Genomic DNA, 125,686 nt, shown 5'->3' with positions numbered 1-125,686 from the left:
TCTGGTGTTTTGTATCTTGATATTGTTTCTTTAACGAACATACCATGGATAACAGCCAACAATGTCAGTCTATCAGTCTATACCTGAAAAGTGAAGGGATTTTTATGTGTGGTTTAGATAGTTAGTTATATTTAAGCTCTTTGGTATCCTATTAAAACATTATTCATTGCTGAGAACCAGTTGTAATGCGACCATGATTCAGGACTAATGTTCTCAGCATTATTCTCTATATTATTATCATATGCTGAATGTATACAGTATATACAGAACCTGAGCGACTGTTTAAAAAAAAAAAAAAAAAAAAACGTCATTGAGATTCTGTCGGAACAAGAAAGAGATAAGAACATGATAAATAACAGACAAGCTACAAGGTTGAAATTACAAAACTGTAATATATATTTTTTTCTTTTCACAAAATATGTTAAACCCGAACATTGTAAAACATCAGTAACCCTTTTCCCTACAATAGAGTATAATGCATAAGATTTATCTTAAACCAAAGCCGAAACATTCCACGTAGCCTTCTTTTTTTCTTCTTCTTTTTACTGAGTTCTCTCTGCAGATTGTACTAATCTGTTCCACCCATCCATGAGCATTTGGGCAGGGCTGTGGTTCCCTGTCTGACCAACAGAAGGCATCTCTAAACATGAGGAACTGCACTTTTGGCTGTAAAATTCTGCCATTCTTTTTTTTTTTTTTTTCTAGTAAAGAGGCTTTTTAGTGCTTTATTTTATTTAGCATGTTCAATTTGGCAAGCCTCTTCAGACCGGAGCTACTGTATGATTAGAGATCGAGATCAGATGCAGAAATCCTGTCAAAACAGCAAAAATTTCAGGACAAAAAAATTCGATCTACTTAAATTGTAAGTAACTAAAAGATACGATGTTAAACATGTGTGTTTGTAAAATGTCTGTAGCTTATCACACATATTTTTATTTGTCATTTTTTACACTAGTATTAAAACAACAAGAATTGAATTCAATTATCATGCTATTTTATTTTAATAACAGGTTCCTACTTCCAAATCTGGACGAGCTGGTGATGAAAAGTGTGGTTTAGTTTAACTGCAGGTCCTCCATAGGACGTCTTGCCTACTGTAAAGTCCTGATTACTTACCAATTTAAGCAGGCATGTTTATAGACTACTGTCTCCAGGGGTTACAGGTACCCGGAGGGAAATGAGCCAGATATTCAAGATATAACGTTTACAGTAACTCTGCTTAAATTGCATTCTTTTTTTACTTAGTTATTTATTTATTTTTTTTACTGTGCTATAGAAGTTTTACGACAGCTACTCTGTGTGTAATTTGCAATGTTTAGCTCCACATGACAGGATCATAATGAGGACATGTTTTTACTTTACTTTCCCAGACGTCTTCACATATTTGAAGTTGGTAGCGGTCCTGGATTACTGAAATGCTTGCCTTTTCTTCACAGACAATTGGCTTAAGTAGTAACTACAGGCACTTTCACAACACTGTACATCCTACATAATTATTTACATACATGCTTGCTGTGGGGTTTCTCTAATGTACACAGCTTGTCCTATACTTCCCATTCCTTTAAGTTCAAACTTCTGTGTAATTGTCTTTAGCATTATGGAATTTATTGCCAATTTCACCAGTATAATGATACCTCTAACATGAGGGACCAGGAATCCATTCACTTTGGCTTATCCAAAGTCACTTGCGACTCAAATCCATGCACTTGGGGATTAAGGGTCTAAGGCCTTTAAGTCCTAAGACTTCTGATCATTAACACAGTGCCTCAATAAATTTAACACATTGTCTTATAGCAATTGTCCATCCATCCATCTTCTATACCGCTTATCCTTCTTCAGGTTCACGGGGAACCTGGAGCCTATCCCAGGGAGCATGGGGCACAAGGCAGGGTACACCCTGGACAGGGTCCCAATCCATCGCAGGGCACAATCACATACACACTCACACACCCATTCATACACTACGGCACTTTGGACATGCCAATCAGCCTACCATGCATGTCTTTGGACTGGGGGGAGGAAACCGGAGTACCTGGAGGAAACCCCCGCAGCACAGGGAGAACATGCATGGTGGGAATCGAACCCCTGACCCTGGAGGTGTGAGGTGAACGTGCTAAACACTAAGCCACCTTGTAATAACTTGTATTATAGTTATTTTTTTAAAGGTGTTCTTATCAAATGCAATTTTCCCCCTATATTGTTGGGTTTATGTGTGCATTCTTCCAAAGTCTTGCAAAGCACATAAAGTGATTTAGTATATGGGAATTTGCATAATTGCATATCATTCCTATCTGAGTAGCTGTTTAGACAAGGTTTTTTTTGTCTGTTACCTTATTTTTTTAATTAATTTATTTATTTTACAAACAATCGTATTAGTTTTAAAGCAACACATCCATAAGCCTACAATAACATTATAAAGTGTTAAAACATCAAAGCAGGTTATCTGGTTGTCTCCAAAACATTATTGAATTACTAGCTCAACATGTGGTCACATGACCCATGAAAAGAAAGCAAAGTTAAAGAAAAGTGAAATCTGTCTTCAATTTGAAATTGCTTTGCTATATTTTCCCCAGTCCTCTTCCAGTTTCAGTCAGGCAATGCTGTTACTAACACACAGCCAAATGCAAAAGTGTCATGTAACTTTCAGTGAAGTGGATAAAGATGTCATTGGTTTGGAACAATGTGGGAGAATTAACGTGAAAAATGTCAAAGACGTATGAAAAATCAAATCAAGGTTGTCATGAAATATGGTGGAACATAAGCTTTTATTTAAAATATATCAAATAAGGTTTGATATATTATTATCTATTACACGTGCGAGCAGTGATCTACATTCATAATAAAATATATGCAGGTGAGTCAAATGAAAAAGTCTGACACAAATTAGAATTAATTCAAATTTTAGGCACTGGAACATTTGCATTGAATCAAATGGAGATTGCCTTAAAAAAAAAAAAAGAAGAAGAAGAAGAAGAAAAAATATACACTTGTGAGACATTTGCAATACACAATTAAAAATAATAATAGAAGAAGAAGCCTTTGTTTGTCACATATTCGTGAAATACTTTTCTTTGCATATCTCAGCTTGTTAGGAAGCTGGGTTCAGAGCACAGGGTCAGCTATGATAAGGCACCCCTGGAGCAGATAAGGTGGCAGCTTGGCAGTGCTGGGGCTGGAACCCCCCAATCTTCTGATCAATAACCCAGAGCCGTAAACGCTGAGCCATCACTACCCTGATTATAACAATTAAAAAAGTTTTCATTTGACACAACCCCATAGTTTTAATAAAACAGCAGTAGGAATTTACCTTAAAATTAATTACCACATTTTATCATAATGACCATAATTTGTTACCAAGATGCCCTGTGTAACTGATGGGTCTAAATGAAAAAAAAAAAGACTCCTGACACAAACTGTCTTGCTGTTATGTTATAGACAAATGCAGTCCCAAAACTGAGTGAATAAATGAATTCTGTTTTAATAGAACCATGGTTTACATGCGTCCGCACTTCAAGCACATTTCTGCTAAGAATAGTGTTTCATTCAGTTGGCTAAAGTAGCAGATTTAGTTCCATTTGACTTCTCCATAGACAATGTTCATGCTAGTCATATCATGCTGGAGCATCTGCTTTAGTCACCGTGTTTTAACAGCCCCAAGTGATCAGTCTGCGAATACAGCTTGAAGAGAAGTGGCCTGCTAAAGGCATTTGGCAGAAAATGCACACGTTTCAATCTCAGTAGACGGCGAGGCTGTAATTTGTGTTCCACAGACGTGTGTTAGGGTTCATTTCTGATGCTGATAAACTAATCCTGGCAAATGATATCAGCAAAACAATTTAGCTCACTTTCTTTTTAGCTTTTGTTTCTACCTTTTAGAGAGATCAAGAATGGCCTGTCTCTCCCTCTATTTCTCTCTCTCTCTCTCTCTCTCTCTCTCTCTCTCTCTCTCTGTGTGTGTGTGTCTCTGTCTGTCTCTCTCTCTTTCCAAACACCTCCCTATTGCTGTCTGGAAATACAACGTTCAGCACGACTGCTTTTTTTTCCGTTTGTCATCTATTTGACAGACAAAACGGAAAAGATTCCGGATAATATTACAATGACATGATTTTACAATCACAATAAAAGAAAAACAAACAAACAAAACAAAACAAAACAAAAAAAAACCAAGATGTGCAAGAATAAGACTGAAATCATCGGGTTTCATGTCCAGTCTGCCAACAAGATACATGTTTTGTGAGCAAATTTAATAATAATTTTAAAAAAAGTAATTTGTTAATGAACTGTGAATTTTTGCAATACACAAAGTCTTCTTTATTTTTAATAATTAAAATGATAAATGTTGGAAATGTAATTATATCTGTATATGATTTTCTCACATATGTCGAACTGATATTTATCGTAGCTTTATTGCAAAATATATATTTTTTAAAATAAAACTTTGCCTAACTTTGCCTAAAAGTTAAAAAAAAAAGAAGAAGAAGAAGAAGAAGAAGAAGAAGAAGAAGAAGAAGAAGAAGAAGAAGAAGAAGAAGAAAATCTCTGAAACACTTCAGATGCTAGATGGATGGACTATGATTTTTCTTTTTCCCACCAAGAGCTGGTTTCCAAGATTTTTGCCTTGCCTGGTTTTACACTCTTTAATTTTGAATGTTTATTTCAGGAGAGTTTATTGTCCCCGTTCCTGTTCTGAATGCCCAGAGAAAAGACAAGGACTGTGTGGTGATATTTTGGGAGTTCCGTTGTGTCTCAGTAACACTGTGTGTGTATGTAAGAGAGAGAGTGTGTGTTGTCTGCTCTACGTTTGTGACTCACATTAGCCATGTCCACTCTATAATTTCAGCCATAGTGGTATCATATTATATGGTATTATGGCATACAAACTGTATTATAGCATTCTTCTGCACTCGGAGGTTCTCTTTAGTTCAGTTGTACACGTTCACAGTGCTGTAGAATCCTCAATTCTGATTGGTTGATTATGAAGGTGTTGAGTAATTTTCTATAACAGTGGCTCTGCAAGGCAAATCACAGGTTTATAGTAATGCACTCATTCTAATATATTACTGTTTCTATTCTAAGTCACAGAGACAAACAAATACATATAATCATTGATGTTTTCTGTTCTGTTCTGCAACATTAAATACAGGTTTAAGAAAAGGGTCTCCAGTTTCAGCACTTTGTAACAGTACGTCTTTCAGTACAGGAGAGTTTTCAGGACCAAAAAAAAAAATTTGGAAAGAAAAAAAGAGAGATGCTGGTGAGGGAATGAATATTTATAGCTGCTATAACAGGAACTAACTTTCTTATGGCTGTTTCACAACATTAATTGTAACTATAAACAGTTAAAAATCACAACAGTTCATTAATAAATTAAAAATTGTAATCGTTGCTGTGCTTTAAGAGGAACAAAACACTTTAGGACATGCTGTTATAGGAAAATAATCCAGGGTGGTAACAGTGACTCCGCTTAATGTCAGGCCACATCACACCACCACGTCCTTGATTATTTTCTCATAATAGCACACTTCCGTCATTTTTTTAAAAATCAACAATCCTATCTTTATTATCATCTTAGCCCAAGTTTACTTCGTTGCTGGGAAAGATTTGAAATAAAAATTAAAAGGGGACTGTAAGTTTGTCAACATCTGGAAGCTGTTATCAAAATCTGTCTCCATGACGACAAGTATAAATCAGCTTCTCTTACCCTGTCTCAACACTCAGGTGAAATGAAGGGCACTGCACAGACACTGCAAGTCACAACCTCTTAGAGAGATGGATATCCTGGGCACCGTGGTCTGAGCTAATGACCGGGTTCAATTCCAAAAGAAAACATAAAACAAGTTGCTTTTAGACATAGAACGCAACTAAAGTGCACAGAGCCTGGACAACACCAATCCCGAACATTTTGCTTACAGTGAAAATGTCTGACACATACTCCAAATAACCAACATATAGCTTAGGAGTGTGAAAGTGTGCCAACAGCTTATCTGCTTCCTTTTATAAGGAACAGCATCGTGCGTGGCAACACATCACATTTGCTCCAGGAAGAAAGAGAAAGGGATGGAGAGAAAGAAAGACAGATCGAGGAAACGTTAAATGAGAACTGTGGTTTGTGTTTCATTCCCTCCTTTTCCATTCTCAGTCATAGGTTAGAGAAAGCAAGAGCAGGAGAAGGAGCACATATTGCCTGAGTTTGAATGCTAGGGAGGGAGAGGAGACCACTGTACATTCTTTTCCGTTTAAGTCACTGTTTCTACTCGGTTCTCAAGTGCACTGGGAGGCCAGGGTAGATGCAGGGAAACGTCTGAGTCTACAACACTTTAGAAAAAGCCTCAAACTTTGCAGAAATGTTGTATGAGCAGTGAAGGGTTTGAAGCAAAGTAAACGTTTGCTTAGTTGCACATGAATCCTGTCATGTTGTGTTGGTGATTCACTGAAGTACATGTTAAAGAACTGACAGTGTTGCACATAGAGATTTTGGAATGTTTAGAAGAAATGAGACCATGCTAAACTGAGCAAAGCCGTAATGATCGTGGTATAAAAATGTAATGAAATAAAAAAAACATTTCCCTCACGCCTGAACAAAGGCCCACCTCCACGGTTTGTTGCGTAAACACTACTGCCTACTGGACTATGCCACATCACTGATTTTATTTTAAGTACTTCCATACCTCTTTACTCACCAGTCACACTGCCTACTACTGACATTTTCCTCCCAGTGGGGTAAGAAGTGCTAAACCCTGCAACACAAACACACCTGCATCTCTTTTTGGGGTGGGTCTTACATTTACGTTCTTGTCGAAAAATCATGAGAAAACTGTAGCTGATTATGTCTAAATTACCTGGTATCAGTTCTTATTCCACAGTACTGTTGAATTCTCAAATCGGATTAGTCAGAAGCTGTTGATTAATTTTCTGTAACAGCAGCTCAGACATTAGTTCCTGCTGAAATTCAAATCAAATTTATAAGAGTAACATGAAAGTCATCAGGACAGGGTAGTTTGTCGGTGACAACTGAGAGGAAAAAAGGAGAAAACCTGGTGGTGGCTGTCACATGGGGGGCAAATAATAATAATTTTGTTGGCATTCTTTAATCTTATGAAACATTTCTATTGTGATGGGAGTGGTCTCATCCAGGATGACTCAGGATAAGAGAGCTTGCTGAATGGTTTGATGAGGATGAAAATTATCTAAATCTCAACCCTCTTGAACAACTGTGGGAGATTTTGGATTTACATGTTTGACGGGGCTCTCCGCCACCAGCAAAACACCATTTGAAGGACTATCTTTTGGAAGTACCATGTTCCAGGACAGCTCCAGAAACTTGTACGATTATACCAAGGTGCACTGGTGCTGTTCGGGCAGCCCAAAACCTTACTAAAACTGTTTATTCTGTATTTTCCCTTTAATTCTCCCATTTTAAAACATAGGAATTTGTAAGTAGAGCAACTGGACCATGTCTCCATGCTAAAAACATCAAGCTTTTTATCTTGTTAGAACATCTATCCATTTTCCATACCGATTATCCTATACAGGGTCATAGGGGAACCTGGAACCTATCCCAGGTCACAAGGCACAGACACCCTGGATGAGGTGCTAACCCATCACAGGGCACAATTGCGCATACATTCACACACTATGGACAATTTGGAAATGCCAATCAGCCTAAAACACATGTCTTTGGATTGGTGGAGGAAACTGGAGTACCTGGAGGAAACCCCCAAAGCACTGGGAGAACATGCAAACTCTGCACATGCAGGGCCGAAGCAGGATTCAAACCCCCAACCCTGAAGGTGCAAGCAAGGCAAACATGCTGTTGATGCCAATTGACACCAAATTCATGCCGTTGATGGAAATGGATGTTTAAACTTCTGTTTCAACTCTAGATACTGTTGTACGTGAACATGCCAGGTGATCATCAATTTCTGAAATATTCAAACCCTCATCAGGCACCAATAACAATGCAATGGTCATAAAGCTCACACCTTTTCCCATTCTGATGTTTGACATGAACATTAACTGAGGCTCCTGACCTGCATCTGCATTATTTTATAGGATTGTGCTGCTGCCACAGGTGATTGTCTGTTTGACATTCTCTGTAGATTATGCAGGTTTGCCTCGTGTTTTGATTGGCTGTCTGTTGGGGTCTGCAATAAACTCTAGATTGTGATCTTTGGTTCGGCAGTGCTGTCATGCAGAGTGTGGGGCTGCCAGAGCTTCAGATGAACCTACCTGATGCGCTCAACAGAACAAACATGAGCACGAATCTTGTATGAGACAGAGTGAGGGACTAGAATATGACTTACTGTTAATGATGTTCTCTGGCAGGCCAAGTATCTTGAGGGAGGGAGTTTCCTTCCTTCTCTCAGTTTCAGGCTGCATCAACACAGCGACAAAAATCTGGCTGTGCAGTGCAAGGTTTTCTCTCTGTGTAAAGTATTACTTACAAAGCTATGGGTGACTGATGCCAAATCGCCTTGGCTGAACAGTTTCTGTTGATGTATTTTACTGATAGTTGTCTCAGGCATAACATGTACAGGAAGAAATACAACTGCACCTGCTGAGTCAAGATTGTAATATCAAGATGCAATACCCTGGTAGAGATAGAGCAGAGTGACTGACACCAATCAAGCCATGCTGTTACTTGAAGAACACAGTAACTTCCTAGTCGCTACCATATGATTCTAGCCTATTGATAATTTGATTCTATAATTAACTTAATTGATGTATTAAAATATGGTGGTCAAAATATGATGACAAAAATCAGTCAATGCAACTTTTTCTGGTAACTTTATTTATAGAATATATTGCCAGGGTTTCAGAAAGAAAACATATATAGTTGGTTTATTTTTGCTCATATACAGTATATAGCATGCACAACTACCTGTTGTGTTGGCTAATTATAATATGTTGGCAGGAAGTTAGCTCAACAGTCCATCACATGATCTGCAACAAATGATTTAATACCAACAAAGATACATTGGTGCTATAATACCTCGCTAACAAGCTAACATTTGCTAGCTACTATTGTCATCAAAGGTAATCGTGTGCTTCTATATATGAAGGTAATATTTTAAAAATGTAAACATTCATGCCAATAGCTAGGATTTCTGTGGGGAAGGGTAATGCTAGACTAGCCAGTAGGAACTTTAAAGTAGCCGATGGTTAGCAAGCTAAGCTCAGAGCTATCTTGACACACTGAAGCTGTGTTCCTTATACAGGAGACATACAAATCCAAATTATTGTTTTTATTTATTTATTTATTTATTTATTTATTTATTTATTTATTTATTTACATGTGCTTATGATTTTTTTTATGCACATGCTCAATTTATTTTCAGGTAAATGTTGAACATAATGTGCAAATTCCAGGCATAACATGTTGAAATGCACGTTCACACTTTTTCACAGTGATCACACGTGGCAAAACATACGATCACACATGAAATGGATTTTATTTTATTTTTTTCCGTAAGGCCGTCTTAATTAGATTTTCCTGCAGCTTTGCTATCTGAAGAGTGTCTGAGTCAGACCTAAGCTATTCAGGTCAACTTTCTCTTTAAGCTTTATCCAGTCTCTCTCTCTTTTTCTGTCTGCATATATGCAAGTAACGACCCTCATTACTCATTTACCATCACTCTTTCTTGCACTGTTTCTATCTGTACTCCATATGGCTCCATACTTCAGCCACCACATTTTCATACCACCTAATCTCTTGTTCTTCATCTTTCCTTCCCCTCTGCTCCCCCTTTTTTCCATCTATCTCTCTCTCTCTCTCTCTCTCTCTCTCTCTCTCTCTCTCTCTCTCTCTCTCTCTCTCTCTCTCTCTCCTTGCAGTCCGTGCACAAGCCTGGAGCAGCATTTATGAGTGCCTGTGTGGTGGCGTCAGGGGATGACTGATGAGGTTTCCAGACCTCGGTACTGAACTAAGTTTCCCCACCATGCTCTCACACACGCCTCCCATGATGAGTTTACCTTTGACTTTTAACACTTAAAAATACAACACATGGTCTTGGAAGTTAGGAAGAATTGATCCTGACATAATTATACTACTTAACACATAAACACAGTTCATTTTGTGATTGAAGTCTTTGTTAGCTCTTGCATTTCATCAGTGTTGCAAAGACAAATAAGATGACTTCTTATCCTGCCTAGCTGTTTACCCAGCTAAAAATCTACAACATCTACAAAATAAAACAAATGAAGAGAGACCATGCATATAAACAGCAAAAGGAATGGAGAACAGCGTATTAAACATAGAGTCTTCAGAGAACGTTTTCCAGATGTCTCCCTGGGCAGAGGTTTTGAAATTAAATGTCTGCCAGAGAGACTGGAAATTGTGTCTAGATTAAAAAGAGCACTGAGCAGTTCTACAAGGCATGAAACAAAGCTCCTCATGTGTGTGCTATAAATACTGTAATAGAAGTCTACCTTAATGGTAAAGCTCTTTTTAAATTGATTGACATCTCAGATCATTTGTATCCCTATAAGAACTAACCAGAAATGGGGTGTTTACACAGGGAGTACATAAACCCAGTCCTTCAAAATAAGCGTGTATTTTATTTCAGAGGTGTATTTGGGTGCAGTTTACAAAAAAAAAGTAAAGAAAAAAATGAGAATATTGCAAGGTCAGTGATGTATGCTGTTTTACAGTTTAAGCTTCTTTCACACAAACACAACTTGAAATCTGAAACACATTTAGGCCACACCCCTTGGACAGCAAATTCCCAGCGAGGCACACATGGACTCATAATTTTTCACTTATTTGAGCTCTTTCACCAGAGCACCTTCCCCCATTTCAGACAATTAATCTTAAAACTAGCCTCTGACTAAACTGAACATTAAAAGTCTCTTAAATTGTGAGTCTAAGCAGTCTAACTGAACTGACAGGGACTAGTTTTGCTGTCTTTGTGTTCTTTCTGTTTTGCAGAAACAGTAATATGGCGGCTTCCACCCACCATATGCACATTATCAGAAGTCTGGGAAGAATTCAGTCACATTTTCCATTCTCTCTCTCTCTCATTCTCTCTCACTGTTAGCATGGGCGTCTTGGTAAAGAGGAGGCGACTGGTGCTCGGGGGTGGGGAGTAAATAAGTAAATGTTCAAGGAAGTAAGGCAGGACTAAGACGAAGGAAGAAAAACCATGTCACAGTGTGACCCAAATGAAGCGATTCGTGTACAAACACCAGATGTTCTTAGATCTCCCTTAACAAAGACAGTGTTGCTGAGATTATACATTTTAATCCCAGGTCAAATCCCAGGTCAAAAAAGGCCAAACATGGACAGCTTCAAACACCAGACATGTATTTGGACAAATATGGTGTGTACATGTATTTCCAGTGGTTCTGTTATGTTAAAACATTGCTCGGAATTATGTTTTCATGCTGCATTATTGAAAACCAAACTCAGACAGATCATGTAATGAAAACATCTTCCCAGTTTCCCCCTAGGCATGCTTTCTGAAATGGGAGGAGCCATATCCAAGGGGAGGTCTATGCTTAGCATCTCCTTTTCCTACAGGCATCCACATCCCAGCGTGTCCACTGGTGACGTGGTATGAGGATGAAGCATAGACATCTCTTTAGGAAGAGCCTTAACATCCAACTGAACAGTAGTTCCAATTTTTCTAGCTACAGATATCCTATACTTCCTTAAACCTACAAACCTCATCAAGAACCTGAGCTCAGAATCTCAGTACATGAAATCAGTGTGTATTATTGAGACAGTAAAACAGTCCCCTTTTAGGGAAAATTATGGGTTTGTTAGATAGAGTTGGACAATGACTCTCTCTAAGGACAGAGGCATGATATGCCATGTCATTACGACTTCAAGGTGCAGGGCTGCCAAGTATTCAGAAGACAGCCTGACACCCTGTAATTAAGTACACCCACGCAAATCCTGAGGGAGGAGTTAGGGCCTTCACTTGTTTGTAGAGTTGAGTTCAAAAGTAAGAGTGCACTTATCTCACTGTGATGCTGGGAGGGCAATTTTTCTCATAGCATTCTAGGTGAAAGTTAAAGGTGGAAGGTTTACCCTCAGGTATTTATGCACATTCAATATTCAAATTCCAGTCTTCCCCATTGAATCAGTTATTACTGCCAAGGTGTACAGTCTTGGGGGTGCTGTGGGTAGTGTTCCCACCTCACAGCTCCAAGGTTCAAGTTCAATCAGGTTACAGTTAATGTTTCTCACACACTTTCTCACCATGTGGATTTCCTCTGGGTTCTCTGGTTTTCTCCCACCCACCTCCCAAAACCATGGCTGAAAAGTGGACTGTACCAAATTGACCCTAGATATGGATGTGTGTGTACATGGTGCCCTGTGATGGACTAGCAATCCATTCTGTTTGTGTCCCTGCTCACTGTTCCCATCATTAGGTCTGGATCCACCACAAACCTGAAATGAGTGAATGAATGACTGTAGGGTCTTGCTTGATCTTCAAGCATTCCTTGTGAAAGTGCTTGTTGCTGGCTGGATTCCCATCAGGGGAACAATTTGAAGGAACCAGCACATATGCGATCTCCCAGATTCCAGAGAACAACAGTACAGGATAACATTTAGCCACATATCTGGTTGTAGGTAATCCAGAGAGGTAGAGCTGATAGACAAAGAAAATTAGACAAGAAGGTCAAATCCAGTCTAGTTTAGATATTCAGACCTCAGATCAATTCTCCATGCTTCAGAAGAACCCAGCTAATTTCTGAAAGTCCCTTCCAGAAAGTATTCGCAGCTCTTCACTTTTTCCACATGTTGTTATGTTACAGCCTTATTCCAAAATGGATTAAATTCATTATTTTCCTCAAAATTCTACAAACAATACCCCATAATGACAACATGAAAGAAGTTTGTTTGAAATCTTTGCAAATTTATTAAAAATAAAAAACAAAAAAAGCACATGTACATAACTATTCACAGCCTTTGCTCAATACTTTGTTGAAGCACCTTTGGCACCAATTATAGCCTCAAGTCTTTTTGAGTATGATGCTACAAGCTTGGCACAACTATTTTTGGGCAGTTTCTCCCATTCTTCTTTGCAGGACCTCTCAAGCTCCATCAGTTTGGATGGTGAGCGTCGGTGCACAGCCATTTTCAGATCTCTCCAGAGATGTTCAATCGGGTTCAAGTCTGGGATCTGGCTGGGCCACTCAAGGACATTCACAGAGTTGTCCTGTAGCCACTCCTTTGTTATCTTGGCTGTGTGCTTAGGGTCGTTGTCTGTTGGAAGATGAATCTTCGCCCCAGTCTGAGGTCCAGAGTGCTCTGGAGCAGGTTTTCATCAAGGATGTCTCTGTATATTGCTGCATTCATCTTTCCGTCGATCCTGACTAATCTCCCAGTTCCTGCCACTGAAAACCATCCCCACAGAATAATACTGCCACCACCATGCTTCACTGTAGGGATGGTATTGGCAAGGTGATAAGTGGTGCCTGGTTTCCTCCAGACATGACGCTTGCCATTCAGGCCAAAGAGTTCAATCTTTGTTCAATCTTTGGTCTGAGAGTCCTTCAGGTGTCTTTTGGCAAACTCCATGCAGGCTGTCATGTGCCTTTTACTGAGTAGTGGCTTCCGTCTGGCCACTCTAACATACAGGCCTGATTGGTGGAGTGCTGCAGAGATGGTTGTTCTTCTGGAAGGTTCTCCTCTCTCCACAGAGACACACTGGAGCTCTGTCCGAGTGACTGTCGGGTTTTTGGTCACCTCCCTGACTAAGGCCCTTCTCCCCCTATTGCTCAGTTTGGCCATACGGCCAGCTCTAGGAAGAGTCCTGCTGGTTCCAGACTTCTTCCATTTACGGATGACGGAGGCCACTGTGCTCATTGGGACCTTCAATGCTGCAGAAATGTTTCTGTACCCTTCCCCAGATCTGTGCCTCAATACAATCCTGTCCTGGAGGTCTCCAGACAATTCCTTGGACTTCATGGCTTGGTTGTGCTCTGACATGCATTGTTAACTGTAGGACCTTATATAGACAGGTGTGTGCCTTTCCAAATCATGTCCAATCAACTGAAATTACCACAGGTGTACTCCAGTCAAGTTGTAGAATCATCTCAAGGATGATCAGTGGAAACAGGATGCACCTGAGCTCAATTTTGAGTGTCATGGCAAAGGCTGTGACTACTTATGTAAATGTGCTTTTTTTGTTTTTTATTTTTAATAAATTTGCAAAGATTTCAAACAAACTTCTTTCACATTGTCATTATGGGGTATTGTTTGTAGAATTTTGAGGAAAATAAATAATTTTATAATCCATTTTTTGAATAAGACTGTAACATAACAAAATGTGGGAAAAGGGAAACGCTGTGAATACTTTCCGGATGCACTGTATTTTCTATAATCACTTTTAGGGGCAGTGTACTATATATTTGAACCCCAGGACTTTGTTTACATATGTGTTTAAACTGCTGCTGCAAGAGCACATGTCTGAGGGAATCTTGAAAAAAAAAAAATCTAGAGCAAAACGCTGAAATACTGTCCAAAAGCTGGAGTGGTGTCAGGAAAGCATTAGTCAGGCACAGATTTTTGTACTTACTTCACCGAGGAACATTTTCAGACAAACTACAGAGCTCAAGGTTAAACTGTTGTTGGGGGTTATTTTATTTTGCAAATGCCACTTTAAAGTCACACATCAAACTTCAAAATGTATGAAAATATATGTCTTCAAACCATGGTTTGCATTACAACAAATAAATTGTGACAAGTGCAAAATGGCATGGTATGTAATTATTTAAAGAGAATTTCCAAATGGCCAGTTGCTAGATAAGTTCCCTGAGGTACTTTAGTATATTACATAGCTTGAAGTCAAGACTTGCAGTGCTAAAGGACCATACAGCGATTGACAGAGTCCCAGGAACAAAGAGGGAAGTAGAGAGGAAGAAAAGAAAAAGGGGGAAGGACAAAGCAAGAGCTTGGGGGGGTTGGCATGGATTTCTCCAGCAACAACTCAAGCGTTCTCTCCCCTCTCTGCAAGTAGGAACACGCGAGAAGCACCAGATGCTCAGGGACTGAGGAATCTTTGCAGCCCTAGACTCTCTCTGCACCACAAACATGAAATGTTCTTAATGCTCCTCATAACAGTATAAATACAATCTAATAGCTTTGAGTCAAACATAGTGAACATTTTATCTTATGAATTATGTAAGATATACTCAAAAGTGAAAGAAACTACATCAAATCTTGTGTTCGCTGACAACAACGTTACATCATCACAGCTGCCACGTGTCAGTTTGAAAAATCAGACACAGTGGTACATCAAGCAGCAATTTTTTTTTATTTTTTATTTTTTATCTATAAGACTGATGTTCTGTTAAGCACTTTAAAAAAAAAATCATGAAATCATACAATCATTATATAGGCAAGGTTTTTCAGTTCATAAATTAATTCACATGCAGCTGTTAAACCATTACAGGCAAAGCAGAACTAACCATGCTAAGAATAAACTAGCTCTTCCTAACAGACACACCCAAGAGGTGGAAGCTTAGCAGAGGGGGTGCAGAAAGAATGCTACATTTTCAAAGCTTCAGGCCAACATAATCACTACACTTACCGTATCAGGTAGGAGGGGTTTTTCCCAACCCATTTCATTCTACAGTTAGTTAAATCCAAGCCAGTTAACTCCATATTTTATTCTAATAGAGCGTAATCTGGCAAGGCTCTATTTGACCAGGTTCAGGAACAAATACAGAGCTTCTAGAAACAGGCAAATTCAAATTTCAAGTTCAAATTTCAGTTTGGAAAAGTTTTTTAAAATCAATGGGGTTATCTGACAGTTTCAAAACATTTTACTAATCCTCTAATACTGAACATGTCAAGCAGTTGTCAGAAACTAAAATATTTTAAAATGTTGTGGAATCAAAATATCCTGAAAGACAGAGTATCCTGAAGGATGGGATGGAAGCACTTAAAGCTCATATGGTCTTGATATTTGTCTGGCCACCAGGTGTATAATACAGAACACGTTAGCCTGTACATGTCCATTTTGGAGTGGTGACACGTTGTCCCTGGCTAGCATAATGCCTTGTTTTATGGTGCCTGCCTTTGAAAGTCAACACTTTCCATTTAATTCTACTTCTTTCTGGATTGGGAAAGGGAGGAGTTTTAGGCTTCTCTAATTGTAGGTACCAGTGCAGCTTGTGGATTTGAAAGGGAGCCTTATAGAATAGAGCATGGACCGCACCTAGCCATCTGACATGTTGGTACTGCTGAGATAAAACCAGGACACTGCTGTGAGTCAGGAAGAGGTTATGTGGCAGAGCTAGCACCTGAGGTTTCTAGAAAGTTGTAACCTTAGTTTTATAAGACAAGATAGAATAACAGATACATTGTAAAGTACTACCTTAGTCCTTTTGGAGGGAATCCAGACAATTAAAATCACTCACTCAATTTCTATAATTGCTTTATCCTGGCCATTGTGGCAGGAGATCTAGAGACTCCTCTTTCCCATCCTGTATAAGATGCCAGTCCAGTGCATGCCACCATGCACACCCATGCACACCCATGCACACCCATGCACACCCATGCACACCCATGCACACCCATGCACACCCATGCACACCCATGCACACACACACACACACACACACACACACACACACACACACACACACACACACACACACACACACTTTCATGAACTCACTCACAACTAGGGGAAGTTTATCATAGTTAAGCCATCTACCAGCATGTTTTTTGGAGGTGAGGAATAACCCAAAGGAAAGCCACATGAAAACTGTACAAAACTCCACAGACAGTACCACGAGCTCAGGATTGAGCTGTGAGGTGGCAACTCTAACCAGCTGCGCCACCATTAGTTAAAATCTTTGAAGTAAGAAGATGCAAAACATTTGTAGGTTCTGAAAATGGTAATTATGCAAGTTGTGCATCATTATTATTATTGTCATACCTTTCATTATTTTCAGAAAGTCTGAAAGTCTATAAGATAGACTGTTACTGTAATGAGTATGACTGACTGCTTTGGGATAATATCTCCTAATTATTACATGTAATAAAAAGAAAACCATAAATACATCAATATATCTTTAATGTATTACCCACTATTCAATGTCCATATGATTTGTGCATCTTCATGGCTGGTGAACAGCATTCAGGGCCACTGTCCCTAAAACACCAGTGCACTGGTCTTTTTCATGGTGCACTGGTCCAACATGTGTCCACCCTAACCGCCAGTCTGAACTATCCCACATGCAAACCACAAAGCCCCACATTACTGAGGCTCCTGCCTGGACAAAAACACAGAAAATTGCAAGTTCTATTTAAACCCAAGCAAGTCTCTACTGTATCTCCACATTTCCACTTCCTTCAGTGGTATGAATCCTGACAGTCAGGCAAATGCATATGAAAATGTGTGCTGTCGTGTACTAAATACTGGATGTGATTTTGGGGATGGACATAGGGAAGTGACTGAAGCTTTATCATCACCGTTGTACCACAATAGAATTTAAGGGGGGAAAAAAAGAAAAGAAAATGAAATCATGTCTACATTCAAGGCACTTCCTCAGTTAGTAAAGTGTTGATAATGTTTATAGATTCAGCCAGTCAATAACCCAGTAGCATATACTCAATACTACTTTCCAACAAATAAATGGTAGCTAGTAGTTAAAAGATGGGACCTGCAATAAGTACTGACAGAGATACACTGGGTCAGGAATCATGCTGCCCCATGCTCACTCTATGAACATTTTGTTTATAAGTGAGGGAGGGGCAGCAGAGAGGACAGATTAAGATGTTACCTTTCATGTCTTAGTCTTGCACACTCTGACAATGGCCACAGGAGAAAGACCGGCTGTGAACACAGTTGAATAAATAAATAAATAAATAAATAAATGAATGAATGAATAAATGAATAAATAGATAAATAAAACTTAACCTAATCAAAATGAACACTGTTATTGTTTTAGTCCATAGATTTTACTTTCAATCTGGTCTCCATAATTAGAAAGGTTATTATTAGCAAGTTTACGCTAGCTAGCTAGCTTGGTAATGTGTAGCTTGGTAAAGCAACTAGAAACCATCATAATTGCACCAATAATTTCATCCATACATTTTTCCTTCCACTTATCCTACACAGGGTTGCGTGGGAGCCTGAACCTATTCCAGGGTACTTGGGGTGCAAGGCTGGGGACACCCTGGACAGGACTCCAACCCATCACACACACATTCACAGTGCATATGCTTGGACTTGGGGCAAAGCAAACTCCACACACACAGAGCAGTGGTGGGATTCAACCCCCCCTGCCCCCCCCCCCCCCCCCCCCCCCACCCCATACAAATTATAATGTCTAATAATAAATACATTTACTCATTTAGCAAATAAGTAAATAAATGCACATACATGATTCTTCATAGTAAGACTGCATCTGTTCCTAAGCTAAACAACAATCTCAAAATATTAATTCTAGTAATCGAATTAAGATATAACTATCTTATGAAGAAAGTCTTGTATTCCTTACATCTGAACTGAATATTGTAAATGAAACTATAACTGATCAATAATTCAATGCATTTTGTTTAATAGACTCTTAGATCAGACTAAATGAGTGTGTTTCCCATTACCCACCATTATGACAGCCTTTTTCCATTTCAGAAACATTGCTATACAGAATGTAAGAAAAACTAGTTCATGCTTTTGTTACCTGTAGGATGGACTATTGTGAAGTCTTGCCATCTGGACATTCCAGTAGGTGCATAAACAAAATCCAGTTAGTCCAGAGTCAATTCTAAAAACAGAAATCATGTTACTTCTATTTTATCCACACCACATTGGCTCCCAGAAAAATTCTGCATTAATTTTGCAATAAAGCATCGAATGGTCTCACAGTACCCGAGTGAACTTTTGATCTGTTATGAGTCACCATGCCTGCTTCAATCAAAATGTGCAGGCTTTTTATTAGTGCCTAGAATAATGAAGAATACAACAGGGGGCAGGGCTACAAAGCCCCCCAGAGATATGGAACAGCCTTCCAATCAGTGTTCAGGACTCTAACTCAGTGCTTTTTTTAAGTCAAACTTTTTAAAACAGCTCTTCTCTTAGGTAAAGGAGCACATCTGGGGATTCAGGGGCATAGAGATTTTTGGTAAACTGGGATCTTTTTATGTTATCGCCCCTCCTTACACAGACTCACTCATGTTTGTTGACTTCTGAGTAGTGGGATGCTTTATGTCCCAGGGTACCTCATGGCTGTGTTAGCTTCTGATGCAATGTTTTATTCGTTCTATCATAACTAGACCTGCCAGAGTCCCTGCTTGCACTCTGACCAAAATTTACCACAACATTTCAACCACTGTATGACAAGAGCACATCTTGTTCTGCTGTTTACTCAGATATGTATTTCTACTTCCTGTTGTGATTCCTATAGCTGATCCTCACACAGTTCTCCAGCTGTGGCTCTGCTTACCCTCTAGACCTGCAAGATTCATCCAGATGATCTACTCTTGCTCTATTCTAGCGGTTTCTTGCCTAGATACTCTAAAGATTCACAGTTCCCCAAAACAGTCTAGGCTTAGAATCTTCCAGCTTCAATAATCTCACCTAGATACTCTAGACTTGTAACTGTTCTAAGAACTGCTGCTGAAATGGCTACTGCTGATTCTCTGCTCATCCCTGGACTCCCACTTACAACATGACCATACCTACTACTCCATATCACTTCAATATATATATTGAACTCATGAACTAAATTTACCAATAAACTAATGACTAAAAAAAAAAAAAAAAGGACTAAGCAGAGGTGGGAATCAAACCCCCAAGCCGAGAGGTGCAAGGTAAACACGCTCACCAGAAAACCACCATTCTTGTTCCAGAACTATTGTACAAATGTTTTGTAGCTCTGTAGTTCTGTATTAATATTTATATTCTTCCTAACATGGAAACAAGATTTTGCTTGGTAATACAGAACCAAGTTTTCTTTCAGAACCAGGTGAAAATAAATAGTGCAATGCATGAAATAGCAAGCAACCACTTCTATTACAAGAGTGAAATGAAAACCAGAACCACTCAGGAATCTGGATACAACGTGTATGGAGAAATGGTCTTGGATTTTGTAGAGAGGAAAACCCACCATGTGCGGTTGTTTGAGGGGTTTGGGTGCAGAGCATAGAAAACATCTGATAAATGATGAAAGTAAACTGGACTTAGAATCTTTAGTCATTATAATTGAGAATGCAGATCTTTATGGAGTGTTATGGTGAGTTTACGGTCCGTATATTCTAAACACCATTGCCAAATCTACCATGCTATAAAGAGTTTTTGTCATTTATATGATAAAGTACTCTGTTTATATGACTATAACATTGTGTGTCACATATTAACAATTCAATACTGTAGTCAATACTGTAATACTGCCAAATTCTACTGTATTAATAGTGTACTGTATAGGTACTGTAACACTTTTTTTTTTCTTCAAATGCTCTAGTTAGAATCCTCTATTTTTCACTTAATTTAAAATGTTTATTTTAAAATTTAATTATACAACTCTCTAATGCGGGGGAGGGGGGTGGAGGAGTTGATTGGCATGTCCAAAAGTGTCTGTAGTGTGTGAATGTGTGTGATTGTGCCCGGCAATAGATTGGCACCCCCGCTTTGAGCCCCAAGGTCCCTGGGATAGACTCCAGGTTCCCTGCGTCCCAGTAACAATAAGTGGTATAGAAAATAGATGGAACTCTCTAATTAACTAAAATTGCAGCAGAGATTTTTTTTGCAGTAATATACTCTTATGAATATGTAGTCTTTCAAAATTACAGCAGCACAATATACCATTCCTGCAAATAAACATTCTAATAATAATGCTGTATATATTACTTACAGTACCGATCTGGCAACTCTGCTACTAGAGAAATTACAAGGTCATTTCCGAGATGTCTGACTTGTGCACTGATACTATGGAAATAGAAAAAAAGGAAACATTTGAATTCTTTTTTTTTTTTTTTAAAGAATTAGAATATGCGATGTGAATATAGATGTGAATTTTGATCGGGTTAAATGTACTTCCTGCCAATGTGAAGAGGGAATGTTGTTTCAAAAACCTTATGAGGGAATGTACCCTTTTAAAATGGTTCTATTATCAGTTACAAGCATTTCTGACAGTGCAGACCAGATCATAAATCAAAGCTCAAAGGTTCTCAGTGATGTCTGGTGATGATATTAGATGGGAGGCTAAAATCTAATATCTTTCATTACCTCAACAGTAAAACTATATTATTGAGTAAGGCAGGTCTCATCAGTGGTATAATAAGAATGACGTGAGGCAAACTATTACACACACATACACACACACGCACACATGCACACACTTAAAGACAGTTAGTTAGGCAGTTGCATTAATGATTTCTAATTTTTTTAAGCATTTCAAGTGTGTAATGCTCTATTGGGTTCATGCTGTGTTTAGTCTGAATTCCAAAACTCTGTCTTTTGCCCCTTTGGTAGCTTGCACATTGATGAGACAATGTGTGCTTAGTCTATCTACTTTTAGTTTCTCCTCCAAATGCATTTTTTTGGGGAAAAAGGACGATAGAGGAAATAATCCACCTCGTTCACATTCATTACATCTGCGAAACTATTTGACACGCACCTTCTCAATCCCTTCTGATGACATGCTACAGATGTGTCCGAAAAATATCAGCCTTAATGGAGATCAAGTCTAGGGGGCGTGTCACTCTGTGTAATCACCTGACATGTCTGGTCTAGAAAGAAATCAGCCTCATCCTCGCTTCTTCATACCAGTCTATGTACATTACTTATGACTGTTGAAGTTGATGGTGATGTTGTACGTGGTTCCACAGAAGCCCCGAAGATTTTTGTTAACAGCAAATAATCTGATGTGGATGGGGAAATTTTTTTATACTCTTGTCTTTATGTCTTTGAAAGATTAGCTAGCCCATGTGCAGGTTCTGTACTTGTATCTAGGGGAAATTTTTTTATACTCTTGTCTTTATGTCTTTGAAAGATTAGCTAGCCCATGTGCAGGTTCTGTACTTGTATCTAGTAGGTTGCAGGTTCATATCTCATAAATTCTGGAAAGTGGTCCGTTTGTTTGACCCTTTGACAATGCTCTTAACCCTCAACTAATCAGCTCGGTGCTCTACTGAGGTTAAATTTGTCTCTCCTCATGTGAACAGCATTACTCTTCAGTTCGTAATCAAAGGCTAATCAAAGACAGCACACAATACTGTATGAACTCTTCAGATGAGGCTCTGAACTTGCAACGTGTCCATGACACAACACGTACTTTCAAATAATGCCAAGTCTCTCTCTCTCTCTCTCTCTCTCTCTCTCTCTCTCTCTCTCTCTCTCTCTCTCTGGCTCTCTCACACACACACATCCATATTCTTCCATGTTACATATTCAACATAAACGCTTAAAATCACAAAAAAGTTTGAGATGATGTCTGCCCCATTATGTTAAAATGTAATTTATTTGAATTCATTTGGATATTTCTCTGAATGAACTATAAATGACTCTACTTGTGACAGTCAAGAAATACAAATGGGATACAGACAGAATGTAGTTGTAAAGAGGAGGAAGATGATGATATCATAGATTCCAATGTTCCTTTTACTATTATAAAAAATGAGGAGGAAAAAGACAGATTTTTGTATTTTTATTAAACATAAAGCAAATGAAAAAGGCCAAAGAGGGAAGCTGAATATGCTTCATTAAGACAGCGCACTCGGCATCAGTCTAATTCCTACTATTCAGACCACCCTTTTCGACGAAAACAGTCATTTGCAAATAAATGGTAGGGTCAACAACTGCTTTCAATCAAATAACAGTGTGGATTAAATAGATCCACGTTAAACCCAAGAGATCTGTGTAATGGCATGCAATCTTTTAACAGCATGTTTCACTGCCTATTTGAAAGTAAAGGCAAAAAAAAAAAAAAAAGTTTGAGAGATATGGAAACATCACTTTCAATAATGCACAGTAAAAATAAAACAAACAACTATATCTATTACCATAAGTGCAATGATGACAGTGTAATAGGTAATAGAGTTCCATGTCAGTTTGCATCCAGTGTTGGAATGTGTGTGTAACATAGCACGAAGATGCACATGTGTGCATCCAGGCCATGTTAATTCCCAGTAAAAAACTTCCACCTCATCACTAAAAACCACTCGAAACGTCCACGTTGTCCTGAAGTTGAGTTCTCCCGACATGGTTTTATTCTTTCTTGGCGAAGGAGGGTCTCTCTCTCTCTCTCTCTCTCTCTCTCTCTCTCTCTCTCTCTCTCTCTCTCTGTTGAACATGCTGAGGATGTTGAGCACCTCCCTAACACAGCTGGCAATATAAAAGCCGGGATAAGGTGTGTGTTTGGGCAGTAGGGAGCGTGTGTGTGTGTTGGGGTCTGGGTTTGGAGTTATAACCTCGACGTGTATGATCGGCGTCTGCGGGAACTAAAGACACAACACTCTCGCCTCAAAGAGTCTACATGTCTAACATTTAGACATGTTCAGCTTTGTGGATATTCGGTTAGGGCTGTTGCTCGCGGCCGTTGTGCTCGTGGTGAGAGGACAGGGCGAGGATGACAGTGAGTACCTTTTTAAAAAAAATTATTTATTTTTTTTTTTAAAGAAAGAAAGAAAATATGTTTAACGAAAGGGGGAAAAGTGGATAAATGTGTTTCCTATAAAGTTTGGGTCAAAACAACGGTTGAATGTTATGTTGTGTTGAGCGCGTGCCCTTACAAGTTTGCAGCAGCTGGAATCTCTAATTGTTGTCCCACTTAAGAAGAAATGGAAAAAATAAATGAAGCTGCACTCAATTTATAGGTTTTTTGTTTTGTTTTGTTTTGTTTTGGGTTGTTTTGTTTTGTTTTTTACAAACGGAAATTCGTTGCTGTTCATCGACTGTGAGACAGATGTGGAACATCTGGACAGCCCTTATTTTTTTTTTTTTAGTTTTGAGGGCTAATCAGGTAGAAGTCTCACTCAAACAGAGTGCCAAACTACTCTGTGCAAAATAAAGTAAAATAAATGAATTAATACAAAACAAAATAAAAGCTAACGTCGATAAATCATTTAAAAAAGTAGTGATGTCTGTTGTGTAATTTCCAGAGACAAGTTAATAGGCTTTAATAGATGATGTAGTTTGGGCGTTGAATTCAGTTATGAGTAATGTGAGTCAATGGCGGCACCATGTGGTCAGTTTGTGTATTGCAGGACGGCATTTTTTTCTGGGGGCGTGGTGCAGGCTATGAGTAGGATACGCCCACTGTTTTTTTCCCTAAGATTTTTTATTTATTTTTATTTTTTTCTCCTGAAGTAGACCTCGGTTGATCTCTGAATCATTCTAATGAAAGTTGCTGCTGTGAACTTTATTCTAATGTGAATTAGAAAGGTCATTACATGACATTAATCACAATTAATTAAAAGTACAGCACTGATTTATTGCAATTTAATTGAAAAAGGAATTGTTCAAACAGCCAACACACACACACACACACACACACACACACACACACACACACACACACACACACGGTACAGGCACTGTATTTAGTTTTGTTTGTTCATTTCTGGAGCATTCAACATTTCTATGTCTGCAGAGTTATCTTGCATGTCTGGTCATTATTGGATGAAAAAGCAGTCAATGTTTGTGAAAATGAATAATTCATTAATCTGATTAACTGTATATTTGCATAGAATGACATCTGGTCTTTATGGATTAATAGATTAACATATAGACATGATGACTACCAAAAAAAGTCAGATCCTCATCTATTATCCCATGTTATATAATCTATATAAATCTAGTTCTGTGAGCAACAAAGCTCATAACTAAACCTCCTTCTTCCACCTGATCCAGCTGAAATGGATTTCATAACATCAGGAATCAGTGAGGAACCTAATAAAATGCTCATAACTCACGTGCTCCTCTTGGTCTTTCATTCGCAGGCTTATTCAATAGCTGCACATTAGACGGCCAGTCGTACAATGACAAGGACGTATGGAAACCTGAGCCATGCCGGATTTGCGTGTGCGACAGCGGAACTGTCATGTGCGACGAGGTGATCTGCGAGGACATAACGGACTGCGCCAACCCAGAAATCCCCGATGGCGAATGCTGCCCTATTTGCATCGACGGTATATTTGCCACATCACCACTCACTCACTCGCAGGCGTGCTAGTTTTATATCGCCCTCTAGCAGACTTTCTTTACCTGAGCTGGGAAATCATAAAACCAAGTGAGGTGTTTCTTCTCTGATGGCCATCCTGCTGGAACGGTGCACAGTCTGGGAGGGTGCTACTGTGGATCTATTTTCACACTGGATTAAGATTACTTTTGGAATGATCAGTATTTGGCAGTTATGAAATATCGATTTCGTGAAAGGGAACACAGTGGAACACATTTTTTCATGATCAAAGAGTGTTTCATCTGTTAGCTTGGGCCAATCATAATGAATATATATATATATATATATTTACATTTTACATTACATTTATTCACTTAGCAGACACTTTTATCCAAAGCGACTTACAAATGAGAAAGATACAAGCAAAGCGATGTCAAGCAGAGAACAATACAAGAAGTGCTACCATACGAGATCTATTAATGGAATTCCAGAAGATATATATATATCTATGTAATGATAGAGAAAATGTGTCTAAAACTCTTGATTATAGACGGTCAAAAACACTCATTTTGATTTTTATTTCATTTCCCAGGCACAGAAACACCAACCACTGATAGCCCTGGGGTCAGTAACAATTACACTTGAGCTTACACTCAATATATACCTTAGTCATATATACTTAATATTTTTGTATAAAATTTACAGATTTTTCATATTCAAGTAATGGAATAGTGTACAAGAAATACACAAAAAAAATCACATCCACTTTAAGTTTAAAAGAAAAAATAAATTGTTTCTAAACGGCATATTTTTGAGGTATAATTATTTAAATATATGTATGTATTTTTAGGTTTTTGGACCCAAGGGTGATCGTGGACCTAAGGGTGAGCCGGTAAGCGCCATTTTCATCTTCGTGTCTTCCGTTTGATATCGTTGTGTGTTGCTTTAGGCTCGAGGTTATGTTGACCAGCCATGTTGGCATTGTTACTTTACTTTGCTTGTATAATATTTTTTTTTAGGTTCTACTTCAAAACATTATTATATATTGATAAAGTCTATCCAGACACATTTTGGATATATGTGAAATATTTTATACATTTTATGCAATAGGAAACACTGAATCGGTTTATAGAAATCATATAGAATGTTTCTGGAAACATGTTATTGTAGGTTATTTTAAATGAAGGAATTATACCAGTCCTCTGCTGCCAAAATAATGGCTACTTTTGTAACCTTATGACCTTATGACCTGTGTGAACTTTGACCTCTGCGACACTGAATTAGATGTAAATTTGACATGGGACCTGAACATTTTTAAAATAATTTTATGTAATTATCCAGAACTATCTCTTTAATTTATTCTATTAATAAAAGTACTTTTAAATCATTTAGTAATTCATGTCATTCCCCAATGGATCAACATATATACATTAGATTTGAAAAATTTAGGTTGATCCGTTCCTATGTCCTACAATTGCACTGTAAGAGGTGGTGTGGCTGTTACTAAGCATTTTATATATTTTATATATTTGTAATATAAAGGGTCCCGTTGGACGTGCCGGTAACGATGGTATTCCCGGAGAGCCTGGACTTCCTGGACCTCCCGGCCCCCCTGGACCCCCTGGTCTTGGTGGAGTGAGTACATCACTTTATACATTTTCCACAGATAATGCTGTGAAAAGCAGACCCATGCATGTTTAAGACATGGTCAGGTCAGTGTCCTTATACCATAAGGGCTCCAACACAAACACAAAATCCTAACTGTCATTACTTTCAATTTTACGGTGGACTACAGCATCTGTTTAGCGGGGAAGATTGTGTTTATACAGTATGTGTTAGTGGGAATCAGATGTGGCAATTTAGAATCTTTAACACATAAATTAAAAGGAATTTAAAGGAAAATATATCTCACCAGTTTTAAATGACAGGTTTTGCACCTGAATTTGTGTTTATATTGAATTATCCAACAGAGATACCAGTATTTATGACAAAGGATATATATTTTATGTCTTTTCTTAAGTGATTCTATCATGTCACACCAAGACAGCCAAGGAAACTCAGTTCCTCCATTTCCCCATGTTTACTCTGAAAATCAGCACCACTAAGATGGAGAGCAGCTTTAACTCTTTATTTTTAGAAGCTCTGAGCACTATATATACACAACATGAGCAGTGTGTGCGAAAATATGTGAATATTAAAATAATATAAACAATAGTAATGCTCCAAACTGTGAGGGAGAAATCTAAACCAAAGTAATGGGACACAGAGAGACTTGTTGAAGGTGTAATGGATGGATTATTATAGCTTTTAACGTATATCCTTTGCTTGTTTTGCAGTACAACTTGCCCCAGCTGTCTTATGGAAGTGAGAAATCCAGCGGAATATCTGCTGGTCCTGGACCACCAGTATGACAATTTTATTCTTCTCTTCTCTTCTCTTCTCTTCTCTTCTCTTCTCTTCTCTTCTCTTCTCTTCAATATGTTGTAATCAGTAATAATGATTCCAAACATCTCATGTTGTCTGTGATACTCAGTAGATATATATAGATATAGATATTACCTGTTATGCTATAGAATTATGCATGAACACATGAAGATAGTGTTTTATCCACAATTTCACACTAATAAATGCAGCACAAACCTAAATCTCTCTCTCTCTCTCTCACTGTCTCTCCTTCACCGGTATGACAACTTTGTTTATCTCTCCTCTATTTTTCTCTTCTCTCATCTGTTCTCCTCTCCTCTCATTTTCTCTTCTCTTCAATATGTTGTAATCAGTAATAATGATTCCAAACATCTCATGTTGACTGTGATAGTCAGTAGATCATATATATAGATATAGATATAGATATAGATATAACCCTGTTATGCTGTAGAATTATGCATGAACACATGAAGACAGTGTGTTTTTCCAACAATTTCACACTAATAAATGCAGTACAGACCTAAATCTCTCTCTGTCTCTCTCTGTCTCTCCTTCAGGGCCCAATGGGACCCCGTGGACCTTCTGGATCTTCAGGTTCTCCTGTAAGTTTTTTATTTCTTCAGTGTCTACTAGAAATCCATACAGTTTTATGTTTAAATCAGTTCAATCTTAAAATGTGCACCATTATTACCAATAACACATTTGCAGCCAGTAGAGAGGTGTCAGTGACGTCTTTTTTTTCTCGTCATTTTCCCTATCATTTTCGTAGGGTCCTCAAGGATTCACTGGCCCTCCAGGTGAACCTGGCGAGCCTGGCTCTCCTGTGAGTATTTACTTCCTGCAACACTCTCACTTTCTTGCTCTGTAGATGTTACTTCCTTTCCAAAAACAGTGGAACATTTCTGATAGAAACAGATTTGTGATCACTTAATTACTATTATATATATATATATATATATATATATATATATATATATATATATATATATATATATATATATATATATACATGACATCTATTTCATACTTCTATTGATGATTTTATTGTCTTCAGGGTCCCATGGGTCCTCGTGGTTCCGTTGGTCCTCCTGGAAAGAACGGAGATGATGTGAGTCCATATTCAATTTCAGTCTTATTGAAAAGTGCTATTCAATCTGAGTTTACTATCCAGATAATAGTTTTTAGGATTTTTCTAAAACAAATGTAAGCTTTTATTCAGTTGATATTCAGGAAAACTTTTTTGGTGGAAATATCATTCCTCGTATAATTTAGATTTTTGTTTAATATTCCACTGAAACATTAACATACACAGCAGACGATATTTATTGCTGTCATACTCACACTGATATGATGAAATAATAATAATAACAATAATAATTCAGTAATCTGTATCTATTATTATATATGGATGTTATTGCGTATTATATTGTATTATAATCTGATGTATTATATGTGCACACGCTTTCACTTATACATGAAAGTCTACACCTTTTTCTCACTTTGTTAGGGTGAGGCTGGCAAACCTGGTCGCCCCGGTGAGCGTGGAGCTGCTGGTGCTCAGGTCTGTATTGGTTCTGTTTGTTGTAGTAAATGATCATTTTAATGGAACCAACTAGCTTGACCTTTAAGGAAAATGAACCATTTAGAGCATTTAGTTCATATTAACAGAAGTCTCATCTCTCTCTCTCTCTTTCTCTCTCTCTCTCACACACACACACAGGGAGGTCGTGGTTTCCCTGGAACCCCTGGACTTCCCGGCATCAAGGGACACAGAGTGAGTATGACCCCGTGAAGTCAAACCCCTGTCGATTGACCTCTAAACCCCTAAACCCTCTGTGACCTCTTTCTATCTATCCATTTATATATCTTTAGGGTTTCCCTGGTCTAGATGGAGCTAAGGGAGATTCTGGCCCTGCTGGACCTAAGGTAGGATTCTCCCTTTAAACTTTTTGAATATTTTCGACGTAGATATAAAATTTGATAATGAATTGCTTTAAGTAACTGTTTGATCTTAGTTGTATTTATTTCTATAGGGAGAGCCTGGTTCACCTGGTGAGAATGGTGTTGCTGGTGTTATGGTGAGTTTATTAGTTAATTTTGTTTTTTAGTCTGTCAAATCAATCTGCTAGACAGAAATATTTTACCAGTTTCATTAAAAGACTGAAAGTTTTTTTTATTATTATTATTATTTTCTAGGGCCCTCGTGGTCTGCCTGGTGAGAGAGGCCGCCCTGGACCTGCTGGACCTGCTGTAAGTGTCTTGGTCACTCCGAGCCATTCCCACCTTTCTTTAATTTACATTAGAGATTGCAAAGAATGAGCTGAATTACGTTCTTAAAAAAAATCATCCCTATTGCACTGTATCACTTAAACTGTGTCATTTCAATCTATTGAAAGGTAATACTAGTTATGTTATGTACATCATCAAAAATTATATAAATAACAGGGAAAGAGAAGACCAGATTTCATTAAACCCAAAACTTCAGTTGATATTCTACTAATGCAGTTGTAACTTGAGTAGCTTTACAATGAATGCACAGTAAGTTAGTGTACTTTATGTATTTAATTATTCCTAAAATTAAGTGGACATTTAAACTCAAACAAAGTATTTTATTTATTAACCTGGTTGGTTAAACTAGTTTAACATACATTTTGTCAGCACATTATACTAAAATAGTACATTTTATATACATTCAAAAAGTGTCTATAAAAATCTATAATTTTTTATACACATTTCTGACAATTTAACGATTATTTCCGGTCATGTTTTCTTGCTGTAGGGTGCTCGTGGTAATGATGGCAACTCTGGCCCAGCTGGATCTCCTGTACGTATTACCTGTACTTTTATTAAATACAACAGAATTACTGAATAATGAACACTGTCTTATAAATAAAAATATTAACTTATGAGTTTTAGTAGTGGCATAGCTGGCATGAAGAATAGAACAGATTTATATATCCATTGTGCTTTACCAGACAGAAGCTTTAGGTGGAAGTTGAATATAGAGTGGCAAAGGGAACTGTTGTAACTTTTTCTTTTCTCTGATTTTCTCTTTTAGGGACCCACTGGCCCTGCTGGTCCTCCTGGATTCCCTGGTGGTGCTGGAGCCAAGGTAGGCCTTAATCTACCTTAATTCAACACACACACACACACACACACACACACACACACACACACACACTCAATGCTATAGGAAATTAAAATCTACATGGTTTCATTTGGCTAACAATTTTATCCAAATTTAGGAAGAAACTAAACAGTTGAGGGTTTTTAGGGCCCACAGTGGGAGTACTGCCTTTTTCTAATTGGTAGCCCAAAGCCTTAACCACTGATCTAGCACTGCCCTACTGCCTCTCTGCATTACAACAGCATCTAGATTAACCTCTAACCCCCTTGCAGGGAGAGACTGGCCCCGCTGGAGGCCGTGGATCAGAGGGACCTCAGGGAGCCCGTGGTGAGCCTGGTAACTCTGGACCTGCTGGAGCTGCTGGACCCTCTGTGAGTCAATAATGTTTTTTTTATTATAATTATAATTAATATAATTATATTGTATAATAACAGATTTAAATCTGAATTTAACTATTCTATTTCTCTGTACAGGGTCCTCCTGGTAACGATGGTAGTCCTGGTGCCAAGGGTTCTCCTGTAAGTTATTTGTTTTGTCTTTTACAGCAGACATATCTTTTCGTATGAGCATTGATTGACCATTATATACATGCTTTGAAGTAGGTTAGAAGATTTTGAAACCAGATTTACAGCAATGCTAGGAAAATGAGCACACTGCGTTTTGAAAATGATTGTGTTATATGTCCTTTTATGTCATTAGACAGTTATCATAGAATCAAGAGTTGTCAAGTCTATTTCATACATCACTGAATATTCTTTTCTCATTTCTCTGAACATGTGTAGGGTGCTGCTGGTATTACTGGTGCTCCTGGTTTCCCCGGTACTCGTGGACCTGCTGGACCCGCTGGACCTGCTGGTGGTGTTGGACCTAAGGGTGTTAATGTATGTACATGTAGACTTTTGTCTGTTACTTGTGTAGTTTTCCAAAACCTATAGCCACTATGAGGTGTTAAAACAAGCTAAATCAAAAATGGACTTGATTCTTGAACCCTCCAATCATTCATTGTTTTTTTCACTTCACATATATTTATCATTTCACATTAGAGAAGGTGAATAAGTTCTGAAGGTAATTTTTTTTGCCAATCACAGGGTGATGCTGGTGCCCAGGGACCCAAAGGAGAGCCTGGTCCTAAGGGAGAGCCTGTGAGTATGCTTGATGTTCACCAAGAGGTGTACATGAAATCTGATGGTGTCTGGAATTGTTGATCTGATTCTCTTTGCCTTTCTTCTTTCTTCTTGTATACAGGGACCTGCTGGACCTCAGGGTCTTGCTGGACCTCCTGGTGATGAGGGAAAGAGAGGAGCCCGTGGTGAGCCTGGCGGCACTGGACCCGTTGGACCTCCTGGAGCTCGTGTAAGTTTAACATATAAAATTATATATATTTGTGTTGGAGCACTTTCCTGATCCCCTCTCTTCCTGAGTCCTGACAGATCCCTCAGAAATAATGAGGGCTTGTGACCGAATCACAAAGGGAATGCAAAGTATCTCTGTGTAAATCGAGGCTAGTGCAGTCCTACTAACATTAATTATGAAGCCACTGTATCTGTTCTAAATTATCAAAACTTGGAGAACATCAACTTGTCCATGTTGACTACTGATAAAACCTCAGCTTATTAGGAAATGTCACAGAGCATAATCATTACCCTTTGACCTGTGTATCAAAATCTCAGTTGACCTATAGAATGCACAACAGTGTTACAGCAAGCCTATTTTGTAACTAAATCGTATATAATTTGTTACATAAACTTATATAACTTATATAACTTTACAGAAATAGCCTTCAATCTGAACTATTTTAAGTATCCTATTTTGAACTATTTTTTCCCGATGAATGCATATCCAAAAAGAGAAATAGAGTGTAAAAGATTTGAAGATGTACTGAATGTTCTACAGCCACAAGTTCTTTCACATACACAATTTTCTTCTTCCTTTCATTCATTCATTTTTTATTATTATTCATTTTTGTTAATCTTTATGTCCGTCTCTTCAAACAGGGTGCCCCTGGCAACCGTGGTTTCCCTGGTGCTGAAGGGGGACCAGGCCCCAAGGCAAGTCTTTCAAATACACGATTCACCATTTATGTATTAGTCATGTATCAAATATAAGTGATAATCATCATTCCTGCACCGTGATACAGAAGAAATGTGCTGAATGTATACTGCTGCTACACTAAGTCCATTCAGTTTCTGATAGGATATGGTTTATTATATGAAATGGGTCAGAATTTCTGTCAGTCTCACTCCCCCTTGTTTTATCATGAAGCAACTTGCATGGTCCAAAAAATAAATTCAGCCAGCACATATGAAATTTTCAGGATTTATGGAGTTAGTGGTCATAGTTGTTCTTAGAACTTCATTCTCATGACATTTAAAATCCACTAAACTCATTACATTGTTCATTACAATTACACATTTCTTACAATATGTAGGCTTGGGTAGTTCTATAGAGCTGTCCATGGTGCTGGATCAGAGCAGTCAGAGCATTGCACATCGGTCAAGAGAGTATAAAGATGGATGTCTATAAGTTGTATGTATTTTCTTGCATTATAGGGTGCCCCTGGTGAGCTTGGCCCCAACGGACCTGCTGGAGCTCAGGGAGCCACTGGAGAATCTGGCCGACCTGGAGAGCCTGGACTGCCTGGATCCAAGGCAAGACTCTTGTCCTTTTTTCCATCTTGATGATTATTTCCACATTTCTATTCTTACTTTACTGTCCCATGTCTCCTATTTAGGGTGTGACTGGTTCCCCTGGTGCCCCTGGCCCTGATGGCAAAGCTGGACCTGCTGTAAGTCAAGTTTATGACCACAGATTATAAAGTTCAATGTGTCAAAATATACAGCATTTGGCTATAACATTATGGTACACATGTAAGTAAATATTAATTATATGTCATACAGGGCATTTGGCAATATTTTAAACCTTGCACACACTTGCTGTTGGGTTGTTTTCAAGGGAATTTAGCATGGGTTATTCTTTTACAGGGTGCTTCTGGTCAGGACGGTGCCCCTGGACCTCCAGGCTCTGCTGGATCTCGTGGTGCTCCTGGTGTGATGGGATTCCCTGGACCTAAGGGAGCTGATGTACGGAAAGGGAAAACATGCATCACCAAACCATCACCTTCCTATTTCTTGTTTAAAATTAGAGATTAAAATTAGTGAATTGCATTCTGGCTACTCACTGAGTTATGTTTCATTTGTAGTTATTTGCAACTTGAATTGATGTTATACCTCAAAAAAAAAAAAACCTTGAGAATTAATTACGATCCTGTCCTCTTATAGGGTGAGTCTGGTAAGCCTGGCGAGAGAGGCGTTGAAGGACCCGTTGGATCTGTGGTGTGTACTCTTTCCCAAAGTAGTTGTTGTTTTTTTGTTTTTTTGTTTGTTTTTTTTAAAAAAAGAAAAAGAAAAAAAAGAATATTTTGTATTTGAAGAATGTGTGTACCTGGAATATTTTACTCACATAGAGAGTCTTCCACACTATTTGACATTTGTAGTCAATATAAACTTGAGTGATTTTGAATGATCTTTTATAGGGTGCCCCTGGCAAAGATGGTGATGTTGGTGCTCCCGGACCTTCTGGACCTGCTGTACGTTTTTTATAGGGACAATAAAAACAAAACAAACAAACAAAAAATTTATTATTTATGTTGTATTTTGTTTTCATAAATGTAACACATTATAGCTGAATGCATAATACATCTCTATACTGATTATTTGGAATGTTTCCTGTAACAGGGACCTGCTGGAGATAAAGGAGAACAAGGACCTGCTGGACCACCTGGATTCCAGGTATGCAGCTGTTAACCTGCATACCAAAACAAGTTGTCTTGTGTTACTTTCATTAGTGAAACATTTTTATTTATAAGCCTTTCAAGCCAATCAATTACAAACGGGGCACCATCAATCATTTCCATGCATTTATTATCTTGGCAGGGTCTTCCTGGAGCTCAGGGTGCCACTGGTGAGACTGGCAAGTCTGGTGAGCAGGTGAGTGCCAGCACATTGTGGTGGAAATGTATTATCCATCACTTTTAATAAGGTTCTGCCCCTTTTTATGTTACTTGTGTTTGTAATAAGTATATGCCTGACAATGGCATTTTGGAGCCAAGCAGGGAATATCTTGCATTATGATAATAAGTCCTTGGTGAGTATTAACTGTTAATTCTGTATGTTTCTCTGAGTAGGGTTTGCCTGGTGAGGCTGGAGTTCCTGGACCTTCTGGTCCCAGAGTAAGTATCACTGTGATGAGTTCTTCAAAATCTCTGCTTAATTGCCCCAGCTATTATTGCTAAGATCCTGCTATTATTCTACATGTATTTGGTGTTATATAACTAAAATATGAATCCTTTCCCCTCAGGGTGATAGAGGTCTTCCTGGTGAGCGTGGTGCCCCAGGCCCTGCTGGCCCCACTGGCGCTCGTGGCTCTCCCGGATCTGCTGGTAACGACGGTGCTAGGGTAGGTTTTGCGTGGCTTGCAGTATCATGAGAAACAGGAATACAGTCTGCATACATCTGTGTAAGAATATATATGTGTGTGTTTAGGGAGATCCTGGTGCTGCTGGAACTCCTGGTGGTGTGGGTCCTGCTGGTCCACAGGGAATGCCCGGAGAGCGCGGCGCTAGTGGACTTCCTGGTGCAAGAGGAGACAGAGTGAGGGCTGAATATTACCTTTTCATATTAAACCCACTTTGAACATCTACACCAAGATATTACCCTCTCTGACCACTTTATGAACACATTAAACCTAGCCTTGAGCTAAAAAGCTTTTTAACTGGAATGGACGGCTACCTTTGAATTTAATCCATGACAAGGATAGTCACTGTGTCTCAAATTCCAGCCCAGTCAGTTCAGAGTAGTGCCTGTTATATTCTGTTAAAATACTAGCTACTAGTAATCTGTAAATAATGAAGCATTCAACAATAATTATTGTTTACAGATGCAGGGAGTCATTTTTAAAATTAGCTTCTATCCAGATTTTTCATTTCATATTGTATGATGTCTGTAATTCTTTTTTTAAAAGCTGTGATGATGCCATGATGAGTAGCTCTTAACTATTTTTTATATTTGCTGATAATAGTTATTTAAGTCTAAAATAATTATCGATTGTGATTATTTCTAGAACTTTGAAAAGACGAAAGATCTATTGAAAAAACCTAATTCTTCATTACAAATTATTTAACATCAAATCAGCAAAATTTTAACATTCAACCAGTTTATACTGATAAAAAATTATATACGTTTAAAATGTTATCACTATATCCACAATATCTTAGAAAAGTGTATCAAGACAGAATTGATCAAAATACCTGTATTATATCAGCATGTTAATCATATAGCCCTAATTTACTCTTAAGAGATCTCACTGTTTGATATTGTATGTACAGGTGAACTAATTTGCAGGATTATGTTTAAATGTTTAAATGTAATAGCAGAATCTTGCCTAGGAAAACTGTAACAATAATTAATCTTTATTTCACTTGAGTTTTAGGAATGGTGTGTGATGATGTCTTTACTAATGCTATCTTTCATTGACAGGGTGATGGTGGACCTAAGGGCCCTGATGGTGGTCCTGGTAAGGATGGTGCGCGTGGTTTGACTGGTGCTGTTGGTGCCCCTGGACCTAGTGGTCTTGCTGGAGAAAAGGTTACCAAAGCTGCATTGTTTTTCGTTGTTGTTGTTGTTGTGTTATAGCCGAAGGCATGTCAGTTAGAAGACATTGCATGTACATTATGATTATTTGATTATGAGCATTTGATTGTAGATGTTCTCACTTAACCATCACTAAACCCATTCCATCCTGTTTCATTTTTTAGGACATTCTTTAAAAGCACATTATATAACAGATAGTTTGAGGTCTAAAATCTGATGCATGTCCTCGATACATGCACAACTGTGACCGTATCACAATAATTTAATTCAGTACCAATTCACCATTTTTTAAACCATTTCTGCTCAAAGAATATCCGTATCTTTGATTATGTTGCTTAACATAATCAACAACAGCAAAAGCTTTCTGTTCACAGATTAGACTGCATGGCAAAAAGATTGTTCATTGCGAATAGTAGTAATAATAAATTTAACCACCTATTAATTGAACACTATATTTTACTGTATTTTTTGTCACTCTTGAGTGGCTTATTGCTTTAGTGTAGAATCTTCACGTTAACTTAGCAGCACAGATTGAAAACACAGATTCATGAAGACTGAAGATTTACAGTCCAGTTTTAAATTTTTACCAGACAGAACATGTTAATTTTGCGTGTAGGGTTTTTGTGTGTGTGTGTGTGCGTGTTTGTGTGTGTTGGAACATGTGCTGTGTTATTAACATGCACTTCCTGTCATGCTACAGGGTGAAACTGGACCTGTAGGACCTGCTGGAGCTACTGGACCTCGTGGTGGACCTGTGAGTGATTCATTGTTATTTCACAAATGCCACTCACATCAGCATGCAGCCAATACTATGCACAAAACACACAACACCACATGACAAATAAACAGTTACCCTGAAATACACTGTTACCCTCTGACGTATTACACTAACACATGAGGGAAAACATGGGAATATCTTGAATAAATGGGTGGAGAAACATAATGAATGCAGATGTTTTTAACATCCTACCATGCTCTGCAAGCCTGGCTGACCTTGATTTTAGATCAAGCTCCAAATCCAGAGATCTAAGTTCATTTTGAAATATGGTTCATTATTAGGATTATTATGGATGCAGGAGCTTTATTCATGAAGACTAGCTCATGAATGTTTCAGTAGGGACAGTGACTAATATGACATCAGGCTTCAATAATTAGAACTGGAAATGGTGGACACGGTATGGTCAAAAGTATGTGGACGCCTAACCATTATACCCGTATGTGATTGGTAAAATCCACTTCCAGATGTAGTCCCCTCAGTGCTGTTATAATAACCTCCATTCTTCTGGGAAGACTTCTGACTAGATTTTGGAGTGTGGCAGTGGAGATTTGTGTTCATTCAGCCACAAGAGCATTAGTAAGGTCAGGCACTGATGTTAGGGGAGGAGGCCTGAGGTGCAGTCAGCGTCCTAGTTCATCCCAGAGGTGTTCAGGGGGCTTGAAGTCAGGACTCAGAGCACGACACTCGAGTTCTTCCACTCAAACTTGGTAAACCTTGTCTTTACAAACCTTGGTTTATGCACAGGGGCATTGTCATGCAGGAACAGGTTTGGGTCTTGTAGTTCCAGTGAAAGGAAATTGTAATGCAATAGCATACAAAGGCATTCTATACAATTGTGTGCTTAGTGGCAACAGTTTGGGGGAAAACCACATATGGGTGTAATGGTCAGGTGTAAATAAGTAAGTAAGTAAGTAAGTAAGTAAGTAAGTAAAAAAAAAATTATATAGCACATTTAACACAGCAAAGCTAACCAAACTACTGAACAGAGTAAAATAAAGTAAAATAGAACACAGAATAAAGCCAAATAAAGACAGACAAGACCAAGGCAGTACCCTTGATACCAATAAAAAGCTCTAAGTGCCAAAGAGGTTTGTTATGATCTACAGTATCAACGGCAGCTGTAAGATCTAATAGCATCAACACAGTTTTTTTTCCAGCATCCACTGTCAGTAAAATGTCATTTAACACTTTTAACAAAGCAGACTCCGTGCTATGATAAGCAGTGAAACCAGATTGAAAGATTCCAGTAACTTAGCTGAATTTAAAAACAGGATCAATTGTGACTGCACAACTTTCTCTAACAGCTTTGACAGAAACGATAGCTTAGAGACAGGCCGATTATTATTAAAGCAACCTTCATCCAAACCCTGTTTCTTAAGCAAAAGTTGAACAATAGTATGCTTAAAACAATTCGGGACCACCCCAGCATCCAAAGATGAATTTATACCTACAATATACTGGGGCCAATTACGGAAAAAGTTGCTTTTATAATCTCAGAGGGAACAACATCAAGTGAAGTGGAAGTTATTTTCATCTGGTTAACCAGATCACACAGTTTCTTAAGAGAAACATGTTGAAAATGATAAAAGGAAACCGGTATAGCCAGCAAATTCAGGGACAGGTCCGAGAACTTTGAAGTGAAGGAATAACGAATGGCTATTACTTTATCAGCAAAAAAACATAAAAAATCTCTCACAAGGTTCGACCGAGGATTCCCTATGGAATTGGCAACTCGGATTAATTATTGAATTAATCGTGGTGAATAAAATCTTAGGTCTATGACAGTGTGTAGTAATTAAATCAGAAAAATACCTAGACCTAACTGACTTTGCTGCATTCTGAAACCTAAACAGACAATCTTTAAAAATCTCAAAAGACACAGTTAAACGATCATGCTTCCATCTCCGTTCCTCTTTACGACAAGCCAGTCTGAGAGAACGAGTCTTATCAACCAGCCAGTTGTACGATTTACGCTTTTGGTTGTGTCCACACACGGTACTTTTGACCATATAGTGTATATTAATTCTAAGCAAAACAGAAGAGCAACAGTTCTTCAGGTGACTGAGAATGTCAGGGCAGGAGGTGATCATACTGTCAGCAAGAACAATCCACCCATAACCGCACAGAGCGTGATGTTATAATAGTGTCACAGTGCAGAAACCCCTCATTAGAAATGTGAATACAATGAGACACCTTAGTTGCTTATCCCTGTCTGTATCTCAGTTATGTTTTCACTGCAACCCAAATGGTAAGAAAATAAAACCATGTCCAGTAGCCCAAATCAGAAACTCTGTCAAAGATATGGCACAATGTAAATGCCCATCTACCAGAACTGGTAACGTATTATGACAATATGTACATTTCTTAACTAGCTAATGACTAATCATGACATTTTTTCATCAAACTACATAGGGTGACCGTGGTGAGCACGGACCTCCTGGACCTGCTGGATTTGCTGGACCTCCTGTGAGTGTTCTAACATTTTCTCTATAATATCAGAAATATGGTCATTTATTTTTGAGGTAATATCTAGTATAGAAAGAAAATACAAGTGGCTGTTGTTCACCTAATACAGGGTGCAGCTGGCCAGCCTGGAGCCAAGGGTGAGCATGGTGACACTGGACCTAAAGGTGACGCTGGACCTCCTGGACCTTCCGGACCTGGTGGTGCTTCCGGTCCTCAGGTACTGTCCCGAAAGCTGATATAATGAGTATGTGTATATAGATAAATGGACATGCATGTACATATATAAATGTTTCTCTTTTCTTTATCCAGGGCCCTGCTGGTGCTACTGGAGCCAAAGGTGCTCGTGGTGGTGCTGGACCTCCTGTAAGGACCTAGATATATTGTTAAAATGTGTGCTGAAGCTTACAAGCTAACAAGTGTTATACATGATGTCATTAACAGTGTATACTTCTTTATTTTTTATAGGGTGCCACTGGTTTCCCTGGTGCTGCTGGTAGAGTTGGACCTCCTGGCCCTGCTGTAAGTTACTTCATCACAATCACCTTCATCATCCTGACTGTGGTCCTACCTGTAGTCCATTCCCAATAAGGCATTATTAGTAGCTTATAAAGTATTATCTTAAAAACTGAGATTTCTACAATGTGTTACATTAAATTTAAATGATCTGCTCATATATCTCTTCCTCCTAGGGTATTTCTGGACCTCCTGGCCCCGTTGGCCCAGGTGGTAAAGAGGGACAGCGTGGTGCACGTGGTGAGAAGGGAGCACCTGGTCGCCCTGGTGAGGTTGGTCCTGCTGGACTCCCAGGACCTCCTGGAGAGAGAGGTTCTCCCGGTTCCGATGGACCTGCCGTATGTAACTCACATCTATTCGGTTCAAAAAAATTTGATATATTTGTATAGCTCTTTTAACAATGTACATTCTCACAAAGCAGCTTTACAGGAATCCAGATATAACATTTTCATTTAAATTTATCCCTCAACTGCTTCTAATTTGAAACATTTTTGTCTTTGTAGCATCGTGTGGAACTAATTATTTGAAATTTGGAGCTTCATTAGTAATGAAATGAAATATTCTGGCCCTCTGTGCACACGGTATAACAATGGATAGTATTGCAACAGTAATCATGCCAGTTGAAGACATTTACATTCGATTTCTTTCTTCTCTAGGGTCCTGCTGGTGCCCCTGGACCTCAGGGTATAGGTGGAGGTGTTGGTATTGCTGGTAGCCCTGGACAAAGAGGAGAGAGAGGCTTGCCAGGTTCCTCTGGACCATCTGTAAGTCCGGCGCAAACAAATAGTCTAGCTTACATTAGTCACTTAAAACTTTAGGGCTTTAGTTATTCTTTTATCAAGACATAACACTAGCCTGCATCAGTTCTGAAATGGCTCTTCATAAAGCTGATTATGTTTTGTACTCCACTCAGGGAGAGCCAGGAAAACAGGGACCTACTGGTTTAGTTGGTGAGCGTGGACCTCCTGGCCCAATGGGACCCCCTGGTCTGAGCGGAGGTCCTGGTGAGGCTGGCCGTGAGGTAAGAAAACCACTTTTTTTAAATACATTTTCACATCCATGTACCGTTAATAATAAACTGCTAGATGCTAAATATGAAGAAATCTAGCATGGGAGCAGATTTATTTTGTACTGTATCATGGGGAGCAGCCTGTTTTGTGTGATGACATGGTAATATTATTCAAATAAATTAACTTCTTTTTCCTGGGTGTCATTGCAGGGTAACCCTGGTCATGATGGTGCCCCTGGTCGCGATGGTGCTCCTGGCCCCAAGGTGATTTATACTGTCTTTGCATTTTTAAACTTGTATTTTTAATCTTTCAGTGCCATCATTTAAACTGTACGGTGTCCTTAAGAACAAACAAATCACAGGAAATGGTATTCCTGCATGTGTACTGTATATTAATATTTCAGTCATGTAATAGATGCTCCAAGAAAGATAATGAATTACTTGCAGTGATGTAGCAGAGTTTTATGTCGTTTAATGTTGCCCTGTTTTGAAGTCTGAAAGCTTTTTTGTGTGTACAGTAAGGAGTGTAAAGCTATGCTGTGTGTGCAATACTTTATTTTTGTGATTTTCTGTGTATCTCAGGGAGACCGTGGTGAGTCTGGACATGCCGGAGCTCCAGGAGCTCCTGGACCCCCTGGACCTCCTGGACCCGTTGGTCCATCTGGCAAGCATGGAGATCGCGGAGAGGCTGTGAGTTTCAAGAGCTTATTTAGTTTTTTTTTTTTTTTTTTTTTTTTAAATACATTTTAACAGCTGTGTACTTTATCTAAATGCGAACCATTTAAAGGGTTATCCAGTCAATAACTTTTACAAATGTAATAAATTCACATTTGAATTATTTATATTAATGTTAGCATTATCAATATAGTGCATAGCTTACTCCTGTCTCGCTCTCTCTCTCTAGGGTCCCGCTGGTCCCGCTGGCATTTCCGGCCCTGCTGGTGCACGTGGTGCCGTGGTGAGTGCACCAAAGCCTTTGTCTTTTGAACATCAGATAGCACTTTTAGTCAGGAAAAGTATTTGTGCTAAATACCTATATCTATCTCTAGGGCCCTGCTGGTGCTCGTGGAGACAAGGGTGAGGCTGGAGAGACTGGAGAGAGAGGCATAAAGGGATACCGTGGCTTCTCTGGCATGGCTGGACTGCCTGGACCTGCTGTGAGTGACCATGTCAACTTGCTATATTTTAGATCCAATGTTTATTGTGTTATTTTGCCCCACTAAGTTATTATTTAGGGTTGATATCTCCAGTAAGGAATACTTATTATCATTTTGTGCACCTTTAGGGCCACCCTGGTGAGCCAGGACCTGCTGGACCCACTGGCCCTGCTGGACCTCGTGTAAGTCTTTGACGCCAAATCTGTAATTTAATTCCATAGCGGTTCTGACACAATAATTATAGACCAGTTAGCTGGTTCGCATTCTGTGCTCAGTTGTACTACCATTCTCATTATAGGGACCTGCTGGCTCTACTGGTGTCCATGGTAAGGATGGCATGAATGGTATTCCTGGACCTGTTGGACCTCCTGGACCTCGTGGTCGCTCTGGAGAGATGGGACCTGCTGTGAGTGGCTTAATCCCTCTTTAATTCATCCCATTGTTCCCTCTATGCATCTAGTCTTTGACTTTGGCAGTCCCTGATGTCTTGACCCACCAATCTTTCTATAGGGTGCCCCTGGTCTTCCCGGACCCCCAGGTCCTCCCGGACCTGCAGGCATTGGTGAGCCATTCCCCATCATGCCCCAGCCTGAGAAGGCAGCTGACCCATACCATGGCTACAGAGCTGATGAAGCTAGTGTGCGTGACCGCGATGCTGAGGTGGATACCACCCTCAAGTCCATCAGCCAAAAGATCGAGAACATCCGCAGCCCTGAGGGAACCAAGACAAACCCAGCTCGCATGTGCCGTGACCTCAGGATGTGTCATTCTGAGTGGAAGAGTGGTGAGTCCAGAGATAGCTAGAGAGATTTAGAAGCCCTTTCCTTTCATGATTTCACTCATCACTACAATCTTCTGCTCATTCCTAAAGGTTCCTACTGGGTGGATCCCAACCAGGGATCTCCTCTGGATGCCATCAAGGTCTTCTGCAACATGGAGACTGGTGAGACCTGCATCAACCCCACTCGTGCAAGCGTTCCTCTGAAGAACTGGTACATCAGCAAGAACATCCGCGAGAAGAAGCACGTCTGGTTCGGAGAGTCCATGCCCGATGGCTTCCAGGTAGGGGAAGATGATGTAGTAGTTTTAATTCTGACTCAAATGTTAAAGCAAAAGGCTGTGGATGAAAAAGAAAACAAGAGGAATAGAGAGAAATAGTTCAGGAACCACAATGGAGGGTGACATATTACATAGTCTAATGAAATGAGAATGTCTAGATTATGGGTGTGTCTAATAGGTTTAAAGATATCAAGTCATATTTGAATCGAATGTTTGTATATACTTCAGCCTTCTAAGGTGCCTTCATGTGGATGATGAAATATGGAAGCCACACAGCAAAATCACCAGTGTTGATTTAACACCCACAGTGTTGAATTCACACCCTACAGTGCTTATATGAGTCCATTGGACACTAGGGATTTTACTGTGCAGCATATATACATATGCTGAGAGTGGATTTGAGGTCAAATAAATTATCAGAATATCAGAATAAGTTGTCCAAATATTCACTCTATTATCTGCAATAAAATGATTCCATCTCTCCTAATGGACTTTAATGTTGGTGAGCATTGGTTGTTGGTATGCATTGTATACGTATGCGTTGTATAGCGTTGGTATGTTGGTAATCTGGCAACATGGTCACATATCCTGTCTTTGAACCCATCTTAAACCTTGTAAACTTGTAAATATCCAAGTGATATTATAATACATCAAGGTTAACTGTATTATAAACAGTTAGGATACCTTATAACACATCAAGGTCATCTGTTTCAGACATCTCTTATGTACATCCTGCATGTTATATACCAAACCCATGCTGTCCAGGCAAATGGATTAAACCTAGTTCTCTGTCTCCATCCACAGTTCCAGTATGGCAGCGAGGGCTCAGACTCTGAAGATGTGAGCATCCAGATGACCTTCATGCGCCTGATGTCCAACAAGGCATCCCAGAACATCACATACCACTGCAAGAACAGCATTGCCTACATGGATGAGGCCTCAGGCAACCTGAAGAAGGCTCTGCTCCTGCAGGGATCCAACGATGCCGAGATCAGGGCTGAGGGCAACAGTCGCTCTACGTATACAGTCAGCGAGGACGGCTGCACGGTGAGACCTCTCTCTCTTCTACTACTTTCTATTTTTCTCTCTTTCATTTGTTCCCTTGGTCAAGTCATTTCGAGCTCTCTAGCTAATATTATTGATAAAAAACTAGAATGTGAGGGAGGAAAATAGGCCAGCCCTCTGTGTCGGCATATTTTTATCTTTGTTTTTTTTTTCTACCAGTTTATTTAACAGTTTTCACTAGTAAGGATTGTCCATCCTCCTTCAGCTTTTTAAATATAAGGGCATAATAAGTAAAATTATTAGTATATATAAGTTATTAAGTGTCTCTTGATGTTATGAATAGTGCTTATTGACTGATTTACTGATTCCATCTTCCTGTCTCTACAGTCGCACACTGGCACTTGGGGCAAGACAATCATCGAATATAAGACAACGAAAACATCTCGTCTTCCCATCATTGACATTGCTCCTATGGACATTGGTGCTCCCAATCAGGAATTCGGCATAGAAGTTGGCCCAGTCTGCTTCTTGTAAAAAGATAAATCTGGACATTAAAAATGTTGTTGTTTTTTTTCTAGCAATCATCTCCAAATCTTTTTCTATGCATTAAAAAAAAAAACTCATTCGGCTGCAATCAGTCCACGTGCTTACACTTTAACATCCTTGAGGACGATGCTTGTTGTGATCTCGAGAGACGTTCTGCTTTTCTTTTTTTTAAGAAAATAATTTTGAGGACCACTATTGCCAATCAGCGTCAACGTCATGGACACTTAGCGAGAAATTTTTGAGTCATTTGGCAACAAGAAAATAATATACACCTGTACTTGTAAAGTGTAAGATCACCCCCCAAAGATGCCAAAAAAGAGCAAACAACCCAAAAGGTCATGAAAATACCAGTGACTTATTTGCCGTTTTTTTGCCACTGCAGAAGGACAATGAAAAAACACACAAGTGCTAATGTACCATTTTCTGGTGTTGAATAAATCTGAAAAATGACAATTAAGTGTCTTGTTCTTCCAGCCAAAAGGGAAAAGATATCAACATCCCGTCATTGTGTTATGCAGACTCTAGACTCAAACTTGTAATGGCTACCTCAGGACAACCAAATCATGTTACCTATGGGTGTTTGGGGGACACTAAGGCAGGTTATTACCACTCCAAAAAAAACTTATTAGCAAAGTAAAAACACGAATACCATTTGTGAAAAGGTGCTACTTTCCTCTCCAGGTCCTAACTGTGGTGTATATGTGTTTGAACAAAAAGAACAGAAAATGCTCATTTTTGTTTCTGTCTCTTGTGCTTTTGGGACCTGTTTGGTGCTATTTAGTCTTGTTGTCAATGTGATGCAATTTTTCTCTCATTATATTGTTGGCTGAAGAAAAAAATAAAAGCTGAATGCGACACTTACTGTAGGCGAGTGAAGTAGGTGGACCGATTGCCGGTTTGATTCCCAGGTTCCCTGTAATCTTTGGGGAAATCTTTATTTGTGTCTGCACATGGCCCCCCGACTGTCAATTTTTCTTTTTTTTTTTTTCCTCTACAAATGCAGTGCGCACCTTTCATTTTTCCTATTTTTGGGTTTTGATTCATTTGTTTTTAGTTAAATACGGCGGCACAGAAAGAAAACCACAACCAGACACTTTAATGGTTCCAAACAGAGGATCTGTACTTATTTTGTACATGTATAATATTTCGAGATGTTTTTAATTATTTTGGATGCTGAAATAAAGCATGTTTTAAAGTGGTCAAAGGAATGTTCGGCATGTCATCTTCTTGCCATGGCCTCACTGCCTTCCTATCAAATTAAGCAATCTATACTGTTTACATTCAGCTAGCTTAATAATATTTGATTTACTGGACTGACACATTTGCACATGTGCTAGCATTTGGGTGGGATGGAGGACATGTTTTTATCATGGTATTTAAATATGTAAGAAAATTACATTCTACTTAGATATTACAGTTTCTACTCAGATATTTTCCTAACAACAAGAAATATATGAAGTACAGATTTTAAACGTTAGCATTACACTTCTAAAACAGGCAATCAATTGGTGCACTTAAAGCCACATGGTGCTGCAGCTTTATCCATATCAGCAAAACAGAGTGGCACAAACAGTACACCAATTAAAATGTGCTGAAACACACAATGCACATCAGAAAAAAATCATAGTGAGCAGAGAAAAACTCTCCAGCAAATCGGGATCCTTCATTGGGTTCCCAAGAGCCATATCTTTATTTCCTAAGAAATAGAAAAAGAGCTACATATTTATAATTATACGACTGGATCATTGTGAAATTAATACATAAATGAAATGAATGAAATAAAATCAAGCTTTATGACAAAAAAAAAAAAAAACAGAACTGAAATGAGGATTACCTGGGCAGCGTATCAACATTAGGCTCCCTGTAGAAATGAAACAAAACAAAAAGAAGTGAGAGATTTTTGAAAAGTTTTTCCAAATCATAAATGGTCATTTATCAGTCACAAAAGGCAAGGAAAGTTCATTTGTATAATGAACTTCCACAGAGGTCATTCAAAATGCTTTAAATGAGCAGAAACTATAGAACGAGGTAACAGAAAGATGAGATAAAGAGCAAAATTAAGATAATAAAATGTGTTTCAAATTTAAGGTTAAAAGAATAAAAGGGCAAATGGCTAGGTAGCAAGATAATAGAAATGATTTTCACATGGAATTTTAAAATAGCTACATTTGCGGTACATCTCATTGGTTGTTGTTGGTTTCACTTATGTGTAACATAAAAATAAAATAAAAAACACTTAAATGCTGCTTCATGATGCTTAGTTTGGATTTTAGTCGTTACTAACTGTCCTGTACCCAAAGAGACCTACTATGCTTCAATTCTTTAGACCAGAAGCAGCACTTTAAAATCAATTTTGTAGCTAACCGGAAGCCAGTGTATAGATTTTAGACCTGGGCTATTGTTCCTTGTTCTCTTGGTCCTGATGATGACAGGAGATGATTACAGTACCACTCGATATGTTGGTTTTCACAAACAGTTAACAACATGATTCATGAATATCATGATTTGCTTCAAATTCAAATTCGCTTCAGTTATGTTGAAATTGGTGTCATATTCTCCATTAGTACAGTCTGTTATTGTCATTACTGCTTTAGGACTGCCCAGTACTGTATGAATTATATATTTACTTTTATCACAAAATCACAGAATGTGGGTGTGAGAAGACATTGATGTAGGCATGTCTCATACGCACTCTGTATGTCTCAGTCCCCTCTGAAAGTATTGGAAAAGCAAGGCCATTTCACCTTACACAGTGCACAATATAATTAAAAGATTCAAGGAATCTGGTCAAATCTCAGTGCAAGGCCAAAAACCACTTCTGAATGTGCATGATCTCCGATCATTCAGACTTCACTGTCTTAAAAACAATCATGAGTCTGTAATGGATATCCTGACATGGGCTCGGGAATACTTTGGTCAATACTATTCGCCGCTGCATCCACAGATGCATGTTAAGGCTTTACTTTGCAAAGCAGAAGCCTTACATCAACACTGTTCAGAAGCGCCGCTGACTTCTCTTGGCTCAGTTTCAATTTCTGAGATGGACAGTAGCACAGTGTTTTGTGGTCCGACGAGTCGACATTACAAATACTTTTTGGACAAAACAGCTGGGCCAAAGAGGAAAAGGACCATCCAAGCTGCGTCAGGTCAAAAAGCCAGTGTCTGTGATGGTATGGGGGTGTGCCCCCACATCTGTGAGGGCAGCATTAATGCAGAAAGATATGTACACGTGTGGTGCATTATAAAGTGTATATATATATATATATAATTAAAAATGCAACGAAGGCCCCGTACACTTGCACAGCTAAAGAAATGCATAATGGATGAATGGGGTAAAATTGCTAAACTAAACCAAATGATGTCTTCAGCGTCCAAATGATTAATAAGTGTTTTTTAAAAGAAAAGGTGATGTTACACAGCGGTAAACAGTCAACTATCCCAACTTTTTTGGAGTGTGTTGCAGTCATCAGATTTGAAATGAATGTATAGTTTCACAAATAAATTAGATTCACAAAGTAAAACATCAAATGATGTGTTCATAATGTGTTTTCAATATAGTACAGGGTGAAGTGAGTTTTCAAATGATTCTTTTTGTTTGTTTTTTTGCATTTTCCATACTATCCCAACTTTTTTGGAGTTCGGGTTGTAGACTCGCCACGTCAATCACCAGACCTTAACCCAAATGAGCAGCATTTCATCTACTAAAGACGAGACTGAAGGGAGAAAGCCCTCGAAACATACAACAACTGAAAGACGCTGCAGTACAAGCAAGAAAAAGCAACACAAAAGAAAAATGCAACAGTTTGGTGATGTCAGTGGGTCACAGGCTTGATTCTTACTATGCATTTCAATACAATAATGCAATAAACAAACAAGATTATTAAACATACAGTGGGGTCCAAAAGTCTGAGACCACATTAAACCACAGGGATTATATATTTAAAATGGGAAATAAATAATAATAATATTTTGAAAATTCTAAAACAAAAAATATTCAAGATGTTGCACGATTTGTAGGTCACTATTTAAATCTAAGCAAATTTATGATATTGATCATGTTAACTGATCCCTTCTATTGAAGCATGTTTTCAGAAGACTTGTGTAGGGTGTGCCTGCTCTAGTGCATACTGTCATTAAAGTGCATTAGGTAAGATTATATCTCTAACAATTAAGTAGATTATTCTTTTACACTACTTGAGCCCACTTCTCATTCCTGCCAATGTTCAGGAAGCTCCACCTGCTGGGTCCAGAGCATCTATAAAATGACTGACAGGAGGCCCACCCAAACACAAACAAACATTCCTGACTGGAAGTCAGGAAGGTGTTTTTTAAAGGGGCTTCCGTAGCCATTTGATAGACCGAAACAATGGTTTATAATGTTTTACATATTTTCCTGGTTATTTGTACAAGTAAGAAATTTTATCGACTATTGCACCTTTAAAGCATACCAAATGCTAAGAAATTCTGAAGTGTAATAACAAGTCTCTAGTTGTTGTGATAATATCATTTGCAAGGAAAGTCTGTGTGTTAAATTGAAAAATAACTCCAAAACAGGAGCATTTTCACTAGCTTTCGCAGACCTTTGGACCCCACTGTATTTCTAGTTTTTAAAGATTAGTTTTGAAAAATATAACGAGAACCAGGCTGAATAATCTATTTAATTTATAGTAATCGTATTATTAAACATATCAGATAAAATTGTACATATTCAAAATGTTTTCACTTGCAAGGATATAATTTTTGCAGTGCATGCACAAGCACTGATGAAACTTTGTTACTTTAGTTACTTGCTCAAAAAGCTAACGTTCATCATATTCTGTGAACGGTTTGGAGGTTTTTGATGATAAGGTTCATGTTAAAACACTAAACAAGCAAGGCAATGGCTTTGAGTACAAACTTCTTTCTGCCAAGGATATTCCTGTTGAGAACGCCCTCTGCTGTCATACGGGTTATATGCACTTCCACGATGTGAGAGTAAGTCAATGATTAAAACAGTAAAAATAATGTATGTGAAAAAAGAATAATCTCTTACTGCTGGGCCATGATGAGGGGGATGTGGACGCTGTCGGAGGGATAGTCTGGAGGTGCCCTCTGCCCAGTTCGGGTGTTAAACATAGGCATTGTAGACAGGGGCTGTGGTGCACTACTACGGTTGCCTGCCATGTTCCGCAGCTCACTGCTGTTCCCTTGGATGGTGTGATGATGGTAAAGCTGGATCCTGAGCATGACAGAAAAGAGAAAGTGTAGCATAAGATGGAAGAGAACATTAGCATTAAGAAAGTGATGACAAACGTTGTGCTTATACTTATAATGTGTTGATTAAGTTATAATAAAATACTAAAACAAAATTTCAACTGCAGCAATATATTGTCAGCATACTAGACCAAATGCTTGGCATCCTTTCATCACTGTACTAGTTTTTCTTTTTAATTGATGCTTTTTATATTGTCTCTTGCGTTTATGTTGCATTGTATTGCAATTGACAACATTGGCATTTCTATTCCACCATGTTAAGTGCAAGTGCTTTTATTTAAAGGTGGTGGTCTAGAGGCTACTGAAAAAAGCGCAGTCTCAGACACCTCTATTGAAAAATATTATAAATCTGGCAACCTAGGATGTGTAAACTACACACAGGTCATATTAATCATCTGAATGGACCACTGAGAAAATCAGCTTAAGCACCTGCTTAACCTGACTCTGAATACGTGTAACTTTCTTATCACAAGTATAACTTGTGAACTTAACTCATACAAATCTGAATACAGCCTTTACACTCACCGTCCATTTTCTTAGGAACACTTGTACACCTGCACATTCATGCAGATTTCTTAACAGCCAATTATGTAGCAGCAGCGCAATGCAAAAAATCGTGACCAGACTGGTTCGAGCTGACAGTAAGTCTATAGTAACTAAAATAATCACTCTTTATAAGCATGGTGAGCGGAAAAGCACCTTACAATGCACAAAACATCAAAACATGAGTTGGATGACCTAGAACAGCAGAAAACCACATCAGGTTTGACTCCTGTCATCCAAGAACAAGAATCTGAGGCACAGACTCTGAACAGCTATGGACTGGAAAAAGACCAACAGATTTTTTTTTCTAATCTTCAATTGTCCAATTTGGGTGAGTCTATTCCAATGACAGTATAATGAACACCTAATAACGACTCCACTAGTACAGTCTGTAATCATTACTATCAATACTACTGCTTTTGGAGTTTACATGCAGTCGCTAATAAAATGTCGTCAAGGCACCATGGATTAAATTTTACTACAAAATAAATGTAAATCTGTGAAGAGAATATTAAGATAGTAATGTGGCATACATACTCGGGAGTCATGGCATCACGCTTCTGACTGCAAAAACAGAAAAATTGAACATTAAGTCTATATACACACATAGACATAGCCTATACATTCTTCATTTCAGAAGTATATTTTTTTCTGGTCTGGAATGAAGCGAACTTACACTCCTTCTCTCCTGCAGCACATCACGTAAGCTAGAATGAGGCAGAGGAGGATGGCGAGAGCGAAGGGCACAATAATGGTAACTATGTAGTCAGGGATGAAGTCTCTCTCAGGTGGAGAGTCAGGTGGCATAAACTCTCCTCCCCATGCCAGAATACCTGAACCCATGGTTGGTGCCGGAGTAGGAGGCACAGGCCTGGATAAATCAATCTGAGAGATATGACAAACAATATGATAAAGTGATTGATTTGTTTATTATTAAGTTTTATGTTTAGTTAGAGTATATTTTACACCCCTACAGTTGTGTATTATTGTGCTTGTGAAATTGAAGAGTATACACAGTAGACTTGAGCACACGACTCTTATCTCAAATCTTGCTGGAAGTTTAGTATTTCATGACACTGTATACATTTGACATAATTTCTGTATAGCATATTCCTTTTATAGATCCCAAGCCTATGCTGGAAATTCTGGGGAATGAGGTGGGAATGCAACCTTGGTGGTACACCAATCCACACACACACACTACTTAGGGGCCATTTTTAATGTAGCCAATCTGGAGAACCCAGAGGAAACATGCAGAAACTCCACACATACAGTAACCCAAGCTCAGGATAGAACCGAAGACCCTGGCGCTGTAGGACATCAACACTACCTTCTGTACCAACCATTAGTAGGGCACGATCACACACACACAATTTGAAAATGCCATTCAGCCCGGGGAGAACATGCACACACAGGGTGTAGATGGCACCCCAGAGGTTCGAGGCAAACATACTAACCACTAAGCTACCATGCCCGCACAAAGAAGCTCAATAAACTCTAAATTATTCCAGCAGTGACAAAATTTTGTTTCACTAGCTGCACATCACCTTACAAGCTGTACATAAGAGGGTTTAAGTGCCATGCCTAAAAACAACAACAATTCCCTTCCTTTTTGTTCAAACCTCATAGAGCTGGGATTTTAAACTTAAGTTTTGACTTCATATCACTAATACATAATCTTAACCTTTCAGACATCATTGCTCACGCTTGGTGATGTTGTAAATGCTTACCAGAGCTGACTTGCACCAGGTCACACAGTTAGCAGGGATGCTGCACACACTGCAATCTCCACTGATCTTCCCTCCGGCCTCACACTCCCTCAGATGATCTGCTGTCTGCAGCCTCTGCAGGCATTTGGAGTACGGTTGATCTGACCCCAACTTCACATACACCCTGACACACACACATACACAAACACACCATTACAACCCTGAAAATGGACTATTCTTCTTATAAAACAGCAATTTGCCAGCAATTTGTTTTATTCATAAAAGAATGACATGTCATACTTTTTATCTGTTTATAACTACATTTAATGGAAAGTCAATGAGGCAAGAATAAAAATGCAGGTTGTCATGTTATCTGGAAAGCACAAAGTCGTCTATCTTAAAGACCTTCCTGTGGTGGAAAACTTACTGACTGTTACAAAGCACTGACACTGGTGGCTCCTTCCATAAGTGTTCAATAAATGTCACCTTACAAAACATTTCACCATGTTAATGACAATTATTAATCTGGTTTCTTGTGGGCCTTAGGTTATGTTTATCATCTGCCATAAAAGTCCTTCTGAATGAGCTGTTACTATAGCAACCATAACATATTAGAACAAACACATTAATACTGTGCAAATCTATTATTCGAGAATTCTGCAGCAATGTTGTATTAAAAAAACAAAACAATAAAGCACTTTAAGTCACCCCTCATAATGTCCAGGCAGAGGCAGAGGGACACGTCCACCACGGTCCAGAGCAGAGGTGATGTTGACATAGTCGAGTCGATCGGTTCCCCAGATCAGCTGGATATCCTGCTTTATCTCCTCTTGAACCTCAAACGGTAAGGCCTTCTCAATCTCCCTCAGCCCAATGAAGAATTCAGCCTGGTAAGGCAACAGTTTTTCTGGGAGCAAAGAAATATTGCATGACTGCATTTCTCCCTGCCTATTGCTTTGCTTATTTTTATTTAATGGCCATATTTATGGGGGCTTTATTTTGCTCAGCTAACATTTATTTGATTATGCATTATTTGTTTTTAAAGCAAGGTCATATAAATTGAGGTGTACTTTTTTTAATCCTTCAGTGTTTTTTTTTCCTTCTTATAAACTTCATGACTATCCACTCAGTGCAACAAAATGTATTTCGAATTGCCCATACTTTCTATCACTGAACTGTTAATCTTCCAATCACTAACATGCTGATCATTAAACTACAGACTCCTGTGTGATTGTTCTACCATGTAGATCACGCTATACATGGTTTTACATAATTCTATACTGTTACATTCTCATCTTTAATGTCTGTTTATTTATTTATTTATTTATTTACTTATATCTTACTTGTACAAATAACTTTGCTTGTATTTTCTCATTTGTAAGTCACTTTCCATTAAAGCATCTGCTAAATGAATAAATGTACATGTAAATATGTAGAACATGATTTTTAAAAAATAGTAGTTTAAGCCATGACCTCTGAGAAGGCTATGAAAACCATTTTGGAAAACTGACTTCCAGCCCAGAATATTTATTTGTATTTGGATAAGCCTCCTGTTAATCATTTTATAGACATTGTACTCTACGGGCTGACACAAATCCTGGGAGCAGAGCTTTGCGAACATGGGAGGGAAGGTGGGGGGAGGGTCCATCCATCCATTTTCCATACCGTTATCCTACACAGGGTTGTGGGAGAGCCTGGGGCCTGAGCAGGGTGCCAACCCATCACAGGGCACAATCTCACATATTCAAAAACTACAAACAATTTGGAAATGCCAATCAGTCTACAATGCATGTCTTACCAAACCAAACCAAAGTATCCAGAGGAAAGCCCCCAAGCACAGGGAGAACATGCAAACTCCACCCACACAGGGCAGAGGCAGGATTCAAACCCCATAGGTGCAAGGCAAATGTGCTAACCACTAAACCACCATGACTCGGTTTATATTTTATTTACTTGTACCTGAATGAAAGAAATCTACTGTATTGTCAAACCCTTATGTTCTGGTCAGATAAAAAAAAAAAAGACAATTTAAATAAAACAAGACAAACCTTTCAAAGGTCCAGAATGGAGCTGCAAGAGTCATTAGTATAACCAGTAGATATGACCACATCACCCCTATTGTCATATCACAGCAAACCCACTTCATTTCCCATCCTGCACTGTGGTGGTCTACAAACATGGCCGCCATGGACTACACTTCCCACACGCACGTTCACCTTCTCCGGAATTCTAATCGCACACACCTGTTGCCAGTCTCACACTCACTCGCTCCACGCTATATAAGAGACTTTTTGAACACTATGACTTTGCATAGTATTGAGCATTTGTACCTTGTGCCGCATTTTCATTCATGTTCATTGAGCTAGTTTCTTGTTACTTGTTCTCATTTCTTGCCTTGCCTAGTTTATGCCTGTTTGTAGATCGCCTGACCCTTTGCCTGTTTTTTCGACTACTCTATTGTCTCATGTATTGGATTTGTCTGCCTGCCTCTCTCTATTAAAAGCTCTTTTGTGCACTTGCATCGGTCCTAACCTTCATTGTGATGAATACTTGACACCTAACTTATCCACACTGCATTGGCTCCAAGTAAAATCTTGCATTTATTATAAAATACTACTATTGACCTATAAAGCACTCAATGGTTTCAGACCATATACCTAAGTGAACATTTGGTCTTTTGATCTGCCATGCCTACTATGATCAAAAGGTGCAGGATATTTGTTGGTAACTTGAATAGTGAAGGCTACAGCAGGGGGAAGAGCATTCTCTTACAAAGCCCCACAGTTGTGGAACAGCCTTCCAATTAATGTTCAGGACAGTGTTAAATCTAGGCTGAAAACATATTTGTTTAGTCAAGCTTTTGTGGATAGTTTTTTCTTAGGTAAAGGCTTAGATATAGAGGTTTTACAGGAATAGTAGTGTGGTGAAATGGTATGTTTGGATGCTGCCCTTGAACCCCCCGCCTCACTCGTTCACCCAGGTTTGTTGACTGAGGGGCGGCTGGTTGCCTTATGTCCCAGGATGCCTCATGACTGTGTTACCATCTAGTTCTCCGTTTAATACTGCGACCATAGCTAGTCTGGCCGGAGTCCCTGTCCTTGCCGGACAATAAGCATAACTAATAATCTCTCCCTCTCTCTCTCTCTCTCTCTCTCTCTATCCAAATAAAACTCAATTGAACTGAATTGAAAGGTGTTGGCTCAGTTTCTTTAATTAACATCCATTTATATTCATATTTATATCCATATTTAGAGATCAATTTTAGCCCCTTTGTCAAGTGGCAAATCCATTTCCCAGAATGCACCATGAACTACAAACATGGACAACAACTTCAACTCCCAACAGTACACACAGACACGTCACCTTCTCCTAAGGACTAATCACACAAACCTGTTCTCAATCACACCCCACTACTTAGGAGATGCTCACACACACAGCCATTGTGAAGTATTACGCTCAGTTGACTCGTCTCTGTCATTTACCAAGACTTTGTGTCGTTGCTCTGGTTTTGTGATTTTGTTATTCCCTTGACTTTGGTCCTTTGCCTTGGCTAGTTTGGATTGTTTACATGATCCTTTGACCCTTGCCTGTTTATGGTTATTGATTTCTGCCTTACCCTGTGGATTCTCATTAAACTGCCTTACCTGCACTTGCATCCGCCTTTGCCTCCTGTATGTGACACTCTTAATATCATGACCACACATCACTATTTTTTTTTTTTTTTTTTTTTTGGATGATGTTTCGATTATGTTCTGGTACTTTTGACCTATGAGAAACAATGTGCAATAAAAGTATGTAAGTCTGAATTTTTAGTGGTCATATTTGTTCCAGCAGAAAGATCCCCAGTCTGGTAATCAAGAGATTAAATGGAGACTCCATTTCCATCAAAAGTTTTATATTTTAATTAATTTGGGATTTAAATTAACATTACAACTACTATAATATCAGGAAAGAGGGTGTGGCTCAAACTATTACTGTCAGTTTGTGTAAATATGAGTTAAAGAAGTGTTTCGCAAAGAAGTGTTACTCATGATGCTAACTCATCTTATGGAAGAAGATATCCCCTATTATTATAGATGTGTGGTGGTGGTGTTTTTTTTACCTGCATGCCCAACATTTATAACAAGGCGGTCTTTGAAAGTCTCATAACTTCGTTTATTTGTCACAAAAACCTAAATGGAAAAAGGGGGCAGGCATCACCAGTATAAAATAGCAACTTTATATATAATTCAAGATTTAGTTTAATCAGATGTTTTGTACCTCAATGATGCTCTTGCCCAGGTCTTGGGGCAGCGGTGTGCCATACAGGAAGCCATTGTCATACGGGTGGCGCTGTGTGAAGCGCAGCCAGCGTGGCAGGTCTGGGAACTGCTGCTTGTTGCATTTGAACACCATGGGGTCATTATACACACGCCCTGAATACAGGAATGGAGATGATGTAGTGATATAGACAGTGAAACATGGCAATTGGGAGTCTGATCCAGGTGCACAAAATGATAAAAGTGCCTGATTTACAAAAAATAATTCAGTCAATTATGTAATGTGTAAAAGAGGTGGAGGAATTAATATTTAAAACTGCAGTGTGTACAAGAGTCGAGCGGTACCAGGAACCCACAGTGCTGCAAGTCCTCTTGGCAATTTTGTAATTTCTACTGAGAGCTGTTGGGTGGGATTTGGCTTCATATGCGAACTAAGATGCATCATCATGCTCCAATTTTAGAAACAAGCCCAGATTCACACAAAGCTAATAGTTTCACTGGCTGGTTAATGTTAGATAGTATATACATATAATATGCAGAAAACACAGATTGGAGAATCAAAAGTAATAGGCGTATATGAAGATTTTGTTCTCCACATTAGATAACTAGCCGAAATTAGCTGGTTAAAATCAAACATCAGCCTCAAAGATGCAAAAAAAAAAAAAAAAAAAAAGTGATCAAAAGGGAGAAATCATTTATGTTTAGCTCACGAATGTGAAGAGGGCATCAAATATAAATGTGGAAATAGTCATAATTTTAATAAACTTCCTCATTTTACTGGCATACTGAGTCAATAGAATAACATTCTGGTTATTAAGGAAATTTATTTTTATATTCTAATACAGCTTACCATAGTGTTTGAGGAATGGCTCAAATTCATTCTGGTAGACTTCTCGGTTTAGCTCATGGACAAACAGCTGGCCCACAGGAGCATGTTTTATGATGTCTGCTTGGACCACCAGCAAATAGACCATACACACTGAGGAGAGAGATATGCTGTTCCATTGACATTTATTCATTTGAAAGAGTGAGACAGAATCGTATACAAGCATGGAATGTTGGATGGAAGGCAACATCGTCTCTCTGGCAGCCCTGGAAATTACATTCTAAGCTTTCTGGTCATTAGCACACAACTGAGATAGCACTATCTTCTGTGCTTCCACTGGGCTCAAACACACAGTTTAATACTTTACATCATGTGGAAAATAAAAGGAAATGTCTTGTCTTAAACTCATAGTAAATATTATATACATTTATATTTTATTTTTCACATACACAGGTTTACACATAGAATAGGACACACAGTGATATAGGTTTAGTACAGCTATATATGTCAGGCGCTGACTGACATCATACTAAAGCTACATTCAGTCGGTTTTCACAGGTCAGTCAAAAGCTCATCTCTGTAGTGCATGGGCTCATGAATAAAGCTTAATTCAAGATTTTATCATAAGCGAGATCATTTGGGAGAACAAAAGAAAACACCAAATACTTGCCTGAAAGTGTTAAAACCCAGTTCCCTCTATCTGCCATCTTGTTTTGAAATTTGACTGACAAGACCAGCTGGAAAAGACAGTGGCATCCCCACTGAGTTTAAAAGAGAGGCTATTTTTGCTTCAGCCATAAGACCATAACAGTGTGTGTGTGTGTGTGTGTGTGTGTGTGTGTGTGTGTGTGTGTGTGTGTGTGTGTGTGTGTGTGTGTGTGTGTGTGTGTGTGTGTGTGTGTGTGTATACTCTATTTTAGAATGGAAACCACATCATACTATGTTGCTTGGTAGTCAGATAAAATGGATGAAATGGATGTTTTTCAAGGTTACAGTTTGCTTAATGAGTGTGTGTATTTAATATAACCACTTGACGTTAGAGTAAATTCATGTCAGTTAACATCAATTTAAAAAAAAAAAAAAAAAAAAAAAAAAAAAACTGGCCTACAGTCAGGGGTGTCACTGAGGAAGGGATCCCTGGGATTTGCTCTGGATCCACCAGGACCTTTACCAGGATAAAGTGATGATTGAATGAATGAATGAATGAATTAATTAATTAATTATGTAATTTACAGTGGTGGCTCATTCATAGGGGCAGGATGGGCACCATATACAATATATCATCTGTATGAAAAAACATTAATCGTCATAAAGTTCTCATTAACAATGGCATACATTTTAAATTCCATTGAAATACTAATTATCTCTTTGGTGTGAGCAATGATTTTTTAAAATTTTGCTATTTGGCATGTAACTGAGTGTTCAGTGCCAGATTTTATTCATAATGTGAACTACAGTAAGTAACTAATAATAGCTAATAATACTAATTACAGTGTTCAGTTGGGTATTTTACAAATGAACATGTGATGTTCATCACATCCTACCCTTGAACCCCTTTGTGCTGTAGTCACTTACTGCTTTTATCACAGGAGAAACAATACCACAGCTCTGTTTATGACACACTGTAATTCCATTTTTGGATAAAAATCTATTCACGCATACCAACTGTACTGCTGTACAAACATGATAGATCAGGCTGGTTCTTCAAATCTGGCACTTGAGGGCCACTGTCCTGCAGAGTTTAACTCCAACCCTAATCAAACACATCTGAACAAGCTAACCAAGGTCTTCAGGATTACTAGAAAATTACTTGACAAGTTTGGATGTTGGAGTTAATCTCTGCAGATTTGAATAACCATGTGATAGATCATGCTTCACTGTTGCCAATATCAAATGTAGTAACAGTTAAGACATTTTTGTTAATAAATAAACATAATTAATGTAAAATACGGTTTAATTATTTGCTGTGCTTATATTACATGTTATCATGACTATTATCATGATATACATACATCATATATGCATCTCAAAATGCATGAATAAAGTAGGCTTATCCCCAGATTTCTACTAGCCCTAGCTCTGTAACCAGTGGAATATCAAACTCAAAGTTTGTACAGCAGAATGCTACTATAGAGGACTTATTTCTGTGAAAATTTTAGGGTTGTATCTGGTCAACCACCAGAGATATTCAACCAGAAACTAAGGAGAAGTTTTTGGCACTTTCTCATCCCCATAGAAAATATAATAATATTAGTAAGAGAAGTCTCAAACCTGAAATATTCTGCATGTACACTATACTTACCTAGGTACCGCCTAAAAAAGTTAAGACTAAGACTCAACCCTTCCTTCATAAATTGACCCTAAAAGTGGAACTGTGAGCAATCTTGTGCATTACATTTGGACTTACATTCTAAGTCTAAGGAACATGAATGTGCAAAATGTTTATATATGTACACGTACCTTGTAATGTGTTCAGTGAGGTCATTTTTTTGTTCCAAGGAGCTAGGCCAGTGCAGATCTGAGATTTTGAGGTTTCTCTAAACAGCTGTGTAACCAAAATTTGTTGTGTGCCATGACACAAACATGGCCATCACAGTTAAACCAAGGGAATTTTAGAAAAATTTGGAATGTGAATACATAAAGGTTATCACTCAAAAAAAAAATGAAAGATTAAAAATGGTCAAGCAACCAACTTTACAATTATTAGACCACTTGAGATGGCCTTACCCATAATAGAATTGTTGGTGCTTTTTTTAAATCCAAAATTGAGCTGGTCATTTTCTGTTGTGGGAACATGTGTTAACTCTTAAGGGCCAAACGATTACTGAACAAACTACTTCATCTAAATAACAGCAGATATACAGTAAGCTATATAATTAAAGGTTTGTGGCTACATGACTATCACACCCATATGTGGTTCTTCCCCAAACTGTCCCATAGAGTTGAAAGCACACAATTGTATAGAATGCAGGGCCGTAGGAGCTCTCCAGAAAGGCTTTTTTTTTCTTTCTTAATTTTATTATTATTTATTTATTTATTAAATAATAAAGCAATTAAATGCTAATTTCTACTGGCATTTCATTGGTGAAATATCTGTAAAACACAGACAGATGTAAAGAGTGACCAATAGCATTGATTTATGAAAAAATAAAAATGACAAAATATGGAGATACAAGTTGTCACTGATGTATGTCATTGAATTAAGCTCAAGTTGTTCATTAATATTACTCCAAACAGAAAATTGTTAATTTAAAACACTAGCTACTATAATAGTTAAGAACAGCTGCTAGTTAATGTAATTAGTCACAGAACATTTCGAGACGTGGGGGCCATCCTGTGAGGATCGCTGTTTCTGTTGGTGAGTTGAAGCTAGTAGTATGAGTTGAAGGCTACATTGCTATATAAAAAACTGATTCTTGCTGGATGACTGTGTGACCTACTATGGCAGTTCTTGATGCAGCAGCACTTCCAAAGTAGCTTGTAAACTTATGCATATTTGACAGTTTCATAGGCTAAATAATTATTTAAACAACAAAATTGTCGATCAAAACCAGCAAACAATCAGCGTTTTCATGGGCTGAAATAGCTACAATATCCTACCACAAATACAAAGAAGTAAATCTTTTATCTACACGTTAGTGGGCTCAAGAGCATCTGAATGTCATAACCGCCCTCACCTCAGGACACAAGTTTTTTGTTTTTTTCCCCCATGGATCTTCACGGAATAGTTGAGTATCTCCAAATGAATCCATTCCGCCTTCATTGCATAAGAGTAGCCACCTCTCTGAAAATCCATAATAGGTTTTGCTTGTTACCTTGCAGTGACAAATACTTTGCTCTCGCCAAGCTTGGCAACAGGCAAATGGGTTCAGTCCTAGCTACTCGAGTCTGACCCCACCACTTATTATAGAGAAAGATTTTTTATTTTTTTATTTTATAGAATTATGTTTCTAAAAGTTGTAGAATGAATTCATTTGGAGACTGTCCAACTCAGAAATCCTCGGAGACACGCAGGCAATGCAAAATAAAATTTGAGATTAGGAAAAAGCCATGTATAATGGCTCCTACACCCATGATAGAATGCCTTTGTATACTGTAACAGTACAATTTCCCTTCACTGGAACTAAAAGGCCCAAACCTGTTCCAGCATGACAATTCCGCACTGAGGTGCATCCATATAACAATATATAACAAAGCAACAGTAACACGCCAGCAGCCTCAATAAGTGGTTTCAACTAGTTTTCGTTGGAAAGAAAATGGTTGACATATTTCAAATACGTGAGCTATGTCAGCAAGAGGTTAAGGTAATGGACTGCCAATCCGCTGTGTACCCATGTGGGTTGGATCCCATTTTTCTTGAAAAGACCTTGCTGAAAGTTTGTGAGCCCTTTTGAATTTTTTATGTTTCACCATAAATTAAGCATCATCAGATTGTCAGAGAAGTCCTAAAAGTAGACACAGAGAACCCAATTAAACAAATGAGACAAAAATATTATACTTGGCCATTTATTTATTGAGGAAAATTATCTAATGTTACAAGTCATGTATGGCAAAAGTATGTGAACCTCTTGGATTAGCAATTGGTTTGAAGGTGAAATTAGGGTCAGGTGTTTCCAATCAATGGGATGACAGTCAAAAGTGTATGAGCACCCTTTTTTATTTAAAGAACAGGGATCTATCAAAGTTTGATCTTCACAACACATTTGTGGAAGTGTATCATGGTATGAAAAAAATGAGATTTGTGAGGATCTCAGAAAAAGAGCTGTTGATGCTCATTAGGTTGGAAAAGGTTAAAAAAAAACAATCTCTTAAGAGTGTGGACTCCGCCAATACACAGTCAGACAGATTGTATACAAATAGAGGAAATTCATGACCATAGTTACCCTCCATAGGCGTGGTCAACCAACAAAGATCACTCCAAAAGCAACACATGTAGTAATCCACGAGGTCACAACTGAACCCAGGGTAACTTCTAAGCAACTAAAGGCCTCTCTCACATTGGAGAATATTAATGTTCATGAGTCAACTGTAAGGAGAACAATGAACAACAATGGTGTGCATGGCAGGGCTGCAAGGAGAAAGCCAGTGCTCTCCAAAAAGGACATTGCTTCCCGTCTGCAGTTTGCTAAAGATCACGTGGACAAGCCTATTGGAGAAAAAGTTTCGTGGACGAATGAGAAGACTGAAAGAACTTTTTGGTTTAAATGAGAAGCCTTATATTTGGAGAAAGGAAAACACTGCATAAGAACTGTATCCCCTTTGTGAAACATGGTGGTGGTGGTAGTATTACGGTTTGGGCCTTTTCCACTGCATCTGAGCCAGGACGGCTTGGAAGAATGAATTCTAAAGGAAAGTGTCAGGATATCTGTTCGTTAACTGAATCGCAAGAGAAAGTGGACCATGCAGCAAGACCCTAAGCACACAAGCACTCAAGCATACAAGTCGTTCTAAAAAAGAACGGTTAAAGTAGAAAAAGGTCAATGTTTTGGAATGGCCAAGTCAAGGTCCTGACCTTAATCCAATGGAAATGTTGTGGAAGGACCTGAAGCAAGCAGCTCATGGGAGGAAACCCACCCTCCAAGCTGATGTACAGGACTGATCAACATTTACCGGAAACGTTTGGTTGGAGTTGTTGCTGCACACCGAGGTCACACCAGATACTGAAAGCATAGGTTCACATACATTTGCCACTCACAGATATGTAATATTGGATCATTTTCCTCAATAAATAAATGACCCTGTGTAATATCTGATGATGTTTTAGGTCATGTTTATGCAGATGTATAGAAAGTTCTAAAGAGTTCACAAACTTTCAAGCACCACTGCAAGTGGGATGTAAGATCATAGCAGAATAGCTCTTGTGCAAACACTACAAATGTGACCACAGACCACAGTATCTTAAGCCTAGGTGAATCACATCTAAAAAACGATGCCTTAGCTCTATATTCAGCTAGAAATAGTTAGATGTCTCCTGTAGAGCTGGTTAAGAAGGAGGCACTTGAGTCTCACAACAGATTGGATTGGGTCCAGTTGATTATGGAATTGTCTCATTCTGTGTGAACTTTGGATTTATTAGAGAAGCAGTCATCTAGTTTGCTAACAGTAAACCCTTCTTTGCATAGTTTTTGTTGAAAGCAGCATGTCTTGGATGAAGTGGCCGAGAGGTTAAGGCGGTGGAATGTGTGAGAGAAATTGTCTTTTATTTCGTGCTATATGTTGTGTTCTATGCCTGTGCAAGGATGCACGTCTAAGAAGGTCATGTCATGTCATTTAGATTAGTATAGATTGTTTATCTGCTTACAGAGACGCAAACATGTTTTTCTGTTAAGGGTTCGTCTGCACATTTGCTAAGACCCTGAAACAAAGCCTGTTTGAACTGCCTCAAATGACTCCTTATATATATACATATATATAATTATTCCCCCCCCCCCCCAATTCTATTTCTAATTAATGTGTATTCTTTCCTATCTGTTTTTTTGTGTGTAATTGAGCTGCTGTAATGAGGGAATTTCCCCAGTGTGGGATCAATAAAGTTTATCTTATCTGATTATCAGCCAACACCACACACCTTTGGGAATCAGCACTGTGTGATTCTCTGACACAAAGAATTGTCTGCAGTACTGTGCAGGAAAGGGGCCTCTAATGATCAGGCCACGTAATTTAATATACTCTGATTCTCAATTGATAAATATCAACGTCACATGACTTGTAAAACAGTTATTTTTATTAAAAATTCTTTATAAGCAGCATAAATATGCCTTTATGTACATCATCAAAACACAAACATATGCCTTATCTTTAATAAAATATTAATGCTTTACAAATCTTTACAACTATGTTCTTTATTTCATTAAGGATTAAACTGTATGTGCAAATACATTTTACAGAGAGATGTTTTACTTTTGTACTAATAAATATAGAACTTTATATCTCTAAAGACTGTACAAGTAATCTACTGTCCCCCATTTATGGTAATATATCTTAGATGAGTATAGATGGCAGTATTAAAGGACAAAAGACAACATAAAATAACAGAAACAATCCTCAGCTAAAATGCTAAAAATGACAATCTGTACTCAAGTCTCTAAAAACTTTTAATTATAATATAATATCTTAAACCACTTGTAGGATTACAGGCGAGAGTTAACTGGCTTGAAACATACCAACTCAGAAGAATGTAGTTTTCCATATTAAGGGTAAATATAACACTTATACAGTGTTATAACCACAACACAATTTACTTACGAGGAAAATAATTCCATGTTCTGAGGTAAGTGGTCATTACCAGAATTACATGAGACTATGCTCACAAGATTGATTATGTCTGAGTACAGCTACCGGAATATCATTAATAAATAACTCAACTTAGGGCGAATGTACTGTCTATCATTAAATTAATAATGAATATATGGGCACTTCCAGCTAATATGGTCAAGAGTACTAAATAGGTTAAAGAAATACTATGCCCAAAATACTAACCTGGCTCACAGCAAGAAATTTTATAATAACAGCTGACCCTTACTGACTTTTTTCTTTGTTTAAATATTTCTTATTCTCTCAAATTATTTGACATGATGTTTGATTCTTTTAACTACTACTGGTGCGGCATTTTTAGCTGTTCACATGTGAAAGATTGCTTCAAATTCACTGAGGATGAACTCGATGATCTGGTTCTGGAAGACCATGTATGCCGTTATGTTTGCTGACTCCATTTCAGGCTTGAGCAACGTTGGGCCGAAGACAATGGCCACATTCTGCAAACTCATCCTGTTCTCATCTCCATGCTCAATAACTCTGAAAAAAAGAGTGATATAGGAAGTGATTCAGGAAGATTTCCTTCTAGAAACTGGCCACATTGTATAAAATCAACAGTGATCATCTACGCTACTTTTTTTTTTTTTTTTTTACTATGTCCTTAACATGCAACAAACAAAACCAGATCTCAGAGAGAACACTATCACTCTGAAAAGGCTGATAAATATTTGCCCCGGGCACTAATGGTAACTGAAGAAGAAGAAGAGGAAGAAGAAAAAAAACCTTACTTCCTTAAATGGCTAAAGAGTGCCTCCATTGTGTCACGATTATGTGTTGGTAAAGATTTCACCAGATCACGTATATAGGACACTCGGCTGTTGTAGTCTGGAATTTCTACAGCAAATCAAAAAACACAATATATTAAGCTCTCCATGAACATTAAAAACAACCACACCAGGCTAATTTCTGCCATAAATATAAGATAATTACTCACTGATGCCCTGGACAAAGCTGTTGAAGTGACTGTAAGGGAACAGGGGTTCTTGTAGCTCCCTGAAAAAGAGCTTCAAGGCTCCTGTAATGACATGGATGTCCCAGTGGCCCTCCTCCAGATCTAGATCCTCTGTTGATGTACATAAAAATATTAATATGACTGCTTAGGATAAAAAATACTATGTTACTTTAAGCCAAGGAATAGAACACTGACAAACAGCACAAGAAAACAATATATTTTTAAATGATATTACCATGATCAGCCTTGAAACGTAGCTTCTGAATAACAGCTAAGTTCCCACTAACTCTGTAGATTCCATCAACTGCCAAACCTGGGAGAAAAAAGTAGATTGGGTCACTCTCTTCATTTAAATGTAACAAAATTTGCATCTAATTTTGATCTAGTATTATACAACACACAGTACCTCTGTCCTCTACTGTCCTGATGCACTTCACAACAAAGCTAGGCACTGTAGTCTTCTCCTGGGCACAGAGATTTTGCAGATGACAGCCAAACACGTTTTCTATGTCAGACAATGAAACATCTTCGTTATATACCTCTTGTACATGGAAACGACATAGATACCCTAAACAGAAGCAGTCATTTCACCTCTAATATAGCCTTTTTCCTTGACTGACTGCAAAGTAGGCCGCTTGAGGAGAAACTTGCGGAGCTTGTTGCGGACCTTCTTTGGGTCTGATTCAGACGTGGAATTAGAGGAAAGCTGTCTACCTACTAACAGACAAACAGAGAAACATATGATAGGATCACTACAATGCAACCTATTAGACTATGTGTACAATATTTCCCATAATTTCTGCAATGATAGTAGGTCAGTTTATGTTACATAAGCAATTTGGAATCACATTCATACCCTTACATGTTTATGTATTTAATGAATTATTCCTTAAAAGTATTTAACTAATTAGGTGTCATTTCACATTCACTCAACACAGGTTAATTTATAGTATGTTAGTGTATTTTACAGATAAAATTTGTTAGGCATTCCTGTCTGCTGTACTTCCAGTGGTGTACAGTTTGGTTGTACGATGCTCTTGGGTCAACCAGGGGACTGCCAAACAACAATGTTTTATTCCTTTTAACATCTGGTACATCTGCTCTGTAATAGAATAGTAACATGTGTCTGCCCCTCAACTCAGTTAGGTCCCCAATTCTTGTCGACCTGGTAACACCGCCTGAACCCTGTAATACAGTACAGAGGTTCTCAACCTTTGGTTACTAAAGCCACCCCCAAGCCTCCCCTATCATGTGCCCCATTCACATACGAATTATGCAAATTGGAATGAAGGACGCGTCTCGTTAGCCATGATATTGTTAAATGTCCGGCTCTCAGACACTCTCTGAACAGAGCAGATGCAGAGAGAGGTGAGAGTGAAGTAGGAAAGCAAGACCTGGTGCTTGCAGGATAGTACTGGTGACATTTGGAAAGTTTTTTCCAAAAAGTCGCTAGATTTGTCGCTAGACACGTTTTTGTTGCAAAAAAGTCGCTAAGTTGGCAACACTGGTCTGCACTGACAGCTACACAGCTAGAAAAAAGGCAGGCTAGGCTCCGCCTCTCCCCAGCAAAAAGAAAATGCAGAGGGAGAGGGAACTTAGGGTTTTTCATTTATGCAAATTTATGCTATTTGAAAAGCAATAAAGCAATGAAATACACAGAGTACCCAAATGATTACCTGTGTATTTTCTTGAAAACAATTTGCACCCCCCTTCAGAACCACTGCTGTAGTACAACTATGGCATTTTTCTCTTTCTCAGCAGACTTGGACCAGCACTTCTGCCAAACTAAGAGTTGATGGAGTGGCAGTTTCTAGGAGTGGCAACCTGCTGATGGCCTTGTGCACCTCTGGCAGTGTCTTTGTGCTATTTGGAGTGGGATATTAACACACACAGGTTGATGGGCTGCCTCAACTCTACGACAAGTCTAATTTTCTCTTGTTTTTCCCAAGGATGATGGATTCATGTGGAAGTTGCGGAGGCCTGAATCCGTGAGGCATCTTGGCAGGTTTGGCTTTAATGGATATATGTTGACTTTTGGGGCAACAATGGATCTGATATTAAGTCTACTATGGCTACTAATCAAAGCACTGACAGCACCAACAATAACTGACCTTATTATACTATATATAATGGTAATATATATTACTGGCTCAGCGACCTCTCAGTTATCTGGCTACATAGTGCTTGTTCACCACTGTTAAGACTTTCCTTTTTCACTACCTGTCTTCAGCAGTGTTGGATTCCTCTGGCCTGTGTTTATCTACCTAGCTTTGGCTCTTGTCTTCAGCTGTGCACGGATACCCATGTTCCATCCTCTTTCCTGGTGGATTAATTTCCAAAAAGATCTTTGTTTTCTTTTCCCTTGTTCCAGTGGTTACCCTGGTAGTTACTTCAGGAAGCAACAATGCAATGGTTTGTCCTAGTTAAGCTAAAATTTGAACATCATATGCATTTATTTAAAGTACTAAATGCATAGCATGCTGGGCTTATGCTAATAGGTATGCTAAAATTAGTTCCCCTTGGATACCATAACATACTTTCAGATTATACGCTCACTGGTAAGTTTAATAGGAACACCTGTACACCTGCTCATTTATGCAGTTACCTAATCAGCTAATCATGTGGCAGCAGCACAATGCATAAAATCATGCAGATACAAGTCAAGGGCTTCAGTTAATGTTCAAATCAAACATCAGAATGAAGAAATGTGATTTCTGTGACTTTAACCGTGGAATGGCTGTTGGGACCAAATGGGCTTGTTTGAGTATTTCAGAAACTGAAGTCCCAACACCTGCTAAGGTGTGGGCCAGACATAAGAATTCTGGGTTTAGAATTCACTTATAGTCAGTTAAGGGAAAATATCGACCCTACTTTACCATTGCTCATCCTTCGTTTGTCTACACTTGATTTGTCTTCCTTTTCTGTGTTAGAGGACTTTTCACTGGCTTCCTCGTCCTCATCTGAATGGTGCGGCTCCATGTCCTGAGACTGAGAGAAATAAAAACACTTTAACTTTAGAGGATGTTTAAGCTTTTAATATTAAAATATTGCTAAAACCTCTACAGGTGCATCTAAAAAAAAGAATAATATTGTGGAAAAAATCCATAATTTAATTAAAAAAGTGGAACTTTCATATATTCTAGATTCATTACATATAAAGTGAAATATTTCAAGCCTTTTTTTTGTTTTAATCTCGATGATTACGACTTACAGCTCATGGAAATGAGATACTGAAAAAAATCCTGTATCTCAAAAATTTTAGAATACAGAATTTATAATACAGCAATGTCGACCTGAGAAGCGCTCTAATCAGATAATTAACTCAAAACACCTTTTTACTAAAACACCATTTCTCGGTCCAAAGTCTTCTTTTCAGATGAAAGTCAATTTTGCATTTCATTTGGAAATCAAGGTTCCAGAGTCTGGAGGAAGAGTGGAGAGGAACAAAATCCAAGCCGCTTGAAGTCCAGTGTGAAGTTTCCACAGTCAGTGATGATTTGAGGAGCCATGTCATCTGCTGGTGTCGGTCCAGTGTGTTTTCTCAAGTCGAGAGTCGATGCAGCGTCTACCAGGAGATTTTAGAGAACTTCATGCTTCCATCTGCTGACAAGCTTTATGGGGATGCTGATTTCCAGCAGGACTTCACACCTGCCCACAGTGCCAAAATTACTAGTAACTGGTTTACTGACCATGGTGTTGCTGTGCTTGATTGGCCAGCCGACTCTCCTGACCCGAACCCCATAGAGAATCTACGAGAGACACCAGACCCGACAATACAGACGAGCTGAAGGCCGCTATCAAAGCAACCTGGACGTCCAGAACACCTCAGCAGTGCCACAGGCTGATTGCCTCCATGTCACGCCACATTGATGCAGTAATTCGTGCAAAAGGAGCTCAGACCAAGTATCGAGTTCATAAATTAACATACTTTTCAGAAGGTCAACATTTCTGTATTATAATTTCTTTATTATAATATTTTGAGATACTTGATTTTTTATTTCCATGAGCTGTAAGCAATAATCATCAAGATTTAAAAAAATGGCTTGACATATTTCACTTTATGTGTAATTGGTATAGAATATATGAAAGTTCCACCTTTCAATTAAATTACGGAAAAGAATGTACTTTTCCATGATATTCTAAGTTTCTGAGATGCACCTGTATTAGAGACATGCTAATTGTCTATAAACAGAATCAGTTGTTTGGACATTAGTCTGACTTACAAGTTGCCGTATGGTGTCTGTTATTACTTTATGCCAGTCTGTGATGATGCTTTCAGTGTCATACTGAATCAGGAATTCTGTTCCAGCCCGACTTTTCAGCTAAATAATAAAAAAAATAAAATTAAAAATTAAAAAACATTTTAATCAATCATTCATAACAATATACAGTGCTGTGAAAAAGTCATTTCTTCTGTTTTCGTGTATATATATATAAAAAAAAAAAAAAACTAAGATAAAACAAAGACAACCTGAGTAAACGTAAAATACAGTTTTTAAATGATAATGTTATTTATTGAAGCAAAAAAGTTATCAAGACCAACTGGGCCTGTGTGAAAATGTATTTGCCCCTTGTGGTTACTAATTCCCCAAATCTTTGAAACTGCATTCATAATGGGGTTCAGCTGGACTAGACACAACCAGACCTGATTACTGAAAACCCTGTTCAATCACATCAACACTTAAATAGAACTTTTTCATTAGTATGAACTTGGTTAAAAGATCTTACCTAGTAACATACTATGCCAAAATTGAAAGTTATTCCAGAAATGAGGAGGAGGAAGGTGACACAAATACATCAGTCTGGGAAGGGTTACAAAGCTATTTCAAAGGCTCTGGGACTCCGAATGACAACAGTGAGAGCCGTTATCTCCAAATGGAAAAACAGCACAGTAGAGAATGTTCCCAGAAGTGACTGACCTTCCAAAATTCCTCCAAGAGCACAACAACTTGGCCAAGAGCCAAGGACAACATCAAAGGACCTACAGGCCTTTCTTGCAACAGAAAAGGTCACTGTTCATGACTCCACTATCAGAAAGACACCGGGCAAAAATGGCATCCATGGAAGAGTGGTGAGGTGAAAACCACTGCTAACCCAGAAGAACAATAAGGCTCGTCTGAATTTTGCCAAAACACACCTTGATGATCCTCAAACCTTTTTGGGAGAATGTTGTGTGGATTGAAGTGTCAAAAGTGGAACTGTTTGGAAGACACGTAAACCAAACACAGAATTCCACAAAAAGATCATCATCAAGGTCAAGCATGGTGGTGGAAGTGTGATGGTGTGGGGATGTTTTGCTGCTTCAGGACCTGGGCAACTTGCAATAACTGAAGGAAACATGACTTCTGCTCACTAACAGAAAATCCTGAAGGAGAATGTCCGGTCTTCAGTCCGTAAGTTGAAACTCAAATACAACTGGATTAAGCGCAAAGACAATGATCCAAAGCGTAGGAGTAACTCTTAGTCCTAGAAGTAAGTGAAAGACTGATCTCCAGTTATCAGAGGCTTTTGGTTGCAGTTATTGCTGCTAAAGGTGGCACAACCAGATTTTAAGTTTAAGGGAGCAATACAAATATATACTTCAATAAAATATTAATAATAATAATAAAACATGTATTGTGTGTTTACTAAGGTTGCCTTTGTTTTATGTTGTATTTCATTTGAAGATCTAAAACTATTTAGTATGAGATATACACAAAAACAGAAGAAATCAGCAAATACTTTTCAACAGCACTGTACACTAGAAGTATGTCTGGTTTCCTTATTTTTATACCTCCAGCACATTTTTTTTGCTGGACTTCTCCTTTGCAGCCCATCCAATTATTGCTCCTTTCAAATCCACAGTGAATTCTGGAACAATCTGATTGGTCTTGCTCTGTGGAAACAAAAATTCATTGTAAAAAGTAGGCTCTTTGTAAAAACGGCTATCAGTGGCATTGAGTCATGGCAGCTCTTTATGTGCAGTGCTGCAGCACTTACTGATGTTCCTACTGGGGTGGACTTTGGGTCCTTGTGGAATGTTAGAACCCCTCCATGAAGAACAGTCCATGACTGAGCCCAATTTTTTCTGTGGAAACAGTATTGACAAGCAGGTTTTGTTAAACAAAATCATGAAACCACAAAAGTAATATTGTTTATCACCCTTATAAATCACATTTATGCAAAACAAGCTTTTGTCCTTACCGTACTTTTTTACCGTTCTCAGATATCTTGGTCTTGTTGAGGATTCCAGCTTTCTCCAAATTTGACATCTAAAAATGGGAATAAGGAATAAGAGGATTTCAGAGTATATGATGCATTTTCAGCAGGCAGCAAAGGTACCTGCAGATTTGTGAACAATATATAGTTATTCTAATGCTTGTTTACAGTTGCTTACTTGTGTATTTTATTTATGTCTCAATTCTTATCTTAGCATAAATGTGTCTTTACTATCCAATGATTAGTAGGCGATGTGCCATACTCAATAGTGTTACACTGCTTAGACAGTGTAGTATTTAAAGTATTTAGTACTAAATACTAAGTATTTAGTATTTATAGTATTTAAAGCTCTTTATATGTCCATGTGTTAAGAGCCTTTGTCAAAATACTCCTTCATCAGCCTTACTTTATAATGCTACAAATGTTTCAATAATGCACTGTAGTCACCATTGCCTCTGCAAATAATGACAAGAGTTCATGATATAAACCATAAAATAACACTGAATATATATAAAGCTACCAAATTTGATGATATAGAGGACTCCTTGGCTTTTAATGAAGTCATATCATGATTTTTTTTTTTCATTTTCCTTTTGTTTGGGTGTGTAATGTATCTGTTTGTGCATGTATAAGATCTGCAAAGTCACAAACATGCACCGATGTATCGGCCGATACCGATTATTGGCAATAAAGGCAATTTTTCAAGCTCTGCCCCATTAAAATTTTACACCGGACGTTGCAGCAGTGAAGCAGGAGTTTCGGCGTCAAACCGATTTCTTTTTTTTTGCCGCGCTGCTCGCGCTGAATTAAAGCGCCAATACACCGTTGAAAGATTTAAATAAAGATGAGTTGGCAAAAAAGTATATATTGCCCAGAAAAATATATTTATAAAGTAGTATATTTCATATCCAGTTAATGTTAATATATAAAAAGTTGATATTATATATGACCAGTTTGATGTCAGTGATGAAGTGGAAATGCTTGTGTTTGTGGAGAGTGAATGTGAGACTAACAGGAGGTTTTTTAGAATTCAGTCAATGTTAATATGAATTAATAACATTCAATAAATTAATAATCTTACTTTAATCTTCAGAATTGAGTTCATGTGTTAATGTTAATTAGAGTAATGTGTTAATGTTTATGAGACCAGAAACTGTGAAACAACTTGCTGAAATGGAGAGAATAAAGTTTTCATTTGCATTTCCTTCAGAATTGTGGAATTAATTATTCATTTAAAAGATGGTATAAAGGGCAGAACTATCAGTATCGGTTATCAGTATCGGCCGATACCACTCTGAATAATCGGTTATCGGTATCGGCTGAGAAATTTAGTATCGGTGCATCTCTAGATTTATTTTATCTAACAGAGAACACTGCTCCAGACCTGCCCAAAACGCATCGTTTGAAGTCCTGATATTACTTCTGCGAATGTCTACGTCACTACGTGAACTATTAGCATAATCCCACCAAAAGGCAGGCGCGAAGAAAGAAGACGATTCAGGCACTATGTCATGGAGACGCTGTGTGTTTTGATGCAAAAGCAAACTCCTTTGTTTGGCCTTCCAAAAACGGACGAGATTAGGAATCAGTGGTTACTGTTTATTTATAATACTGTTCCTGAACAGTACAACCCAAACGTTTGCTTGTGCACAGCGCATTTTATGGAGGACAACTTCCTGAACCTGGCAAGGCAGGCTAGACACAAAGGCTACTCCTGAAATGTGGGGCAATTCCCACTTTACTCAGACAATGTTGTGCTTCTGAATCAGAACCTGTAATTATGTTTGATTATTTTATGAAGTATCTGCTATTGACTGTTCAAATGCAGAGTTTTGTGTTGTGGTCCAGGGCTCAGTTGTAGAACTCTTCTAACATGCTAGCTAAAGATTGCTAAGTTGCCTCAGTTTTTTAAAGTATTTGTTTGTTTGTATGTTGGTGGGCTGACTTAGACGTTGATTGTAGCTGCTGTTGTGATTGTATCCTGAAACGGTTTATATCAGTTGAATCACAAGAATCTTAGCTTTCCAAAGATATATTGCATGAGTACCTATGTATGCACAACAGCGGTGTACATAACATAGTTTTCCACTTAACAACATGCCAGCTCACCAGCGGGGTGTCGGAATTTAAATCCTATCTGAAAGGTAAGAGAGTTACAAAATAAAAATTTATCACTGTGAAACGTTCTGATCAAGTCATGTTTTCAAAGTTGTTTCCACTTAATCATCGGCATTTTCCGAACTCGGGCTCGAACTGATACAGTAAAACCGACATTCAACGAGCTTAGAATTGCTTTTAGAAGCCATGGAGGCTAAAGCTAACCCAAGGGGCGTTACATTTCTGATGCACGCTTGAGGTTTTTGGCCAATAACAATGCAATGGGTCAGCTGGCCAATCAGAGCACTCTGGGCTTTTTGGAAGGACAGGATTGGAGAAATTGGAGTGTTTTAGGCAGCCTGGGAATAGAGGTACTGCAACAATGTAAGGTATGTGACCAATAATGCGTTTATGAACATTAAAGCATGTTAACCTATTTTATTACACTCAATAAACAAAATAATGAACGTTTAAAAATCATGATATGACCCCTTTAAAAAACACTTAACTGGATCAACATATAACAGAACATGACCATTGTAGAGTACATTAATTGCAATTACCTGCACAGCTGATAAGACTTAATTGATACATTTTTGTCACTTGTCAGAGTCATGCAGCAACAATACATCATCATTATGCTTGTCTATATTGTGTAGACCCAGTGGTAACTAATAAGTAAGCAAATATATCAAAAAAATTGGAGTCCCATCACAAAGTAAAATGAAATATTCATGAAACAGTATAACAGAACTTCTGTTTATTTAATCACTCCACCAGAAGTCCAGCAATTCAATAAGCAGATACAATTCAAAAACACTTTCTATAGCTGAGATTCCGTTATCTGATTTGGCCGGTTATTCCCAGATATAGCTGTAATATGGAGTTAATTTTGTGCTAAAAGTTGCAAATAAAATAATTAAATCCACAAGGCATTCACCTTAAATCTCTATTGGTGAACTTTTTGGAGTGGGAGGTACTCTGAAAGTTAGCCACACCCACTCCATTAACTGTGGTGCGTCCTCTGACATGGCGGAACGAACGGTGTCTAGTGCTCAGCAGCAGGTAAACTATATTGTAGCTGCATTAAAAAGCTGACAAAAACAATATGAGTAGCTGCTGAACTGTTTGTAGATGCATTCACATGTATTTCTTGATCATACAAGTGTCTTCATTCCATCCAGTTGAGCAGCAGTTTAAACAGCTAATGTTAGCTAGGTGTCAAGACTGAAGACTTCTTATTTGCCGGTCTCTTATTTGGATATTCCATTCCACCTTCAGAGGTCCAGGTCTTATTATCTCGTGCCAGTAGATGGCGCCATGAAGTGCACTAATATCAAATACAATTTCCTACATCAAATGTCGTTCTCAGGATGTCTAAAAATCAGACAGCTCCATATGAAAATAAGTGTAATGTACTATCAAAATGCGCAATATGAAGATACAAGTACAATTCTTTTTAATAATGGTACTGTGAACGTCTCTATTCTATACTGTATATTTTGTATTATCTATATATAATTTTATATTTATAGTATATGTACTGTTGTATGTACAGTGTACATATCTCTGACATATATTTATGACTAATACTTACATATATGGCATTTTTTAAAATACCTATTAGAGCTTTTCTATTATAACATCATTCATAATGCATCATTCATACTGTCATCTACTCAATAGCTACTGCACATATTCACTGCCCATAGCCTTGTTATTTATTTACTGTATATATTTACATATTCAAACTACACTTTGTTAATTTGCACAATGCTACTATTTGCACTTCTGGTAGATGCTAAACTGAATTTTGTTGAGGAGTACCTGTACTGTGCATTGATGATGAAGATCGATCTATCTATCTATCTATCTATCCATCCATGCATCCATTCACCCGTCTGTCTGTCTGTCTGTCTATTGGATGCAGGCAAATTGCACTTTCTACCTATACCCTTATCTCCTTACTATAATACTACTTCTCACATATTTTCATATGAAATATTCAGATTTTTGAGTTTTAAGAATGAGGACTCATGCTCTCAATCATGCTGTTGTAGTGAATATAAGCATGCCCATGATTACCTGTGGCACTCGGCATGCAGCCTCGTGCACATGGCCGAATCACAGACATGCTGATATTCACGTCAACAGCCCTCTTGCTTGTGCAATATTGTTTAAATTTATATTAATTCATTATTTAAAAAAATTATAATTCTCATGGTGGGTACCAGTAATTCCGGTAGTCACTCTATTGTGTTGTGGTAAACGTACAAGCCTGTAATTATATGACAGTCTGCTGGTGAGGATTTAAGACTCTGTGTTCCCTTAACTACATCTCTTGGACTAACCAGATGTGGATAAATGTATACTTTCTTTGCCTATCATGGAAGATTAATCACGTGCATGCACAATCAAGTGGATGTCAAGTGGATAAGTCAGGTCAGTCACTTACATTATGCAGCATTTCTGGAGAGCCAGACATATCGCTGTCTGAAGCATTCCTGCGATGACTAAAGGGAAGTTTCTGTCAGCGAGAAAAAGCCATTTAGATCTCCACAAAATTGTGTTTGTTTATTTCCTTCCAACCAGTGTTACTGGAGGTGCAGTGGTGCTCCAAGAATAAACATATTTAAAACATATCATTCAGTTATTTCTTGGAGGAAAAACAAGTATGAAACAAATGCTACTTTAGGAAAACTAGATTAACTACACTTAATCATTTTGTAATGATTTATGAAATAGGTCTTATCTTACTTGAGAATAGTTAAGTACTGTAAGTTATGATAAACATGTTAAAATCAACTTCAATTACATTACAATATATTGAATTATTATTACATTAGTTTACATAATCTATTTTGCAACATAAAATACAGTATACAGTATAATATGGCTGAATCATGTAGTTTTATTTCTAGTTCTAATCTGTGCAGAGTTTTTTGCATGCTTTCCCCATGTCCACTTTCATCTCATTCCCGCTGTGTTTCCAGAATGGGCTCCGTGACCCTGACCAGGATAAAGAGGCTGTTAAAGATGAATGAATGAATGAATTATGGAATCCATCTCAGTGGAAGCCTGTATTGTATCAAAATAGGAAAAAGTAAAGGGGCACAGACAAAGCAGGGGTCCAACAATGCCCCCTGGTTGGACACCCTGCACGTGTTTCGTGGTAATTCGAGTACAGGGTTAGTTAGTATCTTTTAAGAATTTTTAATCACATATAAGACTAAAGTTGGGTGCACACTGTGCGATTTATAATAGTCGTTTGCGACTGTTGCTTGTCAGACTGTACGAACTTGATCCCCACTGTAATCCATGTCACACTGTAGGATCTCAGTTGTCATTAATGTCAGACTGTACAACAGTCAAGAAAAAAAAAACGCACGCACGCAAGAAGACTCGTACGGAGTAGGAGAAGCCACACTACAGGACTGTGCCTCAAATCTTCTGTCACTGCCAGAATTTAATCGGAGGAAATATGTGAACGCGGCAGCCATTAATCAGTTGTCGGGGAACACGTCAAACTAGCGATCAAAGGCTACAGATTTTGGCCTAGGATTAAAGGAATCTTTTAAGATTCTCAAAATTTGTCTCAGACGACCAAATCGTGGCCAAAATCATACGGTGTGAACCCTGACTTACTTAAGGTAAGTTCAGGATATAGTAGTTATGAAAATGAATGAGTAAATGAATGAATGAATGAACTGAGTTTTATTTCGATTTTTATACATCATGCTCCAAGTGATAGTATACATCATTGAATGGGCTGCAACAATCCTTGAGAGAGTGAGTGAGAGTGTGTGTGTGTGTGTGTGTGCACGCACCTCATCTTGAGATCCTGTGCTATTCCTCCAGGTTTTCATCATTCCAAGTCCATCCTGCCCCACTGTCCCACCATTTCCCAATCGTCTCAAACCTGCAGAATGCTGAAGGGGGAAAAAAAAAAAAACACCTTTCATTAAATTCCCTCTTATTTGAAAACAAATGACAGAAAAGAAATATAATGAAAGTCACAGTGCATAGATTTTTCATTTTCTTTTTAAAAGCAAAAACATGATTATTAACATGACTACTGAGTCACGGGAAAAAAACTATTCTATTATTGGATATCATGCGTTGCCCTCACAATCCTTAAATAGTAATTCACAGTCAGTGCTGCGTCAGGGGTGATCAGTCCGAATTGGTTTGATTGAAGTTTGTACACATACATCGTACATCAGCTCAGATCTATTTATATCATCAGGCCCCGACGTTAGGTATGAAAGAAGTCTGACGACACGTGCAATCATTCACAATTTACAGTAGCCGCTCCACCTACTGTCATGTTTTTGGGAAGTCGGAGGAAATTCGAGAACCCGGTGGACAACCATATGGACACGGGGGAGAACGTGTTAAACTCTGCACTGATAGTTAGGCGATAGAGCTGTAAGGTGGCAATGCTACCTGATGCACCTCCATGTTGCCCCTAATATGATCAATAAGTGGAAAATGGATTCAAAAGTGATGAGAATTTTAGCTTTGCTGAACAGGCATATTTAGTCTCTAATTTGGTGGGAATCTAGTGAAAGACTGTCATCTCTGACTGTGATTTTTTTTTACTTTGTGGAATGTGTATTGTTACTCAGTTTGCAAAGTTGCTTTGAATAAAATTATTGATAGCCAATTAACCGATCACTAGTTTGGTGTATTTTGGTTTGGTGTATTTTGTGTATTTTTGAAATTCATATCCAGTTAATTTACATAGTGAAGTAAATGGCCATGTATACATTTATTTCTGCAACAAATTTTCTTTTGTTGGTTTTAAACTGAATTAAATTAAACTGCTTCCCCAAGCAAGTAGTTTTAACTTAAAACTGAGGAGAAGCAGTGAGGAGCTCAGCCTGTTTTGGAGCTTTAGGAAGAGCCTCCTGGGTGAGGCTCCCTGATGAAGCTGGTTGAGAATGTGGGAAAATGTCAACAGCAATACTGTTCAAATTTATATTCAAAATTGTCTCAGTCACTACATAATTCCATATGTATTATTTCATTATGTTAAAGTGGTATGTCTGTTTTGTGCCTAGGTATGGTCCCAGAAAGCCCTCTGTCATCCAGGTGAAAACATAGGCTATAAGCAAGCTTCTTTCAATTTAAGGCTTTTCCAAACCACTGATTTATTTTTTAATTAAATCAATTAATTTAATTATAAATTAAGCACATTACAATAATAAATAAATAAATAAATAAAAACAAACAATAATTATTGAAATGAAAGGATGTATTTGTTGCCCTTCATTTTAAGACAAAAGTTTTCACTCACTTCAGGTAAGTTCCACTCAGACTTGGAGCCGTCTTTCAGGTAGTAATATGTCTGTCCCCGATCATCTAGTGACTTGATCCACTGTCCACACAAACATTTATGTTGTTTATAACATTCCAAATATAAAAACGGAGAAAAGAGAAAAAAATTAATGCTCAACTCAGGTATGGGTATGTACAGTTTGTAATAAAAGTCTAAGCATGCACTACCTGCTCCTGTGTATGGTCGTTGGTGAAGATCCAGACTCCATCAGGGTCAACGTTTAGTGTCCAGCCTGCAGGAGCACTGCGGTCTAGACACGCTCTGGGAATGACTGTTTTTTTCACGTGGGCCAGTGAGTATTCTGAAGAACCAGCAAAGGAGAAAGCATCCTCCTGCCTCAGAGTTGCTGGACTATCTTCTTCAGCAGGGTAGTCTTCCTCAGGGAGGGGAGGCTAATGATGGATCACAGGTTGACAGTTGATAATAAGTACACCCCATGGAAATTGTTAGCTTACATTTGATCATCTTTGAAACAGCGCCTATTAATGAAGTTGATATACTTGAACAAAACCACAAGGAAAAATTTTTCAATCATTTATTCAACAGAAATATCAATATATGTGATATTCTTCTGTAGAAAAAGTATGTACACCCTAGAAGCTAGTATTGCTCCCTTTAGCAGACCACTTTTTTGACCACTCTTCCATGCAATATTCTTTCAGGTGCAAGATGTTTGAAGGTTTTCTTGCATATACTGCCAGTTTCAAATCCCCCCACATGGAGGTTTGAGGAATGGCCTAGTAAAAACACTGTATTGAAAGCCTAGCTTTGACTAGACCATTCCATAACCCTCCATTTCTTATTTTTGAGCCATGCCTTGGTGGATTTGCTAGTGTGCTTAGGATCATTATCCTGTTGAAAGGTCCACTTTCGGACAGATGGCCTCACATTATCTTCAAGCACTCTTTGATATGATGCAGAAATCATAGTTGAAATATTGGAATGAAAGCTCAACAGTCCCTGAGGCAGCGAAGCGACCCGAAACCATAACATTTTTACCACAGTGTTTCAGAGCTGCTATGAGGTACTTTTTCTGAAAAGCTGTCTTTGGATTGCGCCAAACGTGACTGCTGTTACTGTGGCTAAACAACTCGATCTTTGATTCATTTGTCCAGAGCGCATTATTTCAAAAGGTCTGGTCTTTGCTTATATGCTTATTTGCAAACTGTAGTCTTGCAAAGGCTTTTTCGTGGCACGCCTCCCATGCAGGTCAAATTTGTATCCCTTTCTGATTGTAGAAGCATGCATTTTGACACCAACAGTTGCAAGACTTCCTTGCAAATCCTGTGATGAAATTTTGGGGTTCTTGGAAACTTCTTTTTGCAACAAACGGTCTGCTCTTGGTCTGAATTTGCTGGGATGGCCAGTCCTGGACTAATTGGCAGTCATTTAAAATCTGCACCATTTGTAGATTATTTTCCTTACAGTGGAATGATGTATTTAAAATGATTTGGAGATCTCTTTAAATCCCTTGCCAGACTCATAGGCATCCACAACCTTATTTTCTGAAGGCCTTACAGAACTCTTTAGATCTTGGCATGATGACACTACACACCTCAATAACAAAGGGAACTCCAGACACTAGATATGAGAGGGGTACAAATAAGACAGGTTCCACCTGCACTCCCTAAGCAGGTTCTAATCACCCCCACCCAATCTTCAACAACTGGATTTGAAGGTGTGATAAAATGTAGTTTATCTTAAAGTAAGTAAGGGTTTACTTACTTTTTCCATGTGACTGATCTGTTTTTTGTTCAATTAAATTGTGAAAATTACTACAACATGTCGATTTTCTGTGTCATTTGATAGAGTGTATCAACTTTATTAATAGGCACTGTTTCAAAGAGGATCAAATGTTTGCTTGTCCAAATATGTCCCAAATGCCACCAATTTCCATGGGGTGTACTTTTTTTTTTATATGACTGTAAGTATAACAAGTAGTTGTAGACTGTTAGATTAGATTGCGCTTCCAAAAAAGTGTTATTTTGAGTTTTATTATAAACGCACTCTGTCCCCAGTTTGAGATCAAATCACAGCAATATTACTGTGCAGTCATAGGCCAATCTTTTTTGTTGCATATTTTTGGTTATATACAAACCTCATTGTGTGTATTCTAAAATACTATTTTAGCTGTAACCAACTGCAATCATCTTTTGAATCAAACTGAATCATCTCTTGATATCTGTTTGTGCTAAAAAAAAAAAAACTAGCCTGACAGTGACTGGGGCTTCAAGCTTATTTTACATTCCAGTGGCTTATATGTGAACTAAAAAAATGCTGCAAATACAGAGGTAGTTTCTGTGTGTGCTTTTTATACCGGTGCCCCTTCCTGCAGACTGTTGGCTGACAGGGGAGGAGTCAGCAAGTCATCCGGTGGGTCCCATGAACTCTGTCCAGAGATAGGGTTAAAAAAATAGTGTCTGCCACTCCTCTCATCTAGCACCTTCTCCCAGCCGGAGGTCCTTCTTGCTTCATCTGTGGGCGAACAGGCTGGAGACAGGGATGAAGTGGGGGAGACAGGAAAATCCTTAGCCCCCACCTCAGACTCCATTGAGGAGCTAAGAGGGTAATCCCAGGTGCTACGGCCTGTGCTGGGGTGATAGTAGTACTCTTTTCCAGTCTCCTCGTCAGTGTGGATCTCCCATCCCTCGGAGCCTAGAAGGAGAGTGTCATGGAGTTCAGGAGATTCTGAAATGCCCCAAGCAGAAGCGGAGGGAAAGCTGCTGATGCGCTGATGTGCCCTGGGCAGGTTTTCATACACTGCCGTCAGATCCTCATCCTCAACCTGGTAGAGATGAATCAATGAATAAAAAACTAAAATGAATCAAGTCCTGACAATATGACAATAACAATTCTTTTTGCACATATGTCTCTGTTTAGGGCAAATGAAGTGCACTGAGACAAACACAAAGACACAAACAAAGGCACCCACACTGCTTTTTTTTCTCCCTGCATTCAAGGAGTGGGGTAACAATGTTTGTTTAGTCAGACACTGTGCGCTAAAAAAATCTCTTCCTGTAGACTGAAAAAAAAAAATTGAGAATACAACCACAGCAACCTAATCACTTGTTCTATTCAGAGACATTTACATGTCTCACAGATAGCGCAAATAAAGAACCATATATACCAGACCCGAGAGTACAAGCACATATGCAGGGCCAGAACAAGTTATGATATAACGAAAAGTTTATAACACCTTTTACATAGCAATAACATAGGAAGATGGAGAAAATTAAGGACTTTTCTGGAACTTGGAACTCGTGGTCAACATATATTTTGTAAGTATTTGTGTCAAAGTGCAACAGCAAGAGATTACTGAAAACACACACTTGTTCTGATACAGAGTTTTGGTAATAGTAGCCTGGTGTTACTGGCCTGAAACACTGGATCAGTATTGTATTGAATTTGGCATATTTTCCGATCCTACCCACTGAGGTCATTTTGATGCTGTACACGCATCATGACTGCCACAACATATATCTTTTAAACACTTTTTTTTTTAAGTACACAAGTACCTGCAAATTACAGCAATGATTGACTATGACAAACACAAAGATGCTTAAATGAACATTTATTTATTCTGCATTATCGAATACATTTAGTCCAGTATGAATAAAAAAGTGCAATAAATAATTCCAGAAATTGAACCATAATTGTTGTGGTTCTGTATTTGGAGCTTCATTTCTGTGCTTTTGTGCCACGTGTCCATAAATACAACATGTAAAATTCATCAGATTAGTACATTAGTAAGTTGAACTCATACTGAGACTGTAGTGATGCAACTTTCCAACTTTTGAACGTCTGTTACAGGCTTATATTGATTAACACAGGGACGTATGCAGATGTGTACTAACAGCACTAGTAGTGTATCACATACTTGCCTCTTATCTAAACAAATCGTGCAAAAATAAAGACTCCATCCTGACGTTGTATCTACCATCCAAAGACTTGCTACCATTAAGCTTTGTCAAGTGAGAAAACTCAGTAGCTTATATAAAAATTGCTACCCCAACACCACACCTATTTCTGTCAAATATTCAAAAAAAGACCAAAACGCATACGTGTAGTGCTCATAGTGCATCTCACAGCTTGTCTTAATAGCATGGTGCCATAATGCCTGTTTCCCATAACTCAGTATCAAATCAGTATCACACATTGCCCGACACCATCCGAAGCACTTAAGTTGGTATTTTGAGACAGTCTGAGAGCAGCATTCGCTGAAAAATGAACATCTCTGAAATATACACCTTACTGAATATCACTAAATATACGTGTAAGACAAGCAAGACAATGGGGATTAGTCATCAGCGATGGCTTAAATCCAATGTTTAGCTCCTTAGACTGATATAGTCCTCAGCTCACCTGTATCCCTAAGAGAGATTTCTGCGAGGCCACACCTCTTTTGATGAGGTATTTCTGAGAGAGAGAGAGAGAGAGAGAGAGAGAAAGAAAGACAGACAAACAGAGACAGAACGAAAGAACGAAAGAAAGAAAGAAAGAAAGAAAGAAAGAAAGAAAGAAAGAAAGGAAGGAAGAAAGAAAGAACAGCTTCAGCTGTGCAATTAAGATTGTTGTGAGCTCTTTGAAATTCTATGGATTTCTGAAAGAATGGCTCCAAACTATAACACCGCATTTTATATTGCTATTCGATTACTGAACAAATGGTTTAACCAGTTAAATGCACTGATAGGAAAACCATGTAGACCCTTTTATTTATAAGATTCATGATAAGAAATAAGCTATTCATGTGGAAATGTTATTAATGGCATTAACTTTATGCTATACTTTCTATAGCTGTTAATTAATGCTAGTTAGTAGGTCTTTTGTTTTCTTTCGTTTTTGTGATGGCAGAAATTCACAATCAAGCAAACTCCACAAAATTCAGAAGAGCTTGCAATTTTTCAAAATTACCGCAGACTTTCCACAGGTTTGGGCCCAGATGCATAACGTCATGTTAAAACAACACGCATTCACACAAAGCCCTCTTCGATTCACGTGTGTCGAACATGGAAAAAAAAAGGTCTCATTTACTAACAAACATCACTGTGAAAGACAATTTCGTGCAATTGCAATTTCACAAAATTCAAGTAGCTTTCCACAAAAAAAAACCCTGCAAGTAGTATTGCAAATTTGGAAAAAGGCCGCTGTAAAATTACGCATTTTTGGCCGCGATAATCACAAAAAAAAAAAAAACCCTCAGAAATCCTGTACAGACTGATTAAAGTAAATTCATGTATAAAGGCCTGTCTATCAGGATTGAGGTCTAAAGATTTGTTTTCATCAAACAGGCTGTGTATATTTACAGAGAAATTCAACTATCTGTCTCATCTCTTCACAAAACAAACATTATAACAGTACTGGTGTAAAATACACAGCAGGTCTTTAGTAATTAGAGAGTTTTTTGTACAGTTGCCGCTTACTCCAGGATAAACTCTGATTAGCCCTAACCCTTTCTCGCTCTTTTTTTTATGACAACATATTACATATACCAGATACCTGTTTTTGCCTAGTGTTTGCAGACTGTACCATTTGTTACCTTTAACCATTAACAAGATTTCTAAGGTTCATGAAAATCTTATTTGATCAAGCCATATCACAACTATTGAGGAACGGGGATGTCTAAGTTCTCCTTTATCAAGAGGCCATTAACTTCGAGGATCACATACCTGTCCATCAGTGACCATGTCCATTTAAATCATTTGCGCAATAATGATACAGCAATGCAAAATGTGTGTTGTTTGTGAAATATTTTCTGGAGCCATTCCAAATAGTTCACGAACATTTTTTCCACAACTTGAGCTAAGGTGTACTGTTAGGGTGGTCAAGTGCTCCGTCTCTCCTTATTAGCCCACTGTATGCATCTTTCCCCTGGAACTTGAATTATGCTAACCAAAACATTACAACTTTCATCTGAGAGCATAACATGTGCAAGAGACGGTTTTGAGAAAGAGAAGAGGTGGGACATAAAAAAAGAGAGCGAGAGAAAACAAGCTCTTATGGGAGATATGCAATTCCCAGAATGCATGCCATCTTTTTGAGGATAAAATTAGATGAGCTGAATGCGTTGAGCCAACAGAGACATGGATATACCCTGCATATGTCACTTTATAAGTAGGCTAACGGGAATGAGAGGTAGAGAAGGAATAAGTGAGTTAGTGAGGAAGACACAGAGATACGGAGGGAGCAAGAGAGAGACATGAAGAATGGGAGACAGAATAAGACTGATGGGACACAAAGAGATCTACTATATTTTTGTGTCAAGCAACCAGGGTAAATGAGGACATTCAATGTTTGAAGCCACCCATCACACACACACACACACACACACACACACACACACACACACACACATTATTGATCAGTTTATACTTTGAATGAAGTAGACCAAACAGTACAATAGCAGTGGCCCTTGATTACTACGCCCTTCATTCACTGTTGGCTGGAACGTGTTTTCATAGCATCTGATATGTCATAACACACACAGCAAGAACATGAGCATCTTACTTCTTCTTACCACAAAGTGAACACACACTTTGACATGTTACACCTAGGCGTTTTCTGCACCCAAGTTTCTGACAGGAAGAGTGCAGAGCAGACTAGCCACTAACAGTAGAAAAACTTCTAATTTCATTCGATTTCGTTTTCTCACAACTTCCTGCTTTCAAAAACAACACAATAATCACCTCTGACAAGCTCACCTCTAATCACAGCAACTTGCATTTAAAGTTTTACTGATACTAGAGCTGGTCAGATCCGAAACATAAGCAGAAAGCTCATACACTGTACCTCAAACTAACAATCTGGTTGTCGTATGGAAATTCAAGCCTACCTGGGGATGCAGAGAGATGGCCAAAGCAGTCTTGGGACGGCAGTTGAGCCGAACCTTGGAGTAATAATCCACCATGGTACTGTTTTGGAAGCTCCAAACTGTCAAGAGTCAAAGCTCATGATGGGAGTTAACCTACTGTTATGGCATGGCGATCTGGAGCAACCATAAAATCAACACGCGTATGAAAACACAAGCATCTTCTGAAAGCTGTGCGTTCAGTGTTTTGCAGACAGAGGAAAAGAGAAGTGCTTGCTCGGTGTTTGTGGGGGAGGGGGAAATACTGAGAGAGTGAGACAGAAAGAGACAGAGCAGAGGGTGAGAGACAGTAATAGAGAGATGGGTACACTATGGCAAACTCTGGTTGAATGGATGATACAATTATTATTATTATAATGAAAAACACTCTCTTCCTCGCAGTGCTAAAGAAAGTGTCGGAAGAGAGTGTCAAGAGAGCTTGTCTACAGAGATGCAAATTCAGTTTACTGTTGCATTCACTCACAGACCCAAGTCTGTGCATAAGTCATAGAGATCTTTTTAACAACTACCGGAAAACATCTGAACATCTCAGTGACGTTTGAGTAAAATCCACTTGACTGTCAAAAATGTCTGTGACATGCTAAAAAATTCGTTTTTTAGCTGATTCCACAAGCATATAATGAATATAAAGAGACTAACACAATACTGGTTTATGAACAAATAGTTATAAATAGTCAAACAATCATAGTTTATCATGGAATTGTTAACAACTCTTGGCAGCAAGTCCACTTGAAACTTAGCCTGGAAACTAAGATGGGACAGAATATAGCTAATATTGTGTGTGTAATGGCTTTGTAGTAAGATTACAAGCCAATATGTGTATGATTATGTGCATGCTTACAAATGCTCAAAGAAAGAACAATACACAGGATAAAGGGTGAGGGTTGCTAAACTCTTTCTTTCCATTAGCTGTAAGGGTGAGAAGGTCTGTGTGGATGTGGTTCTGCATATTTACAGCATGTGTATGTATGTGTATTTCTATTCAAAAAAACAAAAAAAAAAAACAAAACGCACACACACACACACACACACACACACACACACACACACACACACACACACACACTTCCTCTGAAAGGCAGTAGGTTTCCGGCAGAGCGATGGTGATACCAATGTGTAGCCAAGTGCCACAGTGTGGGACCGAAACCTTGGTTAGTTATTTTACTACTGAACGTGATCTAATTCTAGACCCGTTATCAGGTAGATATAAATGTGTGCCTCTCTTATGCATTCTTGTCACTCGAAAAGGGCAGTGTGCATACTACTAATCTTTTAAAACAACTCCTATTTTGTTCATACATATACTTTGAGTATATTCACACTGCAGACAATTTTAGACCTTCTGTCTACATTTTCCTCCTGTAATTTGAGAACGTTGATGTCCCCACTACGTATTGTTATTCCCACTCTGTGATGAACCATCTGTGTGTCAGATGTTTGTGATTGATCCTTTGCCTTGAAATCATGCATAATCCCTTCTGACACAGTGGCTTACTACACAGAGTGCAGTAAAAATCAGGTGGAGTTTTTTTTTTTTTTTTTTTTTTTTTTTTTTTTAAAAAAGGCTTCCTTGTGTATGTGTAGTTTGTTATTCAAATCTTCAGCTTGACAGCCTAAACCTATATGACCTCACTTCCACACAGTCCAGTGCTTCAGATACCAGACAACTGAACACTCTCCCTTGCATATTCATTTAAACAAATGTGCTTCCTACAGCAGCGCAAGGATTTCAAAGCCTATTCACGATTTTTAAAAATGCTCAGTATGTAGATTATTGAGGACTTAAATCAGTATCTTAATCAGTAGGTAGTTAGTTTACTTAAGCAAGTCATATTTATTCAACCAGATGCGAATGTATGTAATGAGTTCATTTTTAAAACAGTCAGTCTAACCTCAGGAGATCTGCTTAATGAAGTCAGAGCTCTCAAGAGGCATTTTGTCTTAAAATGGCAGTGGCACAAAACGTACTAGAAGCAAAAGTACATAATCTAGAGAACATACACAATCATTATATATGTGTGTGCGCGCGCACACGCACACACACACACAGGTGCTTTGTTGATGTGAGAGGTCAAAGAAGAATGGCCAGACTAGTTTGACTGAAGCTCTAAACCTGTCTAGGCATTATTATGCTAGTTCATGTATTTCACATGTTCCAGCTCAAGCACACCTGGTGCAACTAATGAAGCCCTTGATTAGTTTAGCATCAGGTGTGCTTGCGACAACACCTGTTCTGCATATTTGTGCTGTTGTGAGGGATTCTATTCAGGGGGTTGAATCATTTTGAGACTGGAGAAATCATTATAAGTTGCATTTTCCAGTTGAATTTCGGGAATCCTATTGATGCATTCATCATGCTGAACTATTTCAATTGCTTTTGTTTGATTTGTTCATCGCAAACAGCTGAAAGTCTGTACATTTTGACAATAAACCTGATTTGCAATGGGAGTTGAATATTTTTGATTGCAACTGTAAATGCAGGAGAACATATGATTTTAAAAGGAACAGTATATTTATTTGATTTACTATTTATGTATTCATGTCGAAGGCAAATGACAGACAAAAATTGGTTCCAAGGTAAAAGAAAGTAGAATAAACTGACATGTTCATGCTGGTTCATCTGTCCACCAACATGATGGTATATGACAAAGAATTTATAGCTGCTATAAATGAATAAAAGACAGATTGTGGAGCACAGCTCAAGAAAGCATACAACTGCTTAATTAACCAAATTACTTGTTTCGATGTAGCAGCGCCTGACCAGGCAGGCACACATGCACAGACTCCCTTTCTTGCACAGAAGCACTATTGAGGCCACACTTCCCTCTCCCCCCCTAATGTTATATCATCAAGCATGGCCTGGAATCTGGATTAACTCACGGAATGATGGTCTGATCTACTGCACTGCAACATGCAGCATTATAGCATCAGTTATGCAGTGATGGTTGGTAATGCCATTGGTAAAGAGAGTCTGATTATCAACCACACTGTCAGGTAAGAGATGGAAATAGTCCCTGTATATCTGAGATATAAGGTTACTTCTAGCAAAATACCTCAATGTCATGATCTGACATATCAAAGGAGAACAGAAATACACAGCAGGTTAATACCCATCCTAAGTGAACATTTCCTGAAATACATGTCAGGATAGACTTGCAGTATTGTTCATGTGAAAAAGAGTATGTAAAATGTTTGTACTCTGGCTGATATCACAACGCATTTTAAATGGCACGACTACACAGGACAGACAGTATGGTTCATAGCCAACCCACCAAGTACCATTCGAAATAAGGAACTGAGCACACAGGAACCAAAAACGGATGTTACATTAAGCGCATCTGACATACAGAGCTACTCAACCCAATGTCGGGCTTAATTCGAAACTATACCCATCTGAACATATTTTCCATAACTAAGTTTAAGATGAAGAATCTAAATGTTAAAAGACATAGGATAATGTGATTAAACAGGAAACCATAAATCGAAACAAACAGTTTAATCTCTGCTACGTATTACTGTTGTTGGCTCAGAGAAATCCCCTACAACAGAAATGAGGAGTCACCCAAAAATGCGGACAATCCACCTAGGTGATGCAATCAGTCAGCTGACACACTGCAAATAAGCATAGCTCTTCTAAGATGTTTTCTTCCCTCGTTGGGCTCGACAAATTGAACTAGGTTGAAAAAAATTATGAATAATACCTACAGTAATTAAATGTTTATATGATCATTGCTCATAGTGCGGACTTGGCAGCTCATTACATTAACCATCAACACACAAGTCACAAAGGGTTTGGTTATGGCTTGATGAATGGTAAAGCCAAGGGAGCACATTGTCTTACGTACATCTTATTTAGTGTGACGATTATTACAATCCTCGGTGGAGTTTCATGTTTGGTCAGGATGGTGAGATGAGTCCACTTGTTTATATACATGAGATAAATGTGATCCTAACAGGATTTGTGATGTTTACACAGCTCATCAAATGATATCTCTAAGTCATTTTAAAGGCCACAAGACCCTTGTGTATTTAAATTAGAAACGGTGGACTTTTAGTGTGATAAATCCAGCCAGTCTAAACAAAGGTCAGACAGTAAGCAAACAACAAGGGCTCACTTTGAACAAGGGCAACTATAAAACACTACCAACCCTTATAACTTGGAAGTTCACCTAATCTTACAACTTTGATTAAATTTATCTCTATTGTTGTTACTTTTGTATATTTTTTTTTCCACCTGTGTTTGTAATAAACCAGAGGTGAAATGAACCCACCATATTTTTCCAACAGCACACATTTTTTGAACTAATCACATGCTCGGACAGACATTCTGGGAATAGAACATCAGGAGAAAAATCAGACAACCATAGCCATATGGTTCATCAGAGCACCTAAACCTTTGGATTTGATATACTGTCCGCGTTTCTGTGTTGTAGTAACACTCTTTGTTTTCAAGGCTGCTTGTGACATTTACATACAAAACAAATTGTTGCCTGTTGCTTTGATGTCTGTTCGGCAGTAGGCTGAGGAGCTGAACTGGAGGGTGGAGCAAAACTGCAGGCCACAAAACAGATAAACAATGTAAGGTGATATTTCACACCAGATTGTCTAGGGAACCTTTTAAATTAGATAATTATTTAAGATTAAATGCAATGTTAAAACTACAAACTGCACTTATGTTAATAACTGCACATGTTCAGAGGTGTTGTTGTTGAATGAATTTGTGGCTAACATTTTAAACATGGCATTGACAGTGAGAGTGCAATTTTAAATACTTAATATTTGCATAAATTACCTTAAGGTGTAAGCAGCAGCTAAAACTCCCCTGTATGCGCGCGCACACACACACCCACACACACACCCACACACACACACACACAAACACACACAACTGGTCAGAGCAGTTCTGCTGCATTCGCAACGCTCCACAGTGCAGAAGCTACAGATGTGCTTTCATAGAGATAGCTCTGTGCAGCAGATTCAACCTTTCACAAATGAACACTTTGGTACACCATGCTTCATAAAATGTTTAAGGTTCTTAAGTAGATTCAAGATAGTAGGTGATTCTGAACGCCTGGAACACCACAACATGAATTACTGTAGTCTTAATTTACATGTGCACTGTACAAGCATTTATTATGGACACATTTTCAGGAATTCATGAGAATCTGCAGCCATCTTATAGGAAATGTTCTATAAGGCCAAAAATGTTATCATACTTTCGATGTAGAACCTAAGCAGATAATGGTCAGAATCATGTTCCCTTACGTTACTATTGCACTCATGTTACAAACAAACTTGACTCTCTGAAACGCTGAAGTGTTGAAGCAAAGAAAATCCTCTTGACTGTTTCGTAACCGTGTCAGCAGTGTTATTGCAACTCTGCTAATCACACCATTCCTCTGTACAAAACATAATGTCAGACTTACTATAGTTACACAAAGACCTCTGACTCACAAGGTGAGAGGTAACATAAGGGTTGTGCTTATGGCAGAGCCCTTCCCCCATATTCCCTTTTCCACATGAATATATCTGATTTCTAAATAGAAGTTCAGTAAAAGGTGAAGTTTCCCCATTTATAATTAGTAACTCAAGGGTCAACTGTGTTTCGTTGCTTCAGTATGTATCACTGTTAAGTCTGAGTCCTGGTTCAAGTGACTTCTATTTAATAAAATGTATATATAGTCCTATTAACAGATTCAGAAACACTACATTCAGTTCATCTTAACTTATCATGTAAAATGTAAAATACCTAATGGTGGTATTTAAAATACATCAGTCATACAGTATGCATGTCTCTTATGTATGATTGGCACTGTACAGAATATGCTGTAAAGAAGCTGCATTATTACAAAAGTACACAGAAATGACAGTACAATAGAAGATATATCTATAGTCAACTAAAGAATGGAACAAATGCTTTTAGGGGGTAAATACTATAGGCTTTACATCGTTCCATGAACTGCCTCTCTGGTGCTTTCATACATATCACATGGATCCCTTTCCCGGTGAATCACAAAGTCTCACACACAAAGAAGTCACCTATGTTTTGTGCAGCTACATTATGCCATGCAGAAATGTCAACAGCATTCAGATGAGTCCCAACCAGTGCCCTCTAAAACACAACACACATGACAGCCACAACCACACCACACAGTCAAGCACAGGTTCCGGTGCTGCAGTGAGAAGTAAGAGCCTACATTAGCATAAACTGCCCTACAGCCTGCTACTTGGACATCTGATTGCCATGGAGACCAGAACTTCGGTGGCAGACTTCCAAATGGGGCCTTTAGTTCTTCCAAAGAGCTTTAGTTCAGGGTGGAGTGAGATTTCACACGGTCGCTTTTTCACTTCTCTTTATTCACACACATGGAATTATGAGGATTCAGCTGCTGTCAAAGCTGAAAATGAAATTACAAAATAGTGTCGACTCACCAAGAAGTTAAAGTGAGTTAATATGCAAACACACAGAGTATTTTCACAAAATACTCATCCGCGGGGGAACACTGCATACCACCATACAATTTGTATAATTAGGGGAAAAAAACTGCACCACTGACGGTCGCATTCTCACACGGTCGCCATGGCTACCTACTACTTTTTTTTTTTTTTTTTTTTACATAAGACTCTGTGTAGCCGCGAAACATAGCACAAACAACTCAAAAGTCATTTAAATGCAAAAGAGAACTTATTTTGCTGACATGAAACCTCTGGTGTTTCAGGACTTGGAAAAAGGGAAGCAAATGAAAACTTAAAGGCGTTTCCTGCTTCACCTGGATTTACTACATCATCTACAGTAGCCTACTGAGAGCGCAGAGAAAGTGCCACAGCCTACCGTGCAGCAGGTGATTTTATCCTCCCTCTGAAAAAAAGGGTTAAAGCAAAATCCTTCTTATTAAATCCTCATGAAACGACGGATGATCTCAGGGCAAGCCGACGTTGTGTATGGAAAACAGGTAGTCTGTTTGGGAAGCTGCTCCGTAGGGAGTGTTTGTGCACTAGGAGGGCATGAACTTAACTCTTTCAGTGCCATGGCACAGAAGCAGCTATGCTGAACTGTGTGGAGTGTTTAATACCATCCAGGAATTTCACCCTGACTGTTAATTTGACTACATCGTAAAGTATGTGAAAAGACATTGAAGGTTAAAGATTCAACAATAAAGTAACAATAAACCCAATGCAAACACAGATGTCATTTTTGTGCAAGAAATCTAATTACAATAGAAGGATAACCTGGGCTGATAGCAGTAATGATCAGATTATCCATAGCACTTATCCTCCACAGGGTCGTGGGGAGCCTGGAGCCTATCCCAGGGAACTCGGGGCACAAGGCGGGGACACCCGAGGTGGCAAACGATCACAGGGCACAAACGCACACTCACATTCACACACTATGAACAATTTGCAAACGCCAATCAGTTTACAGCACATGTCTTTCGACTGGGGGAGGAAACCTGAGTACCTGGAGGAAACCTCCGAAGCATGTGGAGAACATGTCAAAAGAAAATTCTGTGTACTCATGGTGGAGGTGTGATTCAGACCCCCAACCCCAGAAGTGCAAGGTAAACGTGCTAACCACTAAACCACCATGTCTCATGAAGCACAGGGTTAAATTCATTTAAGGTATTCCATTACACTTAGACCAATGTCAAGTGGGCTGGACAAAAAACAACAACAATTCAACTCCTCGTAAACCAACAACGGGTCTTAGATGTGTTAATTTATCAGAATTTATCTGAAAAGTTACATCTCTGTGCATGGACAGATTGAACTTACTATATTACCTGCAAAACAGATAAACACTGCAATTTCTTAACAAGAAGATAACAAACTTTCCAAATTATGCTTTTAGCATACACTGCCTTGCCTACATATTCACCCCCTTGAACTTTTCAACAGTTTTCTAGTGTAGTGGACTTAATTAGAAAATGAACTTAATTTGGATAATATATAAAATATTTACCTTGCTAATTAAAAATGACTTATCATTAGCACATTTTGCCAATAGCTGAGTTTATAGCCCTGCATTTATTAATATATTATGCCCCCTAGTGGAATTACTGAGTAGGCTGGTCCCAGCCCAGGGGAACCTTTGACACACCTGATCAGATCGTGTGAATACTGTGATTTATCAAAACCCTTAAGACGACCCCTGTTCATTTCACAAAAGTCAATGACATAATATGTTATGTTAATACCTTATATGTACTGGTTAGATTATGCTGCAGTTGGAAGAAAATCTAACCAGCACATATAGGGTATTACATTAACATATATAAAACAAAACATATTACCATGAATAACATAAATAAAAACATATAGGCTTCAAAGCCTGTTTCTTTGGGTGCCGCATAACAATAGCACAACCAAGGCAGTGCAGAAGACATGCATCTCACTCACATGCAGATTGCTTGGCACAACACACCATAGCGATTAAGGCTTGTCAACTGGGCATTTGATCACTGGTAGTAATTGAGTGAACTATAATGTTTGCAGAATGGGGACATTGCCAGCTCCTGAATGTTATGAATGAATGCAAGAATGTGTTTGATGCTAAGAATACACAGTGCACAGCAAAATCTATGTGCATTAAAAGCATCAAGGATAGATACATAAAAAATCTAAATAGCTTATTTTAATTGTGAATGATCTCATTTAGTTTTGTAACTGTTATAATAAATATATGATATAAATTTTACTTAGCACACGATCAGAAAGCAGTATTAGGATCAACATTAGATATTAGGACTGATTACGCCAGAAAGTATTATGATTATGATCAACATTATCACAAACATGAATAAATATCATCTTACTTATGGAAGTATAATAGTGCTAAATGTCCTCAAGGCAAAATGGCATGTTGAATTACATCAACTGAATGAAAACATATCGCAGTAACAATACTTGATTTTTTTCTGCCCAGCAATTTTACACAATGAGCGTTATCACACTTCAGATCCTTGTGTGGAAATTCAAGAGTCCAGTATTATAAATGAAATCTACAGTGCTTCAGAGGCACAAGCTGTGACCACAAGTCAGTCAAATAAACATTTTACACATTACTCTTAAATAACTTACCTTCCAAGCAGATTACCTTTAGTTCATTGGCAGGGGTACTTTACTAACACAAACATACAATACTGTATCATTGTCTTTTGATAACACGGTTGTGGGTCACTTTAGGAATTGCTAAACTGCTCTTGGCAGATTAATTAACAATTAATAATTGCATATGATCATGTGAAATTACCTGTTATTTTCTGACATCACATTTCTGCACCCCAAATTTTGTTGCATACAGCGCCTCACAGTGGCCATGCATATAACTAACACTCAGGTTTTTTTCAGTACTCAGCAGTAAATGTACTGAGTGTTTTTCCACACTCCCAGTATGGGATTAATTTTCCGTCAAAAGTATTGCGGTCACGGATTTAAAAAAATAAATAAATAAACGTGAATCAAACATTTTTAAAAACATGCAAAAATACATTGTACACATCTGAAAAGTAAATGCAAAGTTATCAGAATAGCAAACAATATGGTCACGTATCGAAAAACAATAAGCGTGAATCAAAAGTTTAAAATATATATATAAAAAAATTATAAACTAAATTGCTGATAATCGAGATTTTCATCTACACTGCCGTTTTTCTGCAAACTGTCTTTTATGACAAGCTCCTCGTTTCGGCTGAGCGACTGACATATTGTGAATCTTACTGTAGTTGGTTGGCTAACAGTTCAGGCAGTGGAAAGTAGCTGTAAGAAGGGAAGGTATATCTGCAGGTGAGCCCCCCATGATGTCCAGTGAGCACTTCAAGCTGGAGGACTTTGACAGGACAGGTCAGACTGCCAGGATTAGAGATGGAGCTAAACCACCTGTTTTCAGTTTCACCACACATCTCCAAACAGTAGGTGTATCCATAGGCTATAATGATGTAATAGCTTGTCATCAAATTGTGGTTTTATTATTATTATTATTATTATTATTATTATTATTAGTAGTAGTAGTAGTAGTAGTAGTAGTAGTAGTAGTATTATCACCACATAAATGTTTTTACCACTGTAACTGTAAATGTTTTACCGGATCCATAAAGGATTATCTTATACTTATCTTCCTAATTGTCTGTTTTGGAGTATATCTGTATCCTTTTATTGCTAATAAAACATAGAAAGCAGACTGACTGCCAGTGTCTCACTATTTGATTTGTATTTGGCGATTTTTCCCCCCATTTTGGTCAATTATTAGTACTTAAAGATGCACTATTTAGATTTTTTTTTTCTTCAATATTTAAAAATGAACCATCTTTGCTAACAGAATTCTGACCTGGAGCACAAGAAAAGCTAGAAGATGGGGTTGAAGACAGAAAAATCCATTTCCTCAATGAAAAAACTTTTTTTCACATTTCATGTACCTTACATGATATTACATTAAGGACGTCTCAGCATTTTTTAACCAAGAAAAGTAAGCCAAATCTATGCTTGGCAAGTGTGAGTTTTCACAATTCCTTATGCCAATGAAGAAATTTCAAAGTGTAACTATCGAGATTCTAAGTAACTGGAGACGGAACCTTTTTTTTGTATACTACATAGATCATAAACCATTGAAATCGTTTGAGAAATGTAAACGTTATTGTGATTTTTATCCAGAAAAAAGCGCAGCTCCCACGTGTACTTGTATTTGTTTATAGGGCAGTCTTGCCCGGATCAATATGGCGGCGACGTTGACCTACGATCCAGCAGCCAATACGGTGTCTATGTATGTCTATGAACACAACAGCCATGAGTCGCAGCGGAGTGATATCAACTCCCCTCTTCGATTGATTGGCTAGAGGAGGAGCTGTAGCAGACCAATGGTGACGCTAAAGCCCACCATGATTTACATGTAACTCGAACTGCAACATTTGGAAAACCAAGTGGAGAATGTGGAAACAAGCATGAAGAGAAAACCAGAATAAGTGTTCAAAAGAAGAAAACATAAGCAGAAAATGTCAGAGAGCACAAAAAACAGAGTAATATAACCAAGGAAAACATGATTTCGTGTGCGATTCAGAAGACTTTGAATTCATGTTTCAGTTTTGTGCAATGTAATTGTAAATGCATTTTAAAATTTTTGATTCACGCTTATTATTTTTTGATCCCATAACCCAGACCATCCCTTCTCCATTTGAAGCAATGTCATTTTGAAAATTTCCCATATATGCCTTCTCGTCATCAAAATTACTAGCAGTACAAACTATGCGACTCAGGTCTAATTAATTTGTCTTTAAATTGTACTTTGTAAAATAGTTCTGATGCATAAAATGTTTGAGTCAAACTCTAGGAAAAAAATCATTTTAGTATTGTTTCAGCAAATGGATGCCCTGAACAGAACACAATGGATAGACTGTTTTCTTTATCATTTAAGTGTAATCCTCATAGGGATGAATAAATAAAGATGGACTGTACCTTCTCAGTGAATTCACATGGCATGTCAGGGGGAGGACCAGGACTCTGCTGTGGAGATGGAGAGGGTATAGATGTAGGAGAAACTGGAGACACCAGTGCCAATTCTACCCCCACTTTCCTCTCGTTGTCTTTAGTGTCCTGAACCACAGAATCTTTCAGTGACTCTATAGACTCATATATACAGTTTTTCTTGAGGTCCCATATTTTCGGGTCCCAGCCAGCCCGTATGAGCATTCGAATGTCATCGTTGAGGTCAATATGAGGATTTTCATTTGACTGAAACTCACTGGGCTCTGTTGCTGTTCTTTGTGAGTTAGTACTAGGGATATGTGGTTGGGAGACAGCATATGCACTTTCCCCTTTAACGAGAGAAAAAGAATTTGTTAAACCATCTTGGCTACTATCCATCTGTGTTGCATCCTTGTACAAGTTGCGAGGATCAAGCCCCTGCTCTGATTTAACCTCCCATGGCTCATTCTCCAAGAATTTGTTTTTGTACTGATCACTTGGAATGACAAATTTGGAGGTCCTGTGTTCGTTCGTTTCATTAGCTCTCCTGATGGATTTTTGGTCTTTAATGGTCGCTTCCAAATACACAGGGGGCACTATATCAGAATATGGCTTTGGAGTATCCTGCTCATCCTGCTCACGTGAAAGTTGAGTAGTCTCAGTTTTAGAGGGCAACACTGTGACATATTTGGCTGGGATAAAGAAAGGCTTGGTTGCCTCGTCTTTGCGTACATGCCACCAGTGGTCATTGGTCTTGGCCAACAGAACATAGCGTTCATTGGGCTTGATGGATACATGCCTGCCTTCACGCGTTGTGTATTCGTACTGAAAGTTCACCAGCACCACTTGCAGTAGTGACATCGTTTCCAAGCTCTCAGTGTTCATAGGGTCAGGGTTCACAGTGGATAACCATTAGAACTGGAAGTCAAGAAGACAAATTGTGATTTGACAAAAAGACATTTTATTAATTCACCATTGCACAAATCATGAACTTCAGCTAAATCCATTATGTGTATGCTTTCTCTTTGACTGAAACCTGAGTACACTGAGTTCTGAAAGACAGCCATATAGTTAGATCATGTATACAGTGAGGGAAAAAAGTATTTGATCCCCTGCTGATTTTGTACGTATGCCCACTGACAAAGAAATGATCAGTCTATAATTTTAATGGTAGTTGTATTTGAACAGTGAGAGACAGAATAACAAAAAAAAAATCCAGAAAAAACGCATGTCAAAAATTTTATAAATTAATTTGCATTTTAATGAGGGAAAAAAGTATTTGACCCCCTCTCAATCAGAAAGATTTCTGGCTCCCAGGTGTCTTTTATACAGGTAACGAGCTGAGATTAGGAGCACACTCTTAAAGGGAGTGCTCCTAATATCAGTTTGTTACCTGTATAAAAGACACCTGTCCACAGAAGCAATCAATCAATCAGATTCCAAACTCTCCACCATGGCCAAGAGCAAAGAGCTCTCCAAGGATGTCAGGGACAGGATTGTAGACCTACACAAGTCTGGAATGGGCTACAAGACCATTGCCAAGCAGCTTGGTGAGAAGGGGACAACAGTTGGTGCGATTATTCGCAAATGGAAGAAGCACAAAAGAACTGTCGATCTCCCTCGGCCTGGGGCTCCATGCAAGATCTCACCTCGTGGAGTTGCATTGATCATGAGAACAGTGAGGAATCAGCCCAGAACTACACGGGAGGATTTTGTCAATGATCTCAAGGCAGCTGGGACCATAGTCACCGAGAAAACAATTGGTAACACACTACGCCGTGAAGGACTGAAATCCTGCAGCGCGCGCAAGGTCCGCTGCTCAAGAAAGCACATATACATGCCCGTCTGAAGTTTGCCAATGAACATCTGAATGATTCAGAGGACAACTGGGTGAAAGTGTTGAGATCAGATGAGACCAAAATGGAGCTCTTTGGCATCAACTCAACTCGCCGTGTTTGGAGGAGGAGGAATGCTGCCTATGACCCCTGGAACACCATCCCCACCGTCAAACGTGGAAGTGGAAACATTATGCTTTGGGGTTTTTTTTCTGCTAAGGGGACAGGACAACTTCACCGCATCAAAGGGACGATGGACGGGGCCATGTACCGTCAAATCTTGGGTGAAAACCTCCTTCCCTCAGACAGGGCATTGAAAATGGGTCGTGGATGGGTATTCCAGCATGACAATGACCCAAAACACACGGCCAAGGCAACAAAGGAGTGGCTCAAGAAGAAGCACATTAAGGTCCTGGAGTGGCCTAGCCAGTCTCCAGACCTTAATCCCATAGAAAATCTGTGGAGAGAGCTGAAGGTTCGAGTTGCCAAACGTCAGCCTCGAAACCTTAATGATTTGGAGAAGATCTGCAAAGAGGAGTGGGACAAAATCGCTCCTGAGATGTGTGCAAACCTGGTGGCCAACTACAAGAAACGTCTGACCTCTGTGATTGCCAACAAGGGTTTTTAAACCAAGTACTAAGTCATGTTTTGCAGAGGGGTCAAATACTTATTTCCCTCATTAAAATGCAAATTAATTTATAAAATTTTTGACATGCGTTTTTCTGTTTTTTTTTGTTGTTATTCTGTGTCTCACTGTTCAAATACAACTACCATTAAAATTATAGACTGATCATTTCTTTGTCAGTGGGCAAATGTACAAAATCAGCAGGGGATCAAATACTTTTTTCCCTCACTGTACATGCAATCTGACTTGGTTTAATGTTATGTCTTTTTTTACGTGTCAGATTCATTATGACTTCAAGAGTACATTATTTACCATATGTTTTGGGCCTCGCAAATTCTTCACCATGTTTATCAACCTTTCCAGAACCCCACATCCTTTTAGAAAAGAGGAATGTGGACAGACAAGAGGAACAAAAACCATACTTCTGCTTGTTCTATTTCAAGTGCAGTGAGAAAAGGGTGAGGCCAGCTATGTGATGCACAAAGGCTTAACAATAGACCCGAATCAGCTTCAAACATGAAAAGCTGGTTTTCAGACACAAACTGATTCTAATCAGGAATAAACATTTTCATTCTGCAATCCTTTAGAGCCCCTGGACTAGGTTTCATTTATATCTGGGAACAAACCGCTAATCAAGATTTAGGAATTGTATACATATTTTTATTTCAAAATTGAAGAACTGCATCTAAAACGGTAAACACTTATGACTCATGTCATCTACTGTACACAAGTGTAATAGACTGCTGGCAGCAATCTATATATGAATGCCTCCATATGTATGCATATTAGTGCATATTAGATGCATTTGTATTGTTAATTCTATTCCTTTTTATAATTAGTTGGTTGAGACGCCTTGCTACTTACACTTTACCTATTAGTACAAAAGTACTAAGTGAAATATTTAGGAGTCTGATGGAGTACAGACTGCAGGAAGCAAGCAATTACACTTGAAAGAGGGGAAATGAAGTCACAACCCACAAAACAGGAAAGCATACAGCTGTCTGCATGTAACAACAGTGTGCATGATGTACAGCAACCTCAGGTTCCCATAAAAGGACTGTTCTAACAGTATTATAAGCTTCTACATTATTGCTCCCATACCGTTTGTTGTACCAGCAAAACAAAAATGCCTGCAAAGTGAATTTTCCATGACAACACATAGTTCCTATTCATGGTATTGTAGGTGTCTGAAAATACTATTTGGACAACTCGGGTAGCTTATATTAGAAGCTGAAACTTAAAGGGGTGATTTGGAAATTTGAAATAATTAATGTCTGGTAATTATTATTTTTATTTTTTTTTAATAAAATGAGTAGTGTGTAAAGTATGTTCTTTATTTAAAAAACTTTGATTATAAGTTTAATAAGCCTGTAAAATATTATGTGACACAGAATAAGAAGAAACCAAATAAAGAGTTAGAGTTCGACCCAAAGTAGTTGCTCTAGAATGTTATACAGCTAAGTACGGTGTCATTAAATATGTCATCTGTTCTGGATTACACTTCCTCGGTAATTTCTGTCACTAATCCCCAACAGTGTCTGTCTAGCTGATGACGTCACAAAAAAGGTGTTTCCAGGTGTGGCATGTCACATACGCCAAACAATTTGAAAACAGGGTAGAGGTCAAGGTCTTATAATTTTGTTACTATTTATAATAACATTTCATTGGCATTAGAATGTATAATAATTTGTAAAAGTATTATCTGATATGACAAGCCGCGTACAATTTCAAGAGTTGGTTTTATGGTGAGGTAAACATTAACAGCTCTACAAGGAGTTGTACAAGGATATTGAATGTTTATTTACTACAGTAAGATTAAAAGGATTGTAGAGCACATAGTACACACACACACACACACACACACACACACACACACACACAGAGTGTAAATTAAATGTAAAGTCTTACCTATAGTGAGCAGACAACAAGCTTCTTTACACAAACAAAACCCAGTGACAGGTGGCATGTCTTCACTTCTTGCAAAATTGGAATTGAATAAAGTAGAGTTGAGTTAAAGTGAGTGCACGAAGCGAACTGTGTCCAGATGAGTGTGTGAGAGTGTGTGTGTGCGCGTGTGTGTGTGCATGAATGTGCCTGGAGGGCGTGTTGAGTGTGACCGCAGAGATGCTTGTTTAAGCACCTTGCCTGCCCTGGAATAAAGTTGGTGTGAAGTTGGACGTTCGATATTCTCAGATATGCGGAAATTAAGGGACCGTCTCTAAAGTTACATACCATATTGTTGAACACGTTTCAAACTTCAATAGCATTTGAAGGGAATGATGTTCAGTCATATAACCAACTGTAAAATGTTCATCTATGTAAATATGTAAAAATTGCCACGTATTTTATTACTGCATGGGCTCATACACAAAATATACCATCATTTAAAGCTCAATAGCATTTGAAGGGAATGACTTACAGTCAAACGAGCAACTGTAAAGGGTTCATCTAGGTGTCAGGTATGATGCACACCTCTTAGATTTTTTATATTTATTAAAATGAGCTATTAAATCACATTTAAATTAGACATGTATTTCACTGCAGAATGGGCCCGTACACAAAATATACCATTATTTAAAGCTCAATGGCATTTGATGGGAATGATGTACAGTCACACAACCAACCAGATGAACACTTTACAATTGGTTATATGACTGTAAGTCATTCCCTTCAAATGCTATTGAGCTTTAAATAATGGCACATTTTATGTATGGGCCCGTTCTGTAGTGAAATACATGTCTAATTTAAATGTGATTTAATAGGTCATTTTAATAAATATCAAAAATCTAAGAGGTGTGCATTATACCTGAAACCTAGATGAACACTGAACACTTTAAATTATGGTATATTTTGTGTATACAGTTGGCCTCATGATTGTACATCATTCCATTCAAATGCTATTGAGGTTTAAATTATGGTATATTTTGTGTGTGAGCCCATGCAGTAATAAAATACATGACAATATTTACATACTGTTTTAATAGTTTATTTTAGTTAAATATCAAAAAATCTAAAAGTTGTGCGTTATACCTGACACCTACATGAACACTTTACAGTTGGTTATGTGACAGTAAGTCATTCCCTTCAAATGCTATTGAAGTTAGGAACGTGTATAACAATGTGGTATGTAACTTTAGAGACGGTCCCTTAATTTCCGCATATCTGAGAATATCTAACGTCACAGCAACTTTATTTCAGTGTTGCACGGCACAATGTTGTACTTGGTGCATTTTAACCTACGTCCCACAAAATCAGAAATGCAATCAGGAGACAAAGATTCAGCAGAAACACACAAAAATGATCAGATAAGTAGAGAAGGAGCAGTGGTTTGACTTGTTCCTTAAGAACTACCACCAGGCAGCAATGACGCATGAAAAGAGGCTCTTAGCGGTGTGAGTATGTTTAAGTCAATAACACGAGCTCCTCCTGACCGAGTCCCCAGTTTGCTGTAAGACCTTGTGTTTTTTAAAAACCGTATATATTTTTAAATGTTATAAGAAAGTATGCGGTTCTGATCAGTATTGCCAGCTCTTTTCAGGGTGAAGTAGCTAATGCATGCTCAAAAACACCACAGAGGTCGCCAGATGACGTCACATAGCCTAGTAAATATCAAAACGTGTTACATGAAGAGGATTTTCTGGACACAGAATAGAATAGTCTTTGGTCATTGCACCACACATTACTTACATGACATATTTCCAAAATGCTATAATTTCTGTTAACACAGAAAAAAAGAAGCAGTGGGAGTGAGTAGTTGTGAAAAAGCCATGACAGAAACAGTACTGAAACGAATAACTCGAGTTTATTACGTGTCAGTATAGCCAAGGGTGCAGGAAGATGATGATCGAAGGGAGCTGCCGCATCGCCAACTTTCAGGATTAAATAAAACAATCATCATCATCATCATCCTCATTATAATGTAGAAGTAGATGTCTTCCAGCCTCTGTAGATGTGGGATGTTCCTTTAAAAAAAAATAAATAATAATAATAGCATAGCTATTACCAGTTGGAGTTCATCTCTGGTGGTTACATGACAAATTTGCTGAATGAATTGTCTTTATACTGTATTTTAATGCCAAAACGAGACAGATTAAAAAAAAAGTCCTATGTCAGAAAGGGGTGTATTTAAAAAATATATATTTATATATATATATATATATATATATATATATATATATATATATATATATATATATATATATATATATATATAATTATTATTTTTAATTACAGTGTACTATAGATACGTAGGTAATTAAGACTGAAATTAAAAATGAAGATTCTAAAGATTCCAGTAGTCTTGTGACAAACTAATTACATACAACAACAACAATAATAATAATAATAATAATAATAATAATAATAAAAAATAAGACTGTTCATAAAGCCTAGGCTGTGGATTTTGCCTAGGCAAAACTTTAGAGACGGCTGTGACTAGACAGTTGGTACTGATATGAGTTGTAACCCCTTTGACATTATAATAAACACATGGTTAATGATGTCAGGAGTAATGGTGTGACATGCCTCAATAATATGCTAACACAAATGTTCAACAGTCCTAATTTTCTGTGTAACCCAGTGCTTTCAAATGGCTCCAGAGATAAAATCCACTGTATGGTTTATCCTGCATGGATCCTGTTTACTTAAACTTTAACCTAGGCTGTGGATTTTGCTATGAAATGTTTTAAATGTTCACCAGCACTTCCGTGAGCTATACGCCCTGGAGATATGTGGGCATGCGTCAGAGATGTGGTGAGATATTTGAGACAGACACCAAATCCAGACTAACTCTAACCATTTTTTATGGTTTATTCACACGTTTACATTAGCTGTAAGGTTTTGTTCAGAAAATATAATTTGTTTGTTATTTAGTGATTATTAAACATTAAAGATTAGTGGCTATTAACGCAACTGCTGCTGAGGTGGCCGGGCTACTCTGGCCCCGGCCTTAACTCCACGCATGTGATTTGCCAATGATTACATTAACATATTTGCGAATGACACATCACACATTTAACCTGTTCATAGTTACATTTAACATTATGGAACATCCATGAGACTCAAGTCTACAGGACAGGGAAGGTCACACTTTCTGGTTTCCCTGTAACATGACGAGCCACATTTTTTGTTTCATTAACTTCGAGAGACCAAAAAAAAAAGAGGCAGGATAAGCGATAACAGGAACTAACTCCTCTCACGAAACTGACTTTTACAAAGTGCTGACACTCCTTCCGTAAATGATTGAATAATTAAATATCTCCTAATGAAAACCATCACCGTATCGATGATTATATGCTTTTCTTTGTTATACAACGTTTATAATCTGCTTTTTATTAAGCTTAGATTATGTGGTGTAAATTATGTGGCTGCACAAGCCCCTGTGAATTAGCTGTTACTATAGAAATGACAACATATTAGAACAAGAGCATTAATATATACCTGCAATTCATGATACCATCGTAAATATTTGGAAGTCATAGAGGGGAAAGGGTGTGTGCATGTGTGTGAGAGAGAGAGAGAGAGAGAGAGAGAGAGAGAGCACTGTCATATGTGCTGGACTGGAAGAACGAGTCCATGTCTGAGGTCTTGGTAGAATACAGAATGATTTTTTTATTATTATTATTTTTTAAAGAATGACTCCTGACTGCATACTGCCTACACAGGGTATTACCCATCCTGATGTTTTACATACTGCTTTATTGCAATGAAGCACTTTGAGCTGCATTTTATTTATGAAACGTGGTATATAAAGAAAGATGATTATTATTATTATTATTGACAGCTGGTACAGATATGACTTGTAACCCTTTTGACATAATAAACATATGGTTAATGATGTCAGGAGTAATGGTGGGACATGTCTCAATAACATGCTGACACAAATATTCAACAGTCCTAATTTTCTGTGTAAGCCAGTGCTTTCAAATGGCCCCAGAGATAAAATCCACTGTGTGGTTTATCTTGTATGGATCCTGTTTGCTTAAATTTCACAACAAGTCTACCAACTTACTCTGTGCTCTTGGTCTGGACGCAATCTTTTAAATTCAATACCAGCTTCTCTTTAACGTTCCTATGAGCAAAATTATTTGGTTTCTTTTCTTTTCTTTTTATTCTTCATAGTCTATAATATGAAAACGTACACCAACCCTATGATGCTGGATTTATGGAACACCCTGTAGTATCACTTTTAACATCCCATTCAGTCTCACAAACTGTACATGTTAAAGCCATCCCTTCTGTATGAGTGATAAACTAAGTGCGGAGGAAGAAAGTGATGATAGGTTCAAAATGACTGTTAATAAATATTTTAGCTTTGCAATGTACTTTTGTCCATATTTAAAATATATAATGTCATGCAGTGTCAGAAACCAAATAAACAAGGCACAAAGCTTTTTACCCAAAGCAAATAAGGCAGAATCCAAGTCAAGCATTTAAAGTTAAAAATAATAAAAAAATAAAAACAGTAGTAACAAAATTCACTCCGTTCTATATTAAATACATTATTTAATCATGATAACATAAGGCAATGGTTACACAAAAAACAAAACAAAAAAAAAGCAAAAGCACCAGTAGAAGAGTTGAGAAGAAATCAGAATTTGTAAAGCATATAACAAGCCAAAAGAAAAATACTATACATGTGTAAAGTATGTAAAGAACTGCTCAATTCTGCTACACACGGTGTTAGATGCATGGTTTCAGATATTGCACTCTGAGGTGGCAGCACCCCTCATGAACCTGGCACAGTGACGCTGAAAAATCATTTACAAAATTTTATTTAAAATAAATTATTTTAAAATCAACAAGTGTACAGAGTTAGAATTTCCTGTAAAGTTTAAGACATTTCTGTGAGCCAAATAAAACAGCGGTAATTACACTAATAAAAACATTAATAAAGACACTGAACATCTGACTAACAAGACAGTCACATGTTCAAGACAAAAATTTTTTACAAAATTCCAACCAAGTCAGTAAGCCCAAGCAAGAGTGTGATGCAATGACAAACACATGACCACAAACCAAAAAGAAAACACAGTGTCAACTTCAAATAGGCAACGGATCATAAGGTTGTGCAAATAACATTCATATAAACAGTAATTAATTTGGCAAATAAACCAGGAAGTGTGCAGTACAAGCAAAATCAGAAACAAATCTAGAATAGTTCCATACTTTCTATGCAGTGTTCTACAGGGAACTAATAGCTTTTACACCCTCTGTAGTGCACTAAACAAGTGGATTAGACCTATTCAAGATTCAGAATCAGCTAATTCTTCATGAGGGGTAAAACATTGCATACTGCTTGAACCGAGTAATTCCCTTTTAATTACTTGGCAATAGTAATAAAAAACATAATTGTGAAAAGAATGATGTTGTTATGTGACAGTGTACAAAATGTTATCATTCGTATAATCACGTTTTTGGCAGAATGATTTAAAAACAAATCATACAAATCGGTAGGAACAATATTAAGCATTAAGAACAAAAACGAAAAGATGAGTTTTAGGACCGTTCTATGTATAAATTAAAATGTAAATAAGAGTAGAACGCTACAATGTTGCTGCCACATTATAACAAATCTTCAATTCCATTAAGAACAGCATCATTAAGATAGAGTCCTATTATAAAACCATGCTTTTCATACACATAAATGTAGAAGTGTAGCCATATCAAAACAGGGGGGCTTTGATCCTTGGCAAAACCCTGCTTCGTGTGTTTCTTAAACATGGTTCCTTAGCAAAATGTTTTATATATATATAAAAAAACAAAACAAAGCACTAATAATAAAACCCTGGAAAAACCATATGTTAATGAGATGAAAAGAAGAAAAAAAAAAAAAATCAAAAGTCAAAGTGTCTATCCATTATAGGTGCGTATGGTGAGTTTATACGTACATATGTATTAAATAAGTGCACTTAAGGCAGTGTAAATAAATATATTCAAATTAGACTCCATGATCCTGGTTGAGCTCTGCAGCAATCATGTCACAGCTAGTGGTGGTCGTAAGGAACATAAGCTGGGAGTGTGGGAAATATAGCAGGACGCATGATTTATTCAAGAAGGTCTCGCTCTTTATATCTCTGCAGACGCTCACAGCGAGGACAGGTAACACTCTGGGCTTTACAGGAGGAGTGGAAAACTGTTTTGCATGCCTTACACCTGTGAGAAAGCAAGAAAGAATCACAAAATGATATGTTTATGACTGTATAGGGCAGGGGTGTCCAATCTTATCTGGAAAGAGCCGGTGTGGGTGCAGGTTTTCATTCCAACCAATCAGGAGGCACACCTGATTCCACCTGTTTAATCAGTTGATCTTGGCTTTCAATAGACTTTAGGTGTGGCTTCTGCTTGGTTGGAATGAAAACCTGCACCCACACCGGCCACATATGATAAGATTGGACACCCCTGGTATAGGTTTTCAAGGCGGTGCATGGCTGAAGACTAGAGCGATGAATTGATCTCACTGCGCAGCTATCCATGTTCAGCTCTTTTTCCGTCATTTCCTACCAGCCATCCAATATTGTCCTGTCTAGTAAGCATGCACTGTCCAGTATATATATACATGGTCCTATTTATTTGCCATTTTGCACTCGTCTCGTCTCACACTGCTGTGTATTTATACTTAATGAAGTCCCTATTGTATCGTGCATCGTACAAGGGTCCCGAAGAAACATTTTGTTCCCATGTACGCACGTTATATGAAGGAATGACTATTAAAATCAGTTGACTTGACAAAGCTTTTAAAAATCCGGTGACCATTTACACAGTTTGTGGTTCAAAATGAAAGTTTCACATTTCATTGAAAGGGGAAGGTGAGGCTTCTCGATGAGCAACCATGTTAGGGCACCATATTGAAGATTTATTGTATTTTGTGCATACCTAGAGGTGGTGTCAAACTGAAAAGGAAAAATGATGTCGTCCACGTTGCAGATCTGGCAGATGAAGCCTCGCTGAGTGCAGAGGTCGCAATGATGCACGTGCTTGCAGGAGAACTGGATGAGAGACTGCAGGAAGGACTCGTACTGGCTGTCCGCTATCTGTGTGGAAGGAGTGGGGGAGAGATTGAAAAGCAGCAATACAGAAAGGACTTGAAGAGCGAATAAATACTCATTTTAGCAGAGGTACTATCAGGCAATTGATTGGTTTTGTCCATGGTCCGTGTTATAGTGCTGGGACGAAACGAGACACGAGTAAAAATGTCAATATCATTCTATCTCAGTTTAGCAAAACTACAAATACATCTATGGACCACTTTCCCACTGCTTTAAAACTAATTTATGTTTTGGGCAACAAGTGTTGTGTGCATAACAAACAGTAGCTATTTTTGCACCGCCATTAGACTGGTTTATTTCTTGACTATGCACTTCCTTGCCCTACAGCATCACTATGATTGTATTTGGTTCATAAGCTGTTTAATTTGTTCATTCTGAATGGGTTTATCAAGTGATGTGGCTCTTTCTAAATGACCAACAACTTTACAGAACAACCCTACCTGCCTGAAGTCCAGCACGCTATATAGATCACTTGACTCCAATAGGTAGGTTCTCTGCTTCAACCTGCAATGAAAACAGCGATCTTAAACTGATCATAATTACACACTTATGGAATGGAACATGATTAATTGTACATTAGTGTAGCGTTTCCTGTATCAGTTCACATTTTTGTTCTCCCCAGATCCCGATGCACATGAATTAATCAAATCGAGAACTCAGCACTGACAGGAAGCAAAAACAGTTTGGGAAAGTGGACAGTTTAGGAAACAGCGCATTAGTCTGTAACGCGTACACACACACACACCTGGCCTCCACTTTTTTCCGGATTCCACTCCGACAGGTGAGGAGGTAATCTCCAAGAAGGCGGAGTCTCTGCCTGAAGTGTTGCACTGTTGCCATGGTTTCACTGTGATCAAACAAGTCAGGGTTTAAGAGGTCAAGATTGAGCAAGGGCTCCTGCTCAATGTCAGTCAGCAGCTTCAAGGCCTGCCTGGAGACCTACATGCATACACACACACACACACACACACACACACACACACACACACACACACACACACACACACACACACACACACACACACACAGAGAAATAGTGAAACAGGGAAGTACAAGAAATAATCCGATTGTGTTGAAGCATACTGACAGTGCTCACCTCACGTGCGGTGAGATCCCAGTTGTGCACAACGCGAGAGGGGATGATGGTGGTGTCACCTTGGTGACAGGTATCACAGTAGTATTGACCCGAGAACTCACACAGCCTGGCTCGTCCCAAAGAAACACCAATCTGCCTCAGACAGCCTACACATGCACACACATTCACATGGATATTCACTTGAAACCCTAAAACAAAAAGTGCTTTTACCAGGTTAATTAACATGACAGAATAAAAGTATTCTTCTCTTGTACACGAGTTATAACACCATGCTGCATATAAAAAGGTATGAATGCAGGCAACATGCAGCCATATATAAATGACTTCATGCTGACCGGTACATCCTAGCTTGCATTCTTAGTCACATTAGGATGTTGCTAGAGTTATATTAAAACCACAAGGCATACCTGCACATTTGAAGTTCTGTGCATTTAGCCCTTTTTCTTTAGGGACGATTGTCAGATAGGGCAGAAGCACCGCATCCCCCTTCAGCCTGTGCTGAACAAGTCTGTGGATGTTGCCTCCACTCAGAGATGTGATTTCACCTCCTGTCTCATTGTCCTCCTCCAGGTATGCATCCAGCGCATCTCGGATAATGCTCCTCCAGGCCCGTGCCTCCTCGCCACTCTCGGCCTGCACCGTTAGTGTCTCCTTTGCGGTCAGCACCTTGAAAAACAGCCCAAAACAAGCCATATTAGAAAGACATCATGCAACTTCAAACGTTTTAGCATGCTCAAAATGCAAAGAGTACCTTAAAGAAGGCAGGGCCGCCCAGCGCCACGGCAGGCACCACATCCCGCACAGCATCGATGCCATAAGAGAAAAGGCGTGTTTTACACCCATTCTGCATTGAAAAACCTTGAAACAGCTCCAGCGAGAGAGAGAGCACCATCAAACGCCAACCTTGCTCCTCCCGGTTCAGAAGCACCACCGTCTCCTTTATGGCATCTGGTTCTAGCTCACAGGGCCTGTTCCAGTCTATCACAGGCAGATTAGATGGCTCAGTGGGTATAGACACAGGCATGATCGAGGGCGAGAGGTCATCCCAGTCATCAAGCGGTTGGTGCCGCACATTGCTCACAGCCTCTAATATGCGCTCCACCCAGTCCTCAGCCTCGGCTTTGCTCGGTGCCCGCAACTGGAGCTTCTTTCCAGAGAATTCGAGATGGAAGCGGCCATCGGAGCCCAGGTGCACATCCTCACAGCGCAGCAGTGAGCGGTTTTCACAGATGTTACGCTCCTCATCGTCAGCATACAGGCGAAGCTCAAATGGTGACAACTCACAGTGGCATGCACGCCACAGACCCATAGGACCACGCCGTTCCAGCTGGCCCAGCTTTAGAAGACCTCGAAACGGGTTTGACAAGCCTTATAGGAACACCAAAAAAAACAAAACACAAACAAACAAAAAAAAAAAATTAGAAATATGTTTTACAAAGCAGAGGAAAACGAGCAAAAGGTAAAGTTGGCATTCAATACGAAATAACTGTGTATAGTATTATCCAAACCTCAAGAGCAACAAGGTTTAAAGTTTATAATTTAACAGGGTTTATAGTCGCTACTTTTGCAAGTTAGGCTAAGCAAGTTGTTTTGCATCTTAAAGTTCAAACATATCCATGTGCCTACACCCTTAAAACACATGCACATGTGCTTAAACACCTAAAGAGGGTGAGCTGTCTGAATTGAGAGGTAACATGATTGACAGGCAATTAGTAATTCCTCCTAGACCTGATAAGTTGGATTCTGCTGGTCCATGACAACTTAACAATATTACATAAGTATGTAATTAATATTTATATATATATATATATATATATATATATATATATATATATATATATATATATATATATATATATATATATATATATATCCAGACCTTTTTAAAGAGGAAGAGCTAAATAAACTAGAGTTTAAATGGAAGCTTGTCAACAGGAAACATGTAAAAGTGCATAACCATATAATGAAAACCACTGGTCTGTGAAAGGTACTTGTGTTTTTCAGTTCCTCAAATTATGCTAATTATCAGGTTTTTCTAACACGTACACAGAAACGTGACAATCGCCAGCTCACATATCCCTAGGGCTGCAGTGCAGGCACCATTAGTGTGCGAGTCCGAGCCTGAGCCACTTCCCTACTTTAGACACATGATCAAAGTCACACAGCAGGAGTCACATAGCATTTGCATTCTCATTAGTGAAAGCAGTTCCTACTCATGTAGCTCAGTGTGACATTTTGTTCCACAGTCAGCTATACTTGGAGAACTGTTTCATTATTTTTTTTTTTTTTAAATATATATATAAAAATTTATTTATATAAATTTTCTAATATATATTCTTTAACATACACACACACACACACTATATATAATTGATTGATTTCACACAAAACAATTGGAGAGAATCTTACATTTAAATGAAGTAAATTTATTTTTAAATAAAAATGCATTTTAACAAACCCATACGTCACAATTACTGGCACCTTTACAAAATCAACTAAAGCATGGTCCCTGTTTAAAATTCTGAGAGTTAAGGAACTCTTTAGAGGTCATCCACTTCCTGTTTCACTGGAGTGTAAATTTGAGGTGGCACAGAGGTGAAATTCTCTCAGTCAACATGAGCAAGATTAGAGAATATTAGTGTGCTGAGCATAAATCAGCTGAAAATGCAGATATCCACTGATAGGGCAATAGTTAAGAATTAACCGGAGCTGTAATGTAATCAACATGCCATGTAATCAACTGGAGCTGTAATGTAATCAATAAGAAACACAAAGCATTTTTACTGTCAGGGCACCAACACTAGGATTTGACTGCTTCAGTAAAATAGTAATTGGGGAGAATAAGCTTGAGAATAGTTGTATAATAGGCGGACATCTTATATGTAACGTTATTATCCACTTACCGATCTGTCTACGACGAACCACACTAGGTGGAGATTGGTGGGATTCAGGTTCAGCAACAGGAGATACCGTTCCATTAAGCTGGGCAAATTCTACAACACCATCAGGCTCTTTAGAATCTGCACTTGCATAAGTATCTGGCTTATAAATATCCTCCTCTGAGATCCAAGACCTGGATTTCTTAGAAACATGAGTGAGATGGTCTCATTAACAGGCATTCAGCTCCATTCAATTCCAACAATGTACACAAACTCAATTATTTTCAGCAGTTGATGATCTATAGAACCAGAGTGTGAGAATGGGAGACTTAAGAAACTTACTTGATGAGAACAGACAGAGCCTGCAGATGTTTTCCTGCTCAGAGCATTAGAAGTGTGAGGGAAAGAAGCATTCTCTGAGTTTTTTACCAGCTCAACATCACTAGAAATCGATGGAGCAAGAGTGTCAGGAGCCAATGAGTCAGAAGTCAGAACCTGACAGGTTAACATAGGAGTGGAAGTATCAAAGGAAACAGCAGGAGAGTCTTCATCCTGCTTCTGATCTTCTATGATGCGAGACTCAACGTCTATTGGTCTTATATTTACAAGAGCAGCTGCAGGCTCTGCTAATTCCTCTCCTGATGGCTCTCTCTCCAAAACAACTGAGTGTGCGTTGGGGATAGATGAATCCATGGAACATTCAAGCACTTGGTGTACATCCTGTTTGTTAGAGGAGTCTTCATCACTACTGCTGTGAGGAGAGGACTCAATCATTCTGTCTGCAGCAGGGCTAAGCACATCAAGGTCTTTTATTATATCTTGGCTAGAGGAGCTACTCGTTCTGAAACAACAGACAGACATTTCAGATGACTGAGTCAATATAATTCAACAGGATTTCAGAAACTGTAATAAACAAAGAAAGAAAGAAAGAAAGAAAGAAAGAAAGACTAGCCATAAATACTACATTCAATCTTGTCATAAAACATAAGACTAAAGTATCACTTTCATGTTTTTTTAAACCTTACAAGAAACCTACAACTTTCATCTGCCAACCCAGGTTTTATTTAAACATTTCTCCAAGTTATTTCTATTATCCCCACCCAAAGTTATGCTTTGGCTTACTCACTCTCCAAGTGCACTCTTGTTCTCTGTTTGGCAGCTCCAGCTCTCTCTTTCTGAGCCAAAGCTGGAAGAGAGATGGCAAGAGCCAGCTGTGTCCAGGCTGAGGTCTGAGGGTGTCCTGCCTTCCTGACCTCTCCCCGAGCCCCCGGATCCAGATGACTGTGATGCTGTATCCCAGGATTCTCTGCGTGAAGAGGGAGGCCCCAAATCATCAGTAGGCAGCAGTGGACATAGACCGGCAAGTGCCAGCGGTGTGGTGGTCCACTCATTGAGCATTGCAGATTTGTAGGAGAGCTGGAAAGCAAGCGAGGCCAGGCCTTGCAGAAGGCTGAGTAGCACCTCACGCTCCTCAGGGTCAAGGAGCAGTGCACCAGGCTGGTAGTGGGCCCCCAGCTTGGTGCCCTCACGGAGAAGTGATATCATGTAGCACTCCAATAGTCCATCATTCAGTGCCAAACGCACCCATGCCCTGCACCGGCCTACGTCAGAGTTGATGAAGCTCAGGCCCTCTAGCTCCAGAATCACGTTTCTGAAAGACAAAACGAATGTTTTAAGGTGATTTCATCGGAACCATTTTAAAGGTCTGGTAATAAATCAAATCAACAGGGATATGGTTTCTTTTTCCATGTTGTTCCCTGCTCAGACAAAGCTAGAAAATGCAGTAATGTTACAAAATGTATCCAGGTTCATAATAAATGAGACAGTTGTACAAATTGAAACTGCGTGTGATGGGCCGCACATTCAAGCTAATCTCATTCACTCGTTTGTGTCTACAATGCAGATTTTACTTTGGTCTTTCCTTTCAAATCTTTCAGTTAAGACATACATTTCATTGTGCCATTGCCAGTTTAAAAATGACTGACAGACTTGTTCTATCAGCATGCTGCACTACACTGTCTCGCTGTTTGCAGCCAACTGTGCATAAAACGTTCACCACCCAACCGTTAGACAACGCCATACAATTATTAATTTTACACCTCAGAGAGAAATAGAGAAAATGACATTACTTTGGTAGCAGTATTCATGTGGTCATATCATTTACCGGACTGCCATTCAGTTAAATATGGTGTTTCGCCTGACAGTATATATGCATACTTAAGCTGTATTAATCTAAATGGCAGTAAATCCAAACTATTCAATTAGCAGTTTCTCATCCCTTTCCTTCTTTTCATTTTACTTTCAGTCCAGATGTAAGCTGATGAAAGGGTCTCGATTTGTACCGCACACTGAAAGAAAAGACTGGATACCTACATCCAGCCATCCCACCCACACAGTCCTGTCATATTGAGTACAGTTAGCTAATCACAGCAAAATAGTTTGAAAGCATTCTAGGCTTAACTGCTCATGTGAAAATTCAACTGGAGTGGTTTCTCTGCTTGCTCTGAACTGTTTGGGTCCTTAACAGAAAAGAGCTTAGCTCATTGCTAATTCACTCAAAAAAAAGAGTAACAAAGCATTCAAGAAAATGTCTTGTCACTCTGATATACCAAACAAAATGAGGGTTTAAGATGGGTCCCAAAGTGTAAACAGAACACTTCCAATGATTAGTTTATACATTTATTACTTTAAGTATACTTTATTTAATCTCCAAGGGGAAACTTTTGGTTTTCCTTTCCATATATCTTAACTTGAAAGGAATCTGTGCTCAAAGTTAGCTACTAGTTTTTTTGTGATTGTTGGTCAAAAATGCTTGATTTTGCTGTGACTTTTTCCTACGTTTGCGATGCAACATTTTTTCTGAGTTTTTTGTGCTTTTTTTTTTGCAGAAAACTACTTGAATTGGCGAACTTGCAGTTGCACGTAATTGTTTTGCACGTTCTTTCGCAGCAAAGCTTGTTGGTAGATGAGATCTCTTAGCTGTATTCATATTGAACACGCATGAATCGAAGAGGTCTTTGGCTAAATGGGTGTAGTGATATCAGATGACACATCTTGGGCCAAATCTGTGGTAATCTTTTTTTTTTTTTTTTTTTTTTTTTTTAAATGGCAAGCTCCTCCGACTATTGTGGGGTTTGCATTAATTTCTTTGAAATCCAGGGGGGACTGGCTATTATATAAGACCTCTGGAGCTGTTAAGGGCTTTCCTCAAAAGGGCCAAAAGTGACCTTTTGAGAAATTGAACTGAAATTTTCAGGCACTAGTTCAACATACCCTAAATATACAAGTATAATACTTTATATGACAAGATCTGTCTAAACCAAATTACATAGCAATTACTAATCACACATCCAAGTAAGACAAAAACCTGCACTATTTGAGCTTGATTAGTGTTGGACTAAAGAGGAGCATTTCACCTGACAGCAATAACAAGAACTGATTGACCCAAGTAGTCAATCAATATCAGAGTAAGATATCAGAACAAAACGCCAATAAATGAGTCTAAGGGCAAAAACTGTCCCATAGGTCTAAATATGCAGAGCAGAATCACTTGACCAGTGCTGGACACTCCAGAGACTATGACTCAACTAATCCTACAGTTTGTCACAACCCTAGTCACAAATTTACCCTATGATCTTGGAAACATTTCCTCATTAAACATTCTGAACAGAAAAGCCTCTCAACCTCAAAAGAATTACGTTGATTTGCAGACTAAAGGCAGTTGAACAGCAATGACTAGGTCAATTGGGGCCAGGTAGCCTATGACATGCCTGTGAGTGATGGTCTTAAGCAGGTTCCAGAAGACGGGCTGAGGAAGTGAGCCTCCTTTGCGGTTGCGCGCTCCTGTTCCATCTGCGCGGATGTGTTTACTCCGGAGGCCATGAATGAACACTGCTTCCAGAGCACAGCAGAGCTGGTTGGCCTCAGAGTCCTCGCTGGTCACCGGTGCATCGGTGGTCACGTAGCGCTTCTGCAGCGTCTTCAGCGTCTGTGCTATCTTCTCTTTGATCCACTGCAGAGGAGATGGGCCAGAATTATTAAACAAAGACAAAGATGAAACATTGCCATTGCACTACTGTTTAGCCTAATTTTCTGTTTTTCCATCAGGGAGGAGATAAAGCTCAAGAAAGTAAGATAGCAAAACATGAAAGGAATGTAACCACAAGTAGGTAATTGTATGGGATAATCATTGATTGATTGGACTGCAACACTACAACAGCTACATCTTGCCTGGGTTGATATCATTATAACCACCTCAACAATTTGCAAAGTAGTACACAGAAAGGAAGTAAAATAATTCTTCAAGTGAAGACAGCTTGGATTTTTATCACGAAAAAAAATGGTTCCAGTTTTACAATTTTCAGATGTTTTTTTTTAATTTTTAAATTAAAACTATCGACATCAAGTAATATTCAAAGATCAAATGTGATTTGCATTAGAAGGCTGTGTTAGTCCAGTGAATAAGAAAACAACAACAACAACAACAAACAACAGATTCAGAAATGTTTTTGAAATTTCCATAGTTTTCCCAGGTCTGGAAATGCATGCCTGAAAATTGCAGACTTTTCATACCTGTGTAATGAAACCAAATCACTGTAACACAACTCACTTGAGAAGAGGAAGAAATACAGTGGGGGGAAATAACTATTGAATGGGTCAACATTTTTTTTTCTTCTCAGTAAATATATTTCCAATGAGGTTATTCACATGAAATTTCCACCAGACATCAGAATTAACTAAAGAAATCAGGAAATATAAAGAATTCACATCATTAATGTCCTTAAATAAAGTTGTGTGTAATAAAGTGGAATGACATGGGGAAAAAGTATTGAACACGCTAACTGAAATGTATTTAATACTTAGTGGAGAAGCCTTTGTTTGTAACGACAGCTTCAAGACGCTTCCTGTATCAAGAAATAAATTTTCTGCAGTATTCAGGTGTGATTTTGGTCCGTTCTTCTAAACATATTGTCTTCAAATCTTGTTCAGTTGGATTCGAGTCAGGTGATTGACTGGGCCATTCCAACACCTTGATTTTTTTCTCTGAGACCAATTGAGAGTTTCCTTTGCTGTATGCTTTGGATCGTTGTCCTGCTGGAAGTCCACCCACATCTCATCATCATCATCCTGGTGGATGGCAGCAGATTCTTATCAAGAATCTCCTGGTAAAGGCCTCCATTCATCGTTCCTTCAATTATATTAATTCTGCGATGAAAAACAGCCCCACACCATGGTGCTTCCACCTCCAAACTTCACTGTTGGTGTAGTGTTTTTAGGGTGATGTGCAGTGCCATTTCTTCTCCAAACATGGTGTGTAGTATCACAGCCAAAAAGTTCAATGTTGCTCTCATCTAGCCAGACTACACTCTCCCAGTATTTCATAGGCTTGTCCAAATGAGTTGTAGCAAACTTTAAATGAGTTTTGACACGCCTTTTCTTTAGTAATGGAGTCTTGCGGGGTGATCGTGAGCAGTGGAGTGCATTGCCTATTGTTTTCTCTGTGACGATGGCACCTGCTGCCTCCAAGTGTTTCTGGAGCTCTTTCTGAGTGGTCCTTGGCTCTTGGACTACTCTTCTGACTCCCTGGTCAGAAGTCTTGCGAGGAGCTCCTGTAAAATGTACAGCTGATGACAGAGTGATGTTGCTTGAACTTGTAGATAATGACCCTAATGGTGCTTACTGGAAGACTCAGAAGTTTTGAAATACGTCTGTATCTGCATCCATCAATATGTTTCACAACAATAAGGTTGCAAAGGTCTTGGGAGAGCTCTTTGGAAATATTTTTACTAATAAATAAATAAATAAATAAATAAATAAATAAATAAATAAACAAACATAAATAAAATGTTGACACATTCAATACTTATTTCCCCCCACTGTACACTCACAGCAGCTCTTATTTTGCTGCCATTGTTATCTGAACATGTGGTAGGAAGAGCTGTTTTACTGGTCTGCATACAGATTACATGTCCATCCTGCCTTTAACCTGTTTTGTTCAGCGAGAAGCAAGGTGGAAGTGATGACCAATTAAGGCCTTGCCACATGAATTTGACCCACAGTGACAGGCTGGCATGTCACATGATGTCAGCTGACTGACTACACATAGGAACATGACCTGAGAGCTGAGTGTGAGAACTACTAGGCAAGGTTGTGGCATTTTTCATGGTGCTTCTGTGCATCTTTCAAGTTATTTGTATAGCACTTTTAACAACAGACATTGTCCTAAAGCAGCTTTACAGAAATATATAAATTCAGGATATAAATTTTAAATGTATGACTTTATCCCTAATGAACAAGCCAGAGGTGACACTGGCAAGGAAAAACTCCCAGAGACAATATGAGGAAGCAACCTCACGTGTAACCAGACTCAAAAGGGATCCATCCTGATCTGGCTGACATGCTCAAAATGCTCAATGACACAAAGAAAGGATATAAAGTTTCGACCCAGCAAAATATTTCATCTGACTGAACCAAGTACATGAAAATACTGTAGCAGAACTGGTCAATGTACTGTATGGAAAAAAAAAAAAAAAAACAAGTTGAACTTCACACTAATGGTGTTGACAGGGATGCCTCCGTCACCAGCAAGTCTAGTGGGTATACTAATTTGCAAGCCAGAATGACTTAAATACACTTCAAACGTGAAGGAAGCTATTGGAGAAGAACTATTTCAGACATTTTGCCTTGCTGGGACTCTGACCCAGTTTGCATCAATCGCAAAAACTTATCAGTTCATCTGCTGGTTACAACCATTCATTTTATGTACCACTTATTTCTACACAGGGTCATGGAGGAGCCTATCCCGGGGGACTCGGGGCACACCCTGTATGGGGTGCCAACCTATCGTAGAGCACAATCACACACAACAGACAATTTAGAGATGACAATCACCCTACAAAGCATGTGTTTTTATTCTGGGGAGGAAACCACCAAAGCACAGGGAAAACATGCAAGCTCCACATACCAAGGTGGAGCTGGGAATCAAACGCCCCAACCCAGGTGGTGCGAGGCAAATGTGCTAACCATTAAGCCACTGTGCTCCCAGTTTCACTCATAATTCCATATAAATCCTACAAACCTTCAGCCACATCTTGTTCAAGAGATATCATGCTAGACCCCCCAAAAACATAATGCCTAACCCACTCTGTGGTGGAGGCATAAAAGCTTGCAATAGTTCAGTAACCTTTTTACTTATTTATTTTAAACATGAAACAGCTCAGTATCCATCCACTCCATCACAACTCATTGCTGCCAATTACTGAGTTAATTCAGATAAGTTAACAGTTATCATAGATTTTTTTTGTTCCATTTACCCTGTCTGATCTGATTAGTAAAGTGACAACATGGCCTGTTGAACGCAATTATAAAGTGATCATGAAAACAGAATATTAACTGACACTTGAACAGTAAAGTATGAGTCTATTCTCTGCTTCAAGTTCAGAACAAATCTCAGTTTTGGTTTTTGAGATTTTGCTGTGGCTATTTTTCCTCTCTAAAATTTGCGATGCAACTTGGAGTGTTTTTTTGCTTTTCTTGCAGAAAACTACACGAATATGCGAAATTGCAGTGCCATAAAATTGTTTTGCATGGTCTTTTGCAGTGATGTTTGTTGGCAAGTTAGACCTTCTAGCTGTACCCATGTTGGACACACATGAACCGAAGGTGGCTTTGGCTGAATGCACGTTGGGGTGACATCACATGATGTGTCTTGGCCCAAATCTGAGGTCATTTTTTTAATTGCAAGTTCCTCTGAATATTGTGGCATTTGCTTGATTTGGCATTAATTTCCAAGACAACCAAAATATCTCTTCTGGTCCGACTCTGCGGTGCTAATCAAACTAATCATTAATGTTTAAGCCTTAACAGGTAACAGCTGTTGGCATTCAGCCTTGCCCTAACCCTAACTGCTAACCATACATTGCCAGGAAACTGGAATTCTTATCTCCTGTCACACTGAGACAAACCTTTGACCTTCTGAGGCACTGTACCACTGAATACGTTTACATGGATAGCAGTAATCTAATCACTGACCTTTTTCTGAATAAGACAATACTGTGATAAAGGTGTTTACATGAGTCGCTTTTATAATACTCCTTTCATCTTCCCGTTTTACATGTTATAGAACAGAGATCGACAAACGGCACACGTCATTACGTCACGCCGTCTGACGTTCCCTCAAGAACTTCACGTATCGACATACAGTTCGTCTTCATTATGGTACGGTATACAGTTTTGGGGGGTTTCGTTTTTAACTTTACGAAAGCTTTAAGTCCAGTTAATTATTTGTCATGCTGTACGTGCAAATTGACGACTGCTTGAAGCTGTGGGCTGCGTCCCAAACCGCGTACTTACCTACTATATAGTAGCACGGATACATGTATTTCTCCTACTATGTAGCAGGTAAGTACGTGGTTTTGGACGCAGCCGTGTTCTCGTTTGCCGTCAAACGGTTGAGCACTGCCGTGTGTGCGCGCACGTGTCCTGTCGCAAAATGCGGTGAAAACTCCATTAATAATGTGATTAAGGTATGTACATGTCTGTAACGCACGTCGATAATGCGACTAAAACAGGAATACTCCACATGTCTTAATTCAATCTGTGCTTACTTCGAGAATGACTATTCAATTAAGGTAATTAAAAACTGCTGATTACATGCTAGTTTCTTAATCAGAGTATCGTCTTAATCAGGTTAATATTAGATTATTGTTGTCCATGGAAACGTACTGAATGTGTCAGTAGAGCAAGGGTTTTACTGAGAATCAAAAACACCAGCACCGTGTGATCCTCTAGGGCTGAACATGAATGCTTAGGAATAAAAAGAAGTGCAGATGAAATACTTAGGCATAACTGAAGATCGACAAGCTGCTCAACAGTTGTTTTTATTATTATTATTATTATTATTATTATTATTATTTAAGAGCTCCCTATACTAACCTGTATGACATTTTTGGCCTCTAGGACAGAGTCAGGGAGCTGTGTTGCGAGCATGTCTCCTCTCAGTTCCTTCTTACTTCCACTGGACACACTGAGGAGGGGGAGAGAAAAAAAAGCAAACATGGCACAAAGTTAAATCTCCCTATACACTTCAATTGATCACATACAGGACATTATAATGATCATAAGGCATCAGGATGAAAGATGGGCTTAAGTTAATTCAGAAAGTTGGATCTTTCTGGAAAGTTTCTGTCTCAGTCAATGGTAACGACACGCCGTTTCACAATCGCGTATTTTTCCTCCACCTGTATAGAATTTCTTGGGCTAGGATTGGCTAGGAATATCCCGCCTCCTGCTCTGCGATTGGTTAACAGTTCACTCCAAAATGTAGTTAACCAATCACGACACAGTAGAAAACATATGCAGAAAAAAAAAACATTTTTTTAGGAGGCAATCAGGCAGACATAATGAGACGCAGATATAACAATGAAACAATTTAAGCCTTCCTTAACGAGAAGTGAGTCGAGAAAAGATAGCGTTTCGCTTTCTCTGACTGATTCATAGGAGTTGTAAGAGTATGAAAAACATACATAGTATAATATATAGTTGAGGACTGTTCGCTCGTGCTCTGACTCACCAATCAACAACTGACCATTAGAGCTTAGAAACAAAGAAAACAAAAGATTAAAGATAAAGTCGTGAGATCACAAACGGTTTGCATTTCAGTTGCAACAATGTAACACAACTCCACAATCAACACAAGCCATGTCGAGAACTGTAAAGTATCCGTAGTCTATACAATGTATCCGCGTGTGTTGGAGGAAATTAAAAACAACATGCTGCTGGCTTCGACCCATTATTGAGATGATTTAAAAAATGCATAAATGATAATAAAACACTACAAAATGCACACAGTGAAGTGAGCGTGTTTGTTTGTAGTCACGGAAGGTGCAGTATCCTAATGTTAGCCCGCTAACCTTCATGTACGCTGATAAACTACTCAAAAAACCGAGACGTTCTGCCATTACATTCAGCACTTACCATGCTGTGAACGGATCTCCTTTCCCTCAGGTTTAATGCTGTCAGATCAGTTAATCATGAACTCAGACGAGGAGCAGAGCACTAAGCGGAAGACACAGGAATCTGCCGGAATCTCTCCGCTCAGCTGAGACTACACCGAGGCATTATGGGAACGGATCACGCGCTTCCTGTTGACGAGCGTTCGTATTGCGCAATCTCGTCACAGCCTTTATTTACCACAGCCTGTGCATCAGGTTATAGCAATCAGAGACTTCTAATAAAGTTGGTTTGATGTTGAAGGTTCGATATTCGCGGATATGTGGAAATTAAGGGACCGTCTCTAAAGTTACATACGACATTGTTATACACGATTCTAATTTCAATAACATTTGAAGGGAATGACTTACAGTCACATAACCATCTGTAAAGTGTTCATCTAGGTGTCAGGTATAACCTTTCAGATTTTTGATATTTAACAAAATATACTATTAAATCATATATAAAAATTGCCATGTATTTTATCACTGCATGGGTTTATACACAAAATATACCATAATTTTAAGCTCAATAGCATTTGAAGGGAATGATGTACAGTCATGAGGCCAACTGTAAAGTGTTCATCTAGGTGTCAGGTATGACGCGCACCTTTTAGATTTTTGATATTTAACCCTACAATGCATGAACCAAAAAACCTTCACGAATGCATAAAGGGGGTCAAAATGGCCCGTACTGGATTGAATGGTTTTCTTTGGAAAAAATTATTAAATAAAAATAGATGTCTTATTAATTAAATCATTAAAAGAACTGATGATCCACGGATGTTTTAATATTTCAAACATTTTTATTTTTATTTGTAATCCTCGTCCCTCCTTTTTTCTGTACTATTCTGCTTATTGTGCCCTGAACATGCGTCATCATTATTAGCATTATCATCTTCATCTTCATTGTCAGGAGTTCAAGAGGTTAAAATGATTTTTAATACTGTTATCTTTATGTACACACACACACACACACACACACACACACACACACACACACACACACACACACACACACGTCCTCTCTCTTTTCCTAAATATTTGTAAAACCAAATGCCAAACTCAACAGTGTTACCCAAGTATTATTGCTTCAGATTTTTACAAGAGAATTTGACTAAAAGGTACATTATGTTTATGAAAATGCATTTCTAAAGATACCATGTGCTCAGTAGTTTCTTGGCCTCCATGTTGAATATAGGCCCAAAATGCTAAAAAATGTCAGTTAAGTTACCGGTCGATTGTGTTACTCAGTAAAGGTAAAACACTGGACAATAGGTAACAAAGATGACATTTTACGCACATGTTGCTACCGATATCAAGAGTTGTTTACAAATGTTCTATTTAAAAATATACAATTTGTAAGAGAAGACTTAAAGGAATTACTCAACACTAGCTGAGCAGTCATTTATAACATTTTGAAATTGTGTAAAGGCGATAAAATGGGATATTACTTTCTTGTCACATGATTTCTTCATATTCTATTTGGCAACTACACCGCAAGTACAATACTTCGTGGCATTGGTATTCCTAATGGCAGTGGTTTCTTTCAGCAGGATAATGTGTCCTGCCACATTGTAAAAATTGTTTAGAAATGGTTTGAGGAACATGACAAAGAGTTCAAGGTGTTCACTTGGCCTCCAAATTCCCCAGATCTGATCCAAGCATCTGTGGATGTGCTGGACAAACAAGTCCAATCCATGCAGGCTCACCTTACAACTTACAAGACTTAAAGGATGTTAATGTCTTGGTGCCAGATACCATAGCACACCTTCAGAGCTCTTGTGGAGTCCATGCCTCAATGGATCAGAGCTGTTTTGGGGGCACAAGGGGGACCTACACGATATTAGTCAAGTGGTTTTAATGTTAGACATTTTAATGAACACAATATATGGAAATTGTTTCATACAATAACCAGCTCAATAACAAATACATAAAAAATATTGTTGGCATAATTATATCCTATGAACTATTGTCTCTTGCTCATTTTTCTACTCTCTATTCTCATGTCAGGTCAACTGTGTTATGTGTGTCAGGTATGTTACTGTTGAGTTTTAAATTTTCAAAAATACTCAGTTGAATACTGTACAATATTTATAGTCTCAAGAGATTACCAAAGGTGTTCTTTGTTCCCCCAAGGTAGTTTTCCTCCAAAACAACATAAACAAATTTGACTTGCTTGATTAAATGTGAGCACCAATGAATTTCTTTTGTAAAACTAGAGAGGTATTATACCTCCAAGTATGTTTTCCTTAAAGTGTTAATGATCATAGTTGTTGTTTTTGGTAAGTGATTACATAATCTATCAAATCAGGTGGCTATTTAAATTCTAGTCATTACAACCTCAGGGTCGTATATCTTGTTTTGTGAGTTTTCTCCATTTTCACTTTTCTTACACGATCCAAACTCCTAGGTTGTTTCTACTGGTTATGTACCACATCAATCATTTTCAGTCATCATTACATTAACACTCAAAGACCCTATCAGAGCACGATGACATCATATATAAACCTGGAAGTGATGAGGAAAAAGAGGGAGAGTAGTTTGAGGGAAAGAGCGCGAGACAACAGGATTGGCAATGAGGTGTGG

General features: G+C 38.4%; 4 protein-coding genes and 1 long non-coding RNA gene across 6 annotated transcripts; 1 reads left to right on the top strand and 4 right to left on the bottom strand.

The window, feature by feature from the left end:
- Positions 1–4,470: 4,470 nt before the first annotated feature.
- LOC108273950 (uncharacterized) lies at positions 4,471–25,018 on the bottom strand. 2 transcript variants are annotated; one of them, XR_001814395.3, is made up of 5 exons: positions 24,878–25,018; positions 18,649–18,732; positions 17,746–17,798; positions 5,702–5,797; positions 4,471–5,010 (listed from the first exon to the last, which is right to left on the bottom strand). It is a non-coding gene; the product is annotated as an uncharacterized LOC108273950 (long non-coding RNA). The 2 variants fall into 2 exon arrangements; XR_006983546.2 differs by lacking the exon at positions 5,702–5,797.
- col1a1b (collagen, type I, alpha 1b) lies at positions 23,318–46,019 on the top strand. The gene is made up of 51 exons (XM_017483656.3): positions 23,318–23,538; positions 24,905–25,093; positions 25,676–25,707; positions 25,934–25,975; positions 26,626–26,718; positions 27,420–27,488; positions 28,065–28,109; positions 28,277–28,330; positions 28,562–28,615; positions 29,015–29,068; positions 29,228–29,281; positions 29,380–29,433; positions 29,541–29,585; positions 29,704–29,757; positions 30,287–30,331; positions 30,566–30,619; positions 30,907–31,005; positions 31,108–31,152; positions 31,417–31,515; positions 31,723–31,776; positions 31,880–31,987; positions 32,629–32,682; positions 33,184–33,282; positions 33,366–33,419; positions 33,616–33,714; positions 33,913–33,966; positions 34,167–34,220; positions 34,369–34,422; positions 34,567–34,620; positions 34,818–34,862; positions 34,991–35,089; positions 35,176–35,283; positions 36,169–36,276; positions 36,983–37,036; positions 39,473–39,526; positions 39,636–39,743; positions 39,836–39,889; positions 39,992–40,045; positions 40,216–40,377; positions 40,696–40,803; positions 40,953–41,060; positions 41,259–41,312; positions 41,631–41,738; positions 41,953–42,006; positions 42,098–42,205; positions 42,334–42,387; positions 42,504–42,611; positions 42,716–42,989; positions 43,077–43,267; positions 44,069–44,311; positions 44,657–46,019. Exons 1-51 carry the CDS (start codon positions 23,457–23,459, stop codon positions 44,801–44,803), a joined length of 4,350 nt encoding a protein of 1,449 aa, XP_017339145.1. The 5' UTR covers positions 23,318–23,456; the 3' UTR covers positions 44,804–46,019.
- sgca (sarcoglycan, alpha) lies at positions 45,112–58,145 on the bottom strand. The gene is made up of 11 exons (XM_017483660.3): positions 58,076–58,145; positions 57,430–57,558; positions 56,581–56,735; positions 56,423–56,492; positions 53,029–53,227; positions 52,342–52,504; positions 51,288–51,496; positions 51,149–51,175; positions 49,848–50,033; positions 46,650–46,676; positions 45,112–46,511 (listed from the first exon to the last, which is right to left on the bottom strand). Exons 1-11 carry the CDS (start codon positions 58,110–58,112, stop codon positions 46,505–46,507), a joined length of 1,209 nt encoding a protein of 402 aa, XP_017339149.2. The 5' UTR covers positions 58,113–58,145; the 3' UTR covers positions 45,112–46,504.
- Positions 58,146–64,107: 5,962 nt separating this feature from the next.
- arhgap27 (Rho GTPase activating protein 27) lies at positions 64,108–102,250 on the bottom strand. The gene is made up of 18 exons (XM_017483678.3): positions 101,995–102,250; positions 97,618–98,544; positions 81,625–82,092; positions 79,475–79,699; positions 79,266–79,346; positions 77,794–77,895; positions 76,422–76,493; positions 71,855–71,922; positions 71,651–71,738; positions 71,445–71,546; positions 69,895–69,993; positions 68,548–68,659; positions 66,263–66,388; positions 66,078–66,176; positions 65,907–65,984; positions 65,654–65,782; positions 65,448–65,553; positions 64,108–65,199 (listed from the first exon to the last, which is right to left on the bottom strand). The coding sequence occupies exons 2-18, from the start codon at positions 98,509–98,511 to the stop codon at positions 65,025–65,027; spliced, it is 3,024 nt and encodes a 1,007-aa protein (XP_017339167.1). The 5' UTR covers positions 98,512–98,544; positions 101,995–102,250; the 3' UTR covers positions 64,108–65,024.
- A 4,592-nt stretch (positions 102,251–106,842) lies between these two features.
- Positions 106,843–123,241, bottom strand: plekhm1 (pleckstrin homology domain containing, family M (with RUN domain) member 1). The gene is made up of 13 exons (XM_017483679.2): positions 123,084–123,241; positions 122,043–122,133; positions 116,879–117,120; positions 114,235–114,759; positions 113,451–113,949; positions 113,133–113,310; positions 110,981–111,597; positions 110,637–110,895; positions 110,230–110,375; positions 109,879–110,072; positions 109,574–109,637; positions 108,961–109,118; positions 106,843–108,240 (listed from the first exon to the last, which is right to left on the bottom strand). Exons 2-13 carry the CDS (start codon positions 122,094–122,096, stop codon positions 108,132–108,134), a joined length of 3,045 nt encoding a protein of 1,014 aa, XP_017339168.1. The 5' UTR covers positions 122,097–122,133; positions 123,084–123,241; the 3' UTR covers positions 106,843–108,131.
- Positions 123,242–125,686: the final 2,445 nt, after the last annotated feature.

Source organism: Ictalurus punctatus, chromosome 13 (genome assembly GCF_001660625.3).
Source record: "Ictalurus punctatus breed USDA103 chromosome 13, Coco_2.0, whole genome shotgun sequence".
NCBI classification, from domain to species: domain Eukaryota; kingdom Metazoa; phylum Chordata; class Actinopteri; order Siluriformes; family Ictaluridae; genus Ictalurus; species Ictalurus punctatus.
Note: the sequence above shows the minus strand (reverse complement) of the source record. Positions and strands in the feature narration are given on the sequence as shown.

Coding starts and splice junctions, on each gene's coding strand:
- col1a1b (XM_017483656.3), top strand. CDS start 23,457: ATGTTCAGCTTTGTGGATATTCGGTTAGGGCTGTTGCTCGCGGCCGTT. Junction 29,434..29,540: donor CTGGCCCTGCTGGACCTAAG/GTAGGATTCTCC, acceptor TTATTTCTATAG/GGAGAGCCTGGTTCACCTGG. Junction 37,037..39,472: donor CTGGACCTCGTGGTGGACCT/GTGAGTGATTCA, acceptor CAAACTACATAG/GGTGACCGTGGTGAGCACGG.
- sgca (XM_017483660.3), bottom strand. CDS start 58,112: ATGGCAGATAGAGGGAACTGGGTTTTAACACTTTCAG. Junction 57,559..58,075: donor CTGGGTTTTAACACTTTCAG/GCAAGTATTTGG, acceptor CTCTCTCCTCAG/TGTGTATGGTCTATTTGCTG. Junction 53,228..56,422: donor TATAAATGTTGGGCATGCAG/GTAAAAAAAACA, acceptor CTTTGCTCCCAG/AAAAACTGTTGCCTTACCAG.
- arhgap27 (XM_017483678.3), bottom strand. CDS start 98,511: ATGAACACTGAGAGCTTGGAAACGATGTCACTACTGCAAGTGGTGCTG. Junction 66,389..68,547: donor CAAACGAAGGATGAGCAATG/GTAAAGTAGGGT, acceptor TTTGTCTGTTAG/TAGGTAGACAGCTTTCCTCT. Junction 65,783..65,906: donor ACGTTTCAAGGCTGATCATG/GTAATATCATTT, acceptor GTACATCAACAG/AGGATCTAGATCTGGAGGAG.
- plekhm1 (XM_017483679.2), bottom strand. CDS start 122,096: ATGCTCGCAACACAGCTCCCTGACTCTGTCCTAGAGGCCAAAAATGTC. Junction 113,950..114,234: donor AACAAGAGTGCACTTGGAGA/GTGAGTAAGCCA, acceptor CTGTTGTTTCAG/AACGAGTAGCTCCTCTAGCC. Junction 113,311..113,450: donor GCTCTGTCTGTTCTCATCAA/GTAAGTTTCTTA, acceptor CATGTTTCTAAG/AAATCCAGGTCTTGGATCTC.